The sequence below is a fragment of the Cricetulus griseus genome, chromosome 8, assembly GCF_003668045.3.
Source record: "Cricetulus griseus strain 17A/GY chromosome 8, alternate assembly CriGri-PICRH-1.0, whole genome shotgun sequence".
Taxonomy (NCBI): Eukaryota; Metazoa; Chordata; class Mammalia; order Rodentia; family Cricetidae; genus Cricetulus; species Cricetulus griseus.
In genome coordinates, this window is record NC_048601.1 from 62,471,925 (window position 1) to 62,616,103 (window position 144,179).

At 43.2% G+C, this 144,179-nt stretch overlaps 2 protein-coding genes across 3 annotated transcripts; one reads left to right on the forward strand and one right to left on the reverse strand.

Moving 5' to 3' along the window:
- The first annotated feature begins 32,304 nt into the window (after positions 1 to 32,304).
- Positions 32,305 to 99,686, forward strand: Eif2ak3 (eukaryotic translation initiation factor 2 alpha kinase 3). Its single transcript, XM_027429543.2, has 17 exons — positions 32,305 to 32,796; positions 46,111 to 46,240; positions 60,771 to 60,965; positions 63,068 to 63,201; positions 65,880 to 66,114; positions 66,853 to 67,015; positions 68,246 to 68,386; positions 69,598 to 69,720; positions 71,981 to 72,201; positions 75,061 to 75,173; positions 77,076 to 77,198; positions 78,918 to 79,067; positions 80,233 to 81,013; positions 85,890 to 86,057; positions 95,063 to 95,164; positions 96,532 to 96,594; positions 98,448 to 99,686. Exons 1-17 carry the CDS (start codon positions 32,474 to 32,476, stop codon positions 98,646 to 98,648), a joined length of 3,366 nt encoding a protein of 1,121 aa, XP_027285344.2. The 5' UTR covers positions 32,305 to 32,473; the 3' UTR covers positions 98,649 to 99,686.
- A 7,134-nt stretch (positions 99,687 to 106,820) lies between these two features.
- On the reverse strand, positions 106,821 to 112,530 carry Tex37 (testis expressed 37). Of its 2 annotated transcripts, none has more exons than XM_027429563.1 (3): positions 112,504 to 112,530; positions 110,305 to 110,397; positions 106,821 to 107,240 (listed from the first exon to the last, which is right to left on the reverse strand). In XM_027429563.1, the coding sequence occupies exons 1-3, from the start codon at positions 112,528 to 112,530 to the stop codon at positions 106,821 to 106,823; spliced, it is 540 nt and encodes a 179-aa protein (XP_027285364.1). The 2 variants fall into 2 exon arrangements, with proteins under 2 accessions (XP_027285364.1, XP_027285363.1); XM_027429562.1 differs by having other exon boundaries at positions 106,821 to 107,243.
- Positions 112,531 to 144,179: the final 31,649 nt, after the last annotated feature.

A 144,179-nucleotide genomic window follows, 5' to 3' on the forward strand; every position in this document is an offset into this window, starting at 1 on the left:
CTGATTTCACCAGTTAGAAGAGTCTCTGCATTGACTGCTTCCCACTGAAAGAGAAGCTTCTCTGACCAAGGGTGGGGAGGTGCACTGACTTATGACTATAAACAGAAGTGCTGAAGGCAGGTGGACTCATGACCAATTAGCAAAACAACAGTCTGTTCCCCACAAGGCCTATGACTTCCCCAACCATGGGCTTTTGTAGGCTTACAGCACAAGGCATGAATTCCTTCCTGTGAAGCAGCCCTCAAGTGTTTGTTGTTTGAGACAGAGTTCACCATATAGAACAACTTGGCTTGTGCCTCAGTTTCCCATGTGCTTTATAGGAGTTTGCCACCACACCCAGCTGGGAGGAATAACTTCCGCAGTTGTAAAGCACAGTATGGTAACTATAATTGACAACAGCTAATTGTATATTTTAAAACATACTATGATTTTGAAGTCTAATAGGCAGGAATTGAATGTTCCTAACACAAAGAAATGCTAAGTGTTTGAAGTGGAAGATATACCAGTTACCTTGACTTGATTACCTGACACTGTTAATGTGTATTGAAAGATCACACTGCACCCTCTATAGGTACAGTTATTATGACCTTGATGATCAAAGCTTATGCATAAAAAGTAAGATAAATACATAGTTCTTTATAAGTCAAGGTCTCCTGAATGCCAGGCTGGCTTTGATCTTGCTACATAACTGATTGTGACCTTGAACTTTTGATCCTCCTAAGTGCTACAGTTATAGGCATGGGCCACATGTCCTATTTATATTATGCTAGGGATCAAACTCACCCGTACTAGATAAGCATCTTACCCACTGAGCTATATCCCAAATCCTATGAAGACATTTTACATTTTAAAGATACATTCCTGTCCTATCTGGAACCAAAGAGGTCCAGTCACTTGTCATACCCTCCTTGTTCAGTACACAATGACACCCTATTTCCATTCAGTCTTCCAAACATTGAATGCTGGCCGTTTGGCTACCTTCCTGCTACTGACTGGTAGCCAGCTCCTAATCTTTAATCTCTTTGTTGGCCTTCTACAAGTTTTTAATAATTAAACTGAAAATTTCTGATGTTCGACTATTGAAGAAACTCTTTGGGAGTGGAATTTTTGAGAGAGAGAGAGAGAGAGAGAGAGAGAGAGAGAGAGAGAGAGAGAGAGAGAGAAATAAGTTTCATGCAAACCGAGGCTGCTTTGATGGGTTTAGGACCATGACTCTGTTTACTTCACATGTCACCTTGACTGGACCAGACATAAGTGTGTAGTTAGAGTTTGACCTTCATGGGAGCCAGGCTTCCAAGGGGAACAGTGGCCCAAGAAGGAAGTCACTTCACAAGACCCAGGACTCTGATGGGATGGTCCCAACTCCACAGACTCCTAAGGAGACAGTTAAGTCGGTCAAGGCCATTATAACCATTTGGTGTCAGACCCTAGCCTGAGTGCCACTGTGAAAAATATATTTTCAATGAGGTTAGTATTTACAGCAGAAAATGTTAAGCAAAGCAGATTAACTATGATATGTTTAGGCTGCATGTGGACAGTCCTGAAGAACTGAGGCTCCTGAAGGAAAACTTCAATTTGACACTAATGCTAACTCTTCCCTGGGTTTCTATCTCATTCTGCACATTGATAGCCTTAATCATGTGGGCAGGGTGTGTATCACCAAGGAAGAGGCTAGCCACAAAAGCCTGACAACCGGATTCAATCCCCAGAAACAATGTAAAAAACCAAACGAGGTGGGGCACATCTATAATTTTAGCACTCACAAGCAAATATGGGAGGCAAGAACAAGAGAATCACCCGGGAGCTTGTGGGCCAGTGCATTGGCCAGCTGTTCTGTAATATAAAGTATATCAGAAGAAACAAGAGAGACCCTGTCTCAATAAGGCAGAGAGTGAACATCTACTCCTGAGAGCTGCCCTCTTGACCACAGTGCATCACGGTACTCATGTGTCCACATTCGTGCACATATGTACACATATAAAAATTGAACCAGCCTAGATGCCCATCAACAGAGGAATGGATAATAAAAATGTAGCCTACATCACAATGGAATTTTATTCAGCCATAAGGAAAAATGAAAATTTCAGGAAAATGGATAGACCTAGAAAGCAAGGTGATCCTAACTCAGCAAACAAAAACAGCAAACTGATATTCTCTTCTCTGTGTAAAACCTAGCTTATAGTATATACATATAAACAGAGGTAAGTGTAAATAAAGCCTAAAAATCTAGCCAGGAAACCAAGAGAAGGTAGTAACAGGTGATGAGAATGGATGGAGTGGGCAAAAGGATACATAGGATAAGAAAGAGAGAAAGAGGCTAGGGACAGACAGAAGGCTAAAAAGGAGCCATTGAGAAAGGAAAGGTAGGAGATGAGGGAGGAGAACCACTACAATTTTGCTCAAAAATAGCATAATGATATCTAACTTGTTATGTTATATCAAAAATAAATACTTAAAAACTAACAACCTGGGGCTGAAGAGATGGCTCAGTGGTTAAGAGCACTGGCTGCTCTTCCAGAGGCTCTGAGTTCAATTCCCAGCAACCACATGGTGGCTCACAACCACCTGTAATGAAATCCGGGCCCTCTTCTGGCACACAGGCATACATGCAGGCAGAACACTGTATATATAATAAATAAAGTCTTAAAAAAAGTATCATGCCCTGTCACTCTCCTGGGGGCAATACCTTTGAAATGACTCTCCTTTATGTCCTGAGAGGAGACTGCCTGGTGCAGTCACCTCGAAGGAGCCCATGAATAAGAGCAGACAATAAGATACAGCAGAAGCCTGTGGGGCAGACTGTGTGAACTGGAGCATCAGGGACAACTTCCCTCTCAGTACCATTGTGCCCTAAGCCAAAGAAAAAATATACACATAGAACCACAAGCAGGCTTGGCTCTATCTGTAAGGTCACAGGAAGTATCCAGGAGTACAACACTGTCAAATGCACTACATATTACATTCCATAATATTCTATTATTAGGACTTTTTTTTTCCACTTGTGTGAAGATTCTTACATATGTATAATGTATCTGAGTCACATTCAACTACTTGTTCCCACTCCAGCTCCTCTACCATATCTCCTATTTCCCTCCCAACCTTATCTCATTCTCTCTCTCTTTTTATGATCCACAAGTCCAGCCAGTACTGCCCAGATGGGCATATGTGTGTGGCCATCACCGGGACATGGAAACCTACCAAAGGCGACAGTCCCCAAAGAAATGTCACTGTCTTCCTCATCCTCCATCAACTGCCATTAGCTTTCCTGCTGAGGGTGGGACCTTGGGAGTCTGACATTTTAACTCGGTTGACCTTGTGTAGTTAGCCACAGCAGTTGTAAGCTCTGTGTATAATAGCCATGTCATGGAATGTTTGAGGTATTTTCTAGTGCTACTTGGACATGCTGGCTAGATTCTCCTGCTCTTCAACTGATGAGGCAGCACACTGCTGCAGAAACCTTTCACTACCTACAAACGTGTCTCAAAGCTGATGGTATTGTTGAGGAAGAGGAGTAGTTCATTGTGAGGTTGGTGTTAAATTTTTGTTTAAATTAAATAGAAAAGAAGAGACGCGCAAGATGAGACATATTACACATGTTAACCAGTTTATTATAGGCCCGGCAGAGTAGGGAGACTAAGAGAGAAGAGGAACAGGGTTAATGGCTGACCGCCATGGCCGGTCGCCATAGAGAGGCAGAGAGAGCATAAAGAGACAGAGAGAAGAGTAGAGAGAGAAAGAGAGAAGTGTAGAGAGAGAGGTGTAGAGAGAGAATAGAGAGAGAGTAGAGAGTGTAGAGAGCAAATGTAGAGAGTGTAAATGGGCAGGGATCTGTCTTTTAAAGGGGTCCTCTGCACCTGCATGCAGACTTAGTTCCCATGGAACCCTGGGTTGACCAGGGTACTGCCTGTTCAGCCAGGTAACAGGGGCAGGCCAGCATAATGCTTGAACCTTTCAGTTGGCTAGAAGTCTAGAGTCAAGTTTCTCTCTCTCTCTCTCTCTCTCTCTCTCTCTCTCTCTCTCTCTCTCGTGTGTGTGTGTGTGTGTGTGTGTGTGTGTGTGTGTCTGTCTGTCTGTCTGTCTGCCTGTCTGTCTGTCGGTCTGTCAGTCTCTGTCTCTCTCTCTCCTTGAAAACAAATGTTTTGTGCATTACCAGGACACTCCAAGACTAAAACAGACAGGGTTTCTCAAGTCTCTCTGTCCATGGGAGGTGTACACGGAGGTGGCTTTATGGACTCACATTTCATGTAACACATGAACTCTTTCAAATGTACTTTTCCGGACTGGCAAGATGGCTCAGTTGGTGAAGGTTCTTGCCGAGCTTTATGGACTAAATTATGGCCCCTGAGACTTACCTGGTAGGAGGACTGACACCTGAAAGTTGTCCTCTGACTGCCACATGCACGCTGTGGCATGCACACCAACCTGAAGTGCGCGTGCGCACGCGAACGCACACACCTCCTCACCCACACCCACTCACTCACACATAAGTGTTTTTAAAGAGATTGTTTTCCTATCATCCTCTTGCTCCTTTTGCTTAGTCTGAGAGTCCCTTTTGTGACCTGTCCCTCTCTCTCCAGCTGATCTCCCACCATCTCTGTGCAGTTGCTCTGCTTCTGTAGCAAATTTGCCATGTCTGGAGCCCCGGTCTGTCTTTCACTAACAGGAAACTTTTGTGGCTTTGCTATGGCACTGAACACCTTCTGCCCAGATATCCTGATTTGGTGTGTATGACAAAGGACTGTTGGGCCTGTGAGAGCCTTACAGTGCTAGAAGCTTATGCTACACTAAGATGCAGCCATAGGTGTTATCATCTAGGCACACCTGGCCCCACCCCTTGGGGACCTGGCAGAGTGAAGTCACCCCTGCCTGCATAGCAAGCAGTACCCTGACTCTGTACCAGACAGGCACAAAAGGTCCTGTTGAGAGACAAGTTCCGTACACCCTGCTCTCTTTCCCGCTGTTCTCTGAAGAGGAAGGCAGGTCTTTGCCTGTCTCCCTCTTCCTATCTCTCTCTCTCTCTCTGTCTCTCTCTCCCCTCTGGCCCTTTCCTTTCCTCTACTCCCTTCCCTTCCCCCAATAAAACTTCCCAGCAAGCTCTGTCCCTCATGGGCCTTGGGGCTTCCAGCCAAGGTCCCAACTGGGTTTTTACATATAAAGGGCTTTTCCTTAAGCTTCACTCTTCTGGTTTCAGTTAATTATATGCTTTGGTTATACAAAAGACCAATTACAGATTCCTCCTTTAGCCACCAAAGAGAGATATAAAACAAATGGCAACAACCAAAATCTGGGATTAAGTTCAGTAGACAGAGCGCTTATCTAGCAGGCCTGAAACCCTGGGTTCAAACCCCACCAGGGCATTAAATAGGCACGGTGGCATACACTTGTAATTCTGTAATTCTAGCACTATAGATGTGGAGGTGGGGAAGAACCAATGCAGGAAATAGACACCCCACCCTCTCACGCCCAGCACACACTGAGAAACAGACACCCAATGCTGGGGCAGAGTGGAGTGGTGTGGCCAGGGCTGTTGAGGAGTTTCATTTGGCTGTGAGTGACAGCAGGCATTCCTCCATTTGCCACAAGTTATTTCACAGCTGCTTCACAGTTTCCTCCCAGAGAGGTTTTTCTCTCCCACCAAAGAAACCTTCCCAGCTTTTAACCTTCCTGGCCAAGAAGGTTCTCGGTACCAGAACTTTTACAATCTTCAGGAATGTGGGAGGCCAGCATTGTGTATGAAAATACCAGTCTTTTGCCTTCTCTTCCGTTCTAAACGTACAGTTTTCTTATTAAACAGCAGTTTCCAACCTCCAAACTAGCAAAGAGAGGTGACTATGAGGGAAGTGACCAAGGGGAATAGACCATCTTCAGCCTCTCTCCGCTCTCACTTCCCCAGCTCTGCCTGCCCTCCCGGGAATAAAAGCAGCATTTTCTAGCCCCACCCAGGAGCAGCGGCCACAGCCCCACCCTCAGGCATTCCAGAAAAACACGTCCCAAGCCGGGGTCAGAGGAAAGGAGTAGAAGTGGTGCAGTGGTGCTGGAGTCAGGTGACTGTCACCATGCTGAAAACACAACTCCTAAGCCAATCAGGAGAGTGAATAGGCAGCGCACATTTCCTGCTTCTGAGTCAAGGAAAGCTGCCAGGGAACCGGCGGGCAGGCGGACGTGGGTGGGGGTGGGGTGGGGGTGGGGGTGGGGGGGCGGAGAGTCCAGGAGCTGCAGACTGCTAGGGACAGCATGGTGTGGAGATATGTGTACAAGATAACCGTAAAGTAGAGGTCGTCCGAGTCAACTCAGCCTTCCCTTGGCCATTTCCCTCTGGATGTGTCTGGGACTGAGGTGCTGAGTGTGGGGACACGACTAACCTTTACTGCTCTTGTTCTTTTCCTGGACTTTCTCTACTCAAGTGTTAGAGAAGGGTGGAGGCCCTGGATTCCAGAACAAGTTCAGCCAATGCCCATCATGCTAGTCATGCATTTGTTTAGCTGCCATTTATGTCATCAAATATTTAACGAGTGTCTGCTAAGTGACAGGTGGTGGATGAGAACCTGGAACCCCATGTCATCTATTCCTTCTTCTTCCTGGAACAGGATGTGGGCCATACCACAAGACAGCTCTGACCCAAAGGGAGGTTTGATACCCAGTAGCACATAAACCAGGTGGCTCAGGGAGCAATCCCAGCCCTCTGGAGATAGAAGCAGAAAGGTCAGAAGTTCAAGGTAACCAACATAGTGTATTCAAGGTCAGTCTGAGTATATGAATGAAACTAATAATAATATAATAATTGTATATATTTATATAGTGCATATTTGAATATATAAATTATATATGATTTATATATAATAAGTTTATATATATGGGAGAGAGATGCACCACATACACAAACACACTATCCAAGGAGTTTGAAATCTTCTTTGGACAGGAAAGAGAGGACAATTGTATGTTGCAAATTTGTCTAACATAACCCTTGTTTCCCAGGCTATACCAACCAGGAAAAATAAATCAGTGGTGAAGATTATCCTGACTAGTCTTCCTGGAAGTTCTCAGGATAGACAACTATCATTTGCCTTAAAAAGTTGTTATTTTATTTTCTATATATGGATGTATTCCCTGCATGTATGTCCGTGTACCACATGCCTGCCTGGTACCCACAGAGGCCAGAAGAGGGCATCTGCTCCCCCATAACTAGTTACAGCTCCTCGTGAGTTGTCATGTGGGTGTTGAAAATCGAATCCCAGAGTATGGAAGAGCAGCCAGTGCTCTTAACCACTGAGCAATCTCTCCAACCCTGATATCTGTCATAGTCATCATCCCATGATTTCCCTATATGAACATGGCCCTCCTTTACCCTCTGTATGTGGTCATGAGAGGACTAGGATGAAGAGGCCCTGCCCTTCCCTTGTTCAGAATACACCCATAACCCAAGCTATGTCTCTCTGGGGAATCTCTGAAGAGACTGTCCACTAGTTCCTGCTTCTTAGAGTTCCTCAAACATGACCTAGTTCCTGTACTTCCTATTTTGCGTTGATACCTTTTTTGTTTACTATAGTAATTGCAACTAAATAATTTATAAAGAAAAGTGGTATGCAAGCTCACAGTTCTGAAGGTTCAAGGGCATGGCACTAGTGTCTGCTTAGTTCCCTTGAGGCCATTGTGTTGGTAGGAGAGCACCCAAGAGGGTGATACCATGATGCCAGATAAAAGCGAGACCCTCAGGGGTCAGGCAGAGACTTTTATAACAGTTCACTCTTGTGGGAAATAACTCCGTTACTCTTGTTTGAGAGCAGTGACAATTACAACTTAAAATCCTCTTAGTACTTGGGGATGGAGAGATGGCTCAGCAAGAGTAGAAGACCTGGGTTCAATTCCCAGCACCCACATGGAGGCCCACAACGATCTATAACTCCATTTCCAGGGATCTGATGTTTTCTTCTTGTCTCCCCAGGCGCTGCATGATGATAGTACACAGACCTGCACCCAGGCACATGCATATATACATAGAGTGAAAGTAAATAGATAAAATGTTTTTAGAGGACCTTTAAAAATCCCACCATTCCGATAAACACCACCCAGGAGTCCTTGAGAAAGCATGTCACATCCACGTCATGGTGTTTTCCCTTTAATTCTGTGAGGTCTCCATATCCTTGTAACAGCCTTTTAAAATCCTCTCTCTAAAAATGGAATGAGTTGGTTTATGTGGCTTACCACAGGAGAGTCTTGACTAACATTCACCGAAGCCTTACAGAAATTTATCCCAGAATTCCATAACTATCACCAGCCACAGAACTAGGACCCATCTGAAAGAAAGCCCTATTGTTCCCTGATTGAAATCCTCCAGCTTGCCAAGAGACGTGGAGTGTAACATGAATAAATAAAAGACTCAGAGACTGATATTGGGGTTCCGGTTGAAGTTCAGAAAAGCAAAACTGTTGGCCACTAGCTCTCACTTCTGAGACTGAAAGGGCTGATCTACACATGAGCTCTTCACCATGCCTCAAACTGCTGCCTCTCCTCAGCATGACTGGAGAACGAATGGTCCCATCCTCAATGTGGCTGGAGAATCAGTGTGCCTTCTGTTGAATACTGAAGACCCTGCTTCTATTTTTTTATACTCCTCTAGTGCTGGGATTAATGGCATGTGATCTGTTACTCTTTTAGACTGATTCAGTTTCGTGTATCCCTGGGTGGCCTTGAACTCAGAGAGATGGAGTATGATAGAGCAGGATATCAGATGTCCTCTGGCCTCTGTACATCCACATACATATATACATAAACTTTAAAAAAAGAAAAAATGTATGACTTAATTACTGTTCTGTGCTGTGATTTAAAAAAAAAAAGACAACAACAAAACAACACCAAGGCAACTTGTAGAAGAAAGTTTATTTGGGGTTTATAGTTTCTGAGAGTTAGAGTTCCTTATCATCACAGCAGAGAACAAGGTATCAGGCAAGCAGGCATGGCACTGGAGCAGTATCTGAGAGCTTACATCTTGACCCATGAGCAAGGAGCAAAGAAAAACACTAGGAATGATATGGGCTTTTGAAAATTCAATGCCTGCCCCCAATAACATACATCCTCCTACAAGGCCACAACTCCTAATCCTTTCCAAACAGTTCCACCAAGCATTCAGCTATATGAGCAGGAGTTGCGGGGAGAGAGGAGGTAGGGGGTGAGGGGTTGTCATTCTCATATAAAACACTACAAGGTAGAAAAAAAAAAAGGAAAGGTAAAATCAGCAAAGGGAAATAAGTATGTGGGGGTCATGGCCAGAGTAAGTCAGGTGCAAACTGCAAGAGCCCTCTCCAAATAAGGCCACACAGGACACACTAATTATTCCAGCATCAGACTGTGACAAAGTTTAGAATGTTGTCATGCAGGGAAGCTCATCCAAAACTCAGTGTCCAAAGTATTTTTTGGAAGCCAGTCCGGTGGGCACCCATTGTCTGCACATACCATAATTTAAGGTTTCCAGAATGAAAGCAGATGTCACCATAAACATCATTGCGTAGCAGCTTAAGAACCAAGGCCATTCTCATCAGTCAGAAAATTTTGAAGGGAGCTTTCCTAAAATCACACAGGGACCAACTTTGAAAGAAAGCCTTTGTGAGGGAGCAGCACCAGGTCTGGTATGTCAACACTTTTTCACAGATAAATGTACTGTCTCCCTTTTACCCTTACAATTATTTGTTTCCTATAGGCTGGGTTTTGCTTAAGCATCCCTGAAGAATGGTATATTGGTTAGTTTTTGTCAATTCAAAACAAACTAGAGTAACCAATGTTGGTGGTACATACCTTTAATCCCAGCACTTGGGAGGCAGAGGCAGGCAGATATCTGAGTTCGAGGCCAGCCTGGTCTACAAGAGCAAGTTCCAGGACAGCCAAGGCTTCACAGAGAAATCCTTATGGGAAACAACAACAAACAAAACAAAAATAAAAATAAAAACAAACTAGAGCCACCTGGGAATCCTCAACTGAAGAATTGCCTACAGATTTACCTGTGGGCATGTCTATGAGGAATTGTCTTGGTTGGTGACTGATGTAGGAGGGCTGTCTACAATGGGCAGTGCCATCTCTGAGAATATGGTTCTGAGTTTTATAAGAAGGAATGCTGCGCAAGCCATGGAAAGCAAGCCAGTAAGTAGTGTTCCTCCTTTCTCTGTGGTCCCTGCTTCAGTTCCTGTCTCCAGGTTTCTGCCTTGAGTTCCTGCCTTGGCTTCCCTCAATGATGGACTGTAACGTGTAAAATGAAATAAATCTTTTCCTCCCTGTAGTGGTTTAAATAGAAATTGCCCCCATAGTCTCAAGTGTTTGATTGCTTGGCCTATAGGAAGTGACATCATTAGGAGGTATGGCCTTGTTGGAGTGGGTGTGGCCTTGTTAAAGGAAGTGTGTCACTGTGGGGCGGGCTTTGAGGTCTCATATATGTTTAAGCTACACTCAGTACGTAGACGTCCCTTCTCCCTGTAGCTCAAGATGTAGAACTCTCAGCTCCTTCTCCAGCACCATGTCTGTGTACTGCCATGATGATAATGGACTGATGTAGCACAAATTCTAATTGGTCTTAATAATAAAAACTTGGAGTCAGATATTAGATGTTGAAAGCTGAAAGAGAAGCAAAACAGCCAGCCACTAGCTCTTACCTCTATCTCAGACCGAAGGGGCGATCCTGTCCTCAGACTGCTTCAGACTAACTGCTACTCAGGCTGCCCTGAGCTCCTGTCTCCTCCCACCTTATATTCCTCTCTCTGCCCAGCCATATTCCTTTCTGTCTCTACCTCCTTAGTGCTGGGATTAAAGGCATGCCACTCCAAGTGCTGGGATCACTGTTATATGAGCTCTCTTTCTGTTTTAGACTGGATCAATTTTGTGTAGCCCAGGATGGCCTTGAACTAACAGAGATCCATCTGCCCATCTCCCAAGTGATGGAATTAAAGGTGTATACCACCACTGCCTCTGTGGCTAAATTGTGTGGCTATCTTTGCACTCTGATCTTCAAGCAAGCTTTATTTGTTAGATCATAAACAAAATATCACCGCAGACTGAACCTCTGAAACTGTAAGCCAGCACCATTAAATGTTTTCCTTTATTTTAAGTGCATTGGTATTTTTGCCTTCGTGCATGTCTGTGTGAGAGTGCCAGATCACCTGGAACCGGAATTATAGATAGTTGTGAGCTGCCATGTGGGTGCTGGGAGTTGAACCCTGGTCCTCTGGAAGAGCAGCTAAAGCTGTTAACCTCTAAGGCATCTCTCTGGACCTCAAAAACTCACTTTCTCTGTTTGTTGTTCTGTCTTTCTTTTTCTTTTAAGGTAGGTTATTCCTAAACTTCCTTGTGTATTTCTTGTTCAAATCTATAAGAAGTGGTTTCTCCAAGAAATCTTCCTTACCTTAAGAGAAAATTGATATTTAGCATTTAACGTAGGAGTTAAAGCACTTAATCTTAGCCTGGCAGTGGTGGCACACACCTTTAATCCCAGCACTGGAGAGGCAGAGGCAGGCAGATCACTACGAGTTTGAGGCCAGCCTGATCTACAGAGTGAGTTCTGGTACAACCAGGGCTACACAGAGAAACCCTGTCTTGGAAAATTTTTGGAAGGGGATGGTAGTGGAAAATGGTGTTTTAACATTGTACAAATTTATGGAAAAACCATAAGTATTTGCCTTAGCTGAATTTTTATAAGGAGTTTCAGGAAGAATTCACAAGAAATTAACTACATCCGACTCCCTAGGAATGGGGTCCAGGCATTGGCATTTTATAAAGCCTTCTTGAAAATCCAAGTACAGCAAAGACTGACTCTCACTCCATAAAAGATTAAAGAGAATGTCATTTCTCCCTCCTCAAATTCATCAGGACATTGGGTAGACTCGCCTGTACATTAATAAAAATCTAAGAGTTTGAATTGTTTTCTTAAATATACTTTCTTCAGCCCAATTTCATATTCCACTCCTCATTTCCTTCCTTTTTGCACATATATCCAGTTGCATTTTAAGTGCTATGCTTTGTAATACTCTGTCTCCACCCCACTGTCACCCATAGTGTCGATTTCTGCCTTCCTTGATTTTCACCTCCCAGTTTATGCTTTGCTCTCAAGCTCTACATCCAGTTCTGATCTCTCCCCACTTTCTTTACTTGCTAATCCATAAGACTACAGCTCTCAGCTGAATAAAACACTTCAGTCACCACCTTGACCATCAGCCTTCCTGAGACGGATGTCCCAGTCATGCCTGTGGGAGCCCTTGTTTTCTCATATTGTTGCAGTGCTGTATGTGGCTTAGTAAAGCATGCCAGTTGACTGCAGGAAGAAGAAGCCTTCTTTGGTTCTCTGAGAATAGATGTGATGTTATGGGGTTAGCTGCTGATTGAATGGAAGTGTGTTAAAGGCAGAAAACCCAGGGGGAAAGGAACAGATCAAAGCTCCTTGGCCTCCTGCAAGGCAGGCCCTAGGGACCCAGTTATGAAGGCATAGCACCTGCCTTAAGGAAGTCACAGCCTTAGAGGAAGCAGGTAATTAAACAGGTGAGCCAAAGCCTTATGGTGAGTACTTGCTAGAGATGAGTGGGGTTGTATGGAAGCCAGGAAAAGAGCTACCATTGGTAAGTGGGGCCAGAGGCAAGGAAGACTTCTGGAAAGACGCCATGAGGGCTCCACTCTATTTTTAACCTAAAAATATATGAGGAGTGTGGGTTCAGAATAGAAAGTCAGAATGAGTTAAGAAAGGATCCTGAAGGTAAATAAAAACAACTACAGAGAGCGTTCTGCCTTTTGCCAAATTGGAGGGAGTTAAGAAAGAGATCAAACGAGTCATGACTTCCTTGTATGCAGTGCTATCCCAGACTTACCTGGAAATTCTGAAAGAGTGTAATGCTGAAGTCAGTGCTCTACAAAGACTGCAGAACAAGTGAATCCAAGGCTCTGGTCTTCAGAGGAGCTGGCTTCAATGTCCCAGATTATTGACAGGTTACTGGAACATTGAAAACCTTGAAAGTTCCCCCTGTTAAGGTGTGCCTTTGCACCCTATTTTTTCTTCAACATATCTTTTTACAAACATTGTGTGAGGGAATGCAGGAAATGCAGGTGGGGTATTCCTTAAAGTATTTTTTCTTCAACATATCTTTTTACAAACATTGTGTGAGGGAATACAGGAAATGCAGGCGGGGTATTCCTTAAAGTACCAATGTCTCTATTATATGTCCCCAAGGATGAGAATACTTTCTGAGTTGAAATACCAGTTCCTAACCAGTCAGCTGCACTGTAAGCATATAAATATTGTTAAAGAATGAATGTATGAAACAAGGGCTAGGGGTGCAGTTCAGTGGCATAGAACCTATCTGCCCAACAAGCTCAAGGTTCTGACCACACACACACTCACGCACACACAAGCACACAGGAAAGGGTGACCTGAGGGTGGCAAATGGATGACACGCAAGCACTGCCTGCTAGAATCTCTGAGGAGCAAACTGGGAGAAGCTATGCTGTGAGCTAGGGGACTGTGAAAAAACACTGGTGTGTGTAGCAAAGTAGACAGAAACAGTCCCGAGTCCTTCAGAGAGGGCTCGGCTCCTTGTCCAAAGTGAGTGCAAGCTTCAGATAGAAAGCTGAACATTTGCACTCTACTTTCAGTACCAGATTTACAAAGCAGAGCAAAGTGGGGTGGGCGGGGAATCAAAGGGAGGGAGAGAGGGAAGGAGTATGGGAGGAAGGGATGGAGGCACAGACCCAGAGAGCCCATGGCAGCTGCATATGCTGGCAGAGACCAAAAGCAAAACAAATAACAAAACAGAGGTTCAAAATGTAGCCCCTACACACTGGACATATCACTGAGTAGATTTACAGTTCATCCAGACAGTAATCTTTAGGTCCACACACAATACACATATCAGGAAATCATCTCCTCTCAGCTTCTGACCAGAGCAACCTCCAGAAGCTGTTTTTAAAAGACCAGTGCTGAGTAATTGGCTAGGTGGCTCTAGAGGCAGAGGTGCTTCCTTTGACTACTTTGTGACAGGGCATGTGTCAAGGGACTGTTCACTGAGTGCTGGCACACAGAATACCTGGCTAGAGATCAGATTTAGACTTACTAGTTTTCTGGAAGAGGAAAGATACTGGTGTCCAGGGTAGGAAGTGGAGAGCTTCCTGGCAGCCCTTCTAGTACCCAGAGACTGAAAGACATCTCTGGTTACAATTCCTAAGGCCCAGCACACAAAGGATATCCTATGGTTGCTGAGCAAACAACCAAAGGTCAACACAGGAAATGAAATGCCACAAAGGCTTTACTCTGGTCAGAAACCTCCAACACAAATAGAAAGAGAAGAAAAAGCAAGATGACACAGAGACAAGATCCGCATCTGTGCTCAGGTGAGGGCCAGCACACAGACAGACACTATTCAATAATCTAACTTAATGTTATGGGCCATTTTCTTCTGTGCTGAGTGCTCCCCCCATCTCTGCAGTCTCTCCCTCTTCATCCCTCCTCTCCCTCTCTCTCTGTTTCTCTTTATGATGCCTCCCCCAAAGGTTGGACTTGGGCCTGGGAATCTCTCTAATGGCCTCTTGAGTGTTGAGCTTGTCTTAGTTTGTGTGATTACATTTCTTCTTTCTCTTTGACCAGCGCTGTCTTGTCTCCTCTCGCCTTTATTGTTCCTTTTTTTCTATTTATGCTTCCCCTTTTTATTTTTTTTTTGTCTGCTGATCTAATACTAATGGGTAGTCTTATTCAGTTTTTTTTCTGATTTCTACACTAAGCAACAAATCTCTCTCTCTCTCTCTCTCTCTCTCTCTCTCTCTCTCTCTCTCTCTCTCTCTCAGCAGGGTTTCTCTACATAGTCCTGGAACTTGCTGTGTAGCCCCAGGCTGACCTTGAACTCACAGAACTTCCTCTGCCTCCTTAGTGCTGGTAATAAAGATGAGTGCCACCATGCTAGGCTCTATTACTGTATTTTCACAGTAGGCCTAACCACTAGCTAGAGTTGCTTTTGAAGTCAGTAAGGAAATGAATTAGATGGGCCATGGTGGCACATTTATTTATTTATTTATTTATTTATTTATTTTGGTTTTTTGAGACAAGGTTTCTCTGTGTAGCTTTGGAGCCTATCCTGGCACTCACTCTGGAGACCAGGCTGGCCTCGAACTCACAGAGATCCGTCTGCCTCTGCCTCCCGAGTGCTGGGATTAAAGGTGTGCGCCACCAACGCCCAGCGGCACATGTCTTTAATTCTAGCTCTTGGGAGGCAGAGACAGGCAGATCTCTGTGAGGTTGAAGCTAGACTGGTCTACAAATCGAGTTCCAGTACAGTCAGGGCTACACAGAGAAAGCTTGTCTCAAAAAACCAAACCTTCTTCCCCCAAAAAGAAAAGAACAAAAGGGAAATGAATGAATCCCAAAGGATTATAAATAAAAATCTAACTGAAATAAGGAAACCAGTACTGGATATGGAAGAGAATTTCAATAAAGAGATGAGAAATAATGAAGAAAATCAAACAGACTTTAAAACAAAGATCTCAATGAGTCACAAAAAAAGTTAAAATAAAAATAAACTCAATGGAAAACCTTAACATAGAATGGCTCAAGATAAGTTCAGGTTGACAATGACAAATATAAAGTAATAAGAAAGTATCAACAGTGACCAGAAAAGTGGGTGACTAGTTAAGAGTACGTGCTGCTCCTCTGGAGGACACTGGTATGGCAGCTCACAACCACCGGTTCCAGGAGGGTTTTTTGGTTATTTGGTATTTTGTTTGTTTGTTTTTGGTTTTTGGTTTTTTTTGGGGGGTGGGGGTTGTTTTTGTTTTTCAAGACAGGGTTTTTCTGTGTAGCCTTGCCTGACATGGAACTCACTTTGTAGACCATTCCTTGCTCTCCTGGATTTTACAGTGTTTTGTGTGTGTGTGTGTGTGTGAACTCACAGAGATCCACCTTCCTCTGCCTCCCAAGGGCTAGGATTAAACTGGTGCACCATCACTATACAGCTCTATGGTACTCATTTTACTTATTGGCATAGAAGAATGAGAAATATAAGCTATAGAATTTCAATAAAATCACAATAAAAATTTTTGCATCTAGGGAATGAGATGGCTATCCAAACATAGGAAGAATGTAGAACACCAAAACAGACGAAACCAGAAAAGAATATCCCCATGTCATACTGTAATCAAAATAGTAAACATATAAAATAAAGAATGTTGAAAACTTCTGAAAGACACCCACCCTTAGCTTTTTCTTTTAAGTTTGCCTCCTCCTCCGGTCGGCAGCTGGCGGAGCGCGCGCGGGGAATACATCCTCCCCTGCACTCCCCGACCCTTGATCCCCACAGCTGCCGGCTCTCACTTCCCCGCTGCCGCGCAAGGCCGGCCCCGGCCCCCGCCGGATCCCTCCGTCCCAAGGTCAGCCATCTGGACGCGGCAGAAGATAAAGGCCGTTTCACCTGACTACTACTGTGCCTTTTTCCCCTATAAAAGGACCCCCCTTCCGGGGCTCGGGGCTTGGCCTAACAGAAGCTAAGCCCCCGGGTACGCGCGCCACCAATAAAGCCTCTTGCTTTTTGCATCCAAAGTTCGTGGTTTCGCTGATTCCTGGGTGCAGGTCTCCTTCTACGAAAGTACCTCTTTGCGGGTCTTTCACTTCAAGAGAGAGCATCAAGTCACATACAAAGGCAAACCCAGAAGAAAAATAGTAGATTTCTAAAACACACACACACCACACACACACACACACCAAAAAAAAAAAAAAAAAAAAAAAAAAAAAAAAAAAAAAACACTGTAAAATCCAGGAGAGCAAGGAATGGTAGGAATAGTGTATTTCAGTCTCTAAAAGACAATATCTGGCTGGGCGTTGGTGGCGCACGCCTTTAATCCCAGCACTCAGGAGGCAGAGGCAGGTGGATCTCTGTGAGTTTGAGATCAGCCTGGTCTACAAGAGCTAGTTCCAGGACAGCCTCCAAAGCCACAGAGAAACCCAGTCTCAAAAAACAAACAAAAAGACAATAACTGCCAACCCAGATTACTATATCCAGAAGAACTACTCTTTATAATTGAAGGAGAAACAAACTAAAAACTTGCCATGATAAATACAAACTAATGGACTTTGTGACCCTAAGCCAGCACTCCAGAAGGTACTTGAAGAAATCCTATACACTGAAGAAAAAGATAAGCACATCCACAAGGCCAAAAGACAGAAGGAACTCACCAGAACAGTAAATCAGCAAATGAGGAACAGGAGAGTGACAAACCTTACAGGGACAACCAAACGCTGAAACTAACAGACACCTTCCGATAACACCTCTGAGCATTAATGATCTCAGTTCTCCAATAAAAATCCATAGCAGATTGGATTTTAAAAGGAGCTTTTTGTTTTGTTTTTGCTTTTATCAAGACAGGGTTTCTTTGTGTGGCCTGGGCTGTTCTAGAATGAGCTCTGTAGACCAGGATGGCCTTGAACTCAGAGATCTGCCTGCCTCTACCTCCAGAGTGCTGGGATTAAAAGGTATGTGCATCATTGCCTACCTAAAAGGACCTTTTTTTTTTTTTAAATGCCTATAAGAAACACACAAAGACAGAAGCAGACAGTCCAAGCAATGGAAACGAGGGGTAAGCAGCTGCAGCTGCACTCAAGTCTGACAAGACAGGCATCAAGACAAAATTAGTCAGCCAAGAAAAAGGAAGTTGAGTAAGGGGCCAACCCATAAAGAATATATTACAATAGTAAACACATGAGCCAAGCATCTATACTACCAGTTTCACAGAATAAATACAATGGAAATAAATACACATACTGACTTCAACAAAATAATAGTAAGTAACTTCAATATCCCAGTTGCATCAATAGACAGGTCATTCAAACAAAAATCAACAAAGAAAGATCGAGGTTACATGACATTATAGATCAAATCAGCTCAACAGAAAATACTTTCTTCACAGTAGCCCATAGGTTTCTCTAAAATAGATGTCAGTTTAGGACACAAAACAACTCATAATGAATATAAGAAAAGTTAAATAACTAAATGTCCTCTGTTTATCATGGAATGAAAACTATAAACCAAAAGCAAGAGAAACCACAGAAAATCAAAATAATGTTGTTATGAACATTTGTGTAGATAAATATTTATATCTCTGGGGTATGAACACAGCAAAGGGATTACTGGATTATGCGATAACTCTACACATAACATTTTTGAGAAATAACCAAAGTGTTTTCCAAAATATCTGCACAATTTCACTTCCTCAGCTGTGTATAAGGGACCTGAGTTTAGTCTTTTTCTGTCCTTTTTGTTTTCTTTTGATTTCTGTGACTGGATCAGTTATCAATATGATCACTATTGGTTCACATTTTAGCAACAGTTTAAGTAAATTGTGAACATTCTGTGTGGTGTTTCCTTTTCTAGGAGATGTTTGTTTGCTTCCCTGATCCAGTTAGGGAATTTGGTTTCTGAGGCTGTTAGAGTTTCTCAGACCAATTTATTCCTCCCTTGCCCTTACTGCTGTCTGAAGTCTCCCAGGGGTCTCAGCAAACCTGGAGGCGCTCATCAGAGCTGTAATTCTGGACCTAGCCCACACTTTCAACTCTTCACTACGATGACAGTACTTTTAGTGTTTTTCTGCCTCCATCTGCTTGGAGTTTTGATCTCTTACTTGCTTTTTTGACTTAGGAACCAGCAAACACTTTGATAGGCTAATAGGGCACAACATCAGCCTTGATTCTCAGTGTTTGTAAGTTTGCTGCTCTCCAGGCTAGCCCTCAACACTACATTCTGTTTCTTTTGCCTCTTGACACTCTAAAAATCTCTCTAAGCTACAAGTTTCCTCGGGCATTGAGATTCTCCTTATAATTCAGCAAGTGTCTGGAGGAGGGACATAGTGGAGGCGGTTACCTTGATGTAATGGCTTTCTCTTTCTTCATTTTTAGTCTGTCCAGTCCTGGATGCCTTGGTTCTTGCCCGTTGCCTTCAAAGAGTTGTTGCTGCTGCTGTTTTAATTTAACGGTGGACAAAGTCAGTAGGAGATTTGTTCTAGAGCCAGCTACTCTATTGGAGCTGGAAGCAGATGCCCAATGGGTGATAATTTAATGAAACTCCAGCGCTTTGCTGAGAGTACACAGTGCTGTCGGTGGAGATGTGGGCTGGCTTCTGCCTGGCTTAGTTACAGAGCCACATGCTGTGTGAGTATTTCATTCTCAAAGCATTTTTTGTCTTGTTTTGAACCACTATGGAGTGCTTGCTCTTGGAGATCGCCAGCATTTTGGTAGTTATTTAGAAGGAATACATCTTTTTAGTGTAAGAACAAAGCTCTTTTTCCTAAGTTGCTACTGACAATTTAAATAACATTACTTTGTTGTCAGTCCTATAGACACAAACATGCAAGGTTTGTCCCTTGGATGCCAATAAAGAGATAACCAAATGATCCTATGATACATTAAAAGGTTATCATATAAATGAAAACATCAAAGCCCTCATTCCATTCTTACAGAACAGTAGCAGTGGCTGTGCTGATCACCCTTGTATGAGAAACCCTGTATCTATACAGTATTTGGCATATAAACTTGGCATTTATGTTACTTAACTTTTTTAGAATTAAAAAAAATTATGTGTGTGTCTGTATCTGTGTGCCACATGAGTCCAGGTATCCATGGGACAGAAGGGGGCATTGGATTTCCTGCAGCTGGAGTTATAAGGTACCTGTATGCTGCCCAATGTAGGTGCTAAAAACTGAACCCAGGACCTCTGCAAGAGCAGCAAGCAGGATCGAGTCCATTGTTGCTGATTACTACCTAGTTGTTTTGATTTTTCTGATAATAAAGCTGTGTAAACCTTCCGTATAAAGGAAAGAGGAGGAACATTCCTGATACTAGTGACCACTGACACAGCCTAGAAGAAGTGACCTCAGGGTATACCTGATGAAACTGGACTCTCAGAATCCTAGTGTAAGAGGTCAGAAACCATGTCTAGTAAGACCCCAACAATACACTGTGAGAGGCATCGAGGAGAAGCAGATGGTCCCTGAGCACACAGCAAGTCACTCAGTAATTCCAGGGATGGTACTCTCCTCCACATTACCTCCATTTTTTCCTGAAGGAATGCATTATCGCCTCATCTCTTCAGGTGAAAAGTGAAAGCAATAAAGCTCTGGGCAGTTTCCTAGGACACCCTCAGAGCTGTGCACATTTCAGTATTTGTGCTGTTTCAGGGCCCAGCACCTGGCTGCATTTTCGTTGTTGCTGCTAGGTGTGTTTTTCTCTTATTAGTTATTCTTTCAGAATTTCATACACATATGCAATGTATCTTGATCATATTCACTTCCATGTCTCCCTCCTCACTTCATATCCTCCATTTTTTTAAACCACTGAGCCCAATTAGTGCTGTCTAGGGTGCAGATTTAGTCGTTTTAGAACCTCTCAGGTTTGATTACAAAAGAAACTCTGTCAGCACAGTGTGAAGTTCTGGTACCTCAATATAGGATGCTCTGCTATAAATCAGGTAGAGAAATCACCCTCTTTCTGTAGAAGAATTTAGACTATGAAAAACCTCAGAGACTAGGGTCTAGAGAGATGGCTCAGTGGTTAAGAGCACTCCCTGCTCTTGTAGAGGACCTGGGTTCAGGTCCTAGCACCCATGTGACTTCTCATAACTGTCTCTAACTCCAGTTCTAGGGGATCTGACACCCCCTACTGGATTCTATGGGCACCACATACACATGTATATCTATAGGCAAATACTCATACATATAAACAAAAACAAATATATCTTTTATAAAAAGAAGATCTTAGTAGTCTAAACTTTGATTTTTGGGGGAGCAGGGCATGTACACATGAGTGCATGTGGACGCATACATGAAATTTGCTGCTGGGTTCATATATACACACCTACAAATCTCTTGTCTAAAGAGCATTTTAGGAGGAATAGAATGGATAGTAGATTTTGGCCCAAAACTTAACTGAACTGTGTAAAATCAGGAGTTAACAGTTATTCTGTTGTCAGTGACAAGAGACAGAGTTCTACACTGTCATCCTCAGTGAATAGAACCCTTAATCTTTTCCAGACCTCAACTCAAACACAGGATTCATGACTTGAACACAGGAAAGAACTTTGGAACCAGCCAGTGTGAAGTAGAATTGGAATTTTATGAAAAAACAGCAAAAAAAAGTGCCCAAGGAAATAATTAGAGCATATCAAAGAACCTGGGTGGGGCTTCTCAATGAAGAGGCGTCCTCATAGTGACTGCACATAGGCTTCTTGAAGCTTTCTGGAGTGTCATAGCTCAATGGGTCTCTAAGGGATATGTCTCTCCTCTACCACTGTTCCCCTCTTCCATAACTGAGACTATAGGGCAGTACCAGAGGTGCCTTGGATGAGATTACAATCTGATAACATGAAACCAGGAACAGCTAGTGTTGCACAAAGGGTTTATGATATGGTTTTTCCACTAAAGGTTTTCTGGTGGGATGCCTAGAAAATTGTAGGTTTATAGCTGGGAAGGGAAAATGGTCTCAAAGGACTGCTTAACTTTGTTGGCAACTTGCTTGCTAACTTGAGTTGAGGTTACAACCAGCACTCTGGAGCAAGGGGCATAACTACCCATGGGTTGGATGAGTGTCACAATCCTCTCCCTGGCTGTAATAACACTTACTGTAAAAACGTGCATCACTCAGTAGTGAGGCATCGTGCTGTGTGGAAGGTGCTCTCCTTCCTTTCTGCTAGGACTTGTGTGAGATGCTTAATTAGCTGTAATCAGAGCAGACATTTGAATTATGCCTGTGTGGTTATGTATGTGTGGCAGGAGTACCCTTCACGTGCCTGTTATTGTAAGAAGAACACACTGGAGGAAGCCCACACTTCTAAGGATGAGAGATGAGCAGGTAGACCTAGATCCATATTGTGGAACACAGACCCCAGCTAACGTGCAGAACACCCAAGGAAGAATTCACTTTTACTGGCAAGCCACAGAGTTCTAGGATAGATAGAGAAAATTATTGTGTGGTGTAAAACCAATTCATGTGGGTAGGAAGTTGCCATACTCAAACAGAGGAGCATGAGTCAGACGAGCCCGCAAGAGACGGGATGTGCATCTAAGTTACTCTCTTATAGTGAGTTTAACACGGGGGTCCTTTTCTCCTTGATCACACCAACCTTCTGATAGCACTTGACGCCTTGCATGAGAATAAAGTCTAGGCTGAAAGCTGTGGGTGGAGAGCAACCTCCTTCCTGTGGCTGGTGTCCAGGGGTCCTGGCTAGTGACCACAGTGAAGAGTTGCAAGCCACAATCAAGCTACAAGCAGCTGAGTTGAACTTATGATATCAGGAATAATTTTCTAGTAAAATCATAAAATGGAAACTTAGATATTGGGGATGGTGCTGGTGGGAATCATATAGAATCCACACTATTAATTCCAAACGGCACATCTCCCCAACTTTAGTATGCATTAATGTATCCCAAAGAATGTGCAAAACCACACATTCCAAATGGGTGTGGTGGTGCACACCTGTAATACAAGCATTATGGAGGTGGAGGCAGGAGAATCAGGAATTCAAGTTCATCTTCTGTCAAATTTGAAGCCACACTGGGCTGCAGGAGACATCCTTAGAATGCCATTCTGTCCTTTTGAGTAAGCCAGCCTATGACAACACATTGACAAAGTGCTTTGTCTTTAGAATAGGTCATTAGAAAGCCCAGCTCCTCTTATACAGGCTCTAAATGTGCATACTCGCCCGGGCACACACACACACACACACACACACACAGGCACACAGGCACGCACGCACGCACGCACGCACGCACGCACGCACGCACGCACGCACACACACCCCATGATGCCCATTTTTAAAGATTGGTCTTGAACTTGCAATTATCCTATCCCAGCTTCTCAGGTGCTAGGATGCAAGCAGACTGCCACATCCAGCTACTGATATCCTTTTGAGGGTTGAAACAGCTCCTCCCCAAAACAGGCTTTACTAAATTTGAATCGCCTGAATTGTTGTTTGTATTGTATTCACCATGCAAATAACTTCTCATACTTAAGAAAGGTGCACTCCACTGAAGACACGATGTACTTTGGACACAGGATGGGGAGGATTCAAGCCAAACCTTCTGTCTGAATGCTAGCATGCACATAAGGAAAGAGCCATTGAAGCCCCAAGGGAGGGCTAAACCTACTCCTGCACTTCCTTAAGTTAGCTCCAGGGGATCCAATACCCTCTTCTGGCCCATGCAGACTCTTGCATGCGTGTGGTGCGCATAAACTTATGTAGGCAGTCACACATATGTGTAAATATATGTGTAAATAAATCATTACTCTTAAAAGACTTCAGAGTAAAAAACAGAAACAAAAAAACCAAACAACAACAAACCCTTCAGAGTGAGGTTGGGTTAATTTGTGTATGTTTAACTGTAATAGAAGTTGTCAAACTGCAAAAATTGTTGGATCACTTTGCACCTCAACCTGGCACGTTAGCAGCACTAACTGCTTCATAACTTACTTGACAAAGTTATGAGAGAGTGACTCGGATGCACACCCCGTCTCTGCCTGCTCGTCTGACTCATGCTACTCTGTTTGAGCATGGCAGCTTCTTCTTCCCTTCCTACCCTCACGAATTGGTTTTACCCCAGGACTCACAATCTTTGCTATTGTCCCAATAATTTGACCTGACTATCCATCCTAGAACTCTGTGGCTTACCAGTAAAAGTGTATTTTCTTATTCTTTTTTACTGTCAGGGCCATTTTCATGCATGTATATTGATGTGCTTTGAACATGTTCCCTGTCCCCACTTCCCTTCCCTTTTCTCTTGATACTGCACTTTTTTTTTCTTTTTTGGTTTTTCCAGACAGGGTTTCTCTGTGCCTTTGGAGGCTGTTCTGGAACTAGCTCTAGAACTAGCCTGGAACTAGACCAGGCTGGTCTCGAACTCACAGACATCCGCCTGCCTCTGCCTCCCAAGTGCTGGGATTAAAGGCAAGCACCACCACCGCTTGGCTTTTTTCATTTTTTAAAGTAACTATTCACACAAATGTGGAGTGTAATCTCATTGTGTGATTCTCCTTCTCCTCTTTTCTTTCTTTGAACCAGGGTCTCACAGCCACAGTTCTAGCTGTCCTAGAACTCACTATGTAGACCAGGCTGGCTTCAAACTTACTTTTTTTTTTTTTTTTTTTTTTTTTTTTTTTTTTTTGGTTTTTCGAGACAGGGTTTCTCTGTGTAGCTTTGGAGCCTATCCTGGCACTCACTCTGGAGACCAGGCTGGCCTCGAACTCACAGAGATCTGCCTGCCTCTGGCTCCCGAGTGCTGGGATTAAAGGCATGCGCCACCAACGCCCAGCTCAAATTTACCTTTAAGATGAACATTTCCATACCTAGCTGTGTGTGTTGCTCCTAAAGAATTCATGCTAGTCCACCACCTATAAGACTTTAAAAAAAAAAAGCATAGTGTCACATGCTTAGTCCCTCTGTATCTGCCCTTCACCCTTGCAGTGTACCCCCAAAGGAAAACTAAGGAGAAATAATTTAAAAAGACAAATATAAAAATTAAAAATAAGTATACTAATTAAAACACAACACAATAAAAATTGAACAAGAAAACCAAACACTTCACTCCTCAGTCTTTCTGCCCTCTCTGTGGCATTGAGAGCTGCTGTGTATCACGAAGTACACCCTTTTCACCACACAACTTTACTTCCAAATGTTCATTGTTTAAAGTGCTGCTGGTCAGGTTCAAGGCCTCTTTGAAGGCTGGTTTAAATGAGTCCACAAGACTCAAGATAAATAATAAATAGGAATTTATTAGGGAAGCACTTACACAGATAAGAGTAAATAACCGCCCGGGTCTTCCTGCTCCTGAAGATGCAGTCTCTGCCTTTCCGAGGCTCTGACCACAACCCAAGAGCACAAGGCAGCCCCTCTTCTTCCTTATAAGGGGTCACATTTGCACAGCTGAAGCCACGCCCCTAGGATGTGGCCACCACTTCAAGTTCACTGGCAAAACAAGATGCCACTACAGCCCCTGGCTTCTGGTACACCATTAATACTGGACCCTTACTGAAACTCCCTTTGGGTGTCCTGCAGTCACCCCAAGTCCTGGAGATCCATAGAACCAGTTCCTTCACATGCTCCAGCAGATCATAAATGGGGTAGATGTTGGGGAGGTGCCAACTCAAAGACCTACATGTGTGTCTGGGTGGCTTCTGGGTTGTTCTGACTGGGCCACTGGGACCACACAGGACTCACGAAGCAGAAGCAAGAGAATCTCTGTGAGTTCAAGGTTAGGTTGGTCTGTATAGTCAGTTCCAGGACAGTCAGGGCTATGTTGCAGAAAACTGTCCCCACAAGTTAAAAATTAAATAAAAAAGATTCGTCTCCTTTGACGAACCATTTTACAAAAGATATGACCACAGTGAGGGGGGTGGAGAGATGGTTCATTGGTTAAGAGCACTGTCTGCTCTTTCAGAGAACCCCAGTTCAGTTCTCAACACCTATATGACAGTTCACAAGTGTCTGTAATTCTACTCTCAGTGTTTCTATGTCCTGTTCTGGCCTCTAAGGATACAGATACACAGAAATACATGCAGTCAAAACACACACTCACATAAAAATAAATAAATAAATAAAATTTAAAAATAAAGATTAGGTTGATTTTTTAAATTTAAAATAAATCTTTTTTTATACAACATATTCTGATCGTGGTTTCCCCTCATCTCCTCCCAGATCCTTCTCTACCTCCCCACCCTTTCCATGTGTTCTTTCTCTCTTTTTAGAAAACAAACAGGCAAATAAAGCAAACAACTTTTATCCCTGATGATCAGAAAGGATGCAGCATGTTATCTCAATTTTCTTATGTCTGTTGAAACTTGCTTTGTGTCCAAGAATGTGATCAATTTTGGAGAAAGTCCCATGACCTGCTGAGAAGAAGGTATATTCTTTTGTGTTTGGACAAAATGTTCTGTACGTATCTGCTAGGTCCACCTGATTTATGATCTTATGTAACTCCAGCATTTCTCCTCTCAGTTTTTGTATTGGTGATCTCTGTATTGGCAGAGAAGATACTGAAGTCACTCATTATCACTATGTGTGGTGTCTATATGTGAATTTAGCTGTAATAGTGTTTCTTTTATGAAAGTAGATACCCTGGTGCTTGATGCATAAATGTAAAAGTTATAATATCCTCTTGATGGATGTTCCTTTGATGGGTATGTAGCATCCTTCACTATCTCTTCTGACTAGTGTTGGTGTGAAGTCTGTTTTGTCAGATGTTAAGATGGCTGCACTGGCTTGTTTCCTGAGTTTATTTGCTTGGGATATCTTTTCCATCCTTTTTTACCTTGAGGTGATGTCTATCTTTGGATGTAGCAGGATGGATCCTATTTACTGGTCCAATCTGTTACTCTTTGTCTTTTTTTTCCTCTCTCTTTGTCTTTTCATTAGGGAATTGAGGACATTAACACCAAGAGTTATAAATTAGCAGTTTTTATTGAGTCCTGTTATTTTGTTCTTATGGTATGGGTTTTCCCCATCTTTTGATTTGCTGGTCTGATATTATTTATTCCTCGTTTTTTCTTGGGTGTGGTTCCTTCTAGTGCCTTCTATAGAGCTGGGTTGGTAGAGAAATACTGCTTAAATTTGGTTTTATTCATCTATTGAGAATGAAAGTTTTTCTGGATAAACTAGTCTGGGCTGGCATCTGTGGTCTCCTAGAGTTTTAGACCATCTGTCCAGGCACTTCTTGCTTTTAGAGTTTCCATTGAGAAGTCAGGCGTTATTCTAATGGGTCTGCCTTTATGTGTTACTTTATCTTTTTCCTTTACAACTTCTGATAGTCTTTCTTTGTTCTGTACATTTAATGTTTTGATTGTTACGTCTTATGGGAATCTCTTTTCTGGTCCAGGCTTTTTGGTGTTCTGTGTGCTTCTTGTATCTCAACAGACATCTCCTTCTTTAGGTTAGGGATATTTCCTTCTGTGATTTTATTAAAAATATTTTCTATGCCTTTGACCCAGGCTGCTTTTCCTTCCTCTATAACTATTATTTGTAAATTTGGTATTTTAATAATATCCCAGACTTCTTGGCTATTTTGTGCCTCAGTTTTTTTTCTCTCTTTTTTTTAATTTAACAGTTTCTTTGTCTGAGGCATTCAATTCTTTTACCTTGTTTTCAGTGCCTGAGACTCTCTCTTCCACATCTCGTATTCTGTTGGTGAGGTTTATCTCTGAGGCTTTTGATTGGCTTCCTAACATTTTCATTTCCTGTTTTATCTCAGTTTGGGTTTTCTTTAATGATTCTATTTCTACTTACACTTTTCTCATTATTTCATTCCACTATCTGTATTTTCACAGACTCGGTTAAGGGATTTATTCATTTACATTCTGTTTAAGGTCCTGGAACATATTAATGTTCTTGAACATATCTTGAAGCCCTTGTCTTGTGTTTGAGTTATACTGCATTTCTTAGGGCCTACTGTGGTAGAGCTCCTGGGTTCTGGTGGAAGTATGTTGTTTTGGATGTTAATTAGTGCATTTTTGTGCTGATGTCTAGGCATCTGGGATAAGAATGATGGAGGTGATTCTAGGTGTTGATATCTGGTCATGTTTTTGTTGGGTGCATGTTCCACTCCTTGGTTTCTGTGGTTGTCTCTGGATCTTAGGAAGGTATGGATTGCCTTGTAGGGAGTGCTCTTGAGTCCTTGGCCAGTGTGATGTCTGGGTTGCCATTTACAGAGTATTTGTCAAGGTTAACCTGCCTTCTAAGAAAAAAAAATAGTGAAATACTGTGACATCCACACTAGAATGACTCAAAGAGATGAACAGTGACCAAACACTAGTAAGGATAAGAACTATTGGAATAGTCACACACCCCTATTTGTTATTTATACCCAGACGTGATGTCAAAGAGACTCTTCTCCCCCCCTTTAAATGATTGAGTTTGCAGTTTCTAAATCTCAGACCCATCTCACAGACCCTCTAGACCAAGTTTGTTTCAGATATTAATTGTTCAGAGCAGCCCTGGCTCAGGGTGTCAGGCGTCTTTTCGTGGCCTGGACTCCCTGACTAGCTGTTATGCCTACTCTCCACTTCCTTTCACTTCTCCAAGACACTCAGACTCAGGTTCAGAGCCTCTGTCTGTCACTACGGTATGCTATGCTGACCAAAAGCTGGCAGGATTCCTTTTCTGCCCTTCAAGTTACTACCCCAGTCAGCTGCTTCTGAGTCACGACTGTTTTCTCTTTCCAAAATGGAAAGATTTGCTTGTCATTTTCCTGAGTAAAGGAAATGATCCTTATTAGCCTTTTTCATCCCTGCTCTTTTTTGGGTACTTTATCCATCAGAGCACTTATCTTTGTTTTTATAAATATATAAATAAATAAAGCACATGTATAGTCATTAATGTCTGACTCCCTACATGGGTAGTTTTTTGTTTGTTTGTTTGTTTGTTTTTTCTGTTGTTTTGAGACAGGGTTTCTCCGTGTAGTTTTGGAGTCTATCCTGGCACTTGCTCTATAGACCAGGCTTGTCTGGAATCCACCTGCCTCTACCTTCTGAGTGCTGGGATTAAAGACATGTGCCACCAACGCCTGTTACCTGAATAGTTGTTAACCTTCAGAAGAACAAGGACTGCACCTGTTTTGGTCACATTCTTATTAATTACTGCATGCAGGTACCATGAAATACTCCCTAACTTCTAAAGAAACAAATTCATGAACAAAACATTTACATAATTTCCAGATAGCAAGCAGATTCCCACTTCATTAGCTTATATTAATAGCCTCTTTCATGCTCTAATCACCTAGTGAAAAATTTACAAAATCATGAAGACTGTCTCCAATAAAATGTGCACTAGCTAATTTTAAAATAGCTGTTTACAAGCTGTTAGGAATTATTTTTTAATCTGATGTTAATTTTCTGATATCTTCCTCATATAATTTATTATAATCTATCACTTTTTTGAGTGAATAACTAGTCAACTTGTTTGAGCTTTCTTATGTACTTACTCTATGTTTCAAAATAACTTATGCTCCAGGAATGCTTCCTAATCTCTCCATTCAAAGTGGAAAGTGGAGCTGTTTCTGTGTCCTCAGACAGTTTAGGATGTTGCTTCCATAGTTCCCTCCATCCATAGCAACGGCACTCTCTTTCTGTCCACTTGTTTCTTTCCTTTCCAACCTTAAGTATTTATTTATTCATCCAATAAATATTTATTAAATGCTTACTAATCATCTGAACTTTGTTAGACACTTCAAAATGCATCGATGAGAAAATTATCAAAGACCTTAAATACAGGTAGAGCTACACAGGCAATAAAGATAAAAATAGTACTGTAGTATTTAAAGTGTAAGAGAAATAAAGCAGGGAGAAAGAATAGGAAGTAAGGTTGGAAGGGTTTCCATTTTAATAAGGTGGGTAGGAGGTGCCTCGTTGGGAAGGTAATATAACTTTGGATACAGTGAAAGAACACATCTGTGGGCATCCAGATGTTATATACTGAACTATGCCTCCCCCATCTGTTTGATGAAATTCTAATCCCTAGTATCCCAGAATATGATTTAGAGATAAAATCTTCCAGAAGGTGATTAGTTAAATGAAGCCTCAGTGTGGAACTCTAATCCAGTATGGCTAATGTCTTTCCAAGAATAAAAAGAAGGTCTGGAGAAATGGCTAAGTGCTTAAAAGCATGTATTGCTCTTGTTTAGGACAATAATTTGGTTCTTGGCACTCACACCAAGCAGCTCAGAACCCCCTGTAACTCCAGATCCAAGGGATTCTATGCCTTCTTCCAGCCTCCACAGGCACTGCACTCACATGTACAAACCTATACTCAGAGACCCACTAATACACATAAAAAAATACCTAAAGTAAAAAATTTTTACATTAAAAATGGGTGGTGGAAGGAACAACCAAAAATCAAAGCAGATAAGCAAACTGAAAAAAGAGAGAGAGAGAAATCACCAAAACAAAGCAAGAAGCACGCATATGTTTTCCTAACCAACTAATTATTCATAGGCATTGGGCCTGCCTAGAGTGTGATTGACAGACCCAGTGAGACTCCACTGGAGAAAATTAACTTTCCTTTCCCCAGAAGGTAGCAATTGCAAATATCTTCTTGTTAGGGGTGGGACTTTGTGTCCACTTCCCCTTGTTAGTGCTGGGATTTTGTCTGGTTTGAGCCTGTCACAGTCTCTGTGAGTCCATATATGCAATAGTGGCACAAATGTTATGGGAATAGCCAACCACTTTTTTGATTAGATTTTAAGGCCCACTCCATGAGATGAAACCCATAACTGACATGCTGAAGTGACCAAGAGCATGAGACTAGATAGGTCATAAGCTTAGGAGCAAACCTACTATTATTCTGCTGTAGGAACATAGCAATAAAATGACTCCTGATGACATATTGCTATACTCATAGAGTAGAGCATTGCTTGACCCTCATCCAAGAAGCTTCTTTGCAGTGGATGGTAATTAACAAAGAGATCCACAACTGGACAAGTGCTGGGAGTGAGATACTTTGGAGCACTCAGCCCTAAATAGGATGTCTGCATCAAACCCCTGCCCCAAGGCTCAGAGTTCTGTGCAGAAGAGGTGGAAAGATTGCCAGAGCCAGGGATGGCAGATAACTCCAAGGAAATAGTCTCCTCTACACAGAACACAATTGGTACACATATTAACTTAAAGTAAAATGTTTAAAAATAAATGGAGAAAAGGAATCTGTACAAGTAGTGCAAAGTCCACATGAAGAGGCAATAGAGTGACCATCTATAATCCAAAGAGGGGACTCAGAAGAAGCCAGTCCCGATGGCTCCTGATGGTGGTGGAATTCTAGCCTCTAGAACAGTGTGAAAATATATGCTTTGTGAGATTTGCTATGACCACCCTAGAGAGCTAATATACAGGGTAAGAACTTCAGGTCTTTGATCTTCATCCTGAGCAAAACAGGGGGGTCATTTGAAGGTCATATCCTGCCCTATGGGGAATCAGGGAAAAAAGTGACAAAGTATTTCACAGAGGAATGACTGAGTTCCAAAGTCCAAGACAGTTGGGATGAAAACAAGACTCTCCTTCAAATTCATCAAAAGCAGCCTGGAGTCTGAGCAATTTGGGTGGAGTTGAGGAGTACTCACATGGAGTGCAGCGTGTGTGTGTGTGTGTGTGTGTGTGTGTGTGTGTGTGTGTGTGTGTGTGTGTGTGTTGGGAGAAGAAGGAAGAAAGACAAGGAATTTAGAGATGTGTTGCACAGAAGAGCAAAGGAATGTGGTAAGAACTAAAGGGAGAAATGAGTTTACATGGATCAGGGTCGGGAGGAAACCGAGTGTGCTTGTGTACAGATGGACACTAGCGTACACAAACTGCCAACATCTTTAAAAACCCAGCGCCTTGGTTACTGTTCTGAATACAATGCTGAAGGCTGCAACTTCTTACTGTCCCACACACCTGCTCAGAAATCTTCAGGATGTTCTTGACTGCCTTAACAGAATTTTAGATGCTTTAGCTAAACGTTCAGACCTTTGCCACTTTGGCCGTTTGTAGTTTGATTTCTCCTGAAGGCGTGCCATACCAATCAGTAGACTTGAAATAAAGTCTCGTTTCTGTGACTATGTGACCTTGGGCAGATTACTTACGTGCACCAGGCCTGGGTTCCTCGTTTATAAAGAGGTAGGAGGCGTTTACGGTGCACTGGGCTATCTGTTGCACAGGTCACTGTCATCTCTATCAAAGCTGTAATTGGAATTCTTAATACCGTGCTGGCCACTAACTGGACAACTCCTAAACTCGTCTTTTCTCTTCCATCCTCTTCTAAGGGCACCCGACTTATGCCGTCACTTCCCCCCACCCCTCTTCTTTCAAAGTAGATTCGGCTCGGGAAGAGGAAAAGCATCTGTCCCTTTAAGGTCGGCCGCCTCCCGGCCACCTGGGACTCACTCCCACTCTCCCTTTCACTGGGGACCGTCCTCTTCACAGTCAGAATCGGCCACGTACTAAGTGCCGCTTCCAACCAATCAAAAAGCAGTTATCTCAGGCCTTTGAAAGGCATGCACTTGCACCAATAATTTCCAAGCCTTCTCCAGCGCCTCACTTCGAGAGGCGAGGGCAATCACAGGGCAGGCCAATCTGTTCCAGAGAAGGCATTCGGGAACCGGAAAACTTCACCAATCAGCTCAGAGGACTCTGGGAAGGGACATTTCTCATTGGTCACCGCTTCCGGAAAAGGGCCGGGCTTCCACACGCAAGACTACAATTTGATTGGTAGGTATGATGTTGACAACCGGGAGCGCGTCCGCCTGGCTCGGAGTGGCAGGGCGCGCAGCCAATCGCAGAGCAGAAGCGCGGACCGCTCGCTCAATGGGCGATGTCCGCACAAGGCTGTCACTCAGGTGGCGGTGGCTGAGACGTGGCCGGGCAGCTCTGCTGCTGCGGCGCCAAGTCGGGAGGCGGCGGGGGTCCGTGGCGCGCGCTCGCGGTGCTCCGAGGCTCCGAGCGGCGGGACGGGCGGGCGCCGACGGCCGGCTCTCCATGCCCGCGCGTGGGCGGGCCGCTGATGGAGCGCGCCACCCGGCCCGCCGCGCCGCTGCTGCTGCTGCGCTGCCGCGCTGCTGCTGCTGGGGTGCGCGGCGGGGATCTCGGCGGCCGCGCGCGCCCGCAGCCTGCCCGCGCCCACGGCGGACGCGGCGTTCGGCTTGGGGCTGCGGCGCCCCGACTTCGGCCGCGCGAGTGCCCGCCGTGACTACGGCCGAAGTGACCGTGGAGGACGCCGAGGCGCTGCCGGCCGCCGCTGGCGAACATGAGTCACGCGCGACGGAGCCCAACGACGACGTGGAGCTGCGGCCGCGCGGCAGGTGAGAGGTTGCGGGCCGGGGTCCGAGCGCCTCTCGCAGGGATGCGAGTGACTGCAGACAAGCGGAGAGCCGCCACACCTTCCTAACTCGCTTGCAGTGCCTGCCTGGTCCGGTCTGTGGGAGGGCAACAGCATCCTCGAAGGAGGGTGAGGGATGCTCGGAGAACCCAGCACCCGGCTTAGAGAGGAAAGTCCGCTTCTCTGCTTTCATTGTTTTCGGGTTTAGCCATCCTCCTGGTCCCTTTTACACTCGCACTCCCAAATATGTAACTTGTTCTATTCTGGAACCTTTGCGCCAACTGTTTTAAGAAAGGACTTTCAAAAGAGATGTCTACATGTGTCCTTCAAATACAAGTACGCTGTGGCTCTAGTCCAGGCTTTCTGTTTCTCTAATTGAGATCTGCTGGAACACCTGCATCAGAATTGCCTGGGGGATGCTGGTATTATGGACAGTTTTCTAGGCTCCGCCCAAGTTTCACTGAACTAGACCTTTTCTGGGTAGCAATCTGGAATCTGCTTGTTGAACAAGCACTCCCGACACAAAAGTTTAAGTGCTCTGGCTAGGTTCTTGTATACTGGCAGTTCTTTGATATTTAAAGGGGTTTACCATAGTTTATTTCAGTTGGGTTTCTTAGCCTTAGAAACATACAATTCCAAGAGACAAGTTTTGAAGCAATCTTCAAAGTCTGCATAGAATGTAAAACTCTTTAATGATAAAGTATTTTTCAGACAGCATGTGCGGAGAAAGTGGCACCATTTAACAAAAGGAATGATAAAAGAGCATTAGGTAAAGCAAGACAGGGAGAGCCAGATCTAAATTAGAAAATGTTTTAAGTTTATAACATAGTAGTTACTAAATTATAACAAGTATCAGAACCCTGATCTATGTACCCATCGACTACTAGAAATAGTCTAAGTCCTAAAATTTTCCATTCACCGTTTGAATGCTTATATTTAAAAGTTTTTAAGTAGTAAATAATACAATTTTCATACATTTGCTAATATGTGGACTCTCCTGGATGATTGGGGCAGCTGTGCAGAGTAAATTACATGAAGTAGAGTGAAATATTTTTGTTTTCCTGAGAACACACACCTACAGCAGCAGGTACTTACTAAGGCTGATCAGAGCCCAAGATTAACTGGAAGTCCTGAGGTTTAGCAGGTAGCCACTGCCCCTGGGAGGAGTATTCAGTCTAGCTGTCAGGATGTGCAAATAAAGTGCCATGTGTGATCAGGGCTTTTATGGTTTTCACTGTGTGGAGAAAAGGGATGAGGTAGGTTTGTAGATAAGAAATTGCTGTGATAGAATGATTTAGTTCTTGAAAAGGGTAGTGGACTTAAAGCAGCAAGAGGCATGGGGCTAGAAATTAATCTGAGACCATTTTGGGTGTGTGTGTGCATGTGTGCATTCGTGCTACCCTGACATCACTTATAAACATGTTAGACCGTGTTAGACTTCTAGATCAGGTACCACCCAACTTACAAAGCATCTGTGTTGTAATAGATCACCATATGATTTATATACATATTAATTTGAGAAATTGTTTTTTTGTTTTGTTTTGTTTTGTTTTTTCGAGACAGGGTTTCTCTGTGTAGCTTTGGAGCCTATCCTGGCACTCGCTCTGGAGACCAGGCTGGCCTTGAACTCACAGAGATCTGCCTGCCTCTGCCTCCTGAGTGCTGGGATTAAAGGCGTGCGCCACCAGCGCCCAGCAAGAAATGTTACCTTGAATGGCAGGCCTGAGCAAAAGTTATGCTGAAATGCTTCTCTAGCAACAGGGTTTACTGAAACTTGAGATGAGGATACGAAAAGAACATTATAGCAGTTCAGTATTATATGCCATTTCAGGGGACTAATATGAGAGATAGTTGAAGCAAAATCTTGCTTCCTGGCAAGTAAATTGGTTCTTCTCTTGATACACCTGTTTAAAGATGGAGAGTTGGTGGCCAGAAGATGACAACAAACATAGGAACATCAAGAGGTTTAGGGAACCTGGGAAGAAAAGTAAGGGGTTTTGGTGTTGGTCCTGATGTCTCAGAGATGCAGCACATCCAGACTGATGCTTGGCAAGAAGGTGGAAATGAATGACTTTTGCCAGAGGGAAGGCAGGACAGATAACCTCAGTTATAAGAAAAAGGAAGTGCTCAAGAAAAAGGCCCAGGAAATGCCTTTATCTTAGAGAGACAACAAACACAGTTAGGGTAGAGTATACGCCTGAGTCTGCAAAGATTTAGAGGTGAGCACACTTACCAGTTAAGTACAACAGGGAAATCAATTGCAAAAGGGAAAGGACCACTCTTTCTGCCCCACTTCCTCCCTTCCTCACGGATAGTCTCTGAGGAGGGAGCCTGTATAAGACAGGTTGAAAACAAAAGGAATAAAGGTGGCTCTTTATTCGAGAGGGCTCTTGCTTATTATAATCCCAGCGTGAGTTCATGGTTACAGAATGCAGGAAAGGATCTGCTTGTTGTCAGGAGGACCACTTTCTTTCCTACTCAGAAACAAGAGGAAATCTGCCAGGAGAAGTGTATGTGATCCCTGGCCAACAGGAATGCACCGTAGTGTGAAGTTATCATGGTGTGAGAAGATATGGGTGAGTTGGGTCAGCAAGACATAAATAGTCAAAGTTTAGTAAAAGTTTTTGGCTGCTGTTTACAAGTTAAAAAAAAAAAAACTGAAGGTAACAGTTCCATAATAATAGAACTATATCCTGTTTGTTTCAAGGGGATGGCTGGAGGGACAGATTTGAGTTAACCAAGCGTTGATTGCAAACAGCTGTGAAGAACTATGGCGCTTGCAGAACAGGGGGAGGCGGGGAAATAAGGTCTGTGTTTTTGTTCCTTGTCTTTTGATGCATAGCCAGGTGGGACCTACTGAGATTCATTTTCCCCTTTGATAAGCTTTCATCGTCTTTGTCCATGGCACTCCACATGTTTACTCTGCATCTCAGGCATGTGACTGACTGGATAAACATTCTTTTCTTCCAAAAATGTAGGCTTGTTTTTCTAGTAGCAGTCTCTGAAAGTTCTCTTCTAAGCTTTAGGCTGGTAAATGGTCTGCCACCCCCCCCCCACACACACACACAGAAAATAGGGAAGAACACCTCAATTACATGCTTAAGTATCGGATTTTAAGGATACTGGCAGAGTTTATGTAACCAGCTCTGATTCTAACATAAGAAACAAACTGCCAAGTGTTAACTTGGTTCCTGCAGTGGGTTGGGCCTACATTACTTGGGGTTCCTGCAATGGGTTGGTCATTTCACACTGAAGACATTCTGAAGTTCTGAACTAATTTAATCTTGCTTGTCACACTCATTGCAAAGTGTATTTCCTTTTGCCTTGCTTGTTCCCTCTACTTCCTAACAAAAGTGTTATTGAACTTGACATTTCTTCCTGGTATCTGTGTACCTGCTAACAGAAGTTTTGGGGTTAAATGAGATAACATCAAACAATTTTCGAATCTTTATTTCTCTTTTGACTCTGTCTTTTCCCAGACTGAGCACATAGGAATCAGAAGTGCAGAAATCTGGTCTTCCTCAGATAGTATTTTGTTGTTTTAAACCCTCTTTAGGCCACTAATAAACAGTATCTCTGAATACTGTGCTGAAAGAGAGCATTGTCAATCACGAAGGCCTGTCAGTGTTCACTTTTCCCACTCCAGACCCTGGAGGTTAACCAAAAATCGAATTTAAAGACGAATTTACGAGTAACCTCCCAAACAAGTTGTAAGCCAAATTAAACATACTTTGGACCAATAAATGAACTGTCTTTCTTCTCTACAATTGCCTTCAACTTAACTGATGCCTAGACTCTATCTGTGACAAGGGCTAGACTGTTCTTTATTTGAACCCAGCTCTCTGTGTTCATTTTACAAAAAGGACCCTGTCTGTCAGTTGCTGTGAACAATAGTTCGAACTTGGTTTTTCAATACCAATTACCTGGTACCTTCACTTGCTTCCCCCCTCTCCCCAGTTCCCACCAAAGCTGCATATCCACTTGGTTTTTTCCTTTTCTTTTTCTTTTTAATGAAAGCAGTTGTTTATACAAATTGTTTTAAAACACTTTGAAGGGCCCTGGGTGTAGCTCTGTGATAGACAAATACTTAGCATAAGTGGGGCCCAGGGCTTCATCAGGAACATGAAAAGCAAACAAAACCTATAAAGTAAGACAATAATAACTGATGGTAGACGAGAACTTGTAAGGTACAGGGGTAAATATGAGGGGAGGAAATTAAATATGTAGTTTTTAAAACCCTGTTCTATCTGTGAGTAACCATTTTTAGTAAAAATTATTTCATTGTATAGTATAGAAATGCTTTTTTATTTTCCTTATGTAGCCCGGGCTGGCCTTGAACTCATGATCCTCAGGTCTCCACCACCAAATGCTGGGTTGTTTTGTTGTTGTTGTTGTGTTTAGACAGAGTGTTACAGTGTAGCCCAAGCTGGCCTCAGCTAATGATCATCCAGAGTCCCTAGTACTAGGATTATAGGGATGTGCCACCATATCCTTCCTGGAAAATGTTTCTGTCTTTAAAAAGGACTCTCTGTTACTCCTGTGTTACCTGTAAATTTGCTTAAGCTTCTTCAAGGTCTAACTGATGATGCATGGAAACAATTAAGCATAGTAGACAGCTTAAGTTATTATATTTGTTTTCATTCGAAGCTTGGCTGTTCTTATGATATGCTTAAATAAAGGAGGCTTGATTGCAAGATAGTAAATGAGGACTAGGGAGTCAAGTCCAATCAGTATTAACTTGTTTTGTTTTTTGTATTTTTTGTATGAAAATACAAGCTTTTTACTGAATGTATGTTTTGGTGGAAGATTCTTGGCCCTATTGGGGGATGGATATGTATGTATGTATGTATGTAATCCAATTGAATCACATTTTCAGGCTTGTGAAGTATATTCACTAGAAGGAAATAAATAGAAAATATTAAAGTAAGCAGTGTTTTTGTTTTGTTTGGTTTTGGTTTGTTTTCAAGTCAGTGTTTCTCTGAGTAGCCCTGACTATCCTGAAACTCAGTTTATAGACCAGGCTGGCCTTGAGCTCGCAGTGATCCGCCTGCCTCTGCCTCCCAGGTGCTAGGATTAAAGGCCTACACTGCTGCCACCGCTAGGCAGAAAGTAAGCAGTTGTTAATCTGTAAACTATTCAATCCAGATCATGCTTTCTGTCACCTGTTTGGAAGTCCACAGGAGAGAAGACTCCTTTGAAATGACTTTATGAAGGAGCTTAGCATCTACTAGAATACAGCAAGCTAAGTGTTAGTAGACAGATGTTCTGGCAACTTAAGTCAGAGCCAAGGGTTCTTTAAATTAAATCAGCCCAACACAGTCTGTGTATTCATTTGGCCCAAAGTCATTTCTGCTTAATTAAGGACATAATCAGAGTGGTTACAAGATAAATGACACCTTGATGACATTTCTGGAAGCAAAAGAAGGAAGGGATGGGGGAAAGAGAAAAAAAAAAAGATTATAGTAACATAATAGTCATTAGAGAGGATTTGGAGTTGATAGACGAACAGAGCTGGGAAGACTGAATTCCCCAGCCCTGTCCTAAACTTATTTGTGAATGATCCTAAGCAACTTGCATTTCTTTGCATCTTTTCAGCCTGTGTGTTTGATGTAGATAATGTCTTTACATCATATAATTACTTTGTGTAATATTTCCTTATTTTACTAGTCTAAGCACTGACAGGCACTGAGAGTGGAGAGAAGCTCAGAGTCTAGCAGAAATAACTTTGTTTACAGAATAAACTAGATGGTAGTGATAGTCAGGCATCCTTATGGCATGAAGCTGAAGAGACTGTCGCTGTCATATTATCAAATCCTTGAATATAAGAAGTGTCAGGTGGGCTGGAGAGATGGCTCAGAGGTTAAGAGCACTGACTGTTCTTCCAGAGGTCCTGAGTTCAATTCCCAGCAACCACATGGTGGCTCACAACCATCTAAATGAGATCTGGTGCCCTCTTCTGGCCTGCATAGAAATATGCAGACAGAACACTATATACATAATAAATAAATAAATCTTTAAAAAAAACATTAAAAAAAAAGAAGTGTCAGGTGGGAGTTGGAGATGTGTCTCAGTGGTTGAGAACACTTGCTGCTCTTGCAGAGTACCTAGGTTTGATTCCCAGCACCTGTATGGTGGCTCACACCCATACAGTTGGCTCACAACCAACCATTATAACTCCAGTTCCAGAGAATATGATACCCTCTTCTGAGCTCCATAGCACCAGGCATACACCTGGTGCACATACATACATGCCGATAAAACACTTGTACACACAAAATACATTTTTCAAAAAAATGTCAAAGGCCAGAGAAATGGTTCAGTGGATGAAATGGCTTCCATGAAACCTAACAACTACATTTGATGAGTTGGCACATTTATAATCCCAGTACTCCTGCATCAAGATAGGAAGAGTTACCAGACACTTACTTGCAGGTCAGCTAGTCTGGAATACAGTGTCTCAGCAGAAACAAAGGAGGTCCTGCTCAAAAAATGAGGGGGAAGGAAAGACCTGAGTCCCAAAAGTTGTCTTGTGATATCCATATGGATATGCATGCGTCCACACACAAAAGTATGCATAATAAGAAATAAACAATTTAAAAAAGAAATTCTCAGGCTGGAGAGATGGCTCAGAGGTTAAGAGCACCAACTGCTCTTCCAGAGGTCCTGAGTTCAATTCCCAGCAACCACATGGTGGCTCACAACCATTTGCAATGAGATCTGGTGCCCTTTTCTGGTGTGCAGATATACATGGAAGCAGAATGTTGTATACATAATAAATAAAATTTAAAAAAAAGAAATTCTCTTGGTCAGAATAGGCAGCAGAATCACACAAGCAAGGGCACAGTGGGGTTTTTACAGTGAACTTAGCAGGACTTCTAAGCCTGAGTTTGCAGATCACTGTAGATCTATATAGGGGATCTTTGAGATCCAGTGGGAATCCATGGACTATAGGTTTTTTAAATAATGGAATGGAATGAAAGATTGAATAAGGAAAACACTAATTAAAAAGCCAAGCCAGGTGTGGTGACACATACCTGTAATCCCAGCAGCACTCAGAGGCAAAAGGACCAGGTATGCAGGGCCACTGTGTACTAGATACACAGTGTATTTGAGGCTATATAAAATATTCTGTCCCAACAAACAAACAAACAAACACAAAAGAGTGAACTTCTTTGCTTTGAGCTCAAATTATGTCAAGCCTTCAATAATAATTATACTTCATTCTTTCCTGAAACCCTGAATATTTAGGCTGGTTTAAAGTATTTTCCTTAAAACTGGGGCAATGCAGGCTACTGAAATGGGTCAGCAGGTGAAGGAGCTTGCCACCAACCCTGATGACACAATCTCTGTCCCTAGAACCCACTTTGTAAAAAGAGAGAACCAACTCCTGTACATTGTCCTCTGACATCCACAATTCAGATTGTAGCTCATGTATGCTCCCCCCAAATAAACAAAATAAATGTAAAAAAAAAAAAAAAAAGGAGTATTAAGCACTTGGCAGATGAAACATTTAAAGACAGGATGAAAATGGAATGAACAAAGGAACCTTGTTGAAAGGGCTGGAAACCCCCGGGTGTGTGTGTGTATGTGTGTTGTCATGGGTTGAGAGAGGTGTGAGGAGAGGGGATTAGCTTGACAGCAGAGACAGAACACGAGATTAGGAAAGAACACAGGAGCTAAATTGTGGAAGTGTTCTGTCCCTTACAAAGTAGTGGGCACAGCAGAAGTTAATCAGAGCTCTTCTGTGGGTTCAAACTCATCAGAAAGGGGAAGAAATGGTCCTGAGGCCAGAAAATGTGTCAGACAGGCTTTTATGGTGTTTTGACAAAACAGGGGTAATGAAGAGACAAATTTTCGGGCAACTTTGGAAACAGTATCAAGAGTACATGGCTATGACCTTATTGTCTTTTAGAGGGTAAGAGAGTGGGGATGGGGGGTGAGGTCTACATTATGTTAGGTAGCAAAGTGAATGGGTATAATGTAAAGAGAGGTGAGAGGTTTTATTTTCTGAGTGTGTCATCCTGATAAGGGGTGGAACCTACCTGCCGAGCTGTCATGAAAGGGATGGTGAACCACAAATCCAAGTAGGCTTGTTTGGGGCTATCATTTTCCCAAGAGAGGAAACTAGGCCTTGGCTTTCCAGGAAGAGCATGCAGTACAGAGAAAGTGCCTGGTAGGGAGAGATGGAGAGCTATAGGAAGGGTAGGTGGGAGTCTGTGGGAAGCAGAGACCTCAGTGGGACACTTGAAAAGGGAATAGATCAGGAAACCCTTCCTGCAGTAGCTGGAAAGGTTTTGGAGTGGTGCTTTCTGGGAATCCCAAACAGATGCTCTGCTACACTAAGGAACCAGCACTTCCAGAAGTGGTTACAGATGATGTTCTAACGAGTCATGAATTCTTTGCCTCCTCGGTTGCAATTCAGTTGATATAGCTGAGCTTAGCATGAAATTCACCCTGGATGTCACTATACATTCTCTTGTGATCCTTTAATAGTTTGTCATTTGGCCCGGCGTTGGTGCCCACGCCTTTAATCTCAGCACCTGGGAGGCAGAGGTAGGAGGATCTCTGTGAGTTTGAGGCCAGCCTGGTCTTCAGAGCGAGTACCAGGATAGGCTCCAAAGCTACACAGAGAAACCCTGTCTCGAAAAAAAAAAAATGGTTTGTCATTTTATTTTATTTACTTTGGTTTTTCGAGAGTTTCTCTGTGTATCCTTGGCTGTCTTGGAACTCACCGGTAGACTAGGCTGGCCTTGAACTCACAGAGATCCACCTGCATCTGCCTCCTGAGTGCTGGGATTAAAGGCATGCGCCACCACTACCCGGCCATAATTTTTATGATCAGGCAGTTTGGGTTATATTGAGCTAGGTGAAATAGCTCTATTTTGCCTATTAAAAATCAAGGTGAGGGACCGGGAGATGGCCCAGTGGTCAAGGCACTTGCTGCCCTGCAGGTGTAGAAACTAGAACCACCTCTCCTCCCTTCCTCCCACCCTCAGCAAACTGGCTAGCTAGACTAGAGGGAATTGGCAAGCTCTAGGTTCCAAAAGAGACTCTGTCTCAATAATAAAGTGGAGGGGCAGGAAGAATGGCTCAGCATGCTGGAGTACTTGCTGCTCTTCCAGGGGACCCAAATTTCTTTTGGCTCCACAAGCACCCACAAACATGACCTACACATACAAAACATACGGATGCACAGACTACATACAAAAAATCTTTTGGGGGCATGGGGGAAGGATTCTGGGTCTCTTTATGTAGCCTTGGCTGGCCTGGAACTCACTATGTAGATCAGGCTGACCTGGAACGCAACAGAAATCTGCCTAGTCTCCTGTGTGCTGGGATTAAAGGCATGTACCATCAAGCCCAGCTAAAAATAAATCTTGTTAAAAAAACTTTAAATAAAATGTGGAGCAAAACTGAGGAAGACACCAGCTGTCACCTTTAGTCATGAAATACATATACATTGCAAAATAAATATATGAATAAAAATTATAAAACCCCCATGGAGTGAAACTTTGAGGAGAATAAAGGCAGAGTCATGGAGATGTGTACCAGGTCTGACTTCCAGGCCCCACCTGTGAATTCTTTGATTCTTGGAGAAGTTAGGGGTTTTCATCTTGTTTGAAATAGTGCATTCATTTCTGTCCTCCCTGTTTTCATCTCTCTGCTCTGATGCCGGTGTTACCTCTGTCCGTTTGTTATCCCTGAATTCAGCTGGAGCTCTTTGTTTTTAGCAGTCTGGCTATTGCTGCTTTCTCAGTCAGTGGCAGTGAGCATCCATCTCTGACTGTAGGTAGGTGATTCCAGCTACGGCACGAGGGATCCCTTAGAACACTTGCTATGGGAAGGAGCCAAAGTGAACACTCCTAGTCTGTTACTGCCAACTTGTCATGCACATCCCAGCCTGTGAAACGAGAGGTAGAGGATTTTATAGGGTTTGTTTTATTTTATTTTCTTAACACTCCACAGAGCTCTCGGGAGGCTGGGAGGTCAGAATCTCTTGACCTCAGAGCTGCAGACCAGCTCCAGCAACAGGTAGAAAGCTTAAAAGGAATTGGACTGGTCTTCTTCCTTGGTTTTTCAACTAAAGTTATATGGCAAATCTTTATTATCACAAATAAGATAAAGGGTTACTACTGTAAAATTAAAAAATAATAAAATTAATGCATAATTTGGTAATTACATTTATTTTGTGTTTGTTTTTTTAGACAGGGTTTTACTATGTAGTCCAGGCTGGCTTGCTGAAGATCCTTCTGTCTCCCGAGTGCTGGGATCATGGGGTATACCACACACCTTACAAATTGTTCTTTGAAATACCTCAAATGAGTTTATATTAACTTATTTCCTTGATTAACTTATAGCCTTACTGTGTGCATATTGTACATCAAATGCAATACAGGGAGTGAAACTGTACCTTATAACCCTAACCAGGAACATAATGATACAGAGTTGGAACTTGTGTGGTCTTTTAAAAAGATGTAAAATTTTATTTATTTTTTATTTTTATTTTTATTTTTGGTGTGTGTGGGGGGGCGCACATTTGAAGATCAGTGGACAACCTTCAGAAGTTAACTCTCTCAGTCTACCATATGGGTCCAAAGAATCAAACTCAGGATGTTGGGCTTGGCATCCAGCACCCTTACCAGCTGAGCCTCCACCCTCACCCATCGCTCTTGCATGGTGTTTAAAGCAGGCAAATAAGCCCAATGAATTCCTAGTGTCTAACTAGGAATTGAAACCAGTTCCGTTGAAACCGGTGTTCAACTTATTCTCCCATCCAATGTGAAATTTACAGTCTGCTGTGTATCTGGGGTGTATTCCCCATGCAAAAAAAGATTATAACAGTAAAATGCTGTTTGAACATTTGAGGGATTCTCAGGATTGTCTTGACTTTAGATATATCAACTTTGATATAGCAAGAAGCCTGTTAGGGAACTTGTTATAGCTTCAGTTAAACGTAGGGAAGACTATTTTAAGAGGCAAGAAAGATGAAGAGGAACCAGAAAATGGAACTGAGAAAGAAGATCATAGAATTGAGTGAAAAATAATTTTTATAATATTTTTTATTTTTCAAAATTATAATGTGATTGTATAATCTCTTCTATTCCCTTTCCTCCCTCCAGTCATTACCACTTACCCCCTTTCTTTCAAATTCATGGCCTTTTTTTTCTTTAATTGTACTTTCTCTCTCTCCACACACACACACACACACCCTGTCCATTCCATATAAAGTTTCTTCTGTGTTTCAGGGCTGTCCACTTGGTATTAGATAATCAATTGCAAGGGGTAGGGAGAGCTCTCTTCCCTGGGGTAGACTTTCTTCTACTCCCACAACTCCCCAGTTCTAGTAGTTTTGTTTGTTTATTTGTTTGTTTGTTTGTTTTAGGGTTGAGTTCCTATGAACTTACACCCTTACAAGTTATCATTATCGTGTCCGTTGGCATCATGATTGTTTAGGCAACCTTGTTGATGAGAATTCAGGGATGTAGCTTCTCTGACATTTCTAGGGGACACAATCTCACAGCAAACTTCCTGGTCCCCTGATTCTTATGAACTTTCCACTCCCTCTTCTGAAATGATTTCTGAGCCTAAGGGGTTGTAGATGTTGTGGTGGGGATTGAGTACCACATAATCTCATGACCTTTTGTCCTCTTCGTTGTCATTGGTTATGGTTTTCTACAGGAGTCTCTGTTTTGTGGGGGGATTAGGAAAATATCCAGGAATGGTGGCACATACTTTTAGTGACAGTACTTGGAAGCAGAAGCAGTGGACCTCTGTTGGAGACCAGCCTATTGCACATAATGACTTCCTGGACAACCAAGGCTATGTGGCTGCTTAGAGAGACCCTGGCTCCATAAAAATAAATAAATGCATACATAAATCAGGAAAATATGGTATCTTAAAAGTCACATAAAGAGTATGTTTCCCAAAGTGATACTTGGCCCTGAGTATTTGTAAAGATCAATAGTGACTTCAGTGAGAACTGCTGTGGTACTGTGGGAGTTTTGTTGTAGAAAGATACAAGAAAGGGTTTAGAGGCTAGAGTGGCTTGTTTGGCTTGATTTAGTGTTTGGACTTTTGGGGGTTTTTAAGAGGGGGCTATGAGAAAGGGTCTTTCTATGTAGCCCAAGTTGGCCTTAAGCTCTTAATTCTCCTGCCTCAGCCTCCTAGATGCTGAGAACATAGGCATATCCACAAGTCCTAGCTGGTTTTGATTTTAAGTTGGGAATTATAGGAAATTTGAATCCTATTCTTGTGTATTCAGGCTGCTATAATAAAGTGACATAGACTGGGAGGCTAGAAACAACAAATGCTTTTCTCACAATTGTGGATAACAGAGACCTGAGGGCGAGATGGTAGTGAGGGTTGTAGGATCAGTGACTTATACCTTCTCGTGAAGTCTGAGGTTTGTGGGAGTCAAAGAAGAAGAAGCAAGCAGGAAAGAAAAGACTTGGCAGCTGGAGTGAGATGCTTGAAATGTGGTCCTGACAAATTCAAAGGTCTCAGGAGAGGCCGATGCAAGGTAGACACAGTAAAAACCCAGAGAACTGAGCAGAAGTAATGTGAGCTAGTGACAGTCACCAGCAGCTAAACTCTTGCAGGAACAAGCTGGTGACCTATGTAAAGGCCAGCACAGGACCATTAGGAGGGGTGATGGGTGGAACAGCCTGACCCCAAGAGGGAGAAGAGGAAGGAAATGAGTCAGAAGTAGCAAGGAGATAAAAAACTGGTAGTCAAGAGTCATGGTAGAGAGGTCTTCTCTTCCATAGGGAAGCCATGTTCTTTAGGGAAGCTAGCAACAGAGTAAAAATTTGGGGAAGGGGATGAGAATGAAGGTTTAGGGAGGGGTCCCAGGGTCCGGGCTCATTCAGGTAAGTGCTTGCTGTATAATGTATAAGCAAGAAGGCTCAGGTAAAAGCTGGGTGTAGTGGTACACTATTGTAATCCCAACACAAAAGAAACTTTGGGGAGGAATGTGTTGCAAAGGAATGGATCTCAGGAGGTGGGGAAAAGAAAGTAGGAGAGGACACAGCCAGGGATGCTGAGATCCTCATGGTGATGAGGATATGGGAGGAGGGGAGACCTAGGAATTGAGGGTTCTTCATCAGCAAATTAAGAGCAAAGTGAAGTTACTTGACTTGCTCTAGAGACAGATAGGTGACAAGACCTTAAAGGTGGAGGGGCAGTGGTTTCCCCTCTTTTCTTTCTGATGGGATTAATTTTCTTTCAAGTGACAGGATAAGTGCGCAGTGTCTTAGATGGCTTTCCAAATTGTGTTCTACTTATTTTTCATTTACAGATCCTTAGTAATTATCAGCACTTTAGATGGAAGAATTGCTGCACTGGATGCTGAGAATCATGGTAAAAAGCAGTGGGATTTGGACGTGGGATCTGGTTCCTTGGTTTCATCTAGCCTCAGCAAGCCAGAGGTAAGAAAACCCAAGTTGTGGTGAGAATGTGCCTTCTTGTGAGCCTTGAGCTTGGAGCCTTTGCCTGGGTCAGAGACATCAAGCAGTCACTTCACCTTTCTGTAAAATGGGGTGGATGATAGCACCTACTTCTTAGGATTGCTGCAGGCAGTAAATGTATTAATCATAAGTAACCAAAGAACTGTGTCTGCTATATCCATATAGCATAGTACCTGGTTGATCACGTGATCATCTTTTTGCATTGTAAGGTCCCCAAGGAGGAACAAAAATTGAGATTTCTTAGTTAGAAATCCATGCTGCTTCAGAACCCTATGCTTTGTTATTTTCTCCATTTTTTTCTTCAGTATTGTACATCCTAATTCTTTTTTGTAAGGTCCAAATGTATGTATTATTAGAGTGGAGGAGGTGGAGGAAAAGAGAGGACCCAGGCACACAGGCACACACATGCCATATTGTACATGTGGAGGTTGTAGGTCAACTTTGCGTAGTCAGTTCTCCTCCTACTATGGGTTCCAGTCACGTTTACCTACTGAACCATTTCACCAGCCCTAAATGTACTACTCCATCTAGTTTTATTAATTGCAGACAATTTGTACTTCCTAGTTCTGAGCTCTGGAATTTAGAAAGCAACAAACAGATTCAGACCATGCTTCTAGAACTGCTCTGGCTGCACTCCTTAGCAGGTCAGTTCCCCATCAGTGAGGAACTGCCCATTTCAGGGTGGTGCCATGGGGAGGATTAGAGAAGAGAAGCTTGTTTTCCAGTGTTTGATCTTGACTGTGGGTTGTCTCCTTACTCTGTTGTTTAAGCCATCTTAAGTAAGTCCGCCTTTAGAGCCAACAGGCTGGCATGCAGTCAGTTGCCTGTTGAGTACCCTCAGTCTCCTCCCATCTAGTTATTGCTAACTGTGGACACCCCCCAGATAGTCTTTTCTTTACAAAGCTTCCTAGCTGGTACGAAGTTGGAAGGAGACAAAAGCTAACACAAGAGCCTTAAGAATGACCTTACATTGGTGGAGCTTTGTGGTGGGAACACTGCTACCAACCTTTCTGTAACCACACCTCCCATGTCTTCCGGTAAACCCAGCCTGGATCATTTCTGCTGCGCTGAATTGGGGCCTTCAGTAAACAGTCTTGCAGAATCTCCACATTTCCTGTGTGATAAGCCAGGCTAGACTGAGTGAGCAGCGTTTATTATGCTTTTGTTTTTGTCATGAACTTCTGTTGTTAAGAATTACTAACACTAATAGCAAGTTGATTGTCTTTAAACTCAAGTCAAATTTTAAGAATGGTATCCAAATGTTAAAGGTGTTTATTTGTGCTCTTCTGTAATTTTCCTTGTTTTTAAACAAGCAAATGAGATTATAAACCACTTACATCTGAGATGGTTTCAGGTGTGTTGTAGTGATTAAGAGCATGTGTGTGTTTGCAAATTTGAAAATCCACACACAAAAATGGGTGAGCTGCATGGTGTGGCCAAGTAGAATGCAAACAGCTATACTAACCAGTCCTAACAGCTGTGAGCAAGAGTTGAGGTCATCTTCAGCCGCATAACAAGTGTAAGGTTTTCCTGGGCTGTGTAAGGCCCTGTCCTTCCACCCCACCACACACAAAGACACAAAAAGAAAGCTCAATAGATATTTTTCATGCAAGGAAAAAACCTCCATGACTCAGTAAGACAGCTCAGAGGTAAAGCTACTAATCTTCCAAGTCTGGCACCCTGAGTTTGAGCCCTGGGCCCACATGATGGAAGAGAAAAATGGACTTCCAAAAATTGTTCTCTGACTTCCACATGCACCCAATGGCTGTGCCCTGCACACACACAAATAAATCAGTAAGTATAATTCATTTTTAATTGTGTATATCCTAGTACTGAGGAGGCAGAGGCAGTTGGATCTCTTTGAGTTTAAGGTCAGCCTGGTCTACATAGTGAGCTACAGGCCAGCTAAGGCTACAAGTATAGTAAGACTCTGCCTCAAAAAAAAAAAAAAAAGGTTGGGCAAGATACTACTATAAAAAGGCCGTGACCTGCCAGTAGCACCTTTCCAAGAACGTCTGTAGCAATGTTTTATGAAGACCCTCGTCATCCTAGTGGCTGTTATTTCCTACTCTAAATACAGTGTTTAGTGGGTGGCTATCATGTAAGAGGAGGGCTAGTTGTAATGGGCAGGAAGAATTGGCAGGAACATATAGCATGTGGCCCCCCAGTGACAATAAATAGATGTGTGGCTCCTGAGCTGGACGCTTGATCTCTCTCAGCTTTCATATGTAGGTTTCAAACCTGCAGCAGGTTTAACTACCAGCTATTAAAGCTGCTCTGTGTAGCAGCTATTAAAGGTCCTCTTAGTTTACTAAGATAATGGGTAAAGGACTGGATAGACTGGTCATTTAAGCTTTTTTGTTTTGTTTTGTTTTGTTTTGTTTTTTGAGACAGGGTTTCTCCTGTGTAGATTTGGAGCCTATCCTGGCACTCGCTCTGGAGACTAGGCTGGCCTCGAACTCTCGAACTCACAGAGATCCGCCTGCCTCTGCCTCCCGAGTGCTGGGATTAAAGGTGTGAGCCCAGCAACGCCTGGCTAAATTGAAGCGTTTTTAGACTTTGTGGTATTGTGGGGGTGGGACCAGAATATGAGACTTTTCGGAACTAGTTATGGAAGCCTCGCCAGTTTGCTATAAAGGGCCAGACATTGTTCTGCACACCTGTAATCTCTGAATTCCAAAGGCTGAGGCAGGGGAATAATGATTTCTAGACCAGCCTGGGTCATGCAGTGAGAACCTGTCTCAAAGGACACACACGAAGCTAGGCAGATGGTACATGCCTTTAACTGCAGTACTTGGGGCAGAGACTGGGTGCCTGGGGTGGGGGTGGGAGTGGGGTGATAAAAGAATTCAAGGTCATTCTTGGCTGTGTAGTGACTTGAAGGCCAACTTGGATTACATGAAACCTTGTCTCAAAAGTAAACAAAGACAAAAAAGAAGCTTGTATAAGCTGACAAGGTAAAGTGCTTGCTGTGTAAGTATGAGGACTTGAGTTGGGATCTCCCAGCACCCAGGTGATAGCTGGGTGTAATGATAAAATCTTATAATCCCAGTGGGGGGTGGGAGGAGTGAAGACTGGAGGGCCCCAAGACTTTCTGGTCAGCAGAACTGTCTCAAACAGGAGGTATACAGTGATTGAAGAAGATACTCAAGGTTGACCTGGCCTCCACATCCACATGCACACAGGTACATACCCCCCCCAAACACCCCAAATGCATACATGCACATAACCCATATGTACACACACTATTTTTTTGTTAAAAGTACAAATTCATTACATATTATCACACTAGGTTCAGATTTCATTGCATCCTAGCTTGATCTGATGCCATGAACTCTCGGTTCCAATAGGGTGTATAAACTAGTATATTATTTTGTTGTTTAGTGTGTTTTATTTTGTAGTATGTTGCTTTATTTGTGTTATGTCAGTGAAATTCCTAATATGTAATGGAGAGTGATAGCTCCATTAGGAACAAATATTTTGTGTTATATTTAGAATTGCCTGTGGAAGGAAGGCTGAGGTGTCTTAAGACACACATCTCATTTGCCACTCCTTCCTGTTTACAAAGCACCTACAAAAAAACTTCCTCAAAAGAATGTTGATACGAAACCAACCTACAACTGTGCCTCCAAGTGTGTATTAGGATTTGGTCTGTGAGCTTTAACAGATTGTGTTCACTAGGTAATGAACCCACTGTTTTTTGGGCAGCCAGTAGCTAAGCCTTGTGTTTTAAATGCTCACAAGGATCTCCTGATGTGAAATCTGATTTGCTTTTCCTCTAGTAATTTAAATATAGGCTCAATTTTGGAAAAGTGTGGAGATTTGGCTACGGTTCCTCACTGATTGTCTTGACATTTTATTTTAATAAATAACCATTTGTTCTGTAGTGGGGTTTTGTTTGTTTTGTTTTCTTTTGAGGTCTCTGGACACCTTTGGGCTGCACTTAAATCTGAATAGGCTAGAACTGTCAAGGTGGCTTAGTAGGAAAGGGACTTGCTGCTCTTCCTGAGGACCTGTGTTTGGTCCAAACGCATATGGTGAAGAGAAAACTCAAGTTGTCCTGACCTCCACCACCCTCATGCCATGGCATGTGTATGCACACACAGACACACAGACACATTAAATGAATGTAAGTAAAAAACCAAAATCTCAGTTGATGGGTTGAGCATGGAGGCACACACTTGTCTTCAATCACAGCACTCAGGAAACAGCAAGAAATCCATGAGTTCAAAGCTAGCCTGGTCTACACAGTAAGTTCCAGGCCAGCCAAGCCTACAAAGTGAAGACCCTATCTCAATCAATCAATCAACCAACCAAATAAATAAATTTCAATAGACTAAGTGTTTTTGTGCTCTTATATCTGTGTCTTGGGGCACTTTCATTAATACACAGGCAACCCTTATTTTTATTTAGGATGCCTTTATGAAGAACATTCCAAGTGTGTATATGTGTGTAACTAACTTGAACTTAGCTTCTTTTATCTTTTTATTACTTAGACTTTAGACATATTGTTTTCTGGTTTTGCACTGTGCTCCCTTTTCCTCCTCAAAAGGGCAAACAACTCTATTGTTAGTCTATACTTAGAACTCAGAGTTTTAGTTTATCTTAGGTATGGTTTTCCCCAGGAGACGAGCCTTTCTGTTTCAAACAGGTGCATAAACCAACAGGGGCATAAACAGACAGGGTGTAAACAGTCAGCAATGACACGGTGCTCTTGGGGAAGAGAGAGTGTTTCACCAGCTTGCCTTCACCCTTACTGGCACAGGGCTTCCTGCCTCTGCCATTACAGTACTGGGATTCCAGGCATGCACCACCACACTGGTTTGGTGGGATACCTTTGAAAAGATATAGCTAGAGCCACACACCTACCGAGCACTGATGATCCCAGCACTTAAGAAGCTGAGGCAGGAGGATTATGAATTTGAAGTCAGCATAGGCTACTCGGTTGTCAAGTGTATGTACACACCCACATAAATAGCATACCTTTCACAGTTACTAATTATGATTTGTTCACAAATAGTGCTTTCATAGAAATGGAATATTATTTTATTAGAACTCAGCTAGGCATGGGTGGGGCATGTCTGTAATCTCAGAATTTGGTTCAAGGTCAACCTGGACTGCATAGTGAGACACTGTCTTAACCCCCACCCTTTTTCCCTCAAATAAACAAGACAAGCTGCTGTCTCTGTCTTTTCTGTGTAATGCTGGAGATTGAACTAGGGCTTTGTGCTAGCTAACTTTCTAAATGTGTCTGAGAAGTGGGAACCACAATTGTGAAAATGCCCTGTAGGCATTTCCTTAGTCAGTAATTGATATGGGAGGACTCAGCCCATTGTGGGTGGTACCACCTCTATGCAAGTGGCCCTGGGTATATAAAAAAGCAGGTGAACAGGCCTGTAAACAGAGTTCTTTGTCTCCCCTGCTTCAGTCCTGATTCCATGGTCCATCAGTGATGGAGTATGAGCTGAGAGTTGTAAGATGAAATAAACTTATCCAAGTTGCTTTTGATGATGGTGATTCATCACAGTAATGGAAAAGTAACTCAGACAAGCCTTGTGAACTCTAGGCAAGAGCTCTACTCTACTACTGAGTCCTTTGGGGTCTCTGAAAAATTGCCTACTTTAGGGCTAGAGAGAGAGCTCAACAGTTAAGGTCACTGACTACTCCTGTTGACTACCAACCACCTCTTCACTCTCTTCTCAGTCTTTCAAATGCTGGGGCTACAAACATGCACCAGTGTGCCTGGCCCACATTTCTTTTGATTTGAACATTAAAAGGTGTTTTTTTGAATCAGCTAAGTCATCAGCTATGAAGTCTGCTTTGAAGAGTAACTGTCAATTTTGCAGCAAGCCTATATCTAAATGCTTAATTGCTTTTAATTATAGAAATGAAGCTTTTGATTTAGTTTTTATTAAGCCCTTATGTGACTGAAAGCAATTCTGTGAACTAAACTAATTTATTCTAGCACACATGCTGCCAAATGAGAAATTGAGATTACCCCACAGCTATTATTTAGGAAGTGGGCTCTTCCTGTGCAGTGCTTTCCTATTTTATAAGTGTTGACTAGTCAGAGGGAAGACAGAGATGGTTATTAGAACCGCTGTTCTTTCATCAAGAGTGAAACAGCTATGCTTAGATACTGTAGATATTTTCCTTGCGACAGTTTATTGGTCTGTTCTTGAGATTGATTCACAGTTTTGAAGATAATAAATACCAGATCATTTCTAGAGTGTTTTATCATCTACATTTTGATTTTTATTTTTTATGGGTAGTGTGTGTGTGTGTGTGTGTGTGTGTGTGTGTGTGATGTGGGGGGAGGGCACACATGCACAGCGCTAGTGTGAAGGTGGAATCAGTTCTTTCCTTTCACTGTTATATAGATTCCAGGCTTGAACTCAGGATGTTGGGCTTGCAGGCAGTTGTTTTCCCCACTGAGCCATCCCCTGGGCTCCTTCTCTATGTTTTCTTTTGGGCACGTAACTTTGGGTGTGTCCTAATAACTGGATGTGCCCCGGAAGTTCTCATAACCCCTCCTGCTGGGACATCAGTTCTTGTTACCCGGGAAGCCCTTCCCTCAATCCCCAGGGACTCCTTAGCAATCATATTTTTATTTCCCTATAATAGTGATTTTGGCATTTAAGGGGAAATAAAGACAGTATTTCTTAATACAATAATCTTAGGGCTTATTTTATTTTTTAATTTTATCTATTTATTTTTGGTTTTTTGAGACATAATTTCTCTGTGTAGTTCTGCTTGTCCTGAAACTCACTTTGTATAGACCAGGCTAGCCTCATCACAGAGATCCACCTGCCTCTGCCTTCCAAGTGCTGGGATTAAAGTCATGCACCACCACCTTTGGCTTAGGGCTTCTTTTTATTAAGTCATAAATAATAAAGTAGTACAGTCAGTTGTTCATCTGGTAGTTTAGTCAATGGTTCATTTTGGTTAAGTAGCAGGTGTGATGGCACAGGCTTGTGATCCCAGTGGTCTAAAGATGGAGGCAGGAGGATCAAAGTTCAGTATCATCTTTGACCACATAGAAGGTTCAGAGCCAGCCTGGGCTACATGAGACCCTGTCTCAAAATTTTAAAAAGTTACCGTTTTATGTTCTATGTATAACACATCATCTTTATAGAGTTAAAATATTAAAATATAACTTCTGGGTTCTGGAGAGATGGCTCAGCAGGCTGCTCTTTCAGAGGACCTAGTTTTGAGTGCCAGAACCATCACAACCATCTGTAACTCAAAGTTTAGAGCTTTGTCTCTTTTAGTGGAGCCAGTGAAACCCAGAGGCTTCCTGAGGTTTCTTTTTTCTTTGCAGTATTCCATACAATTTCAGATACAGTCTCAGCCAAGCATCACACCTGTAATCCCAGCATGGGGTGGGGGCTGTCGCTCAGGCAGGAGGACTGCTATGAGTTCAAGGCAAGCCAAAGCTACCTAGTGTTAGACCCCCGGAAAACTCAAGTACCCGGGGTCCCAGGCCACATTCTCGGTCACCCCAATCACCAGGCAGATTCGAGAGCTTGCTGCAAACTGCACGAGGCTTTATTGTAATTTAACGAGCTAACCCCATGTTAGCTCGGGTCTTTCACCCACCCGCCATGGTGGATGGCTAGCAAAAGACGGCTCCTAGGGCCTCCCAAGAGATCTTATAGGACAGAGTAAGGGGAGTGTCTAGGGGTATGCACAGGCTCAGGATTGGCGTGCCTCCGGGCTTGGAGGGCTTGCCCTGTGTTGATTGGTCAACCGGTTGTTATGGCCCATAGGCCCTCCCAGGGTGGTTGCTATACTTTGTGCGTCATTGCTGTGCGCTTGTCCGCAAAGCATACCCAGGGTCGTAAAGCATAGCGCCACCAGCTAACTTCTGATTGGCTCCTTGTCACCAGACAGGCATCTGACTTTCTAGTGACTAACTTCTGATGGGTTCCTTGTCACGAGACAGGCATCTGACCTCTAAGAGACCAAGGCAGGTTTATGGCAAGCACGTGTTCGGCTGTTATGGCTGCTGAAAGGGGAGCTGGTCCTTCACTAGCAAAAACATGTCTCCAAATGAATAAGTACTTCAGTCTTCTTGCTTATTCTTTTCTCCCTTTCCAAACTTTTGTAGCTTTTTTTTAAAAAGATACCCCACTGGTTATGAATATATTTGTGCTTTCTCTACTAATAATTATAATTGCTTATGTATTTTATCTAGGTTAATAATCCATCAGCCTTGTGCCACTCTGCATGTTATAAGCATTTAACAGCATGTATCAGGTGACCCCGGTGGAGATAGCCACAGGAACCAAACTTAACACAGGCAAATCCAAGTCTTTGCTGTGGTGGGGTGTGGTGGTCACTCAGTTGTGGAAGGGCTGGCAGGATGGCTCAGCTGGTAAAGAGACCTGCCACCAAGCCCTGAGCTTGACTCCTGGAACCCACATGGAAGAAGAAGAGAACTGAGGTTGTTTGTTACTAGAGGTTGTCTTATGACCTCATTTATGGTGGCATGTGTGCCCCCCCACACACACTAAACATTGATTTTTAGATAAATAAATAAAATAGTTGTGGGGTAATTATGAAAATCAACTGAAGTAAGTCAGTGTCAGGCATGTAAAACACGGAGATGTGAGTCTTTACCCGTGGTCTCCCAGCAAGTGTGTAGTGGTATAAGGAATGGTGCTGGCTGAGGTGCAAAGCAGTCTTGTCATGCGTCTTGACTTCAGATGAAGCAAGCGGTGTGGCTAGGAAAGCAGCCGTTCTGGGTACGCAGTGTCCAGCTTTTGATAAGTACTAGCCACTTACTTTGCCCCTCCCTTGCGTCTTTGTTGTTGCTCTAGTGTGCTGTAGATGTCCCTGCTGTGACGGAGGCGGGCAGGGGTGTGTTCCCCTGTGGTAAGGGCTCCCGGGTAATGGTCTTTTCCAGCTGTTTTCGATGTTCTGTTGGTTCCTTCTTCATTCTTTCCCATGCCTGCATCTGGGACTGTCTAACCTTAATCTTGTATTTCCTTTTGGGTTACAGAGCAGACTGATATCACTCCATCAACTACAGGAGCCTTTTCAACTTTTGGTCACACTGTTTGAATTACCACTGGATACAACTTTGGGCATTTGGTGATAGTTTTAATGTCTCAGTCACTTATTGACAAAACAGTTGTGTGTATCTATCTGGCTTCCAAAGCAGGATGAGTGGAAATTCTTTATAGAAAAGAAAACTTAGCAAATGAGTACAGAATAAGTGAAACAATTAGAATATTTTATTCAATAAATATTCAATATTTTATTCTGTTTAGATGAATAATAGAATCATCAACCAATACTACAATGAAAAATTGATGGGACGCCAGGTGTTGGTGGCGCACACCTTTAATCCCAGCACTGGGAGGCAGGCGGATCTATGTGAGTTCGAGACCAGCTTGGTCTACAAGAGCTAGTTCCAGGATGGCCTCCAAAGCCACAGAGAAACCCTGTCTCAAAAAACAAAAAAAAAAAAACAAAAAAAAAATGAAAGAAAGAATAATTGATGGGACATTTTAAGTGGGGAAATTGAGCTGACTCTCTAGAACTCACTGTTTGGTAGCAACATTACTAAAAGTGGAGCAGGCAAATACTATGCACCTTATAATATGGCGTAACACAGGAGTCACCAAGAGCTTTTTATGTGAAGGTCCAGATAGTCAATGCCTTGGGCATGGAAGGACACGTGGTCTCTTGCTATTATAACGATTATTATAATCATAGTGAACTTTGCAGTTGGAGCTGAGGAGTGACCATGGATAATATGCAAATGTAAGAATGTGACCGGGTTATGAAACTGATTGGGCAAGATTTAGCCTATGCGGTTCACAGAGTCCTAACATACTAGGAAATAGCAACAGTTACGAAGTGCACATTCCAGGAAATGCATGGGATAAAATAAGTTAAAGAATGTATGAAGTTCTGACTAGGACCTTCTATAGGACATACAATCCTTTCTCGAAAAAGGGAGTGGTGGGACTAGAAAGATGGCTCCAGGGCTGCTCTTGCAGAGGACCCAAGTTCAATTCCTAGCACCCACATAGTGGCTCACAACTGTCTGTCACTCCAGTTCCAGGGGTTCTGATGCCCTATTCTGACCTCCTCAGCCACCAAGCACACATGTGGTGCAGACATATGCTCAGGTAAAATGCCCATATATGTAGAGTAAAATGAAAAATAACTTTTAAAAAGTGTTAAAAAAAATAGTAATGAAAGAGGCTCTTACTGGACTGTGGGGAATCAGATAGGATGTTTTTATGTGGAATTCCTCACTGTTAAGTTTATCTTTGGGACAACCTGGGAGATGTGACTCCTGATGCTTTTATGGACCACCTGGCAAAGTATCAGTAGTTGTTGGAAATCAATACCCTAGGGCTGCCGTATTGGCCTGATTAATTTCATGTTTGAAATATTTCATAGTAAGTAAGTTAAAGTTGAATATATGGCCGCATAGAAAGTGAGGAAGAACTAGATGAAAAACAGTCCCATGCAGCTGGAAGATCCCCCCCCCCATGTTCATTTTAATGTTTCTTTTTCCTCTTCTTCAACCGAGGTTCTTTTTTCCAGTGATAATCAGAGTTCTTATTTCCACCTTAGTCTTTGAGACAGCAGTTCCGATTACACACGTACATGTGTGCTGCTCAGCTTTCTGTTCTAACAGAAGTCAAATGACTTCACTCAGCTGTTAATTCTTGGTAATTGCACAGAAAAGGGATCTAGATCTTCCTTTGGTAGTGAGCTTACCACCCAGTGTGACAGGTCTTTTGTTTTAAAATTACGAACAGGGGAAAACAAATAGAGGAAATAAATTCAAAACAGTAAGAATTTATACTTTTTTCTTTTTTTTAATGGCCAGAGGGAAACGCAAGTCCCATAATTAGCTAGAGCTGCAGAGCAGCGGATCAGAACAAATAGCTGCTCACAGGGACAGATGGTGGAATGTGGTCGCGCATCACTCGGCACCACAACCTACATTTTTTTTTTTTTTTTTTTTTTTTTCCTATCGAGATTCAGAGCTGACTATCAGAGTGACTCATTCCTTTGCTTAGAGGATGAGGTAATGCTATTGTGAGGGGTGATGTCATCTCTACCTGAACTGCATGCATATAGATAGCTGCTCAGGCTCTCCAGGAAAAGCACCATCTGCTTTCATAGCCACAGCCTGAAAGGCTTTGCAGAGATTGATGCAAAGGTCACCAGCCTCAAGTATGACTCATAAGCAGCCAATCAGTGAAGAGCAGGTACTGAAAAAATAAATTTCTAAAATCATAATCCAGAAGTATGACAGAATGATTCAATACTGAATCACAATTCTTTACTGAGTGTTTACTGAGTTGCCACTATTGAAGCTTTAACTCCGAAAATAAAGCCATTTATTCAGTGTGGTCAGTTATCTCAAACCATCTTGGTTGTTTAAAACATTTGCATTAATTGGAGACTAATTTTCTGTTGCTTTGGAGATACATAGGTCTTCCAGTCAGGTGGTTCTTGAATTTCAGCCCACATTAGTTTGACAGCTGCTTTCTTCAGTTAGGAGCCTATGCATTTCCTAAGAACCAGCTGCTGCTTTAGGGGAAAAGAGTTGTTAGTAGAAGAGGAAACCTGTCAAAGGAAATCTCACTGCTCCCCACCCGCTTTGAATTTACTGTAATTTGAACCTGCCAGTCTGTTGTGTAGAATGTCAAATTCCTAACATATGATGGAAGACAAACAACAGTAAATACTTGAATTTTTATTTGTATCTTAAAAATGGCCTACCATCTACATATTGTTATCTCGTAGTATCTATATCACAACACAAATTTGTTTTAAGTCATCTTACCTCCCATCCGCTACTCAGGGTAACACTGATAACTCTTGTCTGATCTAAACTTTACTCTTGTCGTTACAAAGTACTAATATTTCCAAATTCTAATCTTCCCATTTTATTTTTTATTGGTATTTATTCTGTTTTTTTATTGGTCCTAAGTCGGGAATTCCTCAATTTTTTTTTTCTTACCAGCAATTACGATTGCTTTTGTTGTAATAAGATGGTAATGGCTCACCTTGTACTAGATTCCACCTTGGCCCTAGACTCAGACATTTCCTTTTTGGTATAAAATTTAAAGTCTGGACTTTAGGTTTGAGGGTATTAACAGTCACTGGATGCAAACAAATTATAAACGTTTCTGTGCCTGGTCAGTATTTCTACAATAAACAATTTTGAGAACATAATAGAGTCTCAGGAAGTGCATACAGGGCTGGGAATGATGTAGTTCAGGGGCAGAGCACTTACCGACTATGCCTGAGGCCCTGGGTTCCACCCCTGTCCCTGCAAAACTAGATACAGAGTGAGCTGGAGAGATGGCTCAGTGGTTAAGAGCACTGGCTGCACTGGGCAGTGATGGTGCACGCCTTTAATCCCAGCACTTGGGAGACAGAGGCAGGTGGATCTCTGTGAGTTCAAGTTCAGCCTGGTCTACAGAATAAGTTCTGAGTTATGGGACAGCCAGGAATACAGTATAAAAACCCTTTCTCAAAAAAAAAAAAAAAAAAAAAAAAAAAAAGGGCACAGAGGCTGGGGAGTAAAGCACTAGCCCATTGCCTGGGTGCCTGAGACCTTTGGTTCAGTCTCTAGCACCTAAAAAGGAAAAAAAGCACTGTACTATGGGATGGGAATATTTCTGTCAGCAAGTGTCCTCTGCCAGTATTTTCTTAGCTTTTGAAGCAGATATGTGATGCCAGGTAGAAGGCAGGTAGGGTCTTAGTGGGCAGTTGTATAAGAAGGTGTTCCGGGATGAAGAAACATACTGCCAGTGAATTAATGAGTGGTAGCAGGAATGGTAATTGTTTGGTTAAGTAGCCATGCCAGATTTCTGCTCACACAGGGAAGAGGGAAAGACAGGTGACAGAAAGGTTGATGGATGTCACACAGGACTTTGAATGTCCTCTACAGGACCTTGCGTTCTTAGGATTTAGGGTCTTTAGTAAGAAGATACTAAAGAGTCATTGAAGATTTTTCAATGTTGTCATAACAAGTTTAACTGGCCCAGAGTGATTAATCTAAAAGATACATCAGCTTAGACTGAAGGAATTTCCAGTTGAGGTCTGTAAAGGGGTTATTATTATAACAGCTCAGATCAGATAGAATAAGGATTTGAACTTGAGTATGAAAGAAGTGAATTAGGACCATGGTCTTCACTGTCCTCCAGACCCCCAACGTTTAAGGCAGAGATACAGGAAGCAGAGAGCGTGAGTTGAATGCCAGCTTAGAACTCCTTAAGAAAGCCTTCTGCTTCAGGAACAAAGGCATCCAGGGGAATTCTGGGATAAAGCAGTAAGGCTGGCATTCCTTTAAAGGGTTTGCTTTGTCTTTAACTCTTTCATATTCTCCCTTCCCAAACCTTCCTGTTATCTCGCCACTCTGACAACTCCCTCACTTCCTTCACTGTTAACTAGGCGTATCTTCTGCCTGCTCTCCATGCTTCCACTGTTGTCCTCAGCCTGTTCACTTTCCTGCTGGCGCCTCAATTATGACCAGGTCATTTCTACCCAGAGACCTTCGCAAGCTTGTTCAACAAATGTCAACATGATCTACTGTCTCCTATTGAGAGCTTTGTCCTGCTGTTACTAACTTCTCAGCAGGATCTGCCATGAGTTCTTTATTGACAGCGCCTTCTCACTCAACCCACATTTTCCTCTCCCCCCTTAGCTTTAATCCTACTTTCCCCGGTATGGTCTCCATCGCTAACATATTACATATCATTTGTTATGATGTTTGTCCCTAGACACCAGAATTCAAGCTCCATAAGGCGGTGATTTTTGTTTGTCTGCTTACTTCTCCTGGGCCATCCAGTACTTATGGGAGATAGAGGCAGAGATAGCTAGCCTGAATTCCAGGCTAGCTAGGTCTACAAAGAGAGTTCTAGGACAGCCAGGGCTTAAAAAAAAAAAAAAAAAAAAAAAAAAAAAAAAAAAAAAAGATTATGTTTAAAGAAGGAAGGGTGACAACATACATAAAATACTTAGGGGGCCTAGTTATCAGCTGTCCAACTCACAACAGATTTGAGAAAGTAAATGAAGAAGAGGGACACTGGTTGATTAACCTCCCTTTTACCCTGTGTTCCTTTGATCTGACAGTAACTGGCTGGAATTACATAGGCCTAGAAAATAATACATGTTATCCATTTACTAGAAAACTATGCTGTTCTTTAGCATATTAATGGCTGTAAAAACAACAGTAACCTTTTTTGACTTCACTGGATCCCCAGGCTCTCTTTTGGCAACTTACTCATCAGTATGAAACTTTCTTGACCCATAGCAGAGTTTGAGAAAAAAAACATACTGGACTGACTATCAGGCCAGGGGACTGTAGGCCTGTGAAATGATGGAAGGTTCTTTTCAGTTACTTCTGGTTGATAGACTTATGTTGTTCTATGTGCTGCTCAAAACCCTAGACCTTAGTTACTACTCTTCAAGGTATGAGGCTTTTAAAAGCCAGCTTTTGTTTTAGGTGTTTGGGAATAAGATGATAATTCCTTCCCTGGACGGCGACCTCTTCCAGTGGGACCGAGAGCGAGAGAGCATGGAGACTGTTCCTTTCACTGTGGAGTCCCTTCTCGAATCTTCATATAAATTTGGAGATGATGTTGTTTTGGTTGGAGGAAAATCTCTTACTACGTATGGACTCAGTGCATATAGTGGAAAGGTGAGTGACACTATGTGTGGGATGTTGGAAAACAATAGGATAAAAGAATCAGGGGTTTTAGTCAGGAGTCTCACAATGTAGCTAGCCGGCCTAGAGCTTGCTGTGTAGACCAGGCTGGCCTTGAACTCGACAAGATTTCATGTGGGCAGTTGAGCTTTATTGTAATTTCCCCCTGAGGATTGTTGTGGACTATTCCTTTACACTGTGTGAAAATATGTCATTGTGATTGGTTTAATAAAAAGCTAAATGGCCAATAGCTAGGAAGGATTTTGGGGACAGAGAGGATGCTGGGAAGTAGAAGGTAGAGTCGCCGGATGCAGAGGAAGCATCATGGGAGTGCAGAGAGATGAGGTAATGAGCCATGTGGCAGCAAGTAAATTATTAGAAATGGGTTCATTTCTGTTATAGGAGCTAGTTAGAAACAAGCCTAAGCTGTCAGCCAAGCTTTCATAGTTAATAAGAAGTGTCTGTGTGATTCTTCGGGAGCTGCAGATGGGACAGAAAAATCCACCCACAGAGGACAGAATTTGTTTTAATAAGACTTTAGAGGGCTGGAGAGACAGTCCAGCTGTTAGAGGCTCATAACAAAAACTACAGGAGTGAATATCTGAGCCAGGGTGCCAGGAGGAGAATGAACTAATATGATCTGCTGTGCTAAGTGCTTTTGCTGAGCCAGGGTGCCAGGAGGAGAATGAACTGATATGATCTGCTATACTAAGTGCTTTTGCAGGGCGTTATTTTTGAAATCTTCATAATATTCCTAAGAATTATGCATTTTATTCACATCTTTATAGGTGAAGAACTCTTCAAAGATTAGTAATAATCCTGATGATAAGAGTCATTGCTGCTTGTTTATCTGGTAGAAACCCTATGCTCACAAAACAGATAAAGAAACTGAGTTTTAACCGATTCAGAAACTCCAAGGTCAGATTTGCCTTAGATCAGGTTGATAGCAAAGTCATTAATGACCTAGATTCTCTCCAACAAGGGATCAGGGATAAACCCAGAATCAGCCTGCCTGAGATGGAGTCAGTAATGTAAATCCATCATTAGGAGTAATTAATTTAAACCATCGTTTGTAAAACCCATCTTAGCCCCTGGATGTGTAAACATTTTCTGTGTAGCTTTACACTCTGAGAAAGGACAGGAATGTGACTCCTTAGGTTCCCACAGCTCAGCAGTCCCTCGTCCAGGTGCTGGGCTCATCACACACCTCTTGGGCATGCTTTTTATGTCTTCCATGCTATTCAGACAGGCCAGTGTTGCTTTTTTCTAAAAAGCAAGGGCTCAGTTTTCAGTCTCCCCTTATGTTAGTATTCTCTGTAAAACAGCTGGATTGGACCCAATCACCTGATTCTCTGACTGGCTGGATGTACTGCTACCAAAAAGTCTGGGATTCCAGCATGTCTTCAGCCTTTTGTGAGGATTTTGATTTATATCAAACTGAGGAGCCTCCTTTTTTCCTTAAGCCAAAAGGTATTAGAAACGGTTCAAATTTTTCAAAATTGTATACATAATGCTAGATGAAAATTGTGGGGCTGATTAATTTTTCAGCTCATCTGGAATTTTAGTAATGACATTTTTGCAAAGATACCATTGGTTATCATTTCTTCTTGTATATTCCATGAAATTTCCCCAAATAGGGCTCAAGTTATGTAAACCCTTAAAACCACTCACTCACTGAAATAAATATTATTAGAATTTTCATGGTTCTAAATAATTCATGTTAGATTTCTAAATCATCAGTTGGGGGTACTTTTATGCACTTATAAAATTTCATTTTACTTTTTAAAATTATGAGTGTGGTGGTGCTTGCCTTTAGTCCCAGCACTAGGGAGGCAGAAGCAGGTGGATCTCTGAGTTCAAGGCCAGCCTGGTCTACAAAGCAAGTTCCAGGACAGTCAGAGCTGTTACACAGAGAAACCCTGTCTTTTAGAGAGAGAGGAGAGAGAGAGAGAGGAGAGAGAGAGAGAGAGAGAGAGAGAGAGAGAGAGAGAGAGAGAGAGAGCTTATGCTGGGCATGGTGACACACTTTAATGCCAGCATTTATGAGGTAGAAGCTGGTGGATTTCTGTGAGCTCAAAACCAGCTTTGTTTTTCAGCTGAGGTATATCTGTTCTGCCTTGGGGTGTCGCCGATGGGATAGTGATGAAATGGAAGAAGAGGAAGACATCTTGCTTCTGCAGCGTACACAGAAGACTGTTCGTGCTGTTGGGCCTCGAAGTGGCAGTGAGAAGTGGGTATCAAAATATCAGTAATGGCATTTTTTAGAAGTTTTGGTAGCTGGGCATGGTGGCACACTTTAATCCCAGCAGAGACAGAGCAGAGTTCTGGCTATGCAGGGGAAAACCTTGGGTATATGGGGGGGGGGGGGACTCTTTAAAGCCAAGGTTTCTCACAGACTTTCCTTTATAGAGTTTCTATGAATTATTTGTTAACCTAAAAACACAATACACTTTTAAGAGAAACAAATGCCTTCCTGTGTTAATCCCAAAGATGCAAGGAGAAAGACCACCAACCCAAATCATCATGGCCAAGTTAATTAAAGCAAGCAGTTAAATAAAGCAAGCTTTTTTATTTGTACATACAGGCTGTCTCCCCCTAAGGTGGGGTTTGAGAGGTCTGCACTAGTCCTGAGGAAAACAAGGTTTTTATAGCTCAGGAGTGGGGATGTTTCCAAATGGGGGTTTGGCATGCAAAAATAGGTGGGGTTTCAGACGCAGAACATAAACATAACAAGTTAGTCATAACTGCCTCCTGAAACAAAGACATCATTGCAAGTTGGTAGTAACAAGGTAGTCATAACAACAGGTCATCATGACGAGGTAATCATAACAGCTTTGAAACAAAGGTTGGGTTGCAAGATGGTTATAACAACTTTGGAAACAAAGACATGGTTGCCATTTCCTGGAACAGGCAGTACAGAACCATTTACAGTTAAGGTTGCAGGTAGGGCATAGCCCAACCCTTGAGAAAGAGATTTAATCATAAACAAGAATGAATCTAGTTTATCTTTACTATAAGATGGTTTGTAAGCCTAAGGTAGAGGCAGGCTGGTTCATCGCCTGCTTATAGTGAAAAAACCAAGCAGCTTTGCATTGTGTCAATGACACTTGGCATAGTAAAATGACTGAGAGAAGTTATTTGATGGAGGAAACTCTTAACACAAAGTTAATTGTACTCTTTGATTGTCTAGTGGGCTGCAGTTCCAGCTCCCAGTTTTAGAATAATCATCTACTGTGCTTTAAAAGTACTAGCTGTTAGCCAGGCGTTGGTGACACACGCTTTTAATCCCAGCACTTGGGAGGCAGAGGCAGGCGGATCTCTGTGAGTTCGAGGCCAGCCTGGTCTCTAGAGTGAGTACCAGGATAGGCTCCAAAGCTACACAGAGAAACCCTGTCCAAAAAAAAAAAAAAGTATTAGCTGTTTGTTTGATCTAATACTTTTTGTTTCTTCAGATAATGAACCCTTTATGTAATGTCTCCACCTAAATTTATGATTCAAATATTAGATATGCTGATCCTCTGTCATGGCCAGACTCTCAGCCTGATACACTAAACTCTGAGTTTTCTGTGTAGAAAAAGAACACTCATTTTAGAACCCAAGTTGATCTTTGAAAACTGAACCAGACCTGCATCTGGTTTCGTCATCTGATGAAATAGAATTCAGGCATCTTTCCTGAAATTTGTTTTTTTCAAACCTAATTTAAAAATGTATCTTTTCGGGGCTGGAGAATGGCTCAGAGGTTAAGAGCACCAGCTGCTCTTCCAGAGGTCCTGAGTTCAATTCCCAGCAACCACATGGTGGCTCACAACCATCTGTTATGAGATCTGGTTCCTATTCTGGTGTGCAGATAGACATGGAAGCAGAATGTTGTATACATAATAAATAAAATCTTTTAAAAAAGAATATATTTCTTCTTTCTATTTTTGCTGGCCTGTGAATAGTGCTTTGCATTTACCTGCCGCTCTTTATCCTGCTAAGGCTGTTAAATCTGAGAGCTCATGGGAGCTTGGCCACCTGGGAGCAGAAGTGAGCTTAGCAGTTTTGTGAGTTACCAGACCCAAAAGACTAAACTCATTTTGTGTGTGTGTGTGTGTGTGTGTGTGTGTGTGTGTGTGTGTGTGTATGTGTGTGTCTGTGTGTGTCTGTGTGTGTGTCTGTGTGTGTGTCTGTGTGTGTCTGTGTGTGTGTCTGTGTGTGTGTGTTCTATGTTCCTTGTTCCTTAAACATGAACATATATGTATATGTACTAATACATATATATATATATATGTGTGTGTGTGTGTGTATGTATTACTAGATTTCAGAACTCCTAGACCATTTTATATCTAAGTGACATGACATTATAGTTAAGTGACTTTCCTGTTTCCTAACTATAGAGGAAACATTGCTGCTTTAGAACACAGACACAGAGGGAATGACCTGCCATTTCTATTAGTAGAGAGCTGACAATAGAGTTTAGGTTACTTAAAAAAAACCCTGAAGTTGTTCTGCAAGGTCATCTTTTCATTAGAATCTAAAATTGATGCATTTACCTTGCCTTTTTATTGGGTTGTTGGGCAGTACTTTATTGCACTTGAATGGAATGTGCTCAGGTAATTAAGGCAGGCTGCATGTCACTTCATATTAAGGTGAGTTTGCTGTACTTTATGAAACGTGTCAATTTTTGAGAGAACATCTGGCCATGGATGTTTTCCAGTCTACCACCTCAGAATGGGTGTTGCAAAGGGTCAGCCGAGGGTCTCTCAGGCCCCCTTGTGGTGGAAATCAGAATTGCATGCCTTTCCAGAAAGTTATAGTGACTCATACGAAATTGTTCTATTTTATTCTTCAGTCTAAAAACAGTGCTCTATTTTTTTTGGTTCCTTCATTTAAATATAAGATTCTAAAACACACCTTTGTAAATTTAAGGTGGAATTTCAGTGTTGGCCACTTTGAACTTCGGTATATTCCAGACATGGAAACTAGAGCCGGATTTATTGAGAGCACCTTTAAACCTGGTGGGAACAAAGAAGACTCTAAAATTATTTCAGATGTGGAAGAACAAGAAGGTTCCGTGCTGGACACAGTGATAAAGGTTTCCGTTGCTGATTGGAAGGTCATTGCCTTTAGTAAAAAGGGAGGCCACCTGGAGTGGGAGTATCAGGTATTTGAGACCACTGACTCAGTAGCTATGTCCCCCAGTCCCTGTTTGACCACACACATTGCTAGAAGGAAGTAGTTCCATTTTGGGTTATCACCTCTTCTCTGCTTTAAGACTATGACTTTAAGAGACATTTTGTAAAGCTGTCAAGATGGTTTAGTCAGTAATTACTTGTAGCAAAGCATGAGAACCTGAGTTCAGATCCCCGGCACCAACATGAAAAGCCAGACCTGGGAATCCAGATCCATAAGCAGCCCTGGGAAGGCAGAAAAAGGGCTGGTCCCTGGAGCTCACTGGCAGGCCATCCTAGCCTAAACAGTGAGTTCCTGTGGTCGATGAGACCCTGTATCAAACATAAGATGGGGGAGCTGAAGAGGTGGGGGGCTCAGTGGTCAAGAGCAGTTGCTGTTCTTGCAGAGTTCTCCGGGTTGGATTTCTAGCACCCACATGGCTACTCACAAAACTGCCCGTAACTCCAACACTTCTGACCTCCACGGGTACCAGGTGTGCAAACGATGCACAAACATACATGCAAGCAAAACACCCATATTTGTAAAATAAGAGTAAGTAAATAAAAGTAACTAAAGATAGCAAGCATCAGCATCTAGCTTCCACATGCATGCACACACTCACACCACACATATACACACAGAAAGAAATAATAAATAAGTAAATGACATGTACAAGTTGAAACCTCTTAAATACTGCTGAAGTTACTAAATGTTTTCCCTTCTTGTCTAGTTTTGTACTCCGATTGCATCTGCCTGGTTGGTGAGGGATGGCAAGGTCATCCCCATCAGTCTGTTTGATGATACAAGTTACACAGCTAATGAAGCAGCTTTGGAAGATGAAGAGGACATTGTAGAGGCTGCTCGAGGAGCCACAGAGAACAGCGTGTACTTAGGTAGGTAGATGTAGCTAGTGAACAGTCCACTGATACCCAGAGTACTTCATTGATGAGCCTTAACGTCTGAGCCTTGCTTTGCACTCCTGCAGTTTTTCCACCTGTCCAGTTCTGTAATCTAATTAGTATAGTATAGTATAGTATAGTATAGTATAGTATAGTGTAGTCTTTCTTCTGAGACGTGCCTTAGAAAGGCTTAGAAATGCAGAGCAGAGATAAAGTCCTTCCCTTGCATCTGTATAGGTTTGCTCTCCTCTTACAGGCTGTAGTTTGTTTATTTCATGGCATCTTTACAGCTTTTCTGAAAAACAGAAAGGAGTTCTCCTGCACTTCTGGACTATTGAGCGTATCATATAAATAACACTTTGAAGTTTTTTGTGTATGTTTGGATTAGTTTGGGTTATTAAATTGTCACAAAATTATATAAACTATGTGCTCCCCATACCTCAACCCAGTCTCCATGAAAAACTGTAATCTGAATGTTTTTGGCAACATGAACAAGTCGAATATATCTTTAAACAATATATTCATGGAAATAAAGAATGCCCTTCTTTTTGAAAATAAATTAAGATATGCATTTACTGCAACAGCAGTTGGCCGAACTGCTGGTCATGCCCTTGAATTACAGTTGTTTAGATAAACTTCCCTTATGGAGACAGACAGTCATTTCATCTCTTTGAAGCACAGGGAGTTGTTTTTTTGTTTGTTTGTTTGTTTGTTTTTTTAATGTTTTGGTTGGGATGGTTTTCTGTTACTGAAAAGGTGCTATTTCTTCAGTGAGGAACATTGTAGAAGCCTTATATAGTGGATATATGTATCTATAATACATACTTCTCCTCTGTGTCATGTGTCCTATTTCCTTCGTGGCTGGCAAATCTCTTACGCCTCAGATTCCTCCCAGAGTTCACCTCTCTCCCCGGAAGTCCCACCTGTCTTCTGTCTCCTAACTATTGGCTGTTCAACTCTGTGTTAAATCAATCAGAAGGCGCCTTGGCAAAGACACATCTTGACAGTATACAGTGTCCAGAAAGACTATGCCACAATATAACAATGTAGACACCCTATAGATCTTGGGTTTTGTTGAGTCAAGTGTAAAGGCTTTGAGCATCTTCCTTCTCTGCAAAGATCTGTGTAGTAGACAAAGAAGTAGAATTCAGCTAAGTGCATTAAATGAAAGCCAACTTTTAAGAACTCTGTCGCATGGATGACATGTTTTTGTGGTTGACCCAGGGATGTACAGAGGCCAGCTGTACTTGCAGTCATCTGTCAGAGTCTCAGAAAAATTCCCTACAAGCCCAAAGGCCTTGGAGTCTGTCAATGGCGAAAATGCAATTATCCCTCTGCCGACGATCAAATGGAAGCCCTTAATCCGTAAGTCACTTACAAATACCACGGAAGTTTCTAGTAAGCCAGGTGTGGTAGCACTGGCCTGCAACTCCCAGCATTTGGAAGGTGGAAGCAGGAGGTTTGGAGGAGTTCAGGGTCCTATTCAGCTAGATAGTAAGTCTGAAGTCAGTCTGGGTTACAAGAGACGACCCTATCTCAAAAAAAGAACAAGCACACCATAAATCCAAGCACTTGGGAGGCAGAAGCTGTCTGATCTTTGTTAATTCAAGGCCAGCCTGGTCTGCACAGTGAGTTCTAGCCAATCAGGGCTACATAGTAAGACCCTGTCTCCAAAACAAATAAACAATAATAGCATGGAAGGAGGGAGGGAGGGAGGGAAAGAGGGAAGGAGGGAAGAGAGGAAAAATAAATGCCAAGCAGTGGTAGTGCAGAGGCAGATGGATCTCTTGAGTTTGAGACCAGCCTGGTCTACAAAGTGAATTCCAGGAACAGCCAGGACTATGCAATAAGACCCTGCCTCAAAAGATAGATAGACAGACAGACAGACAGACAGACAGACAGACAGACAGACAGATTGATGAGTATGTAGAACAAGTTACTTGGTTATCACATTTTTTTTTTGAGAAAAATAAACGAATTAAAATAATGGACCAAATCCTTAGGTATTTTTCTATCCCTTTTATTTGTGTTTATAGTAAATGTTTTATTTGAATTACTTTTAAAAACTTTTTTTAGTTGAATTTTATTATGGACATGCATGCCCTGTGCACAGTGTCAGTCGAGGACAGCTGTGGAGTAATTCTGTCCTTGCACCTTTATGTGGGTTTCAAGATTAAGTTCAAGTTTGAGGCTTATATGGCAAGTGCCTTTATCCACTTAACCATCTTGCTGACCCTTAAGTGATTCTTTGAATGACTTTTTCTGCATCTGTTGTTTTGAGGTATGATCTGTTGCCCGGGCTCATCTCCAATCCTGAGCTAAATATCTCCCTCCCTCCAACAGCTAGAACTCCAAGTGTGGGCCGTCTTCCTAGTCTTGTGTTGTGTAGGACTGTTTGCTTCTCAGTAGCAAGGATGTTGGGCTCTTTGACCTAAGTTGTTCTTGAACCAAGCTGTGGGTGTATATTAGTTGAATGAATGAATGAATGAATGAATGAATGAATGAATGAATGAATGAATGAGCAAGCCCATGCCTTTCATTAAAGTCACATGGTTAATAGTTTACATTCTTTTTAGATTCTCCTTCTAGGACTCCTGTCTTGGTTGGGTCTGATGAATTTGACAAATGTCTAAGTAATGATAAGTTTTCCCATGAAGAATATAGTAACGGTGCACTTTCAATTCTACAGTATCCATATGGTAAGTGTCATTACTCCTAAATGGAAGTAATGGTCTCATTCAATTATTTTAAATTAAGCAATAGAACTCAGATGTGGGCAAATTGATTGCTACATAGAAAAAATAAAAAGTAAATTTGGGAGGCAATAAACAGTACAAGCTTTACAGCTAGACTGTCAGGGTTGAACCCAGTGGCCAATATCAGTTTGGGTACCCCTATCTTCCCTGTGTCTGGATTTTCATATCTATAAAACTAATGTAGTAACTCCATAGTCACTGGGCACACCTGTGAGATCATATGTGTAACAATATGAACTAGCATTGTGCTTGCCACATCATAAGTGACCATAAATATGTATTTTATTATTAGCTCTAATTATCTGCTTGATGCTTCCCCTTGCTCTAATTCATTCCTCTGTCATTTTTCTGACTATAAAATACAGACTAAATAATAAACTCTATAATGAAAACAGCCGGGAATGATGGCACAAGCCTATAGACAAGAGGTCATGCGTTCAAAGCCAGCCTGGGTTACTTAGCATGACCCTGTCTCAAACAAGCCAGTGTATACAGGGGCTTGCTGCCAAGCCTGATAACATGATTGCTCTAGACCCATATGGTAGGAGGAGAGAACCCCCTCCTGTAAGTTGTCCAGTGACTTGCACATGGACACATGGAAACATACGTACACAATAAATGCATAATTTTTTTTAAAGATCAGAAAAAGAAAAATGGGTATTTCTCAGGGAGCTACATGAAAATGATCTAAGATGAGGTCATTCACTTTTATCCTCTGAAAAATTCATGCACAAGTCAAAAATAAGTGAAACTTAACATGAAATAACATTGTAGTATCAGCAGCAACAACTTCAATTTATTTTGAAGCAGGGTCTCACTATGTAGCCTTGGATTGCCTGGTCCAGACTGGCCTAACAATCATAGAGATCTGTCTGCCTCTGCCTGCATGGTGCTGGAATTAAAGGCCTGTGCCAAGTGTATGCCACCATGTTCAGCAAAGTGAAGATATAGGGGCTGGAAAAGTGGCCAGTGGTTAAAAAAAAGCTTATTTCTTTTGCAAAGGGCCCAAGTTTAGTTCCCAGCACCTACATAGGGTGACTTATAATCTGATGCCCTTTTCTGGCCTCTGTGGACCCAGCATTCATGTACATACATGTACCCAGACACAGACACACACATCTACACATAACTTAAAACCAATAAATAAAATAAAATTAGGGTGTATTCACACATGGGAGTCATTTGACAATTTTAAAATCCTCAGCTTGGTATCAGACAAAAACATTAGTTACGTTAGATGTTAAAGCTGAAAATTTATTATATAACTCAAATCAGTAAAAAAACAGAAGGCTGTGAACTAGAAATGGTAAATATCTAAAACTGACTAAAAGACAGTAAGAGAGAATTGTGTAGTCTGCCCCTGTGTCGTGCAAAGTGGGAGATTAAGGATAGACATGCTGGCACTGGAGAGATGGCTCAGTGGTTACACACTCACTCTTCTGCAGAGGACCTGTGTCCTGCTCCTGGCACCCACACAGTGCCTTCTAGCTATCCATAATTCCACTTCCAGGAGATCTGCAACCCTCTTCCGACCTCCACAATCACCAGGCATGCAAATCCTACACATAAATACATGCAGTCAAAATGTTCGTACACGTAAACATTAAAATAATAAATAAATAAATAAATAAATAAATAAATAAATAAATAAATAAATAAAAGAAGACTTGCTGATTGGCAGCACAGAATCATTTTGACATCCGGAAGCGAACCAGAGAGCATGATGGAGGTTGTCCTACAGTTATAAGGAAAGACTGTGGTAATGTCTGATGTTTAACGGGTCCCAAGTGAAAGGAAACAGAAGACACGTTGAAGGAAGCTTGAGTACTAACTTAATTATCATTAAGGTGATGAAGGGGGCAGCCCTTGGAAGGTTTTCCCTCATCATTATTTACTGTAAATTTAAGATGGTTTGTTTGGAGTAGAGAGAGAGTGTGTCAGTATTCAGAAGGCATGGGTCCAAGAGAGTCATTAAGAAAAGGAATTTGTGACAGGCGCGGTCTGTAACCCCAGCACTTAGGAGGCAAAGGCAGGCAGATCTCTGAGTTTGAGGCCAGCATGGTCTACAAAATGAGTTCCTGGACAGTCGGGCCTACACAGAGAATCCCTGTCTTGAAAAGAAAAAGCATGTGTGTGGGGTGGGGGGCGGATTATTATAGTTGTCATAACAGAAAACCCCTTTTGACGTTTTTTTTTGTCTCAGATAATGGTTACTATCTGCCATATTACAAGAGAGAAAGGAATAAACGGAGCACACAGATCACAGTCAGATTCCTGGAAAGCCCACATTACAGCAAGAACATCCGTAAGAAGGACCCTGTCCTCCTCCTGCACTGGTGGAAGGAAATATTTGGAACGATCTTACTTTGCATCGTAGCCACAACCTTTATCGTGCGCAGGCTTTTCCATCCACAGCCCCACAGGGTAAGATGTTCTTTCAACCTAATGTGTTTCAGAGTGTCTGTTGTGTAGAAAGCTTACAGTAGGGGGAGGTTAATGTATTCTGATTTTACCATAGGATCATTTATGCTTATATCGTCATCCATCACTTAGCCAATAAGGTACATTCTGGGAAATGTGTCACTAGGCAATTTTATCACTGTGCAAAGGTCCTAGACTGTACTTCCACTCCAGACGGTCAAATCTGCTGCATACTAGACAGTATGACACAGCCTGCTACTACTAGGCTGCAGTCTTGTATAGCTCATGCTTACAACATGGTGTTACATGTCTTTGTTTTGACATAGATTTAAAAAAAATACTGGCCACAGTTGTTTCTCAACTCTGTTACAATGTTATGGGAGGGCTGGAGAGATGGGTCAATAGTTAAGAGCATTTGCTGCTCCTGGGTGCCCACATCAGACAGCTCTTAACAGCCTGTAACTCCAGCTGCAGGGGCTCTGAGAGTCTCCTGGCCTCCATAGGCACCCACGTGTATTTTGGCATAGAGTCATACACACACATACTCATGCATAGAAATAGAGTATCTTTTGAGATTATTATAGTAATGCACCTCTGAGCACACTGTTGTGTACGTGTGCTGTAGAGGGCCTGAATGGCTGTGATGCAAGGCATGGCTGCACCCCACTTCTACTTCCTTAGCATCACTTGGTTCTCAGTCCTTAATGTTCTGGTGTTCATTCCTACAATTCACAAAACTGACCTTGACAAGAGCCCTAGGTGATCTTTTGTTAAATGTAGTGGACAGTTTCCTGTCCCCCAGCTGAGGCTCTGTGATGACACTGTTGTGTGCTTCTCTTTGACTTTTCCTCTCTGACTTCCTTGACCCAAGGCATCCCAATCTCCTTGGAAACTGAGTGGCTCCTCCCGGCCACCACAGTACACCTCAGGGCTCCTCTCATCACATGCTCGTTCTCCTGCTCTTTTCAGTATCAAGCATTTTAGAGATTCCCAAATCCCACCTCCCTCCTTTTTTTTTTTTTTTTTTTTTTTCAAGAAAGGGGCTTACCCTGTAACCCACGAACTGACCAGAACTGACGGCAGTCTGCCTGCCACGGCTTCCTGGGTGCTGGGATCAAGGCCTGATCCCAGATCCACGACCTTTCTCTGGAGCAATTGTCTAGTTAGAACTACACAGACAGCTCAGTGAACCATATCTCAGACAGGGCTCATCCATCCCAGCCTGTACCGCTGGCATTTTCTGTCTCAGATCGCAGTGCTCTGCTCTCTTACCACAGCCAAAGCTTTTCTCTCCCTCACCAGTCACTAGGGCTGTCAAGGTCTTCTTCCTAAATACCTTCAGTTTGCTTTTCCTTGTCCTGTTTCCGTTTCCTCAGTACAAATGCCATTGCTCACTCACCTTCTGATTGCTGAAATACCCTCTAACTGGGCTCATGCCTCTAGTCCACTCCCTGTCTGCAAGCCATTCCCCATCGCCCACTCCATTTTAACTCATTTCCTGGTGTTAAAACCTCTAATAACTGACTTCACATTCTTGTTAGAATGAGGTTTGTCCTTCTTCAAAAAATGCAAATGTTCTGAGTGAGTTACTCCCTGCCTGTTCTGAACTTATTTCCCCCATACCTGAATCCTTAGATTCCTAAGTTGCATTCTCTGCTTATGTCAAAAATGCCCTAGGGTTAGAGAAATGGCTCAGAGGTTAAGAGCATTGGCTGCTCTTTCAGAGGTTGAGTTCAGTTCCCAGCAACCACACGGTGCTTCAGAACCATCTGTAATGAGATCTGGTGCCCTCTGCTGGTGTGCAGGCAACATGCCAGCAGAACACTGTACATGATAAATAAAACACCCTCTTCCCCTTGCTAATGCATTTATTAGGGACTGTCTTGTTTCTCTCTGCTTGTAGATGACATTAATTATTTGTCCAGATCTCCAGTCCCTTACACAGCACCCAGCAGGACAAGAATCAATTACAGAATAGATGTACCATGATCACCTCTGCCCTTTGCCATGCTAATATTTAATATCCTCTAGAAACTCTTTTTGAGGATGGTAAAGAGGCATTGCCACGTTCAATTTTTCTTTTTTTCCGAGACAGGGTTTCTCTGTGTAGCTTTGGAGCCTATCCTGACACTCGCTGGAGACCAGGCTGGCCTCGAACTCACAGAGATCCACCTGCCTCTGCCTCCCGAGTGCTGGGATTAAAGGTGTGCACCACCAATGCCCAACCAAGTTCAATTTCTTGTAATCAGAATATTTTTTATTTTTTATTTATTATGTATACAATATTCTGCTTCCATGTATATCTGCACATCAGAAGAGGGCACCAGATCTCATAACGGATGGTTGTGAGCCACCATGTGGTTGCTGGGAATTGAACTCATGGCCTCTGGAAGAGCAGTCAGTGCTCTTATCCTCTGAGCCATCTCTCCAGCCCCCACAGAATATTTTTTAAAAGCATCTACAAGGGCTGGAGAGAGGTTAAGAACACTTACTTCTCTTGAAAAGGACCCAGGTTCAGTTCCCAGTACCCACAGAGCATCTCACACCCATCTGTAATTGTATTTCTAGGGGATCTGACACATTCTTCTGACCTGAGTGGGCACCTGCACACACATATACATACATATGGTGAATTCACCTACATGAAGACAAGCATTCATTTACGTTTGCTGACAAGGGGTTTGGCAATGGGAACTTTGACCTACTGAAATACAGAAAAGGAATTGCTGTTTCTTGTGTATATGCTTTTCATTTTTTTCCCCTATGCTGCTTGTTTTTCAATGTTATCCCATGAGCTAAGATGAGATGACTTCTGTTCAGCTTTGTATTAAGAGTCAGTAACTCTGCTTTCTGCCTTCTCAGCAAAGGAAGGAGTCTGAAACTCAGTGTCAAACTGAAAATAAGTACGATTCTGTGAGTGCCGATGCCAGTGACAGTAGCTGGAACGACATTAAAAACTCAGGCTACGTGTCCCGGTAAGAGTCTTAGGAAATGTTGATGCATACAAACAACCTCTAGTGTATTGAGTTGTAAGTTCAAATCCCAGCTTTGTTGTCCATCCACTGAGACGTTAGTAAAATGAGACTTATTTATGCCTTTAATCGTGTATGGGATGTCACTCTTTTTAGAAGATAGGAAGGTGGTACAGTCAGCCCTGAACTGTTGAGGGCTTTTGCATTTGGGAAGGCGGATTTGAGGTCCTTGACTCTCTATTTTTGGGAATTCGGATGATTGCTCTTCCTTCTCTGTGAAGGTAATTGGCCCAGAGAGGGTTGGCATCGATTATGTCTCCTCCTTAACTGTTCTCTGACCAGCTGAGGCAACTACTAAATTAACATGCATGTATGAGTACCTCCTGAGATTGGCTCCGTAGAACAGCTGAGTCTCCATCCTCGGGGCTGGAGGAGTCTCCAGCAGGCATGTGTTAATTCTCACAGTAACACAACAGACATTTGATAGACCTTTGTCCAGATTCTAGAAAGACAAAGAGAAACAAAATGTTTTGCCAGCATTTACGGTCCCCATGATTCAGAGGTGCTGAGATACATGATATTCATTGTAACTGCAAAAGAAAGCGTCCCATACCCTATGTGGACAGTGCAGTGGGAACAACTAAACAGGTGACGTCGGCAGAAAGAACGAAGGATGAGATTTCATAAAGAAGCAGCTATCCAGGAGAGCACCTGGCAGGAACAAGAACCCTGAACCTGAGAGAGAGTGTGATGCAGGGTAGCTCAGACCCGTCTTCTCCTGTGTTCTCATTCCCGTACCCAGCATGCACAGCCTAACATTTATTAAATCAGTTCCACCGCAGGGAACACAGCTCCAACCTGAGCTGATTTTGGAGTGAGAAATATAATCATGAGACTTGCTTTCCCTCTCTGAACCTGACAAGAAACTTAGAGAGCCAGTCATGGTGGCTCATGGTGGCAATCCAAACAGTAGGGAGGCTGGAGCAAGAGGACTGCCATGAGGCTCCAGAGGGAGGCTGCCAGTGACTGACAGTGGGCTAAGCTTCTCTGAACACCTTCCATGGTGATGTTGTGACTGGTGAGACAACCCAACCAGTGTCGGTTTTGGTTCCTACTGAGGGTTCCAGCTAAGAGTGTGCTTAAATAGAAGATTGATTAACTTTCTTTAGAGAAAATTTACAAGCAATGAAATACAGTGAAAGAACTTTTTTTTTTTTCTTTTTTTTTGAGACATGGTTTCTCTGTGTAGCTTTGGAGCCTCTCCCGGCACTTGCTCTGTAGACCAGGCTGGCCTCAAACTCGTGGAGATCCGCTTGCCTCTGCCTCTGCCTCCCAAGTGCTGGTTAAAGGCGTGGGCTGCCATTGCCTGGCCAAAGAACATTTTTTTAAATTTTTTGGTTTTTCGAGACAGGGTTTCTCTGTGGCTGTAGACCAGGCTGGTCTTGAACTCACAGAGATCGGCCTGCCTCTGCCTCCCAAGTGCTGGGACTAAAGGCATGCACTACCACCACCTGGCGCCAAAGATTTTTAACAGTCAAAAATGCCAATGAAAGCAAAAGCTTAGAGAATGGGGAAGACGGTACTATGGTAGCTGACAGAAAGTTTTGGGTAGAACAGATCATTAGTACAATTACTGTAAGAACACGTGACTGCCAGCTAAGCAAAGCCATTTATTATTTATGTGCATGAAATTTATAAGTATGTGTATTTGCTTATGTATGCATGCAAATGAATTTAGAATACTGCTAGTAAAATTCAAGCTGTGCTTTTTATAAAATACATTGAGAGTTTGCAGACTTTATGCATTTGTGTGTGATGATATAATATTGAACTTTTGTTCAATATTGAAATATTATAATATTTAAAACTATCTCAAACTTTAAAATTTTGCATGTTTTTTTTAAGATATCTAACAGACTTTGAGCCAATTCAGTGCATGGGTCGTGGTGGCTTTGGAGTTGTGTTTGAAGCTAGAAACAAAGTAGATGATTGCAATTATGCTATCAAGAGGATCCGTCTCCCCAACAGGTAATGGATGATGCTTTTAGTAAACTGCGTCTCATCTCGTAGGCAGAGTATCCTCCTTGCGCTCCATAATGTAGTTTCTTCTTCCAGCTCTGTGGTTCTGAGTGCTGCCAAGTCACAAGTGGTTTTAAAGTTGTGCTCTCTGTAGATTGTTTTTTTTTTTTTTTTTTTTTTTTTTTTTTTTTTTTTTGGTTTTTCAAGACAGGGTTTCTCTGTGGCTTTGGAGGCTGTCCTGGAACTAGCTCTTGTAGTCCAGGCTGGTCCTCTGTAGATTGTTTTAAAGTGTGGTCTTTCAGACTAGAGATATAGATGTCTTGGAGGTTAAATACTTGCTGCACAAGCATGAAGACCAGAGTTCAGATCCCACCACCCAAACAAAAAAGCTGGACATCCTGCACACACCTGTAACACCTGTGCCAAATGGGATGGAGACAGGAGAATCATGGAGGCTTCCTGGTTTCTAGCCTAGACTTAAAAAAATAAAAGGAGAAAAAAAAAAAAAAACAAAGCAAGCTCCAGGTTCAGAAAGCCCCTGCCTTAAAAGGAATATGATGGAGATGAGGTGATAAAGGAGGTGCCCAACACCTTCCTCTGGCCTTTATGTATCCACATACACACATGGGCATTTACGACCGTCACATAGCATATGTACACAGACATATATGTGAATTCTTAAGGTCCCCCAGAGGCAAATATAAGAATTACAGTCACAGCATTTCAGAATCATTTTTGTTATAGTGTATTAGTTGGCTTTCCACAGCTGTAACAAAAGACCAGATAGTTCACTGTAGAGTTGTTCATTTTGGCTCGTTCCCAGGGTTTCAGTTGATGATGAGTTGACCTTGTTACTTTTAAGACTATAGAAAGAGAGAGAACATGTTGTGGAGAAAACAACTGAACAGTTCATCTCATGGCTAGGGAGAAAGGAGAAGACTCGGAACTCAACAGGTCCCTTTAAAGGTACACCCCCAGTGGACCACTTCGTAAATTTGCCATCATCTCCCTGTAGCTCCAGGGATGTTCCATATCCAAACTGTAGCTTGTGGCTTGCCACTATTAAAACAAGAGCTGTCATGGACCTGGCGGTGCATGCCTATATCAACCCAGTACTCAGGAGGCTGAGGTGGGAGGGTCGTGTGTCTCATTGCTATAACAAGTGCCTGGAAAAAGCAGCTTAAGAAGGGAGGGTTTGTTTTGCCTCGCTGTTTGAAGATACAGTCCATCATGCCAGGGAAGAGGTTTGTGAGGCCCCTGGTCACGCTGTATCTGCAGTCAGGGAGCTCTGGGAGGTGGATGAGGTGGATGGTGCTGCAGTCAGGGAGCAGGAGGAGGTCCTTTTGTCTGGCAGGTCTGTCTACCACATTTAACCTAATCTACGTAGATCATCCCTCACAGGCATGCCCAGACACTTATCCCCTGGTTGACTGTTCCTCACATGGACCAACAGACATTTAAGATTCAGTATCGATTTTCATTCAGCTAAGAAACTTTATTTAGATGAGAGAAAGTAGGTATGTCTAGCCATTATTTCCAGAAAGGGGGGGGGGAGCAACCACTAAAATACACATTTTGTTTACTTTGTAATTTAGTACTTCATATGTGCCTAAGGCTAACTCATGTTCTTGATTTTATATTCAAAGAGACTTCTCTTGTATTCTTCAGTTTTCACCATTGATAGAATACTTCAGATACAGACAAACCATCCTATTTTCTGCATTTCAGGGAATTGGCACGGGAGAAGGTGATGCGCGAAGTCAAAGCCCTGGCTAAGCTGGAGCACCCGGGCATTGTGAGGTACTTCAACGCCTGGCTGGAAACACCTCCAGAGAAGTGGCAAGAGCAGATGGATGAAATCTGGCTGAAAGACGAAAGGTAGCTTGGTTAGACAGACTTACAAATGAGTCATCTAGGCTGGTGCTTTGCTGTGAGCAAGGGTCTCTCAGGGGCCTGAAAAGAGAGTATGGTAGTGTTCTGTCCCTGTATCATTATGCTATTCTCTCTCCACTTGTTAAGTACCTGAGATGTGGTTTAGGTTTTCCCAACATGCTTTTTCTTAGTATAAATGATATTCAAGGGAATCACCATGGCTTTTCCCAATATGAAATGCTTCTGTGTTTATCCATTTTCTTTTTTAAACAAGGTTTTTCTCTTGGCAGTTAACAATTTATAACTCCATTTTAAATAGGTTTATGATATTTCAAGGGGTTTGTTTTTTGAGATATGTTTTGTCTATGTAACCCTGGCTGTCCTGGAAGTCTCTGTAGACCAGACTGACTGGCCTCCAACTCAGAGATCCGCCTGCCTCTGCCTCCCAAGTGCTGGGATTAAAGGCGTGTACCACCACTGCCTGGTGGCTATTTCAGTTTTAAAAAGTACCTATGCTTAGGTAGCCTGCAGATACCTCTATGTATAATGTGCCATAGGAAGGCGGGTCCTCAAATGCCACAGTAACGAACAGGTGACACAGCATGCCTGCCTAGTGTTCAGTCCCTGGAGGTGTCTTGTTAAATGACACCTGTTAGAGACTCCAGGATGAAGGGAAGTGGCCTCTTGTATCAAAGCCTGTGAGCTACTGTAATCTGCACAATGCTTCAGAATTGTGGCCATCAAGAAACCTTGTCATTGGTATTGCTTTACTATTTTACATTTGTGCAAAAGGTCAACACAGAGGTAACTATTTCGAGTATATAATTGAGCTCTCAGACCTGGAGAGATGACTCAGCAGTTAAGAACACTTGGTGCTCTTGCAGAGGACTTGGGTTCAGTTCCCAGCACCCACATCAGGAAGCTCACAACTGCCTGTAACTTCAGTTCCAGGGAATCCAGTGCCCTCTTATGGCCTCTACAGGCACACACACATGAGGTACACACACAAATACACAAATTTAAAACAAAATTAAGCTTTCAAATAAAAATTTTGAAAAGGATGAGATGTGCTTTGTCCCACATGGCAGGCTTTATTTCCCCTATGTGTTTTTGGTCCCATAACTTAATTGGTGTGTATTTATTCAGTTCTTTGCATTTCTCCCACTTTTAGCACAGACTGGCCACTCAGCTCTCCTAGCCCAATGGATGCACCATCCGTTAAGATCCGCAGAATGGATCCTTTCTCTACAAAAGAACATATTGAAGTCATAGCTCCTTCACCTCAAAGAAGTCGGTCTTTCTCAGTGGGCATTTCCTGTGGCCAGACAAGTTCCTCTGAGAGCCAGTTCTCTCCACTGGAGTTCTCAGGAACAGACTGTGGAGACAATAGCGAGTCCATGGGTGCGGCCCACAACCTCCAGGACAGTTGCCTGACAGAGTGCGACATGGAGGATGGTACTGTGGACGGCAATGATGAGGGGCACTCCTTCGAACTTTGTCCTTCTGAAGCTTCTCCCTACACAAGGTCGAGGGAGGGGACGTCCTCTTCCATAGTGTTTGAAGACTCTGGCTGTGACAATGCGTCCAGTAAGGAAGACCCCAGAACCAACCGGCTGCATAACGGCAACCATTATGTTCATAAGCTAACTGACTTCAAGTACTCGAGCAGCAGATCCTCTTCCGAAGCCACCTTGTCTACCTCTCCTACCAGGCCAACCACTCTAAGTTTAGATTTCACCAAGAACACTGTGGACCAGCTCCAGCCCAGTTCCCCAAAGGTGTACCTGTACATCCAGATGCAGCTGTGCAGAAAGGAGAACCTTAAAGACTGGCTGAACCGACGCTGCAGCATGGAGGACAGGGAGCACAGTGTGTGTCTGCACATCTTTCTGCAGATCGCAGAGGCCGTGGAGTTTCTGCACAGCAAGGGACTCATGCACAGGGACCTGAAGGTCTGTAGTCAGAGAGCGCGTCACACCAGGGTTTGGGTGTGACTTCTGCAATTCAAAGTGGAACTTAGCAATTGTCAGTCTTTAACCAAAGTCCCGGCAGAGTGCAGTGGTGTAAAACATCAGAGAGCAGCAGTCCAGGAAGGAAACAGGAAAGGAAAAGGTCTCGTGTTTGAAAGGTTCAGTCAGACCATGCATTTCCCTCTATAGGCTGTTCATTTCTGTTTTACTGTAAAAAGCATCTCCAATAGTCCTGAGGGAAAAGAGTCTCCATCTAAAGTCCACCACGAGCAGTTATACTACATGATTCCTGTGCTTTAAAAATATTTTTCAACAACTGCAGAGATGGCTCAGAGGGAAAGAGCACTTGGCTGCTCTTCCAGAAGTCCTGAGTTCAATTCCCAGCAACCACATGGTGGCTCCCAACCATCTTTAATGAGATTTGGTGCCCTTTTTTTTTTTTTTTTATTTAACTTTATTTTATGTGTATTGCTGTGAAGGTGTCAGAAGTTACAGACAGTTGTGAGCTGCCATGTGGGTGCTGGGAATTGAACCCGGGTCCTCTGGAAGAGCAGCCAGTGCTCTTAACCACTGAGCCATCTCTCCAGCCCCAATAAATAAATCTTTATTAAAAAAAAAAATCACCAGGCATTGATGGCACACACCTTTATCTCAGCACTTGAGAGGCAGAAAGATCTCTGAGTTCAAGGCCAGCCAGAGCTACAGAGAAACCCTGTCTTGAAAAACCAACCAATTACTTTTTTTTTTATTACAGTTATTTAGCCTGCACACTCATGTGTGTGCTTGATATATGTGTGAAGTTTGAAGGGCAACTTGTGAGAGTTAGTTCTCTCCTTTCACTGGGTGGATACCAGGGCTTGAACTCAGGTTGCCAATCTTGGCAGAGGTACCTTTATCCACTAAACCATTTTGTTGGCCTAAACTTCCTATGACTTTGAGTAACCTTGACATGGGTACCCTTGAGTCTCCCCAGCACATGGTGAGAGGGACCTGAGTGGAAAGGGACAGCTCTGATTTGGGGCATCGGATGTCCATGTTTTTCCCCATTGCTGACTGTGTGGGCTTTGAGGGAGAAGCCAACTAGAGAAAGGTGGCTGTGGCTGTGAAACTTAAACCATGTTCTCAGAGTATACAATGTTGAACAGTGCCGAAATACTGTGTGCTGAATTTCATAAAATTCCAAATCCAAGTGGTAGTGTACTCCTGCAACCCCAGCACTCAGGAGACTGAGACAGGAGGATTGATACGAGTTCAAGGCCAGTGTAGGCCACAAAATGAGAGCCTGTCTCAGTAATGAGTACATGCATACACACAGTGTTTCTGTAGTATACATTCCCAAAAACAAGAGTACAGGACTCTAACTAGTTAACTGATTCTATTGAGCTTTGATTTGACCATTTCTTGCCGTGATCCACATGCTCCTGGTAGCCTCCAATAGGTGTGTATGGAACCTATGTTTATAGGTCCATTTTCTGAGGAAAGTGACTTAAATGCTTGCCAGATTTGGCTTCGTTGTAAATATTTTAAGTTTTATTTTGTGTAACCACAACCTTTTGCTCCAGATACTAAAGTAGCTATAACAGGAATTGGTTTCTGGGACTGGGGGTGTATCTCCACTGGTAGGGTGCTACCCAGCATGCAGTGAGGCCCTGAGTTCAATGCCCACTCTCAGTCACTGGCCACATTAGCAAGCTTCAGGCTAGCCTGGACTACATGAGACCAAAAAGTTACTTTCTTCTAAAATCATGAGAATATTTTGAAATGTTTTAATGTGTTTTAAGAGTTTGGGGAGGAACAGGAACAAGAACTGGAAGGACCCCTGGGCTCCGATGTAACTGCCACTTGTTAAAAGCACTCACTGTGCTTCAGAAGAGTGGTGAGGGTCAAACTGGAGCCATGGATGGGTCCACACAAATGGAGAGGATGTCTTACAACAGAGAGACCCTAAGTTTGAGACGGGTGATACCAGTGAGAATACGGTCAGCTTTCCTCACACGTGGACACATCTCCCATGGTCTTACTGCCTGTCATGCAGAAGCAGCAAGATGAAAGCCAAAGCCAGTGCCTTCACTGGCAAGTACATTCTGTGGTTTTATATGAGCAAGATGTAGGTGAAAGGTTTGCTCAACACTACCATGTTGTGTTAGGAGTCTCCTCTACTTGTGTGCACCAGAAAAATTCACAAAAGAAAGTTAACTTTCCTTTAGTTTTTCTAAAAATATAAAATTATTTATTCCTTGGAAAAGGCAGTCATTTCAAAGATTTCTAGTATGCTGACAAAAATACCACCACAAATTTTCCCCAGCTGAAAAGCCTGTGCCTTTCAAGGCTTTGAGCACAGGATTAAATCTGGGCTTTCCCGCCTTGCAGTTTGGCCACATGTGTGTCTTCAGCACAGCTGACACTGCCTCTCAGCCCTTCTGTTTCTGAGCTTTTCTGTTTCCTCAAAGAACCTGTTTCTCCTTTGTCAGTCTCACACCTAGGCCATTTGTCCTTTGGTGTCCATGGTGACCCAAGCCCTGCCCACCTTGTTCCCTCATCCCAGCCGGAGCAGTGCCTGGAATGTTCTGGACTCTGGCTTCAATTTATGTTGGATTTCCTTTTGTTTGCCACCAAAAGCATTAGTACAGACGGAGTCCTCAGGAGTTCTGTCAGCCATTTCACAAAACTGGTAAGGATTCAGGAACAGGATCAGCCAGGATCAGACAACTTGGTGAACACGCATTCCCTTCTCCCTGTAGCTTTCCACTTTTAGCCAGACTTTCCCATCACAGACTCAGGATGGTAGCCAGTGGCTTTTGGACATGTTTGCTTTTAAGCTTTCTGGAGGGCTTTTGATAGGAGGTGGTAGGAAAAGTCTTTCTTTCCCCCAAGTTGGCTAGAAATCCAAGGGCTTGTTCTCAGTAAACCAAGGACCATAGCCTACCCCTCCACCAGACTCCTTGGCCCGAAAGGGATTAGGCAAACGTGGGGCTGCTACATACCCAGGAAGAAGGGAGTTTACAAAGTCAGCATGCTTCTAGGAGAAGCACTGGAGATAGATGCTAGAGAGACAAACTGTCTTTTAAGAGTTCTGCCACTAATTGCTGTCAGAAAATGGGAGCAGGATGCTTAGGATGTAGCTCAGTTGGTAGAGTGCTTGTATATCGTGCATGAGGCCATGTTTGGTCCTCAGCACCATATAAAAAGAAATTCTGAGGAGAAACACCAAAATTTTAAGGTCATCTTCAGCTATATAGTGAAGTTGCTATCAGCCCGGCTGCTTTAGACTCAAGAGAAGCAGACGGAGAGTTCTAACACAAGTACTGCTTTTAGTAGCTCTTACATAGTAGTCGTGGGGCCTTGGGTTGGGTCTGTAGCCCAGTATGGGGAAAGGAGAGAAAGAGAGGGAGAAAGGTAGTGTCATTTATTGCTTCTGACATGGGGCTGTTGGTGAGAAAGTTCTGGGCCATTACAACAGATTTTAGTTAGAGTAACCTCGTTGCTTCAAAGTCACAATTTTATAGTGGCATCTTAGGAATCAAAGGAAGTGTTACTTTCTGGCAATGTTGGAAGTATTTTATGTTGGAAGGTTTGGTTTTATGAGTTAAAGTGACTCCTCTTTCACCGCTTTAACAGCTGTTATTTGTGTCACTGTTGTCTTGGGGGACAGTGATAGATTTCATGTAGGGGACCTGGAGCTGGAGGAGCTCATAGGACATTTGAATAGCTGCATATAACAAGCAAATTCAAGGGGGAATTTAGAACTCAGGACAGAGGCCTAAGTGTAGCGTTAGGAGCATGTGGGATTTAGAAATGGTATAACAGCAGTCAGGAGTTTGATTCCCTTGATGGGCTGTTTCACCCTTGGTCACAGATCAAACGATAGGTCTGTTACATTTATTAGATGGCCATATGGTCAGATCATGATGCAGGATGCAGCAGCAGAGGCAGAGCCAGACTGCCTGAGTTCAGTTCCTGGCCCAACCACTTGCTGGATGGGGTTTTGGTTTCCAAATCTAGAAAGTGGGGACCAACAGTGATTTTCAAAGGGTTGTATTGCATCTGCTAATAGTAAACTGATTAGATGAGCACTTTTGTTTTCTTTCTCTCTTTAACATACAGTTTGATCATATTCTTACCCCCTCCCCCATATTCTTCCATCCCTCCCTCCCTCCTTCCCTCTCTCTTTCCCTTCCTCCCTCCTTCCTTCTGTCTCTGTCTGCCTGCCTCTCTCAGGTTCTTCCTTTCTTCCTTCCTTCCTTCCCTCCTTCCTTCCTTCCTTCCCCCCCTTTCTTTCTTTCCTTCTTTTTTTGAGACAGGATTTGTCTGTGTAGCCTTGGCTGTCCTGGAACTCTCTCTAGACCAGGCTGGCCTTGAACTCACAAAGATCTGCCTGCCTCTGCCAAGTGTTGGGATTAAAGGTGTGCTCCAGCACCTCCCAGCCTCCCTCCCCCCCCCCTCTCTCTCTCTCTCTCTCTCTCTCTCTCTCTCTCTCTCTCTCTCGGTTTTTTGAGACAGGGTTTCTCTGTGTAGCTTTGGAGCCTATCTTGGCACTCGCTCTGTAGACCAGGCTGGCCTTGAACTCATAGATATCCACCTGCCTCTGCCTCCGGAGTGCTGGGATTAAATGTGTGGGCCACCAACGCCCAGCCTTTCTTTCTCTTAATAGCAAACCAAAACTCAAAAATACATGGAATCTAATTTGTGTTGGTCACCTACTCCTCTTCATGGGGACAGTGGCTCATTTTAAAAAGTACTATACTTTAGAATATCTATTTCTTCTATTTCTTTTCTGAAATCATACAATTCTTTTGACTTCTTTCCCTTCTCTGTATATACTCACTGTGTTTTGTTTTGTTTTCCTTATTTTTCCCAGCCTTCCAACATATTCTTCACCATGGATGATGTGGTCAAAGTTGGGGACTTTGGACTAGTGACCGCCATGGACCAAGATGAAGAAGAGCAGACTGTTCTGACTCCAATGCCCGCCTATGCCACACACACAGGACAAGTGGGGACCAAGCTCTACATGAGCCCAGAGCAGGTGAGTCTTTCAGACTGTGGTTAGCCAGGCAGTGAGCTAGTTGTGCCTAATGAGTCTTCTCCAGTGTCCTCCATACAGTAGCCAGTAATCCAAAGCCTAAAAACTATGAGAATAATTCTGCCCCAGGGAATACAACTCCAACCTGGGGGGTGGAATGAAAAATACAATCACAAGACACACTTTCACTTCAGAAAGAGACTTAGAGAGCCTGCTGTGGTGGCTCATGGCAAGTAGTCCAAGCAGTCGAGAGGCTGAGGCAGGAGGATTGCCATGAATTCAAATCCAGCGTAGGTTACAAAATAGGACCTGTCTTAAACACTCAAAGAGAAAGAGATGGAGTGTGAGGAAGAAGATAGACAGTGATGCACATCAGCAAAGTGTTAAACAAATGAAAGACACTGAGATGTATAGAAGTTTACAAAGTTCTATTTGGACTTAAATTTGTTGGCTTTGTATTTATTTGGGTTCTGAGACAGGGTCTGCTCCTGCCTTTGCCTCATACATTTGTTTTATTGCTTAAGCGCAGTAGTGCTTTGTGTTCAGCATGGAGAGAGGAGCCACAGGATAACAAACCAACCTAAGACAATAAAACAGCATCATCAGATTGTTTTAGTAGTTTTTGAATTAAAACAGTAAGTTTCTCTAGCAAATCTACTTAAGAGAAAGAATAGACTAAAAAGGAATACGGAAGAGATTTTATGAGCCAGAGAGAAATCAGTTGGCCTAAGTAATTAGACTGTGTTCAAATGATGTAGCTAAGACCTAGTGAAAGAAAAATAAAAGCAATGCAGAATATGAAAATGTATACATCTGTGTCCCAAGGAGGAAAGACCAGGAAAACCATAAAAGGCCAACAGCTGTTACTTCTGACCTGAGTGAGGGAACTTGGAATTTAAACCTACTGTGTGTTTTCCTTCACTTCTCTATTTTTATACATCAGCATATTACCAGGATTGATCTAAAAAAGGTTTTATGCCCCGGCCCTCGGGGTCCTGGTAATTCATGGGTCCCCAGGGGGACTAAGCCTGAAAATAAATGGGCAAGAAAGAAAGAACGAGACCGAGCAATGTTTTGTCAAGGTCTGTTTATTGAATTTAAGCAAGGAGTTTTTAAAGAGAAAGGAGGGAGTAAAGAAAGAGGAAGTAAGGGACGGGGAGGAATGGGTGTTAAATGCCCTCAGGCCTGAGCAGGTGTCCGGGAACTTTCCTGTGGTTTATCTCAGAACACTAACCTAAGGGGTGGGGTGCTTGACTAAATTGGTGGTGTAGCATGGAGGTCACCAAGCCCCTTGTAAAGGAGACTTTTATATCTGACCAGGGCTGGCTCCTGACAGTTGAAATTGCATTTTTAAACATTAATCATCAAATGACAAGATGGCCCCATGAGTAAAGGCACTTGCTACCAACCCAGTTTCTATCCTTGAGACCCACATGGTGGAAGGATCAATCCCACTAGCTGTTCCCTGACCTGCACAGGAACACAATAGCATGTGTGTACATGCACACACACACACACACACACACACACACACAGAAAATTAACAAATAATTTAAAATTAGCTATTGTTTACAGGGTCAGAAATCATGTTTACATTTTAAGTATTGTGGGAGCAAAGTAGGAGTTCCTGGCTCTGGATGCTTCTTATCGAAGGGCTCACTAACAAAAGTGAGCTCACTTACCCTGATAGCCAGAGCACCCGCCCACCCCACCCTCTACTAATGTGTACTCATATTCTTTTCATAGCACTTTCAACGATTTAAGTTAGTATCTTGCCATGTTACGTGAAGGTGGGATGGGGGTCTACTTAGGAGGAAGAACAAGTGAGACTAGCAGGAAAAGACAGTGGTAGGGGCAGGGAGTCAGTAAATGAAGCACAATACTTTGATAATTTTAAAAGAGCAAATTTTTTTAAAGTTAATTTCAAATCATTATTTTCCTTAAAGAATATGGAAAAAATCCAAACACAAGAAATGTATAATCGTGGTGATATACAAAAAGAATCAACCTGATAACTCTATATAACAGTATTTATATTCATAAATACTCCACACAGGGCTGGAGAGATGGATCAGCAGTTAAGGACACTGCCTGCTCTTCCAAAGGTCCTGAGTTCAATTCCCAGCAACCACATGGTGGCTCACAACTATCTGTAATAAGATTTGGTGCCCTCTTCTGGCTTGCAGGCATACATGCAGGCAGAACACTGTATACATAATAAATAAATCTTTAAAAAAGAAAAGAATATATACACACATGTATATAGGTAGATATAGATTTACAGAGATAGGTAATAATTAGGTCCCGTGCAGGAACACAATGGAACAAAAGTTGTTGCCTGCCTTCTCTTTTTTTATTCTTTTGCCTAAAACAATGCCTGAACTGGGACAGGTAGAAGATGACATCTGTGGATTAGCAGATAGGGAAAGGTGCACAAAGCCTCAGTACCTGAGTCCTATCCCTGGGATCCACATGGTGGAAGACCCAACTACCCGTGGTAGCCCTCTGACCTCCTCATGTGCACATGTATGCCCTTCTCACACAAAAAGATAAGTAAGGGGGGAGGTCTAAAGCAGGGGTGAGAGAGGGCCAGGAAAGATAATCAAGAGGTTAGGAACACTCTCTGCTTTTTCAGAGGACCAGAGTTCAGTTCCCAGCACCCATGTAGGGTAGCTCACAACTGTCTGTAAATTCTAGGGATCTGATGCTTCACCAACCACCCCCAGACAAATACACATAAATTAAAATAGTAAATCTTCTAACTAAATAAAGCATAAAAAGGGCTGGTCACCAGAGAAACTTAGTCACTTGTTACAATAAATCTTTCTGCCAAATGTCGCCTGAGCCCCACCGCCACGTGTGAGCTTTACACCAGCCGCCTGCCCGAGTTAGGCCCAAATGAATACACAGAAACTTGTATTAGGTACAATGCTGCTTGGCCAATGACTAGGATTCCTCATCTGTTAGCTCAGTCTCAATTATCATAAATCTATATATTTTATAAGACTTACCTTATCGGACGCCTTATTTGGCGTCCCTCCTTGCCAGTGGCTCACATCCTGCTGCTCGAGGAGGCGAATGGGAAAAAGGCACCCTTTCTGTTTCTCCTTTGCTTAAATATGAGTCTCCTGCTATGTCACTTCCTGCCTGGATCAGCACTTCTCTACTACATTTCCCAGAATCCTCTTTGACTCCTAGTTCTGTCTAACTTGCTGTCTCATTGGCCAAACAATATTTTATTTAACAATCAATAAGATAAATATACACAGTAGTACATTCCCCACCATCTCCTCTTTTCTGTCTAAATAAAAAAAAGCATAACTTATCTTTTATAATAACTGAAGAAAACTATAACCATAACTATCTGTCTTTAACGCTATCAAAGACCACAGAAGGAAAATATATAAACTCTAGAATTGACAGACACATCTTGCTACTTGGACAGTCACCCAAAGTTCCTCTGTAACGTTGGGGCATCCATCTTTAGCCCATAGGCCAATAGTGTGTCTGGCACACATTCATTTCAACAGGAACCCTTTAGTACTGTCTTGTTTTGTAAGTTCAGCAGTCACTTTCTTGTGGGTCCGGTATGTCCAATTTATACAGCAACAAACAGTCCAGGCAAGAGCAGTTTCTTGCCCAAATGGCTAATCTTGCCATGTTGAAAGCAAACTCCATAACAAGTTTCTTCGATGCCCATCTTTCTTTCTGACATAATTGGTGTGCCAGGAGCAGTTGTGTCTCACTGCCAAGAAAAACCCTAAACCATTTAAATGCCATATTTCTGTAGGTCTTTGAAAGGTTTGAAGAATACCTAACCGTCTCAAATACATCTCTGTATCTAGAAAACCTAACTAACTTAATTAAAAGATCTGTATAAACACAACACCTAAACAAGAAGAGACATATACCTACACAAAATTGACCTTAAAGTTGTATCAATAAATGAAAATCTATACCAATGTAAAGTATTCACTCCTATATCCTATTCCCCTCTTTTTCTTTAAAGAGAGATTGACTATGCTCATTATCATTTATAACTAACCCCATTTAAATGAAAACAAACATTTATACACAATATTTGGGAATATGGGTGTCGTTCTTTCTAAACTGCTTCCTGCTGATTGGGGGCGATGTTCATATACCATAGGGATTATGATAAAACATAGAAACCTGACCAAGTCCTTGTTTTTGTAGTCTGTAAGGCTGTATCGCCTCAGCTTTAGGGGGTCTTGCTTGATCAAACCATATTAGTCTGGAAGGAATCCACAGCTTTTGATTTTCTGTGGAAATACAAGCAAAACCTTTATTTCTAAGTAGCCTGTCCTTAAACTCAAATCCTGAAGTTAGAGCATTTTTTAAATGTGTAAGTTGGATTAATTTAGCAGCATTTATAATCAAATGTATTTTAGCAGCAATAAGTTTTTCCTTGGCAATCAAACAATTTAAAGACAACAGTATGGCATTTAGTATCTAGATTTCTCTGTGTATTTTTCATCTCTAGGTGGCTTTTTTATTATTTTACTTTTACTTCCTTTTGTTTCTTTTTTTCCCCGAGACAGGGTTTCTCTGTGGAAATCCGTCTGCCTCTGCTTTCTTCTCTCACAAGCCTACATATATTTTTAAATGTAGTGTAAACCTTTAGAGGTTTCTCTTTATCTGGATCTGTCATTACTGTAAATCTTTACCTTTTTCTGGCCACCAGTCTTTTAACTGTTAAACAACACCACCAAAATTAAAGTAGTGGCTTTCTTAGCGCTGTCTTTGTTTTTTTCTGCTTTTGTTGAGTCAGGAAATCTCTCTTAAAGTAACCATTCAAGTCATTGCTTGACTGCTTGTCTCCAGCAAAACAGAGATAACCCAAGAAAATGCTGCTACCTGCTAACACGAAGTCGTGCTTGTCTCTGATCTTTTGCTGCTAAAATCCCTTTTTAAGCTTTTGTAAAGTTTACATGGAAGTTCGTAACACTACCTCCAGCTTCCCGGGTTTTGCTGTTGTTTGACTAGTCTCGGGGAGGCAGGAAGGCAGCTTGAGGCCGTGAGATCTCAGAATCCTAACCCTAGAACTCTCAAGGGCTGCAGGCCATCTCAGGAGTGCTGGAGTCCAAACCCCAAGAGTGCCGGGATGGCACAAGCATATGGAAGCTGCTCCATTGCCTCTCAGCGGCCCAACAGGGCAGGCTGTAGCCGCAGGTTTCCCTCTTTCTCTAGGAACCTTGGGGCCTGGGATTATCCCACTTCTGACACCAGATATAGTGGGAAATTACCAATATGGAGCCAAGTGGAAATACAAGGGTATTTAATAGGGAAAAGCCTTACTTACAGAGCAACCTAGCCAGCCGGCGTGGCAGCGGTCTGTACAAAAGCCCAAACAAAAAGTGAAACCGAAACAGAGACCCAGTCCCCTTTAAGTCTCACTCTACATCACCCTGACCATGCCCACGCAAGCGTGGTCAGGCACACCTGTAGCCAGCCCCTAAGTAGGCGTGGAAAGGAAAATATAAGAAGATACAACAATCTGCTTATGTCACATCCTAACTATTTTAACTAAACCCTAAAGTCATCTGAAAGAGGTGTCCAAGCCTGAACACCTCCTTCCAATCCCAACCATAAACAATAAGAAGCTATCCCTAACTAGGTATATACACTATCCTAAGTGACAACAATGGGGAAAGGGGGGCGTAACATCCTCCAAGTAACTTCCTGCTGAAATGGGACAATGATAGTCATGTGGGGTCCTGGGGAAGAAAATATTAGTGTAGTAAAAGTCTTGAATGGATTGTATCCAGTCCATGTTAGATGGGATTCTCTTGATAGAAGATCTCGCTTAAAATCCTCAACTTGATTGAAGTCAGTACCCGAAGCTCTGGCCGGAGTGTCAGTTGAAATGGAGCAAGTTGGATCCAGTGCAGTCGAGGAAGTGTTACCCATTTTCTTTCCAGGGTGTCCAGGGATTTCTGTCAGGCAGGTCTTCATTGGCTGTGTGGGACTCAAACATAAACAGTTAGCAGAGAAATGTTTGCTTGTGTATGTACACATGCTGGGGAATGCAACCATGAGCGCATAACAATTATGAAAGGGTGTACACCTTGAGAGAAAGATCCAAGAAAAGACTAAGACAGTCCCCAAATTCTTCTTTTGTTTTGTATTACATCAATAGGCTTCTTGATACAATACAGAAACACTAAAGTTTAGTTTAATAACGTGCTTAGATTTTAGAGGAGGAAAGCCAAATCCACCTCTAAATCCAGCATTGGTTTAGTTGAATAGGGACTAGGAAATGAAGAGAAATAGAGTTCTCTGAGAGACAGCTGTAAAGTTCTGACACCATTCTGTTAACGATAAATCTTTCTGCCAAATGTTACCTGAGCCCCACCGCCATGTGTGAGCTTTACACCAGCCGCCTGCCCGAGTTAGGCCCAAATGAATACACAGAAACTTGTATTAGGTACAATGCTGCTTGGCCAATGACTAGGATTCCTCATCTGTTAGCTCAGTCTCAATTATCATAAATCTATATATTTTATAAGACTTACCTTATCGGACGCCTTATTTGGCGTCCCTCCTTGCCGGTGGCTCACATCTTGCTGCTCGAGGAGGCGAACAGGAAAAAGGCACCCTTTCTGTTTCTCCTTTGCTTAAATATGAGTCTCCTTGCTATGTCACTTCCTGCCTGGATCAGCACTTCTCTACTACATTTCCCAGAATCCTCTGACTCCTACTTCTGTCTAACTTGCTGTCTCATTGGCCAAACAGTATTTTGTTTAACAATCAATAAGATAAACATACACAGTCACTATGTGATCATGCTTTGCCTACAGATACAGATGTCTGGGGGAGGGGTGAGCTTAGGCTGGGCAGAGGTTGACACCTGAGAACAAGATTGATGAAAAATGATGCTTTAACACCAGGTGAGATAGTGTATGCCTGTAATCCCAAAACTCAGGACACTGACGCAGGGTTGCAAATTCCAAGTCTAGCCTAGGCTACCTAGCAAGTTCCAGGCCAGCCCGGGTGACATAACAAGAACAGGTTACAAAGACAGAGGGGACTGAGTGAGGGAAAGAAGGCAAAAGTACAAATTTCGGTTAGCTATAGAAACTGAGTGCACAGCAAGTGAAATGCAGCTGGGATTCCCAGTCTCCCAGGAGTCTGGGTTCTTGCTTACTTTTGCTTAAAAAAAAAAAAAAAAAAGTTCAGCTTTGCAAGCCTTCAAAAGAAAATTTGGTAACTGGGAATTGTCTTAATTCTCTTCAAATGCAATGTCAGGCCATACTCTAGATATTGCCCTACCTGCTGCCCTCTTGTGGAATACTCAATAAACTGCCTACCTGCTGCCCTCTTGTGGAATACTCAATAAACTGCAGAGCTGCTGCCCTCTTGTGGTATACTCAATAAAGTGTTCTTCAAAGGCCTCTTCAAACAATGGCTCAGTCTCCACAAATTCATATGATTAAAATGAATGTATACAGAAAATTTTAAGTCCCAAAAATGTTATAATCCAGTAACAAGTTAATAATGCTTTTTTTCTCTTTATATATTAATCTGTCTTCTATGTAGGGAATGTGGAAAATATAGGACTGTTTAATAAAGAAAAGGGCATTTACTAAAAATACATGTAAAGTATTGTCATTTCCGGCTATGTGTACATACACTTATATAAAACAACATTGTTTTGTTGGAAACCAAAATTGGGATGCTTTTCATAAAATGTGACCGACCACTCATGATTCTTAGCCATCACAGAAGTTCTGTTGTCTGTGAAGCATTCACTCAGTTTGTTTCGGACATTAAAGTTAGTGTCAGTTTTGCTGTCAGGCTTGTCACTTGGATAACTGCCCCAGCATCTCTCTCACAACTCCATTCACCCTGCCATGGACAGAACTGGATGGGATTAAACATCAGATGTCCAGGTGCCTCCAGTGAACGAGTCAATTTACACCCTCCAGATAGTGCCTGTGGGTATCTTTCTTCCCTGTACCTCTGTGGGCAATGACCTTGAATACATTTCCCAAGCCACAGAGATTGGGGTGGGGCAAGTAAGGGACAAAGAAAATAGATTGCTGTAGTCACTTTAGAAGGAAGTAGGGTGACACAGCTGATACAGTCACTGAGACATTCCCCCTGCCATTTTGTGAGCAGAAGCATCTGCCATATGCACAGAAGGAACCTAGAGAAGAGGAGGCGAGGGCCTCAACCCTGACAGCTGCTCTGTCACCCAGCCTGTTTCCCCTCTCCCTCCCCTAGTCCAGCAGTTCTGAGGTGAGCCAGGTCCAGATCTGTTTACCTGTAGTCAAGTAACTGGCCTGAGGAACTGTTCATAAATAAAAGAGGCACCAGGAGCTTCCTTTGCGTTTGAATGGGGCTTTCCATAATAGAGCAGATCAGTTGTGATTCATTGCTTCATGGTATCAGGAATTTATTGAGGGCCTTCTCTATACTTAGCCCAGTGCTGAATGATGGGAACAGAACACAAAAGCAGCAGGTTTCCTCCCTGCCAGGACTGGGAAAGAACAAGAAATATGCACATGAAAAATAGAGCTATGCATACAAAGCAGTCTGCAATTAAGTGTGTAATGAAGGCTCCCAGGTTGATTAGTGGCTTGGAGTAATGACCGTCAGGAGTCTTCAGGACTATGGTGATTAGAAATGAGATTGCCTTCAGATAGTGTCGCTTTGAAAAGCTTCACCTCAGGGGGCCTGAGCAGCCCTTAGAGACTCCAGCACACAAGGCTCCAGGTTTCTGCCGATTTTGCTGATGCCTATCTGGAGCCTTACCTGGGCTTTCCCTCTGTAATGCTGAGTGGTATAATTACACCTGCCCACAGTAGAAGAGGGTGGGGAGAGAGCCTTAGCAGTTAACTCTTTACTATCATTTATACCCAGAGGTACTAAGTCAACTCTGGGGTTCAGCGATGCTGTTATAGCAACTGAACCATCTCTCTGTTAATGCTGTGATGATGTGCTCTCTCTGGGGTGATTTCTTACATGTTTTCATTCCGTTTCAGATTCACGGAAACAACTACTCCCATAAAGTGGACATCTTCTCTTTGGGCTTGATTCTGTTTGAATTACTTTACCCATTCAGCACTCAGATGGAACGAGTCAGGGTAAGTATATCTTACTCCCAGAAAGTGGAAAGAGAAAATTATTTAAAATGTATAAGAGTTTTTAAAGATGGTTATGTTTTAAATTCTTTCTAACTATATGTTTGCGTGTGCATCTATGGGTGAGAGTAAGAGGCTTCGGCTCCTCCTGAAGCTGGGCTGATCTCTCCAGCACCATTGTTTATCTTGATGCCATTAGATAGTTAACAAGGAGCAAAAGAGATCGTGTGAACAATGGGGTTATTTTTAGATGTTCCTTTGGCATAAATTCATCATAATCTTAACAATATTTTGTATTTGGTATCTTTGTGATCAACGCAAAGCCAGCGGGAACTGCAAGGATGGCCTGAGTGGGGGAAGGAAATAGTAGTGACAGTTGGCTGGAGGAAACTGGGACAGAAGACAAGTGGCCATGTACTCTCGTAAGACTCCAATGCTGGCAAATGACACACAGCTAGATTTTTCCTTCTCAGAACAAATCATGGCCATAGGTTTTCAGGCGCACCTTTAATCCCAGCACTTTGGAGGCACAGACAGGCAGATCTCTGTGTTTGAGACTGTTAGTGAGCTCTGTCTAAACAAAACAAAAAGGAGATCCAGCCAAATCAAGAATCAAGAATCAAATCTGTGACCTAATCAGTTCATCGGAGACTATTGAGAAACTGGAGAGTTTGGGCTGGGGAGAAGAAGGCTCAATAGTTGAAAGCCTTTGCACAGAGATACGTGCACACACATAAGGCACAAAGATATGTATATTAACAATAAAAGAAAGTGAAAAGACAGGCTGGGGTGTTATCTGTGGAGAGTATTTGCCTAGCATGTGTGAGAAGTCGTTGTTAGTATTTACGCATTTGTACTGGCCTGTCCTTAGGGTTCTGACACTCTCAGCTGCTGCCACTAAGAGCAGCACCTATTCACTATGTTTCCTTTTAAAAGGGCCCTACCCACCTCCCATCTCTCTCTCTCTCTCTCTCTCTCTCTCTCTCTCTCTCTCTCTCTCTCTCTCTCTCCCTCCCTCCCTCCCTCTCCCTCTCTCTCCCTCTCTCTCCTCTCTCTTCTCTCTCTCCCTCCCTCCCCTCCCTCCCTCCCTCTCTCCCTCTCTCTCTCTCTCTCTCTCTCTCTCTCTCTCTCTCTCCCTCTCTCTGTTCCTTACTCTCCCTCTCTTCCTCTCTCCCGCTGCTCCTGTCCCCAGAGGCAGGTCTCCCCCTTCCCGCTTCCCCTTTTTACTGTCCTTTTCCCTTAATAAAAAAACCTCTCTGCTTGAACTCTGTTGCATGTCAGCTTTCTCTCTTGAGCCAATTTTTTAATACAACAGCGGATCATCTGGAAACAAAGTTAAAAGATTAAACAGCATTTTTCTTTCTTTTTAGACCTTAACTGATGTAAGAAATCTAAAGTTCCCACCCCTGTTTACTCAGAAATACCCCCGAGAGGTATGTATAGTGCCCAGCTTCTTTCTCTAAGATTATATTCAGTGCTTAAAGTGTTCTAAAAGACACCCTTAAACATAAAGAGTCCTTAGCAGCTCAGCTTCCCCTTTCCAGATGAGACAGTTGATATTCTAGAGCAATCGTTCTCAACCTCTGGGTTTCAACCCTTTTGGAGTCAAAGGGTCCTTTCACAGTGGTCACCTAAAACCATCAGAAAACACAGATATTTACACTATGATCCATAACAATAGCAAAATTACAGTTATGAAGTGGCAACAAAGATAATTTTATGATTGGGGGGGTCACCCCAACATGAGGAACTGTATTAAAGGGTGGAAACATTAGGAAGGTTGAGAACCACTGTTCTAGAGGACCAAGTTTGTTAGGACTGATCTCAGCCCAGTGGCCTGCAGAGGCCAGACTGCCTTCATCCCTGAGGCTGACTTCATAAAGCACCCTCACAGGATCCATAATGTTACATTAACTCTTTCTGTTGGTGACTGGCTTATCTTGGGGATTGAAGAGATGGCTCAGCAGTTAAGAGCACTGACTGCTCTTGCAGAGGATCCAGATTCAATTCTCACATCTACATGGCAGCTCATAGCTGTCTGGAACTACAGTTCCAGGGGACCCAACACCCTTCCACAGGCAAAACACATCTAAAACAAAAGGCCCTAGTGGCTGGTGATTCCAGGTGTGGGAGTTAGGCCATACAGGAAGTGATTTAGAAGATTAGGGGAAGATTAAGCTGGTCTTCGAGTTAAAAATAAACTATAAAATTGTCGTTTCTTTTTGTCACATTTTTTCCCATAGTGTGTTTGGGTCCACAAGCTTATTCCTTTAATATTTACACATTGAGCTGGGTGGTGGTGGTGCAAGCCTTTAAGTCCAGCACTCAGGAGGCAGAGTTTGAGTTTGAGGCCAGCCTGGTCTATAGAGCAAGTGCCAGGATAGGCTCCAAAGCTACACCAAAATACCCTGTCTTGAAAAAACAAAATATGTATATATCATATATGTGATAAATCCTTTTAAAAGGCTGATAGGCAGCAGGCTGAATTTAGCCTATTTGTAAATGTATTTATTGAGAGAGTGTGTGTATGTGCACACATATGGAAGTGAGAGAACAACTTTTGGGGTTTAATTCTTTCTACCATGTGGGTCCTAAGGAGCCAGCTCAGGTCATCAGGCCTGACAGCAAGGGCCATGGAAATGGCTCAGTGGGTAAGAGTGCTTATTGAGGACCCAAATTTGAATCCCCAGCAACCACATAAGAAGAGGGACACGCTTACACACGTTTTTAACCTAGCATTGTAAAAGGGCAAAGGCCTCTGGGGCTTGCTGGCTGCCAGCCTGGCTCCAGGTTCAATGAGAGACCCTGTTTCAAGGGAATGAGGTGGAGAGTGCTAGAACAGGATCCTGACATCCTCCACCGGTGTCTGCAAGTGCTCAAGCGCATACACCACCTACACACTTACACACACACACACACACACACACACACACACACACACAGAGTGATGGAACACAGCCATGCTCTTTACATATTCACTATGGCTGCTTTGGGGTTTCTATGAGAGCTAACTAATCAGATGTGCTTCACGCACTTAAAATAGTTACAGAGAAGTTTTGCTGGATCTGAGGCTAAAGCTAAATAAAGACCATTTACCTGCAGAGCCCTGCGATCCAGCACCTATACTGCAGATTTGGGGGAGGCGGCAAGGAGGAGGGTGCGTATAAGCACCCTAGTGTGAGTATAAGAGTGTATGCATAATTTGTGTGTTAGTTTCTATGATGTAAAGAACTGCTTAATAATCTAAATCTAGAACCTTTAACACAAAACCATTTTTATGTTTCAGCATTTGATGGTTCAAGACATGCTCTCTCCTTCCCCCACGGAGAGGCCTGAAGCCATAAACATCATTGAAAATGCTGTATTTGAGGACTTGGAGTTTCCCGGGAAGACGGTTCTGAGACAGCGGTCCCGCTCCATGAGTTCATCTGGAACAAAACATTCCAGACAGCCTAGCTGTTCACACAGCCCACTGCCTGGCAACTAGCTTTCAGCTGTCCCAGCAACCCTTGCAGGTGGCAAGGAGCAGACACCTGGAGGACTGTGGCTCTCCACAGTGGTGGACTCAGATTTTATGCTTTGATCAGTGTGGTTTAGGACCAATTTTTCTAAGTCAGACTGGATTATGGGCCTAATCCAGTTTTCTCTGAACTTCAAGGACTGTGTAAATGACATGTGGACTTGACTTGTTCCTTGTTGGTGTTCCAAAACTAGGTCAAGCTTTGGAACCCTCACTTTTTGCCAGGAGGTAGAAGCAATCCCTGAAATGATCTGAATTGAAATATCTTTATAGCACAAGAGTCAAAGACACACACACACACACACACACACACACACACACCCCGCCATGGTGACTACCTGCTCTAGAGACATGCTTTCTAGAGATACAAAGACATCCCCCCACCATGATGACTACCCTCTCTAGAGACTTACTTTCTAGAGATACCAGGGTGATTTTTGAAAGTGATTGTCGTAAAGCTGACTCCAGTTTTGTCCCTGGTAGGCACTTGACCCATCTGCACTATTTGGAAGGCACATAGCACAAGCCGGGTCTCGGTTCATGTCAGTAGTGTCATAGTCTGCAGCATTGAATAGCTCCATCCTTTAGGTTGTTCTAGGGAGTGTTAGGAATTTTTTGTACTTTTTACCTCCAATAATGGGAAAATGAAACTTTTTAGGTATCAGTCTAAGGTTCTGATTTGAGGGCTTAAAAAAAAGAAACTGTAGTAAGAAATGGATCATCTATTATGACTAACTTCTTCAATTATGTAATTTTTAGCCTACTAGAATCCTATCTTATATATAATACTGTAAGTGGGTACATCCCTCAAACTGATTATAGATATGTTTAATCATCTCAACTTGCTAACGTTTTCATTTTTCCTGTAAATATGTTTATTTTTTATTTATGAAAATTCTGAAATCAATCCATTTGGGTTGGTGGTGTACAGAACACACATAAGTGTGTTAACTATTATGACTTCTTTCAAGTCTAAATGATTTAATAAAACTTTTTTAAATTATACTTACAGTTGACTCTTATTTTAGAGAGTTCTCAAATGATGCTTTTCTAACTTACAAAATGGGATCATAAGGCTCTAAATGGTTATGCCCCTTACTCTCAAGACAATGTATTCCTTTTATTTTTTACTTTTTAAAAATTTTTATTTATGTGTATGTGTGTATATCTGCCCCACATGAGCAGGTGCCAGCAGAGGCTAGAAGATGTCAGATCCCCTGGAGCTGGTTTTGAGATATCTGATGTGAGTGCTGGGAGCAGAACTCAGTTCCTCTGGAAGAGCAGCAAATGCTCTTAACTGCTGAGCCCTCTATCCCTCTCTCTCTCTCCATCTCCATGAAAACTTATTCTTAAGCTATTCAAGACCCCACTGCCTTTTCTGTTACTTCCCAAGTTCACAGGATTCATAACCAAAGATAGGTTCTGTGCTCTACTCCATGCCAAGGACTGGGAATAAAGAGGACCATGCCCCTAAGTGAGAGCTCAAACAGAAAAGGAAGGTGGTGTTGGTAATTAGGCCTAATGGGCCTACTTCCCAACTGTGGCTGTCTGTCTTTTCCTGTTGCTGAGATAAAACCCTCAAGGAGAAACTGGTTCAGTCCCAAGGTACAGTAGTCCATCGTGGTAAGGAAGTCAATTCTTAGGAGTGCGGGTGGCTGGTCATACCACATCAGAAAGTAGAGAGTTATACTTGAGTGCTGCTGCCCGGCTTGCTGTCTCTATTTTATTACAGTCCAGGATCCCCTACTGAGAGAATGCTCCTGCCCCAAAGTAAGATGAGTCTTCTTCATTGATAAACCCCATCAGATAACCTTCCACAGATGCTCAGGGGCCCATCTCCCCAGTGATTCTACATTCTGTCAAGTTGACAGCACCATCTCAGTGCCCATGAAGCCATGTGGCACTCTGGGCTGATAGACAAACCAACTAGTCACAGCCATGAGATGTGTCTACACCCAAGGGCTTGTTGAAGGCTCAGTCGCTGACATTCAGAGGCAGAATTTTGGAGGTTTGGAGAAGTGATTAGCTCATGAGGACATGAGTCTGATCAATGGTCTAATTTGTAATTAGATAGATCGGGCCCTGTAGAAACAAGTCAGTAGTTAAGAACGCTTAACCTAAGTTTGCTTTCCAAAACCATGTAGCAGGTCACAGACCTGGAACTGCAATTCCAAGGGATCCAAGGTCATCTTCTGACCTCCTTGGGCTCCTGCACACATGTGGTACCTCAGGCAGGCACACGCATACAAACACATAATTCTTTTTAATGGGCTGTTGGGAAGTGAGACCTGATCTGAGGAAGTGGGCTTACGAGTGTACATTTGAAGGGTACATTGCATCTCTGGCATCTTTGTCTCTGGGCTCCCAGCCACCAGGAAGTAAGCAGTTCTGTTTGACCACACTCTACCATGGTGTTCTATCCACAGCAAGGGGGCTAAGTGACTATGAACCAAAATCATGAGGCAAAATAAATCTTGCCTCCTTTTTTTGTTTGTTTTTTTGTTTTGTTTTGTTTTGTTTTGTTTGTTTGTTTTTCGAGACAGGGTTTCTCTGTGTAGCTTCGGAGCCTATCCTGGCACTCACTTGGGAGACCAGGCTGGCCTCAAACTCACAGAGATCCACCTGACACTGCCTCTTGAGTGCAGTGGCACTCTCGATTAAAGGCGTGCGCCACCAACGCCCGACACAAATCTTGCCTCCTTTAAATTATGTTTCTCAGATACTTTGTCACAATAAAGAAAGGCTAATAGTTCCATCTACCACACAGAAGCTTATGACATGAGAAAATGCTTCCAACGTGTCTGGATAATATTAGACTCATGCTTAATGAGTGCTCAAGGTTCTGCTTGGCTCCCAGCCAGTCCTGTTTTCCTGTCTGCTGGGCAGCTTGGTCTACTTGCTGCCTCCTACTCCATTTTTATGCCTGTCAAGGAATGAGTTGGTTTCTCCAAACATACCCAACTGACATCCTTGATCCCCCACAACATCTGGGAACTAGCCATTGAAAGCACAGTGACCACCATTCTATGTATGGCCAAACTTCAGTACAGAAAGGTGACACATTTTACCCAAGATCACCAAGCAAGTAAGAGCAGATGTGGATCAAATCCCAGACATTTTGCTTCCCAGCCAGTGACTTATCCACTCTCTTGCTCTGAACTATGGTTTTATAAATTCTTACATGATACAATTGCCATTTTAATCCTGAATATTGCCTTTGCTAATTCCATCAGAATTGTAGGCCTGAGAGTGGGGAGGTCTAGCTCGATAAATAAAAAACCCAGAGACAGATAGTGGAGTTCAAACATCAAGCTGAAGATCAGAGAAGCAAAGCAGCCAAGCCAGTAGATCTTACCTCTATCTAGTTGAAATGGCAATCCTGTCTCCGTGAATCCTCAGAGGCAAAAGGCTCTGAGTTCCTGTCTCCTCCTTTTACTCCTTTCTTCACCCAGCCATGTCCTCCTGTTTCTGCTTCCCTACTGCTGAGATTAAAGGTGTGTGATCCCTAGTGCTGAGATCACCTTTGTGTGAGCTGTTTTTTTAGGTCTTAGTCAATTTTGTGTAGTCAGTGTGGCCTTGAACTAACAGATCCACCTACCTCTCAATCTCGAGTCCTGGGATTAAAGGTGTGTGCCACCACTGTCTTGCTCTATGGCTGCTGGGATTAAAGGTGTGTATCATCATTGTTTGGTCTCTATAGCTTGTAGCTGGCTTTGCTTTCTGAATCCTCAGGCAAGCTTTAATAAATCTTAAATAATATATCACCACAGGGAGGTTGAGGAAACAGGCCAGCAACACAAAAAATTCACAATGGTAGTCAGAACTAGTCTAGAGCTGGCATCTGCCTGGCTTCTTGCCCCAGGCATATCCTTTCTCTCCTCCTCCTCTCCTTCTTCCTGTTCTCTCTTTCTCTTTCCTAGATTTCTCCTCCTATTTATTCTCTCTGCCTGTCTCCCCCGCCTATCCTTCCTCTGCCTAGCTATTGGCTATTCAGCTCTTTATTGGACCAATCAGGTGCCTTAGGCAAACAAGGTGAGACAGGTGCAACACATCTTTACATAATTAAACACACATCCTTACATCATTAAACAAATAAAGCAGCAGAAACAAATGTAACACACCTTTACAAAGTTAAAATAAAATTCTGCAGCATAGACAAATGCAACACATCTTTACCTAGTTAAAATAATCTACAACATCTCTGCATCCTTCAGTTCACCTCCCAGAAATGAATGGTCCACAACTGAGTGCTGGTGGAGTCAAGGAGCCTAGGACAAAGTTTTAAATTAACTACACATTTGCCCTCTTTCTGGTATTAGAATAGGATAGTTCACCCCCACCTCCCCTCCCTGTTGTCACTTTTGCTGGAGATACATGAAAACTGTTTCATTGCTTTGCTCTTTTCTCTGAGGGAATGAAACAAACTCAGCTAGCAGCCACAGTCACTCAGTAGGTAAAGGTCTCAGTGGGACTCTGCTTGTCCTCTGGCCACCCTAAGAACATCAGCTGTTGGGAGCTGGAGAGATGGCTCAGAGGTTAAGAGCAGTGGCTGTTCTTCCAGAGGTCCTGAGTTCAATTCCCAGCAACCACATGGTGGCTCACAACCATTCATTATGAGATCTGGTGCCCTCTTCTGGTGTGCAGATACACATGGTAGCAGAATGTTGTATACATAATAAATAAAATCTTAAAAAAAAAAAAAAAAAGAACATCAGCTGTCCCTGTAACTACATCCTCAAGTGTAGTTTTATGGAGCCTTTTCCAAGATATTGCATTCCTGGAAACTCAGTCAATGCCACCAGGTGGCTCATTTCCACCAAGGACACCTCTACAGCTGGGGACAGCAAAATAGCTAGCTCTCTTCCCTGGTTCTTCTATCTGCTCTGCAGGTTAAGAAAAATTGTGGATAAACAGCATGGTGGCCCACACCTTCAACTGCAGGTGGGCAGAGCTTTGAGTTCAAATTCAGTTCCATGACAGGCAGGGCTATGCAGACAAACTCTGTCTCAAACAAAACAAAACAAAAGATAAGAAAAAAAGAAGAAAAAAAGTTAAGTTAGGACTGGAGAGATGGCTGTGTTTAAAAGTGCTCACTGCTCTTCCAGAGGACCCAAGTCCATTACCAGCACCCACACTGGTTGGTTCACAAACATTAGTAATTCCATCTCCAAGTGATCAGATTCCCTTTTCTGGCCTCTTTGGGCACCTGACCAGTGGTATATAGACACACATATGTACTTAAAAATAGCTAGGCAGTGGTAGCACACACCTTTAATCTTAGCACTTGGCAGGGAGAGGCAGGCAGATCTCTGTGAGTTCGAGGCCAGCCTTGTCTCCAGAGCGAGTGCAGGATAGGCTCCAAAGCTACACAGAGAAACCCTGTCTCGAAAAACCAAAAAAAAAAAAAAAAAAAAAAGAGTTACTCAGTTCGGTGGATCAAGGGAGATTTATTCACACTGCAAAGTGGAATTGGTGTTTTAGGAAGAGAAATGGCAAATACAAGTTGCAGAGAGGTAGATAGTTTCCTGTGGATGGAATTGTTTTCCTGGGTAAGGAGTGCGTGGGGTGAACTTCTTCAAGGATACAACTGTTTTGTGACTACTTTTATCACTGTCAATTATGTCAAATAAATAAAATGACAAAACCAGAACCAGGTGTTTCAGACCTGAAACCAAGCATTTCGGAAGTGGAGGTAGGATTTTTGAGAATTTCCTTTCTTTCTTTCTTTCTTTCTTTCTTTCTTTCTTTCTTTCTTTGTGGACTCTCCTGGAACTCAATATGTAGACCAGGCTGACCTCAAACTCATAGATCCACCTTCTTCTGCACTGGCAGGAGGTTCAAAAATGAAAAGCCAGTTTGGGTTCCATAGAAATTTTTTGAGGCCAGTCGGGTTACCTGAGGCTCTTTCTCAAAAAAACCACAAAACACGAAAGAAAGAAGGAAGGAGGGAGGGAAGGAAGGAAACATACGCTAGTAATCTTGGATTTGTACTGTTTTATAGAATTGGCATGACCTCTGGTTTTACTAGGTTCTTGGTAAAAAAAAAAAAAAAAAAAAAAAAGTTTCCATTGTTTTACATGCCAGGGGGCAAAAAACACATAGCTAACATAACTACAGCAGCACAACAGTAGCTTTTAATAACCCGCTTGCCACTACACCATCCACATTTGCATAACAAGTCCCCTTCTTGCTTAACCCTGAGGGCATTCCCCATTCCCCTTCCCCCTTCTGGAGTGACAGGTGACAAGACCTCGAAGCCTCTGGCTTCTTGTTTACAATTGTCCTTCAGCTCTCTAATCTGCTTCCACTACTGCAAACAACACAGCGTGAAGATGAAAATGAGAGAGAGACCTGACCTTTATTGTAGGATCTGATACACACCCAGAGATCAATAGAGACTCAGAATGAAGTCAGGGCTCGCGTCCCTCAGCTCGAAGATGAGTGCCTTCTCCGAGCAGGGCTAGTGTGGCTAAACTGTAGATTTAAAAAACAAAGCAAGACAAAAAAAAAAAAAAAAAAAAAAAAAAAAGCAAAAAAAAAAAAAAAGCAAAGACAAAACACACACACACACACACACACACGCAGAACCATGAGTATCCTTCTGTCTGGTTGCATAGAACGGTAGAAAAGGAACTCCTGGCTTCTCCCTTTGATTATTCTCAGGTGGAAAGGACAAAAATGAAAGCTGAAGGGAGCAAAAGGGAAGGACACAGACTTGTAAAGGCCAGGTGACTTTTGTCGGCACAGCTTTAATCCCAGCACTCAAGACAAACGGTCCAGGCAATCTCTACAAATTCCAGGACAGTCTGAACTATATAGTGAGTTCTCAGCCAGCAAGAGCTACATAGTGAGACCCCCGTCTCAACAAGCAAGCAAATAAAACCCAGCCTGCTTAAATCTGCCACATAGAAAACCAGGTGACATAGTGGGAATGCATGCACCTGAGGAGCATGGACTGGCATCAGGATTGGGTGAAGGCAACTTGACATGCAGCGTGTGGTTTGCAGTAAAGGACTCGGGGTGCCTCAATCCTTCCAGGACTTTGAGGAGCACCCCCGACCCCCACCCCAGGGGACATAGCTAGTTTTCGAGCCAGCCGTCACCCCTGCCCCATCCTGACTATGCCGGGAGGAGGGAGGTTGGGGGGGGGCACCACGTGGCCTCCGTTTGCAAAGATTTAAAATACAGGGATGCTACATCGATTCTCCCAGTTGTGTCGGGAATCTGGCGCCAGCTCACCAGGAGTGGCGCCAGGAATTATTGGTGTAAAGACAGGAAAAGGAAGGACTCAGACTAGCTACCTAGGTATGACAGTGTCAGCGGAAAGGTTGGGACAATGCGAGTTGCGGCCCCCTCAGGTTGAGCAGTCTCAGGCAAACAGGAGTGTAACCCGACCATTGGAGACACAGATGCCAGAGGACACGCAAGTTTATCACGTCTAAGAATGTACCCACAATGGGTATACTCAGACAAAGAAGAACCGGACAGGGTCCCCAGGGGGAGGACCAGGAACGGAGAAATAAACAAACAAACAAAAAGGCTGACAAAGAGAAGAGACCGATGCAGCGGTTAGGAGGGCTGCTAGGGCTGATGACCCAAGCAGCAAGTTTGTCAACAGCACAGCTTTTTATTCCCCTCAGATGTGGAAGCAGAAAAAAAGTCAGTAAAGGACATCAGGCAATAGAATACAGGGAGCTCAGAATATCTTAAGATCCCCCTTAGCGAGGTACATTCTGGGATGACAAAGAATGTGTGTGAGCTGGCTCAGGGTAAGTAATAGCAAGCAACAGAAAAGACCAGATCTTCAAGTATAAGGAATGACCCCAGGGATTGTCCTCTGACCTCCACATGTGCACCATGGCATACAGACGCCACCACTCTCACACACACATTCTCTATGCACATCTCAAAAAAGCTATAAAAAATATAAATGACACTAATTCCAACTGGGCACACACACACTGCTTTTCCCTCCTTCTTCCCTCCCCTCCTTTTTACTGCACAGAGACAGAGAGGCCGGTGATTATGGTGAAAACACCCATTGTCATAAGGAACATCTTCCCAGGTTTATTTTTGATGCCTTCTCTGAGCCTTGGCATGGAATTCCTCATGCACTGAAACAGCAGGATTCTCACACTTCTACTGGTAAAATGGCAACAAGGGGCCCCACCTATTCAAGATGGGGACCTTGACACTGTGATGCTGAAAACAGGGACAGCCAGGGAGTAGAAGGTAGCCTTTGCCCAATTCTGGAGCAGGCTGCTTCTCAGGCTCAAAGAGGCACGGGAAGTCTTTCCTCTGATGAAGCCAAAAGGGTTCATACTGGGCCAGGTACATAGCCAAGGAAGCTGGGTATGCATAGTAGCAGGTGTTGGTGAACCTGCATTCCTCCTTCTCAGGGGTTTCCGGTTCCTGTGGTGGGAAGAAGCCAGGGAGTCCCAAGTCTTTTGCAGTCATATAGGGTCTTTTGAAAGCAGGGTACCCATCCTCCAACCTGGGGTTGGGGCTGGGCATAGGCCGGTAAAACTCTTTGTTCCGGAGCTGAGTGTCAAGCTTGGCCTGCTGTAGAAACAAAGGGAAGACTGAGAAAAGTCGCCGAGGCAAGGTCCCTCAAAGCACTCCAGACAAAATGCACAGGACTTTAAAAGTGTGAAGTTCAGGGCTGGAGAGATGAATATTGAGAGCACTGGCTGCTCTTGCAGAGGACGGATGTTCGATTCCCAGCACCCATGTGGTGGCTCACAACCATCTACAACTCCAGTTCCAGAGAACTGACACCCCTGTGGCTTCTGTGGGCACCAGGCATGCATGTGGTACATATACACAGGCAAAAGACCCATACACATAAATATTAATTTTTATTTACTTACTTGGTTTTTTTTAAGATGTTTCTCTGTATAGCCTTGGCTATACTAGAACTCTCTCTTTAGACCAGGTTGGCCTCAGACTCACAGAGATCCTCTTGCCTCTGCCTCTGAAGTGCTGGAATTAAAGGCATGCTGCACCACAGCCTGGCTAGTTTTGATTATTTTTTTATAGCACTGTATTTGTTGTGTGTTCTCGGTTGTGCATCTGTGTAGTTGTTCAGTATGTACGTGTGTGGGCATCCTGACATACTTGTACCTCACATACATACAAACATAAATAACATAAAATTTACAAAAGAAAACTACGGGCAGCATAGCCAGGGCTACAAAGAGAGAAAAACCCTGTCTTGAAAAACAAAACAAAAATTAAAAAAGAAAATTATGGGAGGCAGAGGCAGGCGGATCTCTGTGAGTTCGAGACCAGCCTGGTCTACAAGAGCTAGTTCCAGGACAGCCTCCAAAGCCACAGAGAAACCCTGTCTCCAAAAACCAAAAAAAAAAAAAAAAAAAAAAAAAGAAAGAAAGAAAGAAAGAAAGAAAAGAAATTTATGGCCACAGACCATATGAATCCACACTCACCAAATCTGTGAACCCTTTCAAGCTTCACAGAACAGCAGTTTCATCACGGCCACCACTGCTCAAAATGGCATGAGCTAAAGTAAGCTTTTAGGGGAAAATGTGCTGCCCTAACACTTGAGAATTAGTAACCCCACTCCTGGCAGAAAAACTCTTGCACGTTAGAATACGCTTCCACCTCATAGAAGCATCCAAACAGCTACAAAACAACTCAAGTGTCCACCAAGGGAAGGAAGCCCCCACATCGTGGAGAGTTCATAGAGTGAACTCTCCACAGGACATGAGTGATACCCATAATGCTTAGCAATAGTGAAAGCCACAGAAGGGGATGAATGATTCACTCTTCAAATGTAATGGGGCTAGAGAGAAACTTCAGTGGTTATTAGCTCTTAATGCTCTTGCAAAGGACTGGAGTTTGGTTCCAAGCGCCTACATGGCAGCATAAAACCAAGTAACTCCAATACCAAGATCTGATGCCCTCCTCTGGCCTTTGTGGACACCAGACATACATGTGGTGTGCATACATGCATGCAGGCCAACACACACATAAATTGTTTTTCATTACATAGTACATTTTATTTTTATTTGTGTGTGCGGCGCACGTGTGTGTGTGTGTGTGTGTGTGTGTGTGTGTGTGTGTGTGTGTGTGTGTGTGTGTGTGTGTGTGGGGGCGCGCTGCGCTCATACATGCCACACTGGGAGGAGAAAGGTGGGGAAATGTGCACATCTGTGCAAGCACATGTAGAGACTGGAGATCAACCTCATATGTTGTTTTCAGGAACCATCCGCCTTATCTTTTGAGACAGGGTCTCTCACTGTGCCCATCTGGCTAGACTGCATAGTCAACGAGTTCCAGGGATTCGACTGTCTCTGCCTCCCTAGCACTGGGATTACAAGCACATGCTACTATGCCTGGTTTTTTTTTTTTTTTTTTTATGGGTTTCAGGGATCAAACTTGGGTCCTCATGCTTGTACAGCAAGTAGTTTATCAAATGAGTAATCTCTCAAACTCAACTCTATCTCCAAAAAAAAAAAAAGAAAGAAAGAAAGAAAGAAAGAAAGAAAGAAAGAAATAAGAGGAGAGGCTGGGCAGTGGTGACTCACGCCTTTAATCCCAGCACTTGGGAGGCTGAGGCAGGCATATCTGTGAGTTCGAGGCCAGTTTGGTCTACAAAGCTACATAGAGAAGCCCTGTCTTGAAAAACAAAAAGAAGAAAATGAGTTACAAAACAAGCTTAAGTCTAAACCACATGAGACCTTATTTCAAAATAAAAAACAAGAAGAATTCTACAAACACATGGAACTAAGCTGCCATTCAGAATATGGGAGTAAGAAAAAGAATACACAAGCTATGCCATGCTTAATCTGGTCAATAATGGGTACATCAGTGTTGGTTTTATGAGTGTTATTTAAAGTTTTGTTATAGTTAATTATTTATTGTGCATGCATGTGTATGCACCATGGTATATGCGGAGGTCTACACAAACATGCCATGGTACATGTGGAAGTCAGAAGACAATTATGGGAATTAGTTCACTCTCTCTACCATGTGAGTCCTGGGAATTGAACTCAGGCTTGGTGGCAAGCACCTCTACCTGCTGAGCCATCTCGCTGGCCCTCATCAGTGTTACTTAAATTATAAATGCACCTAGCACTCAGGAGGCAGAGGCAGGTAGATTTCTGTGAGTTTGAGACCAGCCTGGTCTATAAGAGCTCATTCCAGGACAGCCTCCAAAGCCACAGAGAAACTCTGTCTTGAAAAGCCAAATATATATATATATATATATATGGATAATAATTATAATTTGACATGTGCTATACATTTTGACATATCACTTGCATGCATGTGCTTGCACACACAAGCGGGCGAAACCTCTAAGTGAAGTCCCCTGGCACTGGCTATTTTAAAAGCCACAATGTCCACATTAAAATAAAAATCATGGGCCTGGAGAAATGGTTCAGTGGTTAGAAACCGAGGGCCAGGGTTCAGTCACCAGCACTGGCTTGGTGGCTCATCCATAATTCTGGTTCCAGAGGATCCAACACTTTCTTCTGACTTCTTTGGGCACTGCATGCTTGTAGTAGTACATACACATACATCAGGCAAAACACACAAGAAGTAAAATAAAGATTTTTCTAGGGAACCATGGAATGGATAGCAGGCCTGCAGCTACCCCTACCTCTTCTGTTGTGACTCTGGAGTATTTCTGTTTTCCGAAGGGCTTATAGTCCACCATGTATGAGCTTTGATATATGTCTAGGTCCACGTAGTTCTAGAAGACAAGGGAGAAAACAAAACAAGAGCCTGGCTCTCTCATTCTTCCACTTACAGCTCTTCCAGGGCTTACTGACTAAGAATAAAGCTAGTTTTGGGGCCTGGCATCAGGAGTTGTGCAGGATCTTCTGTCCCTTACCACTCTCCTCCCACCATCACAGGAGCCTGACAGAAGTTCCATTCCAACAATTCCCTGTAGTTCTAGGGAGATCTGATGCCTCTGACCTCTGAGGGCATCTCCATCCATACATGTGTGCCAGTGCGCGCGCGCGCACACACACACACACACACACACACACACACACACACACACACACACACACACACTTAAAAAATAATACATCTTAAAAAACAATCTAATGAAGTATCTGGGCATGGTTGTGCACACACACCCATAATACAGGAGTTGGAGGTAGAAGCAGGAAGTTCAGGAGTACAAGGCATACAGACCACAAAAGACACTGGCTGCTAGTGTGGCATGGTGGCACACACCTCTAATCCCACCACTTGAGAGACAGAAGCAGGTGGATCTCTGAGTTTGAGGCCAGCCTGGTCTGCATAGTGAGTTCCAGGACAGCCAAGACAGCCGGCGTTGGTGGCGCACGCCTTTAATCCCAGCACTCGGGAGGCAGAGGCAGGTGGATCTCTGTAAGTTTGAGGCCAGCCTGGTCTCCAGAGCGAGTGCCAGGACAGGCTCCAAAACAACACAGAAAAACCCTGTCTCGAAAAACAAAAACAAACCAAAAAACCAGGACAGCCAGGACCTTGTCACAAAAACAAAAACAAACAAAACAAAATAAAACAAAAAAAACCCAAAGAAACCAAAAACACTGCCTTTAAAGAGCAAAACCACCTAAGAACAAGCAAGCTGGGACAGAAAGATGGCTCAGCCGTTAAGAGCACTTGCTGATCTTGTGGAAGATCTGGGTTCAGTTCCCAGCACCCACATAGAGACTCACAACCATCCAGAACTCAGAACTCCAGTTTCCAGGTATCCAATGCCTTCTTTTGGCTTCTGTAAGCACCAGACACACACATACACATTGTACATGCAAAACACTCATACATACGCACAATAAAAATAAATCTTTTTAAAAAGCAAACAAAAAAAGAATTTAGCCAAGTGTGGTGATTGAAAGGTTCAGGCATTATGCTGGCCTGCCCCTGTTACCTGGTGGAATCCACTCAGGCAATACCCTGGTCAGCCCAAGGTTCCATGGGAAAGAAGTCTGCACCCAGGTGCAGAGGACCCCTTTAAAAGATAGGCCCCTGCACCTTAACGCTCTCTGTCTGTTCCCGCTCTCTTTCTCTCTCTCTCTCTCTGTTCCCGCTCTCTCTCTCTCTCTCTGTTTCTCTGTCCCGCTATGTTCCTCTGTTCCTCTGTCCTGAGCTCTGTGCGCTCTCTCTGTCTCTCTATGGCGACCGGCCATGGCGGTCAGCCATTTACCCTGTTCCTCTTCTTATTCTCCCCATTCTACCGGGCTTTATAATAAACTTATAGTCAATATGTCTGTCTCAATATTTCTCTTTTCTTCTTTTTAAACAAAAGAATAACAGTGATTTATACCTTTACTCTCAGCATCAATGAGACAGAAACAGGCAGATCTTTGTGAGTTTGAGACAAGCCTGGTTTACACAGCAAGACATAACAAGTCCATGTCAGTCAGGGTTGCATAATGAGACTCACTCTCAAAAATACAAAAAATAGGCCGGGCGGTGGTGGCGCACGCCTTTAATCCCAGCACTCGGGAGGCAGAGGCAGGCGGATCTCTGTGAGTTCGAGACCAGCCTGGTCTACAAGAGCTAGTTCCAGGACAGCCTCCAAAGCTACAGAGAAACCCTGTCTCGAAAAACCAAAAAATAAATAAAAAATAAAAAAATAAACATACCTCAAAACAAAACAACGACCACCACCACAAAAAACTTAATGATGTGTTCGAGACTGAGACCTTGTTTTAGCTCTCAGTCTCTGAAGTCCAGGGCCTGGTACACACACCGTGAGTGCCCAGTAAATGTGTGATGAACAAATAAATCTCTAGAATGGTGCAAACTTCCCCTGATGGTGTGTAGCTCACCCTGGTGCTGTGTAGCTTACATTACTCACCTTTTTGGGGTTCACCACACGTGCCATGGCCAAGGACCTAGAAAGGCATGTCAGTTAGCCCTGCTCTGCTGCCTCAAGCAGGGGCAATATCCCACCATTTCCACAGCTATACAAGCAGGCAGAACAGCTCTGGTCCCTAGTCCATCTCTCTCCACCTTCCCTATGATTCCACCTTACATAGTCCCTGGAGCCTGTAGAGGCACTAGGGACGGGTGCATGGGGCCCTGTGCCAATGGGACTATAAGCAGGATTCTGAGGAATTAGAATTCACTCAAGACATCAGCTCCACCTATCCAAAAGGTGTATTGAATAGCAAGGCACATTTAATAACCAAAGTTTGAAGGAACAGAAGCCGTGGCTTTACAGCATCCACCTATCCCTGTGATGTAAATCCCCTAGCATGGCCATTTCTAGCTTCTAACACATTACTGATGCTGAGTTGCAGAGAGGTGCACAGAGTGGGATCTCCCCAGCCAGTGTGACCCAGGGATCATGCTGCCCTGAGGTGGTACCCAGGCCTGGGACTCCAGAACCCCAGATGTCCAAAGAAAGTTGTGGGGCATTCCCAGACAAAGGATGGACATGAAGGTCCAACTCTGTCCCTTATGCCAACCCTGAAGTCTTCAAGGAAGCCATGTTATGGGTTTCTCTGTCTCTCTGTGTGTGTCTGTCTCTGTCTCTCTCTTTCACCTTTCTGACAGTGTTTCATGTAGCCAAAGCTGGCCTCAAACCCCTGAGTAGTTGAGAATTACCTCCAACTCCTGATCTTCCTATGTCAACCTCCCGAGTGACAGGTGTTACTAGTGCACACTGCACACCGTTAGTCTCAGCACAAAGGAGGCAGAGGAAGGTGGATCTCTGTGTATTGAAGGCTAGCCTGGTCTACATAGTGGATTGTAGGCCAGCCAGAGCTTCATAGCAACACCTTATCTCAAAGTCTCAAAATCCCCACCCTCTACCCCAAAAAACGAAAAAAGAAAACCAAAAAGCAAGTGTGTTCCACTATGTCTGGTTTATGTGGTACTAAGACTTGAACTCAGAGCTTCAGGTATACTAGCTAAGCACCACACCAACTGAGCTACATCCCCAGCAACCACCCTCTCCTTTCACTCCCAGGAACTTCTCTGCCCAAGGCCCATGCTGATCAAGCAGCTTGGCCAGACCTCAGCTGATACAGCATACACCTTTCCTCCTTTCTGAATACAGACAGCGCCTGCCCTGGGCCAGGGTCTGCTTTAGTTCAAAGCCTACCTTTTCGTTTGACAAGACGCAGTGCTCCTGACCTTCCAACCCCAGGTGTCCCTGCTGTATGACAGTGTTGGCACTATCTGGCTCTTACCCTGCCTCTGAGATCAGCCCTGACCTACACAATTAAAACTGTTTTTGTCATCGGCACTGGTCATTGTGATGTGGGTAGCTAGTTGCCCCTCCTGAATGTTAGTTCCCCTGTCCCTGGCTTACCCTTCCTGGAGTCTCAGTACATCTGGACCAACTGGGTCAGAATAAACCTAACTGGATGGTACTGAAGGGAGATGCTTTTCAACACTCTGCAGGCCAGGCTATTGCCAGGAGAGGTAGCTGGTTGATGACATCAGCCTGAATTTAGCTAAATCCATGCCTTGTCAGGTTTCTATCGCCTTAGAGTCTGGCTCACCTATTTGCCAAAATCTTACTCTCTTTTACTTGTATTAGTAAGGCTATTTAAAAATAAGCAACCCAGAGAGGAAGTAGCAGGTGTTGCTGAGGATTAAGAGAGTAAAATCCTCATACACTGTTGGTGGTGATGTAAAATAGTGCATCTAGCAAAAATAGGTTGGAAGTTTCTCAAAAGTTAATCACAGGGGCGCACAAGATGACTGACTCATCAGGGAGTCTTGCAGCAAGTGGTACTACCTGTGCTTGAACCTGGGATTTACATAATGGAGAGAGCCAACTCCCGAAAGTTGCCCTCTGACCACCACAACACATTCAAATATGAATAAATAAATGTTTAAAAACTCAGGGAGAAGGACCATGTGATTTGGAAATTTCACTTTTAGTCATAAATCAAAAGGAAATAAAAGCAGAGACTCGGAGACACTGGGTGCCACTGCTCATTGCAGCAGAATTCATGATGCCTAAATGGCCACCAGCAGCTGAAGGGGCCACCCGAATGTGGTACAAGCGTACTGTGGAAAATTACCCAGAAAGTTCTGACCCATGCTACACAGGGGAGGAACTTGAAAACATTATGCTGTTCAAAAACTAGTCACAAAGACAAATGAGATTGCCAAGTGCATAGAGGCAGGATGTAAATTTAATTAATTAATTTATTTATTTATTTATTTATTTATTTATTTATTTGGCACTTGGGAGAGCAGCCTGCAGGAGTAACTAGGTGCTGTTCATGCAGTCTGGTAGGTAAAACTCCACTCCAGAGTCCTTCACTGGAGACTGAAATCCTGTGTTGTTCACAGTCTTCCTCACCACAGACCATGACACAAATCATCACCTTGTACTACATTTAACTTTTTACAATGCAAGAAACATGCTCCTTTGTTTATGTGTTGTATCTATGTGCACCTGTGTGTGTGCACAAGCATGCTTGCATGCATGCAGAAAACTAGAAGCCAACATCACTTCCCACCTTAGCTTTTGAGACAAGGTTTCTGTTGTTCTTTTGTTTAAGCTGCAGCTGCTAATATAGAAAGGAACAACAATAAGCAATCCACGTGGAGTTTATTTACCAGAGAAGGGGGAAAGGGGGGATGGGCAGTCAGCCAACCCTAGGGGAGCCGAGAGAAAGAGGGACGAGGGGTGTGGGGCAGGACCTTTTAAAGGGAAGGTTGCATATGCGCAGTAGGGCAAAGGCATGGCGGGTGAGTGAGTACCCGCTTGTTAGGGGGCGGGGTTAGGGTCATCCAGGTGTTTTGTTCTTACAATCCCGGCTGTTGTTTATTATAAAAGTTAGAGAATTGGGCGTGGCAGGTTAGGGAAGTAGGGGCGAAGATGTCTTAAGGCTGCTTCCTGCTGGCCTGGGGTGTTGATCGTCTTTGGGGGGTTGGGGGTGCTGCCATGTCCTGGAGTTGATTGTTGTTTCATTGTAGTCCGGGCCACTCTGGTGCCTTTTAGTCCTGGCAAGATGTTTGTAGAATAGAGGACAAGGTTAAGTTTAGAAAAAAAAATTTTTTCTTAGGTCCTGTCATTTGAGGGGAAGATTGTAAGATGAGGGAGGGGTTCCCGAGGAGTCCCAAGATGAGGGAAGGGAAATTGGGACTGGGGAAGGGTTGGATATTACCTGGAGTGAATCTGACCTGTTTGGATCTGATTCGGCTCCCTGGAACTTATAAGAGTCCTTAAAGTTTGGGAAAACAAAGATTAGACATATTAAATCATATCTAGGTGGTATGAAATCTTTCTGGTTACCTTTAACCAGAAGGCATAAACACTTGGTGATCCTTGTATCTTTAGATCCATGGTTTTTAGGCTGGCATTCCTGTAACAACAGCTAAGTAAATTATTGTGAGATACTTTGGAAATTAATGAGCAGAGTGTAATTAGAAGCAGGAAAGTTTAAATCAGCCTTGTAAAAATTGAGCCTTATTCTTCTGAAATAGGAGGTAAAGTGGATGATTTCAGTGTCCTCTGAAACCTAAGGGAACAGGGTCCTGTTGTAGAAACTGTGTATGAAGGGTGAGTCTCAGGTGGAGAAGTAAAGGGCTTGAGGTGGAATAAGTGAATCCAGTGGGGAAGGCCCTCAAGCTTAGCTGCTGTTGGAGTGACAAGAATTACTTTGAAAGGGCCCTTCCACTTAGGAGACAGGGTGGAGGGGCTCTGGTCTGGAGGAGAAAGAAGTACTTGATCCCCTATGTTAATTGGAGAGGTACAGGGGGTGGCACATGGCCGAGGTAGAGAGTGGTCAGCAAATTCCCAAAGGAGGGAACGGAGATGATGAAGTAAAGGTGCAGCTGAAGGGTGAAGGCGAACCGGTGGAGGTTCATCAGCTGGGTCCAAGTCTATAAGATTTAATTTAGGCTTAGATTCCATAGCCAGAAGAATTGGGGATGAGGAGGGAGAGAGAGAGTGTTTAGCAGATAGATAGAAAAAAGCCTGTACATAAGGTAACTCCTTCCATTTTCCGGTTTGCTGACAGAAGTTAGATAAATCCCGCAAAACTTCGGGGTCTAATGTCCCGTTTGGGGGCCAGTGAGACTGGTTCTCTAAGGAATACCTAGGCCATTTTTTAGTACTGAGATATGTGAGTCTAGATGCCTTAATTAACGGCATTAGGTTGAAGGGTTTTAAGTTCTCTAAAAGACATCCCAGTGGTGTGGATGGGCTTATTTCCTTAGTTGGCTTATTCCCCATGGGTGAAAAAGTTAAAAACCGGTAAAAGCCCCTCTCCGGATGCTCGTCAGCCCGGGGGGGTACCGAGGGGCCTTAGCCTGATAGACCCTGGGTCTGAACAGGGACTCAGCTGTCCCGAAGAAGAAAAAGAAAACAGAAAATCCCACAGTCCCGCAGCGCAGCGACTAACCGCCAAAGGGAGCAAGTAGCTACTGATGGGACCACCCTTAGGAAGTAAGCCAAGAGGGATTGTCGGTGAAGGGGGTCGGTCGTGGCCGGGTGCTCCCCCGCCTCCAAGAACACCAGAGGGGTGCCGGATGATCAACGGTCAGTCCCTCGGGTTCAGGGAGACGTTTACGCTGACTGAAAGGGGTAGCCTTACCGAATTGGGTCCGGTGCTGTATGCAGAATCCAGCAAACCGGTGATCTGGAATGTGGATTGTTTATCCGCGTGATAAGGATGCCCTTGACCCAACACGTACCCGCCAGCGGGATGTGGAGGGGGTATCAAGGGCAGAGCCTTCCCACGTCCAGGGCGCCAAAATGTTATTCTTTTGTTTAAAAAGAAGAAAAGAGAAATATTGAGACAGACATATTGACTATTTATTTTATTATAAGGCGCGGCAGAGTGGGGAGACTAAGAAGAGGAACAGGGTAAATGGCTGACCGCCATGGCCGGTCGCCATAGAGAGACAGAGCGGGAAACAGAGAAACAGGGGAGCACACAGAGAGAGAGAGACAGGGGGAGAGAGAGAGAGAAAGACAGACAGAGAGCGTAAAGGTGCAGGGGCCTATCTTTTAAAGGGGCCCTCTGCACCTGCGTGCAGACTTCTTTCCCATGGAACCTAGGGCTGACCAGGGTTCTGCCTGAGTGGATTCCACCAGGTAACAGGGGCAGGCCAGCATAATGCCTGAACCTTTCAGTTTCCCCTAACTTAGGTCGGCTAATTGGCCAGTGAGCTGGAGGGATCCACCTCTCTCTGCCTCCACAGCACTGAGTGCACAGATATGTTCCACCAAGCCCAGGCTTTTCATGTGGGTGTGGGAAATCGGAACTCAGGTGAACTCAGGTCCTCATTCTAGTGTGGTAAACAGTGTACCAACTAACTGAGTCAACTCCACAGTTCTCACCTAATCTCTCTCTCTCTCTCTCTCTCTCTCTCTCTCTCTCTCTCTCTCTCTCTCTCCCCACAGTCCCCCCTTCCCATGTCATGTTTATGTCATTCACACACACACACACACACTTTCTCTTTTTAAGACAGGTTTCTCTTTGTAACCCTGGCTGTTTTAGAACTCACGCTGTAGACCAGGCTGGCCTCGAATTAACACACATCCACCTGCTTCTGTCTTCCATGTGCTAAGATTAAAGACGTGCACCACCACCACCCAGAGTTATATGTCTCTCAAGTGCCTGCCTTATAACACGCAAACGGATGTTTTCTACATTTTTAAGGTATAGAAAATAAATTTCATCTTGTTTTGCTTTGTGTAGCTTTCCCTGTGATCGTGCAGGTTGATCCTGACCTTTAGGGTCCTCCCACCTCAGCCTCCATACACTCAACCTTGGGTGTGCGGGGGAGGGACACATTGTGTAGTGTAGGGTAAGACATATTACATTTCAAAAAATTAGTAACCGATAGAACTGTGGAAGCATGGTTTTGCTAAATTAAACGATACTTAAAAGGTTGCAAAATAGAGGGTCGGGGACAACGGAGACTGTGTGGACAGGATCCAGTAACCAGGATAGTGGCAACAACCAAGGCTCTCAAGGACATCATTTGTTCTTCAGTCCCTCTTTCCTCCAGTGAGAATAATCACCTCCACAGTGATAAAACCCTTGTCTAAACACACTTACACATTTGACTGTGAAAAGCAAAGGAAGTGACGTGCATTTAGCCACTTCACTCCGGGTCTAGTAGGAGTTTAATTATTGCTGCAGAATGCCCCCAAAGCCCTTCTTAGCGTGAATCACGTTTTAACCCCATGTACCGCGAAGGGAGAGTCAGGCCCCAAATTTCTGTCTCTATGCAAATTCAGCCTGTTAATATTGTTGGATCACAGGAGGAAATTTTCCCAATTCAGAAGCCCCAGTTCCTTCAGGCTTCTATTAAAGGGATTACAATCCACTTCCTTCCTAGCAGAGCTAATGCGCCATGGGAAGCCCCCAGGCCAGGGATTAAAGCATTTATGCCTTTAATTAGGAGCAGCCTTTCCCTAAACGCCAGAAACACAGCCAGGCCACATTACTAAGTACCACGCCTCTCCTAGAGCCTAGGGGAGGGGCGGGGGGAGGCGCTCTCACCAAACAGGCATTTCCCAAACAAGGGTCTTGGTCAGGGTCCTGCAGCAGGGCAGGAGGAAGCGACCTAGTTAAAGATTCCCCTGAGATTGCCACTTCTCTAGGAGGCGGCTGTGCTGTCTAGTGAGAATGCTGTGCTCTCCGCAGCAGTGGGTCGTTTGTGTTCAAGGAGACGGCTCTGGAAATGACAGTTCAGAGCTATCTGTCCCCACGCGCTGCTGCTGCAACAGGCGCACACAGCCTCGGTCCTTTCCCGGTCCTGAAGCATAGCCCCTGAGGGTCCCCGAAGACCAGGTTTCTCCAGGAGCAGCCAAGTGACCTCTGCTTCACAGCTGCCTGGCGTTCACGATATTGGCCTGCTATCTGTCGTCACCGTTCTCTGTCACCAACCCCAGAGTAGAATAATCTACTCTGTAGACGCTTCTATAACTCAGAATTCTTGAAATTGAAACGGCGTCCTCACTGTCGTCTCCTACTGTTCTTAGAGGAGAGAGTTGAGGCCCAGAGTTTTCCAGGATCTTGAACTATGCGGGGCAGGAAAAAACACTCTCAAAAGCCCCTGGATTTATTAAAGAGGCAAAAGAATTCAGGGCCCCTCACTTCATTGCTCAATAAAATGTCTGACAGGTACATCCCACGACCCCAGTGGAGGCCTGAATTAGTGAACACCACACCCTAAATACAGTCCCCCTCTACCTATACACACCTATGATTAAAGTATTATCTATAAATTGGGCACTGAGCGAGATTAAAGACAGTTCCTAACAACAAAATAGAGAGGTGAGAATAACAGACTATAATAAAATTTATTTAAAGCTCACACTGGGGAATCCTCTTAATCTGCAGTGAGAAATGTTACTCTATCTGGGTACACCTTCAGAGACAAACCCAAAAATAATGTATTACCAGCTAACTGGACATCCCTTCACCTAATTAGACTGAATTAGCCACAATAGATGACTAGCTCAGGGTCACTTGCCATCCACAGCTGAGCATAACAGCCTATCTGTATCAAAACCAGACCTGGTTAGGTAAGCCTGTGATCCCAACTACTAGAGACTGAGGCAGGAGGATCATGAATTCAAGGCCAGACAGGGTAACCCTGCCTTAAAATAAAAAGCAGCCAGGCAGTGTGGTATACACGTTTAATCCCAGCACTTGGGAGGCAGAAACAGAGTGAGTTCCAGGACAGGATACAGAGAAACCATGTCTCAAAAAACAACAAAAGTAAAAAGATGTTAGGGTATTAAGTTCAGTCATAGAGTTCTTGCTTAGTATGCATGAGACCTTCAATTCATTACCAGGGATTGCAAAATAATAAATAACTACCCCACCATTAGTATGTCTCAGTATAGAGAAAACATGGGCATTACAATTTTAAACATATATTTATTTTATTTTATGCGTATGACTGTTTTACCTGCATGCATGAATGTGTACTGCATTGTATGTCTAATGCCCAAAGAGGCCAGAAAAGGGTGTCAGATTCCCTTGGAACCAGAGTTACGGATGACTATGAGCCAATGTAGGTATTGGAACTGAAAACCCAGGTCCTCTTCAAGAGCAACAAATGCTCTTAACCATTGAGTCATCTCTCCAGCTCAACATGGACATTAAGACAGACACACAAATGAACCAAATATCTTCCTATTCTACTAATGGAGATTGCTGTGTCCTTGGGTTTAGCTTACTCTGCCTGCCTGATTGTTACGCTATTAAGATATCCAGTCATTGGTAGACTTTGGGGAGCCCCTTTTGAGGGCCTTACCCTGCCTGGGGAGTGGAGGGGGGGAATGGCTGGGGGCAGGTAGGATGTTGGGGGGGAGGGAGGGAGAGGGAGAAGGGATTGACATCTGAAGCAAGCTTGTTCCTAATTTGAACTAATAAAATAAAATAAAATAAAATAAAAAAAGATATCCAGTCACAGGGCCAGTCAGATGATTCTGGGTAAAGGCACTTGCTACCAAGCCTGAGAACCTCAAGTTTGATACCCAGAACTCCTATGGTGGGAGAGCCAACTTTTGAAAGTTGTTCTTTGACCACACAGGTGAACGAATACTTAAGAATATACACACACCAATACATACATTTCAATGTATATAACAACATAGTAATTCCCAGCACTTGAGAGGGAGAGGCAGGAGAACCAAGCATTCAAGGATACCCTCAGCTATGAAGTGAGTTCCAGGTCAGCCTGGGCTATATGAAAGTCTGTCTCAAATAAAGTATCCAATCTAAGTCACACCTACTTCCTGATATATAGTTCCCAGTATTGAAATGAAAAAACTATTGCCTCCCCATACATCTTTGTTAGGTGTTTTAACTGACATAACCTTTGAAGGTGGTTGGCGATATCTGCTCAAATGCCAAGAGCTCAAGGCTTTTACCTAGCAACTGCCTTCCTAGATGTGGTCTCAGAGCAACAATTGATTCCCCTATGCAAAGACAGGCATGATATGGGCCTTTATAAACTGAAATCACAAAAACCTGCATGTACCTAAATCTACCTGAACAGAAACTGATAAAATAATTTAGATGCATACACACTATAAAATAGTAGTGATATTTAAAGAAAGAGAGTTCATCAGGAGGACTGCCATAGCCGAAGAAAAGCCATTTTGTGAAGTTATTAAAATGTCATTGTGTTGTCCTTGAGGATAGATGGATAAGGTTTTTCTGCCTAAAAGCTTGGAAATGGAATGGGCAATGATAGCTGTCAGTATCTCTCCCCCACGATGTGCAGGATGTGTCCTGTGTGTGGTTAGCAAGGACCCATTGCTGCTGCTGATGGCAAAGATAACAATGGAGAGAAGTTTATGTCCCAAAGAGCTGAAAGCACCTAAGAGACCTTATTTAGCCCAACAATTACTCAGTATATTAGCTGAGCTTATTTTGCCTCCTGATTCCTCTGTCAACTTTCCTAAATTCTTTCCAATGCTTTTTGGGCCATGTGTCCAGGGTCAGTGCTGGGTCAGGCCATTTAGATGTTGAAAGGGCAAGGTGATCAGTAAGTCACACCTTCATTCTCTGCATGCTGGACTTGTAATCTGGGAGAGCATCTCCCTTTATGCCATCACATTGGAATAAGGCATGGAGAGGAGCATCTTCCCCGGGTGGTGTTGACAGACCAGCCAGTCACTTTGGGGTCAGCCTGCCTGCTTGCACCTCAGAACACAGAACTGGCAACAGAAGGCTGAGGAAAAGACACTAAGTTACAGAAACTTTGGAAGTGAGGATCTTAACACGTGGTCAATGCTCCTTCATCGATGGTGGAGAATATAGACTCTTTGCCCCAGGCCAGATCTTCCAAACCAGAATTTGATGGAGAGGGCTGGGAGAAGGTGAGGAAATTAACTTTTTGTTTGTTGTTTTTTGAGACAAGGTTTTTCTGTGTAGCGCTGACTGTCCTGGAACTCTTTCTGTAGACCAGGCTGGCATCCAACTCAGAGATCCACCTGCCTCTGCCTCCTGAGTGCTTGGATTAAAGAGGTGTACCACACCACCATGCCCAACTGGAAATCAATGAGAATTTGCAGGAATTCTTCTGCATGCTGAAGTATGCAATCACCAGACGTTAGTGGTATCTCCCATAGTCCAGTCTTTCAGGATCTCATTATGTCTGATTAAATCTTTGTATGAAGTATTTTGACAAGCAGACAGGAAACTCTAGATCTGCTCTACTACATTGGAATACAAAATAATTAGAAGAGCCAGGCGTGGTAGCTCACACTTATAATCCCAGTGCTTGGGAGGCAGAGGCAGGTGGATTGTCATGAGTTTCGGACGAGCCTGGGTCACTTAGTGAGTTCCAGGATGGTCTGACTTACCAAAAAAAAAAAAAAAAAAGGGAGAAAGAGGAACAAGAAAAAAAATTATTTGAAGTTGGTCTGAAATGGTGTCTTCACTCTATTTCAGCAATATCAAACATAATGTCACAAAGTGACAATAAAGGCTGGAGAGATGGCTCAGCAGTTAAGAGCACTGACTGTTTTTCCAGAGGTCCTGAGTTCAATTCCCAGCAACCGCATGGTGGCTCACAACCACCTTGAATGAGATCTGGTGCCCTCTGCTGGCATGCAAGCAGAAGACATAATAAATAAATAAAATCTTAAAAAAAAAAAAAGTGACAATAATATTAAGAAAATTCCAAGAAAAAATTGCATAGACCCATGTCCTTTACTTATTCACTTTGTTAGCAAACACTTAATGGTGTATGTCTATGTGGGTATATTTGGTCTTTTACTTTCAGAGATTCCTTATTTATTTGTATTCATTTACAACATGTAAAACTTGTTTTTTTTACATTCTTAATAAAATCTTGAGTGCAACTGTGTTATTGGTTAAAGTCAATTAACTACATATGTATTACATTATATCAAAGATTTTACCATTCCATCCCAACTCTTTCCTTCCCCTCTCTCGCCTTCTCTCCCTCTTTTCCTTCATCCCAGTGCTTTGTAATAGCATACTGTATACATCGGTCATTGAGGACATAAGTGAACAAGGATATGGCCCTACTCTTGGAAAATATATATTCGAATCACACAAATATAACAGAATAAAGAGTTGTGGCTTGGGAAAGCAGACTGACTTCATGCAGGGCATATGGACTTGGGTTTAAACTCAGTGCTTTAACACTTACTTGCTTGATTCTAGGTAGTCTGTTTAGTTTTGGGTCTTCTTATAGGAATGTCAAAGCAAGGGGCTGGTGAGCAGCTGGTGACGAACACCTTTAATCCCAGCATTTGTGAGGCCAGCCTGATCTACATTCGATCTTCAGGACAGCCAGGGTTTCATAGAGAGACTTGTCTTTAAAATAAAGGCTTGGGGGTGAGACTGGTAAGTGGGTAAACATACTTGCTGTAAAGCTTGATGACATGAACTGAATACCCATGTCACACGTGGTAGAAGTATCCCTTTGACTGTCACAACAGTACTGTGACACCCCAACACACTAAATGAATAAACATAATTAAAATTTTGGAAAAAGGAAAGACAAATTAAAATGTCTCCAGTGGGATAGGTGAGTGGTTTAGAAGTAATCCATGTAAGACTCCTGGTCCAAAGCTAACCGGAATATATGCAGAAGTCTACCCTTTCCAAGAGAAACCAAAGTCATATGAATATATGTGTAAAATCACATATATACTTCATTACAATTCTTATCGAAACAGTTCAAACTGAGCTCTACTTCCCTAAAGCTTGTTCTCCCTCTTGTTTGTGAAAGTCAAAAATCAAGAGCCTGGTGATTAACCGCGAGACCTTCAGCTGTGCTCTTAGATATTTCTACCATTTCCCTGTCTCCTTTCCATGAGACAGACCCCTCCTGTGGGCAGTGGATTTTTTTTTTTCTGCTTCATGCAATTCTCTACCCTACCAACAGATTTGTTTATTTACTTATTTATTTTGAGACAAAGTCTCCTGTATCCCAGGCTATGCTCACCTTGTTACATGGCCAAGTATGGTCTTGAACTCCTGATCCTCCTGCCTCCACCTCTTGAGTGATGGGAGGAGGCATGCAACACTATGCCTGGTATACGTTGCATCTGATCATCGAAACCCATGCATGCTAAGCAAACAATAACTGAGTTTCACCTCTAGCCCCAGGATCACCCTTCAATTTTCTTTATTCTTGAGCATTTTATAGATATACAAGGAAACAGAATCATACCTACCCCCTATTTTTTCCCTTGGAATCACCCTCATATCCCACACTACATACTTCCCTCCCAACTTCATGTCTTTTCTTCTTTTAATAACCCATCATGTCCCTTTAGTGCTGTTCTTATATGTATGAGAATCCTACCAATGACCTTACAGCCTCCAATAAGAAGAACAATTCTGTCTCTCTTCCAGCTATCTTTTTAAAGACAGATCCAAGCTTGGAACTGGTCTATGATTCCCTATTGCCTTTAGATGACACCTTTGTTAGCTAATATACAAGGCTCCTCTAGGCCTGACTCCTGTCCTATTGCTATCTTTAAATGCCTGGTTAGCCTAGCATGGTGATATAGATCTTTAATTCCAGCACTCAGAAGTTAGAGAGGCAGATGGATCTCAGTGGCTCTAGGCCAGTCTGCTCTATATAGTGAGCTCCAGGACAGCTAGGACTACATAGATTCCCTGTCTCAAAAGAACAAAAAGCAGACAAACACATGGCTTATTATATATGCTAGTAGCCTGGTGAGGAAAAGACTCCCCTTCTGCAGTCATAACTTATTTAGGGGCAGGGATGAGACCTCTGTGTGTGTGTGTGTGTGTGTGTGTGTGTGTGTGTGTGTGTGTGTGTGTGTGTATGTGTGTAAGCATGCCACAACACACATGTGAAGTTCAGAGAACAGCCTTGTAGGGTCAGTTATTTCCTTTTATCTTTACATGGGTCCTTGGTTTGCATTCCACCCCACCCCACCCCACCGCCAACCCCCAGGCAGCAAACATGTTTACCCACTGAGCCATCTTTGGCCTCTGCTCACCTTCTTTGGAAGCACTCCAGCTCCAAGTGATCAGATGTCTGTTTCTGGCTTCGGTGGGCTCCTGAACACCTGTACACAAAAAGAAAAGTAAATCTGTTGTTTTAAGATGGGGGGGTCTCACTATGTAGACCAGGCCGGTCTTGAACTCACAAAGATCTGCCTGCTTCTGCCTCAGGAGTGCTGGATTGAAAGTATTAAAAGGAAAATAAATAAGCAAATAAACAGGGCTAGGCAGTTGAGGGTGGTAGCACCCTACTGTAACCTGAAATCACAGGAGACTAAGACAGGAGCATCAGGAGTTCAAGTGGCCCACTTTCATTCTTTTAGTATTATTAATATAACATAGTGATGTATACATTAAAATTATATATGTATACACACACATAAACTATATATGTATACTGTGTGTGTAAGTGTGACTCACTCACAACAGTGAGCATGTGGGAGTCAGAGGACAACCTGAAGAAGTGAGTTCTCTCCTTCTACCCTGTGGGATCCCAGGATCAAACTCAGGTTATCAGGATTGGCTGCAAACTCCATTACCATCGTGGTGCTCTGCCATTACTTTTTTTTTTTTTAACTTTAATAAAGTTAGGGTGGTGGTGGTATACACCTTTAATTCTGGTCCTCAGGAGGCAGAGACAGAGTTTGAGGCCAGTCTGGTTTACAGAGAGAGTTCCAGGACAGCCAGGGTTACATAGAAAAAATCTGTCTCAAAAAACAAAAAACAAAAAACAGCCGGGCGTTGGTGGCGCACACCTTTAACCCCAGCACTCGGGAGGCAGAGGCAAGTATCTCTGTGAGTTTGAGACCAGCATGGTCTACAAGAGCTAGTTCCAGGACAGCCTCCAAAGCTACAGAGAAACCCTGTGTCAAAAAACCAAAAAAAAAAAAAAAAATTTGTTTCATATGTATAGATGTTTTGTCTGCATTCATATCTATGAACCATGTGTGTGCCTGGTATCTTTGGAAGCCACAAGAAGATGTAGGATCTTCTGAAACTGGAATTACAGATAATTATGAACTGCCATGTGAGTGCTGGGAATTGAACCTAGGTCCTCTGAAGAGCAGCCAGTGCTATTAACCACTGAGCACAATTAACCACTGAAACATCTCCCCAGCCCCTGCTGTCACTCTTGATCCTGTATCTGACCTCTTCTACTGCTTTCCTTTGAATAAATTTCCCTTGCTACTTTTAGGGAAACACATACACACACAATTATGGTAGCCATCTTTAAACATTTTCTTTTGGATTTATTTTATTTTCATGTGAGTGTTTTGCCTTGCCTGCATGTATGTCTACATACCTTGTACATGCCTACAGAGGTCAGAAGAGGGTGTCAGATCCCCTAGAACTGGAGTTACAATGGTTGTGAACCACCATGTGGGTGCTGGAAACTGAACCAGCTCCTCTGCAAGAGCAGCCAGTGATATTAAACGCTAGCCATCCATCTCTTCAGTCCCTGTGGTAACCATCTTAATCACTAAGGGCAATGTCCATCATGGTCATCTCTTCACTATCCATGACATCTTTCCACCATGGCATAGTGCTTAGGTAGTGCAATTAACACCAACACCCTGACTCCATGCCAGATGGGATTTGACTAGTCCAAGAGTGAATCACAGTGTGCATCACCAGCTAGCTGTGGAGCAGTTTGCTAGGTTCTGCCCTCGGTTACGGGATCAGGGACCCGTTCTGAGGATTGGTACTTCTAGCAAATTCCCAAGCAAGGTTGCTTTGACAACAGCTGACCCTGAAATCACACTAGTCACTGAGCTAATTAATTTATAGCAAACAGGGTATCTATGTCTTCTACTTTATTCAGAGTCAAGAGTATGTACATGGGTCCACACCTGAAGGACAATGTCCCCTGCACACAACATTTAACCAGCAGCTGTATATATTGGTGGCAGCCAGAAGCACCTCAAACAAAAAAGAAATCAGCTCTTCCTGAACCAGAATGGATGCACTGAAGAGGGAAGGCCCAAGAGAATCACAAAGAAACAGAAGAGTCCTGACTGAAAGCACTGGAAGCACTAAAACCTTGATTAGATACTGGGGTAAGTTCCTTTTATTTTGTATAAGTTAGTTTTAGGTGAAGTCTTCTGTGACTTGCTACCAGAATATTCTTATACATAATTATCAGCACGGGAGAGTAAAGACCACATTTCCATGCTGCCTCCAAGGATGGCAGAGTAGATACATGCCTATCCATTTCATGATTCAAGATACCACTCACTTCCTTCTCACAGGACCCTGTGATGGCCTTAACCAGGCTCAGAACTGGCCTGGGCCCACTTCTGTTTGTTTTGTTTTTGATTTATGTATATATGTGTGTATCTTTGTGTCTTCCTTGTGTGTGCCTTAAGAGGCCAGAAGAGGGCACTGAACCCTTTGGAGCTGGAGTTACAGGCAGTTCTGATCTGCACAACATGGAAACTAGGAACTGAACTCTGGCCTACTGGAAGAACAGGAATCACTAAGAGCTCTTAACCACTGAACTACCTCTCTAGCCTTCTCTCTCTCTTTTTTAAAAACAAGTCTCAATAGGTAGCCTTAGCTGTCCTTGAACTTACTATGTAAAGGCTGTCTTTGAACTCACGGCAGTTACTCTTGCCCTGATGTCACAGGCACGTACCCCCACATCTGGATGGATCTATTTCTTGTTTCGACCCTGTCCCACTGCCTATGGTTCTAGGCTAAAATAAGTCCAGCTTGTTTCAAGTACCCAGTACCACTGCCTTACTTGCTCACAAACACTGGAGATATTCATCTAGTTATGAAGAGGTTATTCAATTCATTCTCTTTTTCTCCTTTTTTTTGTTTTTTGTTTTTTTTTGGTTTTTCAAGACAGGGTTTCTCTGTGGGCTTTGTAGGCTGTCCTAGAACTAGCTCTCTTAGACCAGGCTGGTCTCGAACTCATGCATGTATATCTGTGTGAGGGTGCCAGATCCCCTGGACTTGGAGTTACAGGCAGTTGTGAGCTGTCATGTGGGTGCTGGGTAATGAACCCCTGTAAGATCCTCTGGAAGAGCAGCCATCTTAACCACTGAGCCATCTCACCAGCATTCAGACTCTTGAATGGCTGAAGCTGGGAGGCTACAAGAACATAGTACTATACATGTGGTCGTCTAAAACCACGGACAGTGTGTTAAGTCAGAAGCCTGCAGTCTGGAAGTCTAAATCCAAGGTGTGCACACCTCTCCTGTGCTTGCCTCATCCAGGGTCTGGTGTCCCCAAGTGTCCCTTGGTGTGTGAGGGCAGAGCTGCCTTCTCTGCCCAGCTTGGTTGTCTGCAAATGGCTACGGTCTCTGTGTGCCCCTCTGTCCTTTCCTGTCTCTGGTGATGATGCTGGTTTTATTTATGGCCTGCCCTCGGCTTGTATAACCTCAGCTTGATTCTTACCTTACTTGTAGCTCTGTAAAAGGCCTATTTCCACCAGGCACACGCCTTTAATTCCAGCACTTGGGAGGCAGAGGCAGGTGGATCTCTGTGAGTTTAAGGCCAGCCTGGTCTACAGAGCTAGTTGCAGGACAGAGAAATAATCTGGAAAAACGAACAAAAAAAGCCCTATTTCTAAAGAAAGTTACCATCTTCGGGTGTTAGGTGGCATTGAATGGGGAGGAGGCGGCTTATTCCACCACACGTCTTTAGAATGGGGGTCTTGAGGAAAATGTCCTGCTGCTGCCAGCCCTAAGCAATTCCCTTGAATACTCCCTGCCTACCAGGCCCTAAGTACTGTGCTTCCTGAAGCTACCTAAGACTGCTGTTAGGAAGCATCAAGGAACAACAACTGTTAGGCATTGGGTTGCAGGCCTGTCATCCCAGCACTGCAGCAAAGGAGGCAGGAGGATCCAGAATTCAAGGATACCTCAACTGGACATGGCCAAGGTCAAGGCTGTTTCGGTGAGATAAGAAAATACAGGGCAGCAGGTGGTTGGGGGATGGGGTTTACCAGAAAATTGATAAATTAAACCTTACTAGACGGCCCTGATCATGTACCCTGTGCTACATGAGACCCAATCTCAAAATAATAATAAATTGAAAGAAGTAATAGCAGTATGGGAAATAAGGCTGAGTGGAGGGCTAACCCAGAGGGATTCAAACTTGGAAGCAGTGTTGGGAGGCAGGGAGGAGAGGGAAAGGTTGCAGAGTGGATTGCATGCCTGAGGGATCCTGAGTGCCAGGAGGAGAAAGGGGCCTTGCCTCTCACATCTCAGCAGGCAAGCCACCCTGCTGAATCATTCACTTCCCTGGGGGCTGCCTTTGATATTCATTGCAATCGGATTTTAACTGATAAGCAAAGGTTGTGGGGTGCTCCGAGGCCTGAATTCCAGCACCTGATTATCTAGAAGGGTGGGTTTGGTAGAATAGCCATAGGCTCTTAGCTGGGCTCTCAATTTTCTTGGCCCAGCCTGCTTGCAACTACTCTGTCTCCTTGGGCAGTCGGTTTAATGGTCAAAGAAGCAGCAGGGTGTGTGGGTGCATGGGCCACTCAGAAATAGCTGGGTCCTGTTTCCTCCGTGACACAAACTTCTAAAGGGCAAGGAGACCCTGTCCCTTTCTTCCATATTATTTTTCTAGGTCTGGCCATAAAAGATTTTCAGGGAAAAAAAATTAACACCGAAATAAAAATATTAAGATCCATACTAAGGGGAACAAGAAAGAGTAATGGTATGTGGGTGCCACAAAAGCAGGGGACTATTCAGGAAAGGGAAAGAAGCAACAAGAGTGCAGTGAGGATAGCAGATGAGAACAATATAACTTAAAGTGTGTGTGTGTGTGTGTGTGTGTGTGTGTGTGTCATGTGTACACAATTTACATGCATACAGCAATGCATCACCATGAATGGCATTATTTTGTATGATAACTAAACATATATATAATAAATAAACATATATATATATATATATATATATATATATATTTGGTTTTTTGAGACAGGATTTCTATATGTAGCTTTGGAGTCTATCCTGGCACTCACTCTGGAGACCAGGCTGGTCTCGAACTCACAGAGATCCGCCTGCCTCTGCCTCTGGAGTGCTGGGATTGAAGGCGTGCGCCACCAACTCCCGGCTTCTAAACATATTTAAAAAAAAAAAAAAGGATAAAGGCATGGTGGCACACTCCTGTAATTCCAGCACTAGGCAGACAGGAGTAAGAAAATCTCTACAAGTTAGAGATTAGCCTGAGCTGTCATAGGAAGTTCGAGGCCAGCCTGAGCTACAAAGTGAGACCATGTCTCAGAAAATTCCATACTAAATTTTTCTTTTAATTCTTAGAAACAGAATTAATTTTCCCCAGATCCAACAGAGTTGGCTTTAATTTCATAGACCCTACAAACCTACAAATCATGGGACAGAAAATAAGTTGCACAGATGTAATTTCTTTTCCTCATACTGTTATCATATGTCTTTTAGTTTCCTGTTCTCTAGGTTGCTGACTGCTGTGAACAGGCACCTAGCAGTCTGGCCAGCCCGCCACCATATAGATTGGTGAGCCCTCTTCAACCTGTTTCAGGATTCCTGTTTTTCTTTTTTCTTTTTTGTTGTGGGGGGCATGGTTCGAGACAGGGTTTCTCTGTGGCTTTGGAGGCTGTCCTGGAACTTGCTCTTGTAGACCAGTCTGGTCTCAAACTCACAGAGATCTGCCTGCCTCTGGAGTGCTGGGACTAAAGGCGTGTGCCACCACCGCCAGGCCTTATCTTTTCTTACTTATTTTTTTTTCTTTTTTTTTTTTTTTTTTTGCAAGCCACCTTGAATTCCCCAGTGGAATCAGGCTCTGCACACATATGTCCAAAGCAGTTCATAACTCCCTCTTCAGAGACAAAGGGGGTTCTCTCTGCTCATACCTCTGTTGGTACCTGCTACCCAGTGGTCACCATGGTAGAGGCAAGGTGACAGACACTAACAGTTAAAGAAATAGAAGAAAATCACACCAAGCACAATTAGTGCTGGGAAGAAAAATAAGTATTTTATATTAAATAGTATGAAGAAGGAGGACCTCTCTAAGGAGGTGACATCTAGCCAGGAACCCTTCAGGAAAGAGGTGTGAATATGGAGTTGGGGTTGGAGTAGGATGGTGCAGGGGTGGGGGCGGTGGCAAGAACCATTCAGAGGGAGTGAGTTACACAGAGAAACAGAGTCACGGAAGCCCCAGTGATGAGTAGGATGGAAGCAGCAAAAAGCCTCTGCCTGTGGCTCAAGAGAAGGGAAGGGTTTCTATCCAGTGTTGTGGGTAGAGATGCCATGTTAGAGGTTTGCACTCCCAATGTAATTGGTTGGTTCTTTATTTTGTTTTGCTTTGAACAGGTCTTGTGTAACCCAGGTTGGCCTCAAACTCAATATAAAACCAAGGATGGGTCTGATGCTTCCACCTCCCAGTGAAGGGACCAGCTTCCCTTTTGGCAGCCATAATGGTCGAACACGTGCTTCTGTGACCTTGTTCTAGACACTAGAAAGTCAGATGCCTGTCTCGTGACAAGGAACCCATCAGAAGTTAGTCACTAGAAAGTCAGATGACTGTCTCGTGACAAGGAGCCAATCAGAAGTTAGTTGGTGGTGCTAAGCTTTACAGCTCTAGGTGTGCTTTACGGATAAGCGCACAGCAATGACGCACAAAGCATAGCAACCACCCTGGGAGAGCTATGGGCCATAACAACCAGTTGACCAATCAACACCAGGCAAGCCCTCCAAGCCTGGAGGCACACCAATAGTGAGCCTGTGCGTACCCCTAGACACTCTCCTTACGCTGTCCTATAAGATCTCTCGGGAGCCTCTAGAAGCCGTCTTTTCTAGCCATCCGCATGGCGGGTGGGTGAAAGACCCAAGCTAACATGGGGTTAGCTCATTAAATTACAATAAAGCCTTGTGCAGTTTGCAGCAAGCTCTCGAATCCGCCTGGTGATTGGGGTGACCGCGAACGTGGCCTGGGACCCCAGATACTTGAGATTTCGGGGTCTAACACCAGTACTGACTCTAAGCCTGAGGCATCATGTCACTCTATGTCGTGTTGGGCAATCAAACTCATGCCTGGTCCATGCTGGGCAAGCATTCTACCCACTGAGCTCATCCCCAGACATTTAGTTTTGATACCGCATCTTGATAAGTAGACCAGGCTGGCTGACTCCCTCTCCCTTACAGGCACATGTCACCACACCTGCCACTCCTTCTTCCCTTGAAGGGACCAGGTCCACATTTCGGCAGCCATAACAGCCTAACACGTGCTTGCCTAACCTTGCCTTGGTCACTAGGAGGTCAGATGCTTGCCTCGTGGCAAGGAACCAATCAGAAGTTAGCTGGTGGTGCTATGCTTTATGGCTCTGGGTGTGCTTTACCGACAAGTGCACAGCAATGACATGCAGAGCATAGCAACCACCCTGGGAGGGCCTATGGGCCATAACAACCAGTTGACCAATCAACACAGGGCAAACCCTCCAAACCTGGAGGCACACCAAACCTGAGCCTGTTCGAACCCCTAGACACTCCTCTTACACTGCCCTATAGGATCTCTATGCCGTGGCTTTGCAGAGTCTTTCCTAGCCATCCGCCATGGTGGATGGATGAAAAGCCTGAGTTAATGGGGTTAGCTTGTTAAACAACTGCAATAAAACCTCTTGCTGTTTCCATCAAGCTGTTACCTCAGCCTGGTGTTTGGGGTCTCTGAGGTCCTGGGCAGAGATCCTGGGGGCCTGAGCCTCCGGGGTTCTTTAACCCTCCCTCCTTCTCTCCCTCCCTCCCTTCCCTCCCTCCTCCCTTCTTCCCTCCCTCCCTCCGTCCCTTCCTCCCTCCCTTTCTTTTTCAGTTCTCCTATATACATTTGCTTACTACTAAAAATAAAATAACAAACCAAGATTTCCTTTTGTTGTAGATTTTTGAAAAACCAGATAATCTGGGCTCTCAAGATGTTTAAAGGAAGACATCTGCTGCCAAATTGATTGGCCTGAGTTCCATCCCTGCGACTCACTTGGTGGAAGGAAAGAACTAATTCTCTGTCCTCTGACCTTCGCTTGCACATGGTGGCACACTTGTACACACACACACACACACACACACACACACACACACACACACAAATAAGATAAAAAAAAAATAGATGTAGCCGGGCGGTGGTGGCATACGCCTTTAATCCCAACTTGAGAAGCATAGGCAGGCAGATCTCTGTGAGTTCCAGACCAGCCTGGTCTACAGAGCTAATTCCAGGATGGCCAGGGCAACACAATGAAACCCTGTCTTGAAAAACCAAAAAAATGGTAAATTCCAATCATCTATCCTAGTGATTACATGCTAACTGAACTACCTCAATAGACTGTTTACATCCTTCAGGTTATTCTATTTCATCTCACACTTCAGTCTTCTGGAACACAGGGAAGACTGAAGACACGCTGATGCTTCTTTGGGTCATATCGAAGCACAGAAAACAATGAACTCATTCTGATGCATTCAATCACACAGATTCCTCATGTATTACTTGTGACAAGTTCAGAAAAGATCTCCAGTACCAAAAGGAAAAAAGAAAAGACGCCAGAGAAATCCCTTACAGAGCACACACTGCCTGAGGGGTCAAAACTAGGCTGTTCAGTCTATCCTGGCATATAGCAACTTCTCACCGCAGTGTGACACTCTAAGCACGAAAGAACCGTGTGCAGTTTGGGCCTAAATCACCTCTTTGTCCTAACCATTTCCTAATCTAGATCCTCAGAAGAATGCCACGAGTGATGTAGGTGGAAGCTTCAGAGCTCACTTCTTTCTTCACTGTGATCTCCTTAAACAATTTCCTCTTAGTTCCTTCCTTCCTTCCTTCCTTCCTTCCTTCCTTCCTTCCTTCCTTCCTTCCTTCTTTCCTCCCTCCTTCCCTCTCTCCCTCCCTTCCTCCCTCCCTCCCTCTCTCTTTCTCTCTTTCTTTCTTTTTCTGGTTTTTCGAGACAGGGCTTCGAACTCACTGAGATCCACCTGCCTCTGTCTCCAAGTGCTGGTATTAAAGGCATGCATTACCACTGCCCATCTTGTTGGTTTTTTGTTTTTGTTTTTGTTTTTGTTTTTAAGCCAGAATATAGGCCATCCAGGAAATACCCTTGGTTTTGCCTCCTTTGCTGGCAAACCTATTTCTTCTGCTTACAGTGAAACTTATCTCTGGTTTGGACCTGGGGCAGACCTTGGTAAAGGGAAAGGAAGCTTTATACTAGGGTTGAGAGTAAAGTTGGGAAGGTCCTATTATTATTATCATTATTATTATTATTATTAATCTCAAAATTTTTTAAATTTTGAGACAGGGTCTCACTTTGTTGCCCAGGGTGGCCTGGAACTCCCTATGTAGTAGACCAGGCTGGCCTCAAACTCACAGTGATGTGCTAGAATTAAAGGCAGCTGCCACCATGCCTGGCCTAAGAAAGTCCTTTATTCTTTCTTTCTTTCTTTCTTTCTTTCTTTATTTGATTTTTCAAGACAGGGCTTCTCTGTGGCTTTGGAGGCTGTCCTGGAACTAGCTCTTGTAGACCAGGCTGGTCTCGAACTCACAGACATCGCCCTGCCTCTACCTCTCCAGTACTGGGATTAAAGGCATGCACCATCACTGCCTGACTAGAAAGTCTTTTATTAAACACTTCAGATGTAAGCTGTTTTGAAGAAAGCAAGAGGCTCCTTTGAGTGAGAACAGACTCATCTTCCTCCCCCCACCCACCTCTTTTTCCATTTATTAGTAGTTTGGACACTTGTGGGCATATGTGTGTATGCATGAGCACATATGTGCATGGGTTTGTGGAGGTCTAAGGTTGATATGAGAAGACCAACCTCTCTTACTCCTCCACCTTACTCATTAAAGGCAGGGTATCTCAACCAAACAGAGCTCTCCGATATGACTCATGGTACTAGCCAGATAGCTTTGCAAAGCTAGAATTTTAAGCAGGTGGTCACACCCATTGGCATTTGCCTGTCTGGAGGGTTCTGGGGACCAGAACTCCAGTCTTCATGCTTCCATGACAAGAGCTTTAGCCACCAAGCCACCTCCTGAGCCTGCCATCTTCCACTCAAACTATCGTACTCTGGACAGACATTAAATCATTATCATAAATTTGGTAGCAACTGGAGTCCACAGAATATCAGGGGCTTTTTCTGCCTGCACTGACCAGAAACTGTGGAGGCCAGGATTGAGCACATCTCTTCTGCCCTCAGACTATGTGAAGAACGGTTATACCATTGGCAGGGAAGTTTACCTACCATCCATGCCCCAAGCCAGTGATCTGTGACTCAAAGTTCCATGCTTCCTTGTTTCTGTCAGTGAGGTCTAACTGGAGTAGCTCCTTGCTTGCCTCAATAACATCGTCAAATTGTAATGCTAGCTGATGCCTTTCTTCATGTCAGCATTTGGAGAGCAGAGGCAGGTGGATCTCTGAGTTCAAGGCCAGTCTGCTCTACAGCGTGAGTTCCAGGACAGCCAGGGTTACACAGAGAAACCTGTCTCCAAAAACAACAAAAATACAATGACATCGGGGCCATGGTGGTGCATGTCTTTAATCCCTGCACTTGGGAGGCAGAGGCAGGAGGCTCTCTGTGAGTTTGAGGCCAGCCTGGTCTAAAAAGTGAGTTCCAGGACAGCCAGAACTGTTACATAGAGAAACCCTGTCTGGAAAACAAAAACAAACAAAAATGCAATGGCAACTGTTCTATTTGGTTTATGATTATGCTATCGGGGAGTCCACAGAATCAACATGAGCTTCTACAGCTCTTTTGTGTGGAAAGCCATTAGTGACAGCCATGCTCATTTCCAGGATTTCTGACTTATTAATCAGGATAAAAGTGCTTTTGATTTATATCAGTAAGGGTGTCCTCAGAATTCCTAGGATAGTGGCTCTGCTCCCTCAGGCTTGTCTCCAGTTCAATCACTTTGAAATTAATGGAGGCCGGGGGGTGGCATATTAGGGGTGGTACGAAAGCCGCAAGAAGAGAATTTCTGATTTTGCTGCATTGTCAATGGAATGAGGGAAACAAAATGAAAAATAAGAGGGAGATTTTAAAACTAATAGAAATCTCCATGGGCCTCCTAAATCAGATAAAGAGCTCTTGTGCATGTGTGGAATCTTCTAGATCTTTTATTCTTGGTGCTATCCACAGGGCGAGGAACAAAAAGGGAAGTTGTGGCTGAAGAGTTAAAAGAAGCCGGGCGGTGGTGGCACACACCTTTAATCCCAGCACTCTGGAGGAAGAGACAGGTAGATTTCTGTGAGTTTGAGACCACCCTATCTACAAGAGCTCTAGGACAGCCTCAAAAAAAAAAAAAAAAAAAAAAAAAAAGAGTTACAAGAAAACCTTGTGACTTTTAGTGAATGTGATTTCCCCATCATGTCGAGATGCTGTATTTAGATTCAGGGCATCAGTTGAAGGGGTAGGGCGTCTCCCTGAAGGGTGACCAATGTCAAGTCCCCGTAGCTGCAGAAAATACATTGAAACAATAAGACCACAGGGGTCTTGGGAAAAAAACAAAACAACAGAAATCTTTTACATTATGTCTCAGAATCCAACAGACTTCAAGATACACACAGAGAAGCCTTTGGAAAGCAATGCTCCTGGGCTGGACTCCTTGAAGTTTGGGGGAGGGCAGCCGAAGAATGCCAAGGGACATTCAGGAAGGAATACGGAGGGTAGGTTTTCACTAGAGAGGAAGTCAGATGAGCTGGCTGGGGGAAAACAAACACTTGGCACTTCAAGGTGCACTGAAATTTCTCTCTTGCCCTGGCCCTTTTCTCCCATGACCTCTGAGGCCCATCATGCACCATAGCTGGAGTACAGATCAAGGGGACAGGTGACTTTGGATACAAACCCAAACAGCCCAGTTGTTTAATTATCTCTTCAGGGGAAAGGCCGGTTCTTACCCTGCTGGTGTGTCAGTTTAAGTAGCTACTTAGAATTGTGGCTTTTATTTTTCTGGGTGGGTTTGTGTTACCTAACAGCAAAAGTGAGCCGATGGAGGGAAGTCAGTGCAGGCTGCAGCGATCCTTGAAAAAAAAAAAAAAGTGTAGGTGGATGATGTACAAATCTAACATTTTTCATTTTAGAATGTGATGCTAACCGAATATTGAAAGTTCTACTGTTGTTATTTTGCTTGGATTTTAGATAGGGCCTCTCTTGCCTTGGACTCACAATGCATTTCAGCGTGGTCCCAAACTTGATTCAGCCCTCCTGTCTCTCTTCCAAGTGCTGGAGTTAGCTCCAGTGTATATACTTGTGCATACTTAGATCTTTTTGTAATTCATTTTTTAAAATTTCATTTTTTTAAATTATTTACTTGATGTTGTGTGTCCATTTGTACATTGTATGTGGGTATGAATGTACCTGCCATGACGTGCAGATGGAAGACAACTTTTTCTACTCAGTTCTCGCCTTCCACCTTTGTGTGGGTCCCAGGAATGAAACTTCAGGTCCTTAGGCTTTTGAGGCAAGTGTCTACCCATGGTGCCATCTCACTGACTGTGTTTGTGCCTGTGTGTATTTCAATAGTCAGATATTTATTAAAACATTATATGACAATGCAAAATGCTAAGCTTATCTGGGAGTAGAGGTACAGATCTTTAATCCCAGTACTCGAGACAGAAACTGGTAGATCTCTGTGACTCTGAGGCCAGCCTGGTCTACACAGTGAATTCCAGGATAGCCAGAGCTACATAATAAAGAAAAAGAAGAAAAACGAAGTCAAGCTCTCCCTGATATTATATATTCTCTCCTACTTTTTCAGCATTAAGTTGTGAGGACAATGGTAAGCTTTAGCAAATGTGACCTGGACCAAGGATAGAATGAACATTTTCTTTTGGAGTGACAACACTGTAGATCCTGGACAAACTGCAAAATGAGGTCAAGCCAGAAAGACTAGTCTGAATATGTGGAATTCTTAGTCAAGGGCTGACCTGCTTCCTGGCTATATGATCTTGGGGAGATAGGTGAGTTCTCTGACCTCGGTTTTCTCATCTGAAGGATTGCCAACACTCTACACAAACCATGAAGCACAGAATCACTTGTTAATTGACATTGGGCAAAGCACATGGCAACTCTGTCATAACTCAGTGCTTCACCATATTAGATCATCAGTGAGCACTCATTTTATTATACACACACACACACACACACACACACACACTGGAGGCCATGAGAGTGCTATGCTGGAGATGAACCCAGAGTTTTGTGCATTCTAAACAAACATGTCTAAGTGAATTCAGGGAATATGAAAATTGTGCCACTGCTCAAATTTTGACTTGCCAACTGGATGTTACACTGTAAGTGAAGCATTCAAAATCCCCCATAAGTGCTAAATGAAGAAATAGCTACATTGCCTACAGCGTTTATTTTCTTGGGTGAAGGGTGGATTACTTTTACGGCAAGGATGTCAGCTATGCTAGCCCCACCCATACGTGGATCTAGAGCTGGAACTCAGAACTAGAGATAGATGAGCACAGGTGGCAGGAAATCTACAAACCAGCTCAAGAAATGATTCAGGCTTGAGATCACCAGGCCTGCCGGAGAGCTTCAACAGCAAGTGAGCCAAAGAACGTCGCTAAATTTCCTGTGTTTGCAAGACTCAGGGTGTGTTAGGGGTACATTTATTGGAAACAGAAGATATTAAAAGAGGAAAAACTTGGGGCTGGAGAGGGGGCTCAGTGGTTTAAAACTGCTCATTGCCCTTCTAGAGGATGGGAGTTCTATTCCCAGAGCTTGTGGCCAGGTTTGCTGGGCAAGTACCTCTACCCCCTGAGCTATCTTACCACCCCATTCTTTTAGTTTTTATTTTGGAACAAGGTCTCTCTCACTAAGAATCCCTGGCTGGCCTGCAACTTCCAAAGATCCACCTGCCTCTGCTTCCGAAGCACTGGGATTAAAAGTGTGAGCCACCATACTCAGCCTCAGAAATTGCATTTCAAAGATATAGGTTTGTTTTGTTTTTGTTTTTGTTTTGTTTTGTTTTTTTGAGACAGGGTTTCTTTGTGGCTTTAGAGGCTGTCCTGGAACTAGCTCTTGTAGACCAGGCTGGTCTCGAACTCACCTGCTTCTGCCTCCCCAGTGCTGGGATAAGATACAGTATTATTTTTAAAGAGTTATTTATTTTTATTTTATGTGTTTAAGTGTTTTGGCTACATGTATATGCACCAAGTACATGCAGTGCACCCAGAGACCAAAGAGACCCAGAGATCAAAGAGAGCATTGGATTCCCTGCCAATGGAGTTACAGGTGGTTGTGAGCCACTCGGTGGGTGCTAGGAACGAAACTCCAGGCCCAGAGATGCAAGTGCTCTTAACCTCTAAGCTGTCTCTAGACAATAACCTTACTTTCAAAAGAAACAATTCGTTGATGATCTGAATAAGTGTTAATTAGATATGTAAAATATTCAAGTCTCCATTCTATTTCTTTCTTCCATACCTTTTTTATTGTATATTCATGAAGATTATCCCAATATTAGGTACAATGCAAGTAGCCACCATATAAGCCACTTTTTAAAATAATTTATCTTTATTTCATGTGCATTTATGTTTTGCCTGCATGTATGTCTGTGAAAGTGTCAGACACCCTGAAACTGGAGTTACAGACAGCTATGAGTTGGCATATGGGGTGCTGGGAATTGAACCTAGGTCCTCTGGAAGAGCAACCAATGCTCTCCACAACTGAGCCATCTCCCCAGCCTCCATGGAAACCACTTTTTAAAGTTTTTTTTAAATTGCATTGGGATCTATGTGTGCAAGTATGCATATTCTATGGCCCGTGTATGTAGGACAGAGGAGTATTTGTCTTTTCTTTCTGCCATGTGGGCTTGGGAAATTAAATTCAATTTGGCAGGCTTTGTAGCAAGCACCTTTACCCCCTAAGCCATCTCAACAATCCACAAAACCATTTTTTTTTATTGGATATGAAACTGTGAGGTACACTAGGTTAAGTGAAAAAAAGACATTTATAGTACTTTTGGTATTTGGGGCTTATTTCTATTGCTTAGGTCAAACCCAAGGCCTCATGTGTGCTAGGTAAGTGCTCCATCACTGAGCTACACTCCCAGCTCTTAAGTATCCCTTTGAATGACAGCCAGAAACAGCAACATCAAGGCATGTGTCTTAGTCAGGGTTTCTATTGCTGTGATGAAACACCATGACCAAAGCAACTTGGGGAGGAAAGGTTTTATTTGACTTAGGTTTTATTTGACTTATTTCACAGTTCACCAGCAAGGAAGTCAAGATAGGTAAGAAACCTGGAGGCAGGAGCTGATGCAGAGGCCTTGTAGGGGTGTTGCTTACTGGCTTGTTCAGGGAACCCAGGACCAGGACCACCAGGATCAATGATAAAATAAGTGAATGTAATTTATAAATTGTTAAATAAAAGGAAAGAGTAGTATTTCCATCACCTTTATCTAAAATAGCCTCAGAGATATGGAGAACGTCTTTCTGGAATATTTGCAGGGGAAAGGATGAAAAAATAAACTTGAAAATATGCAGAAAAGACAAAACAAAGACCAGTCTATACAGTGAATTAACTTTGCTTCTAATGGGTGCCAGCTAGGAGGCCAAGACAGTCTATAGGACCTCTAACAGTGGAGCCAGTGTTTATCCGTAGAGTACAAATGGACTTTGGGAGTCCATTCCTATGGAGGAATACTATTGCAGCCCAGATACAGCAAGGAGGGCCTAGGCCCTCCCCCAAATGATATGACAGACTTTGAAGGTCCAGAGCCTCACCATCCCTGGGGAAGAGTTGGGGGATGAGTTAGGTTGGTGGGGAACATGGGAGGATGGGAGAGCGAGGGAATGGAGGAGGGTGGATATGTAAATATGAGCAGTAATTAAAGAATTTAAATAAACAAATGAAAGGAGCTGGCAGCACCCAAATAACCAAAAAAAAAAAAAAGTACTGGGGTGCAGCATATTCATTTAAGTTTTAATTTGTAGACCTTAGAACACAACTAAAGGAAAAAAAAATGTGTGAAAAAAAAACTTTGCTTCTAGCCTGACTCAAGTCAGCCGCACTGAGATTTGTTATCTGTAGGTAATGTGTTTACCTTCTCTGAGTCTATATTTTCACAAGAATAAAATAATAAAAATAATCTTGAAGAATCCCCATGAAATAAAGGAGAGAAATACGTAGAAGCTGCATAATTAATGACAACTATTATTGGGCTCCTACCAGACCATAGCCTCCTACAAGGAGATATAATACAACCGTTAGGAAACAATATTTAAGGCACCAGGGATAGCACCACCCACAAAGGGCTGGGCTCTCCCACACTATTCACTAGTTAAGAAAATGCCTGTAACAGTGATTCTCAATCTTCCTAATGTTTCAACCCTTTAATACAGTTCCTCGTGTTGTGATGACCCCCCAACCATAAAATTATTCCTTTGCCACTTCATAACTGTAACTTTGCTACTGTTATGAACCGTAATGTAAATACCTGATATGCAGGATTTCTGCCATGTGGTCCCTGTGAAAGGTTCTAGACCCACAGGTTCAGAACCGCTGCCCGGCAGGCTTGTCTGCCTACAGTCCAGTCTTATGGGGGCATTCTCTCCACTGAAGTTCCCTCCTCTCAGATGACTCTAGCTTGTGTAAAGTTGACATAAAACTAGCCAGCACATCTGTTAACCCTATTTATCTACCTGGATTTGAAACTGCCTGCATTATATTTGGGTAGGGTGCAAACATCTGCCCAAAGTGACACCTTGATGGGATCTCTGTTAGTGCCATTCCCACAGAGAACTGAGCAGACCCAGAGTGGCAGAAACACCGTGGAAAAGAACAAAGGAAGCTGAGAGGGTTGAGAGAAGCATCTTGGCCAGGAGGCGGCTGTGGCCGGCATGTCACCTGGCTCTCCTTTTCCAACTCCGTGCATGGGGGAGGTGTTTGTGGATAAACAGAGTGCTTCCCAGGGTGATCAGTCTCTCACCTGCTTGCTTTGTGCACGGATCACTGCCCACCCTTGTTGAAATGGTGCAGAAAACCTCACTAACCTTAAAAAAGAAATAAATGTAGATTTCTACAATGCAAGATATTATCTCTGTGTGGGCCCTGGCAGATGCTGAACACATTGACCCAGTCCCATGGCTGAACAGAAAGACCTTGATGGCTTTACAACGTAGAATAACCTCCCCGTTTCCAACCCCATCTGCCATCTCTATTCATCTAGACAACGATTTATTGCCCCTTACTAGTTGTCATCTCTTTTTACATCCATATTACCTATTTTGTCTAAATCAGTGGTTCTCAAGACCTTTTTGGGGGTCAAGTGACTCACAGGGGTCACATATCAGATATCCTGCAATCAGATATTTACATTACAGTTCATAACAGCAGCAAAATTACAGTTATGAAGTAGCAAAGAACATAATTTTATTGTTGGGGTCACCACAACATGAGGAACTGTATCAAAGGGTCACAGCATCAGGAAGGTTGAGAGCCACTGGTCTAAATGAATCATCTTTTTTCAGTGGCTACCAGTTCAGATGCTGTCTTCCCAGGAGGCATCCTCTGATACCCCCAGAAACACATATTGGGTTTCAAATACACTGAAAGTCGATTAGGGCCCTCCCAGCATGCAGGCTACTAAATGATTCCTTGCTACCGGGATGTTGAATAGAGTGTATTGAGGGGCTGGAGACATGGCTCCGAGGTTAAGAGCAGTTACTGCTTTTCTGAAGGACCCCAGTTTGGTTCCCAGCATCCAGGTCAATCAGTTCACAACTGCCTGTGACTCCTGCTCCAGGTGATTTGATGTTCTTGGGTGATTGCACTCACATATCCACACACAGCCACACGTATAGACACATAATTAAAATAAAATAGAGTCTATAAAGGTGGGTCTGTGGTTAAGAGCATGTGCTGCTTTTTGCAGAAAACATGAGTTCAATTTCTAGTGTCCATATTAGTGTCTCACAACCATTGGTTATTCCAATTCCAGGGGATCTGATGCCCTGGCCTTTGCTAACACCAGGCACACATGTGGCCCACATAAATAAATGTAGGCAAGCATCCATACACACAAAATAAAAATTAATTAATTAAATTTAAAAATTAAAGCTGGGCAGTGGTAGTGCATGCCTTTAACCCCAGCATTCAGGAGGCAGAGGCATGAGTTCAAGGTCAGCCTGGTCTACAGAGTGAGTTCCAGGACAGCCAAGACAGGACAGAGAAACCCTTGTCTTGGAAAAAAGAAAGAAAGAAAGAAAGACAGAAAGAAAGACAGAAAGAAAGACAGAAAGAAAGACAGAAAAGAAAAGATGAAGACATATATACATACACATCAGACTGGGCTTGTTTGTGCAGACCTTTAGTCCCAGCACTCAGGAGGCAGAGGCCGGTTGATCTCTGTGAGTTTGAGGCCAGCCTAATCTACACAGCAAGTTTCATGGTAGTAAGAGCTATGTAGAGAGGCCCTGTCTCAAAAAAAATACTACTAATAATAATTTAAGACTAGAAAGATTTTATCTTAGGAATGCAAAAAACTAATACTTAAAAATCATCTATTGTGCTTAATCATATCAATAGGCTAAAGAAGAACATGATCATTTCAATAGATATAAAAAAAAGCATTTGATACAATAAACATGCATTTTTAAAAA

Bases quoted from the DNA above. Each gene is read 5' to 3' on its own strand.
- Eif2ak3 (XM_027429543.2), top strand. From the start codon at position 32,474: ATGCCCGCGCGTGGGCGGGCCGCTGATGGAGCGCGCCACCCGGCCCGC. The intron at 69,721-71,980 runs GTAAGTGTCATT...TTTTTGTCTCAG, and splicing joins AATTCTACAGTATCCATATG to ATAATGGTTACTATCTGCCA. The intron at 95,165-96,531 runs GTAAGTATATCT...CTTTCTTTTTAG, and splicing joins CTCAGATGGAACGAGTCAGG to ACCTTAACTGATGTAAGAAA.
- Tex37 (XM_027429562.1), bottom strand. From the start codon at position 112,530: ATGGCACGTGTGGTGAACCCCAAAAAG. The intron at 110,398-112,503 runs GTGAGTAATGTA...CTTGTCTTCTAG, and splicing joins GTGTGGTGAACCCCAAAAAG to AACTACGTGGACCTAGACAT. The intron at 107,244-110,304 runs GTAGGGGTAGCT...TTGTTTCTACAG, and splicing joins CCAGAGTCACAACAGAAGAG to CAGGCCAAGCTTGACACTCA.